The 142,733-nt window shown below is 44.0% G+C and overlaps 8 protein-coding genes across 12 annotated transcripts in view; 1 reads left to right on the top strand and 7 right to left on the bottom strand.

Moving 5' to 3' along the window:
- Positions 1 to 48,873, bottom strand: part of SPTA1 (spectrin alpha, erythrocytic 1) — a 65,400-nt gene extending 16,527 nt beyond the window's left edge. For 3 of the 5 annotated variants that reach the window (XM_078441285.2, XM_078441288.2, XM_078441289.2), the window contains exons 1-39: positions 48,571 to 48,873; positions 47,345 to 47,584; positions 45,664 to 45,789; positions 43,617 to 43,757; positions 42,743 to 42,889; positions 40,558 to 40,691; positions 39,858 to 40,002; positions 37,550 to 37,704; positions 36,449 to 36,584; positions 36,247 to 36,348; positions 34,660 to 34,797; positions 33,957 to 34,067; positions 32,396 to 32,473; positions 32,093 to 32,248; positions 30,463 to 30,667; positions 28,818 to 28,999; positions 26,954 to 27,197; positions 25,594 to 25,716; positions 22,526 to 22,743; positions 21,657 to 21,749; positions 19,392 to 19,529; positions 18,472 to 18,623; positions 18,168 to 18,354; positions 16,502 to 16,603; positions 15,435 to 15,526; positions 14,510 to 14,654; positions 13,558 to 13,739; positions 11,489 to 11,588; positions 11,177 to 11,374; positions 10,239 to 10,382; positions 9,295 to 9,398; positions 8,526 to 8,688; positions 8,133 to 8,264; positions 7,495 to 7,632; positions 7,223 to 7,327; positions 5,718 to 5,926; positions 4,223 to 4,343; positions 3,597 to 3,718; positions 2,700 to 2,832 (exon numbers count right to left, since the gene is read on the bottom strand). In XM_078441285.2, coding sequence (XP_078297411.2) covers positions 2,700 to 2,832; positions 3,597 to 3,718; positions 4,223 to 4,343; positions 5,718 to 5,926; positions 7,223 to 7,327; positions 7,495 to 7,632; positions 8,133 to 8,264; positions 8,526 to 8,688; positions 9,295 to 9,398; positions 10,239 to 10,382; positions 11,177 to 11,374; positions 11,489 to 11,588; positions 13,558 to 13,739; positions 14,510 to 14,654; positions 15,435 to 15,526; positions 16,502 to 16,603; positions 18,168 to 18,354; positions 18,472 to 18,623; positions 19,392 to 19,529; positions 21,657 to 21,749; positions 22,526 to 22,743; positions 25,594 to 25,716; positions 26,954 to 27,197; positions 28,818 to 28,999; positions 30,463 to 30,667; positions 32,093 to 32,248; positions 32,396 to 32,473; positions 33,957 to 34,067; positions 34,660 to 34,797; positions 36,247 to 36,348; positions 36,449 to 36,584; positions 37,550 to 37,704; positions 39,858 to 40,002; positions 40,558 to 40,691; positions 42,743 to 42,889; positions 43,617 to 43,757; positions 45,664 to 45,789; positions 47,345 to 47,581 — 5,538 coding nt within the window. In that variant the 5' untranslated portion in view covers positions 47,582 to 47,584; positions 48,571 to 48,873. Of the gene's footprint in view, positions 1 to 2,699; positions 2,833 to 3,596; positions 3,719 to 4,222; positions 4,344 to 5,717; positions 5,927 to 7,222; positions 7,328 to 7,494; positions 7,633 to 8,132; positions 8,265 to 8,525; positions 8,689 to 9,294; positions 9,399 to 10,238; positions 10,383 to 11,176; positions 11,375 to 11,488; positions 11,589 to 13,557; positions 13,740 to 14,509; positions 14,655 to 15,434; positions 15,527 to 16,501; positions 16,604 to 18,167; positions 18,355 to 18,471; positions 18,624 to 19,391; positions 19,530 to 21,656; positions 21,750 to 22,525; positions 22,744 to 25,593; positions 25,717 to 26,953; positions 27,198 to 28,817; positions 29,000 to 30,462; positions 30,668 to 32,092; positions 32,249 to 32,395; positions 32,474 to 33,956; positions 34,068 to 34,659; positions 34,798 to 36,246; positions 36,349 to 36,448; positions 36,585 to 37,549; positions 37,705 to 39,857; positions 40,003 to 40,557; positions 40,692 to 42,742; positions 42,890 to 43,616; positions 43,758 to 45,663; positions 45,790 to 47,344; positions 47,585 to 48,419; positions 48,533 to 48,570 lie in introns of those variants that run through there. The other 2 variants (XM_078441286.2, XM_078441287.2) reach the window with 2 other exon arrangements.
- A 10,343-nt stretch (positions 48,874 to 59,216) lies between these two features.
- OR6K2 (olfactory receptor family 6 subfamily K member 2) lies at positions 59,217 to 60,179 on the bottom strand. The gene has a single exon (XM_060643238.3). It carries the CDS (start codon positions 60,177 to 60,179, stop codon positions 59,217 to 59,219), a length of 963 nt encoding a protein of 320 aa, XP_060499221.3.
- Positions 60,180 to 70,530: 10,351 nt separating this feature from the next.
- LOC132685777 (olfactory receptor 6K3-like) lies at positions 70,531 to 71,478 on the bottom strand. Its single transcript, XM_060643175.1, has one exon. It carries the CDS (start codon positions 71,476 to 71,478, stop codon positions 70,531 to 70,533), a length of 948 nt encoding a protein of 315 aa, XP_060499158.1.
- A 748-nt stretch (positions 71,479 to 72,226) lies between these two features.
- Positions 72,227 to 78,648, bottom strand: LOC132685860 (olfactory receptor 6K3-like). The gene is made up of 3 exons (XM_078441250.2): positions 77,662 to 78,648; positions 73,130 to 73,222; positions 72,227 to 72,316 (listed from the first exon to the last, which is right to left on the bottom strand). Exons 1-3 carry the CDS (start codon positions 78,601 to 78,603, stop codon positions 72,227 to 72,229), a joined length of 1,125 nt encoding a protein of 374 aa, XP_078297376.2. The 5' UTR covers positions 78,604 to 78,648.
- Positions 78,649 to 82,670: 4,022 nt separating this feature from the next.
- LOC132674687 (olfactory receptor 6K3-like) lies at positions 82,671 to 83,621 on the bottom strand. Its single transcript, XM_060627251.3, has one exon. The coding sequence runs from the start codon at positions 83,619 to 83,621 to the stop codon at positions 82,671 to 82,673; it is 951 nt and encodes a 316-aa protein (XP_060483234.2).
- A 24,314-nt stretch (positions 83,622 to 107,935) lies between these two features.
- Positions 107,936 to 109,448, top strand: OR6K6 (olfactory receptor family 6 subfamily K member 6). The gene has a single exon (XM_060643173.3). It carries the CDS (start codon positions 108,081 to 108,083, stop codon positions 109,077 to 109,079), a length of 999 nt encoding a protein of 332 aa, XP_060499156.3. The 5' UTR covers positions 107,936 to 108,080; the 3' UTR covers positions 109,080 to 109,448.
- Positions 109,449 to 121,346: 11,898 nt separating this feature from the next.
- Positions 121,347 to 124,441, bottom strand: LOC132686701 (olfactory receptor 6N1). The gene has a single exon (XM_060644580.3). It carries the CDS (start codon positions 122,624 to 122,626, stop codon positions 121,652 to 121,654), a length of 975 nt encoding a protein of 324 aa, XP_060500563.2. The 5' UTR covers positions 122,627 to 124,441; the 3' UTR covers positions 121,347 to 121,651.
- Positions 124,442 to 132,399: 7,958 nt separating this feature from the next.
- Positions 132,400 to 134,237, bottom strand: OR6N2 (olfactory receptor family 6 subfamily N member 2). The gene has a single exon (XM_060643172.3). The coding sequence runs from the start codon at positions 134,225 to 134,227 to the stop codon at positions 133,169 to 133,171; it is 1,059 nt and encodes a 352-aa protein (XP_060499155.2). The 5' UTR covers positions 134,228 to 134,237; the 3' UTR covers positions 132,400 to 133,168.
- Between the last annotated feature and the right edge of the window lie 8,496 nt (positions 134,238 to 142,733).

Raw genomic sequence — 142,733 nt, 5'->3', positions numbered from 1 at the left:
ATGAGATTGGGGGCAGGAAATCTAAATCCAACGACAGGTAGGCAACTCTCTTTTCTTATATTTGCCAATCTATACGGGTCCAAGAACCCCCAAACTCAGAGGACCAATTGTTCTCTTGATAAAAGATGACACAGAAAGGCTAGGTGGATAGGCATCTTAAGGTAATGGTGAAGATTATTAGCAATAAATCCGCATAAAAATCTATTCCTGGAATTTGTATGTTACTGCAAAGACTTTTCATTAAAACGATTATTAGCAATAAATCCGCATAAAAATCTATTCCTGGAATTTGTATGTTACTGCAAAGACTTTTCATTAAAACGAGTCTTTGAATGTGATGGTCTAAGTGTACCTATCGAAAGATCAAGATTGGCTGAATGGCTTTAAAAATGTGACCCAGCTATATGTGGTCTACAAAAGCCGCACTTCAAATAGAATAGCATGAGTGGGCGTGAAAGTGACAGGCTGGCCGGGAGGGACACCTGCGGAACAAAGAGCCACTGGACAGTCACAGGCACAAAGATGAACCGCGCCCGATGCCTCATCTCAGACGACAGTGAACTCAAAACAGCTAATGGACCTAAAATGAACACGTAAATCTCTAAAGTTCTAGAAAAAGACATAGCGGCTTTTCATGATCTTGGGCGAGGCCAAACGTTTGCATTTTTGACACAGAAGCACAGAAGGTCAACAGTTAAAGCAAACAAACATTACGCTGAAGAAAATAAGGCAGCAAATAAGCACACAAAAAACTAGCCATCAGGGAAATGAATATTGAAACCACAAGGAGATACACCACACTCCTATCAGATTGTGTAAAATAAAAATGGTGACGGTACCAAATCTTGGCAAGAATGTGCTGGAAGGCACCATCACTCACACGCTGCCAGCGAGTGGGTAAGAAGGTACGGCCGCTCTGGAAACAGTTGAACACTTTTATAGTTTTATGCATATATACTTTTTTTTACAGAACCAAATATGCAGTGATCCTACAGCAATTCGATTCCTGGACATTTATGCCCAAGGAAGGAAGACTCACGTTTACATGGAAGCCTCTGCATGGATATCGATAGCAGCTTTACTCGTAACAGCTCCAAAGTGGAAACGACCCAGACACCCTTCAACAGGTGACATCCACGCCATGACATACCACCCGGCAATAGCACTGAATGAACTGTTGTCACACACAACCTGAGCGAGTCACCAGGGAACGACGCTGTGCGAGAGGCCAACTGCCCAAAGTTACGGACTGTATGAGTTCATCTATGCAACATTCTTCATACGTCCAAAATTACAGAGGCGTAGAGTAGATTAGGGGTTGCCTGGGGTTAAGGGGGGGGCAGAGGGAGGAGGGTGTTCTGCAAGATGGTGACAGTGACGTGCTGCCTCTTGACCCTGTCAGTGTCGAAGTGCCGGCAGGTGTTACCACGGGAGGAAACTGAGTAAAGTGCCCATAGGACCGCTCTGTATTACTTCTTACAACTGCACGGGTACCTACAGTTCTCCAAACGTAAGGTTTGATTTTAAAAAGCAAAGCCTTGGGAATGTTTGATACGAAAGCTTAAACCACTCGTACATGTGCAGTGTGTGCACATGTCCCAGAAGACGTTTCAAACGAGAGGAGTTAGTGGTGGGGATTTCATGCCACGTGCAGGTTTTAAGTTTTCCATCGCCAGTGTGAGCCTTCCCTTATGTCATCACGTAAGAGTGAATGAATCTCCACAGAGACTTCTCGGTAAATCCCTAAGTTTTAAGGCTACTAGGCGGAGACCTCAAGGTCCCAAGAATATCATTATCTTATGATCACCTTCTCAAAAGCTCTAAAACTCCATCTTAACTCAAGATCACATGGACCTCTTGGTCATTTCTTGATTGGAAAACTCAATACTGTATTCACAAGGGTGTCTCTAAATTATAGAACTAGTCCACCTGCCAGGTCGCCCTTCTAAAATTTGATTTTCTGGAAACTGCAACCAGTGGCCAGGCATGAGAATGTTTCCAGTTACGCGTAACATTAGTATTTGAGGGAATCTTTAGGAAACCTACCTCTGTGAGGGAAGGCCTATAAGCATGAAAGACTGAACTCACGAATCATGGGATTGAGACTTGAGTCCTGTCTTCACACCCGATTGATTCTGTGATCTTGGGCAAGTTGCTTGCATCCTCGGACCTTGATTGAGTTCGAGCCCCGCGTCGGGCTCTGTGCTGACTGCTCAGAGCCTGGAGCCTGTTTCAGATTCTGTGTCTCCCTCTCTCTCTGACCCTACCCCGTTCATGCTCTGTCTCTCTCTGTCTCAAAAATAAATACACGTTAAAAAAAAAATTAAAAAAAAAAAATAAATAAAAAAATAAAATTGGCAGGAGTACCCATATTTCCGTCATCGCTTCCTCCCACCAGGAGAACGATTCTTTTCATGGATGAAAATGTTGACTACTTAAGAAAAGATTTAAATCAGGGGCATCTGGGTGGCTCAGTCGGTCAAGCGTCCGACTGTGGATTTTCTGCTCGGCTCATGATCTCACAGTTCATGAGATTGAGCCCCGCGTTGGGCTTTGTGCTGACAGCATAGAGCCTGCTTGGGACTCTCTCTCTGTCTCTGTCTCTGTCTCTCTCAAAATAAATAAATATGCTTTCTAAAAAAAGAAAGAAAATATTCAAATCCAAGGGAAGAAAATCGATCGTTCAGCCTGTTACTCACCTGAGTAGTGGCCAGTGTGTCCCCAGAACCCCCTCGGGCAACCATAGCTTCCTTTTCACTGATCCAAGCTTCTTCCTCCTCAGCATTCTCCATGAACTTCAGGTATTCTAGGGATTCTTCCAGTCGGAGCCCTCTGCAACAGGGCAGTGAACCCCAGTGAGGATGGGGAGAAGTCAGCACGCGGGGGACTATACTGAGCAGCACAGCCGCACGAGGCAGACGCACAGGACAATCTGATCTGAGCTCCTGTGAACAGGGGGAGGCCCTGACCCCAGAGGTCCTGTTCTGTGGCATCTCCTGCTCCCTGGGAGTCTTTGCTGCTGGGAGGGAGCTTCGTCCAAACACGAGTGCCCAGCTGGAGAACAGCGCCAGTGAGCTAAGGTCTCTTTCTATTCTGTGTGCTGCCTCTTATATAGTGAAGACACCTCAAAAAGCTAGATGTTTCCTTCTACTCCCCAGCAAGACACATCTTCTTACCGCCAACAGGTATGGAATTATAGGCAGAAGTTATTTGCTTTGGCCATCTGGCTAAAAGGGAGGAAATCTACCCCTCGTTCTTTGCTTCCTAGGGGCTGCACAAAGCGCCAAGCCTGGGAGCGGGGTGGGTCATACAAAGTAAAACAGACCCGGGGGCCACGGCCCAGTGAGAAGGATGGCTGGCATGTGGGGACAACCACGATAGCCGTGAGCGCAGGAGCCGGCGGGTGGCGAGGCCATGGCGGTGGCAGCCGACTGGCCTCTTCCCCGGGGCAAAAGGGGGCAAGCTGAGTGGAACACTGACATCTGGACAGGGACTTTGAAGATCAATAGAGACGGGGGGCTGGGGAGAGCAGCCAATGCTAAGCCCAATACCAACAATCCAGGAAGACAACGGCCTCCGTCCGATCCCCAACTCACCGAGTGCCGGCCAACTCTTTGAGCTTCTCCCATTGTTGAAAAAGATGAGTCAGGCGCTCCTGGATCTCCTCTCGCCCCACAGCAGCCTTGTCTCCCAGCCTCTCTGCCGCATCCAGAATGTTCTGAAGGACACACCCCCGTGTCACACTACTCCACGGTCTCTCTCTCCCTCTGTCTCCATTTAGTCATCGTTCCCCCCAACAAGGTACCCAGCCCTTCCGACCCTCCACATCATTTACAATCTCCAGTGCTCGCACCAGGCTACACTCCATGACCCGCTTTCTGGATTATTCACGGTCGCAGGGTGACCCTGCTGCCGAGCCAGACACAGACTTGTCTCCTTCCCTTATGGCTCGGCTCAAGTACAGTTTTCCCAGAGGTCCCAGCCTGCATCCTAACACCAGCAACAGTGCCTGGGGTGTTGAAAGTGCCCCTTCCAGGGGAAAACATGGGTCTCCGCACAGACCCCTTCTGTCCCTAGGGGGCAACAGGCAGAGGAGGGAAGAACACCTGTGAACTCCATGCACAGCTCTCTGTGTGCCCGCAGGCCACCTCCGCGTGAGGCAGCCTCACCCCGCTTGTCTGCGGCACGAGGGAGGGCTTGAGATCGCCTCCACTCTTCCTACCTGGATGGTGGGTTCGTGTGCCTGCAGCTCCCCTGCCAGGCGCTTGTGCTTCCTCAGCAGGTTCTGAACGCCCTGCAGGTCCCTGCCATAGTCCTGGGAGCTCACTTGTAACAGCTTCTCCCTGGGACCAAGGAAGGAAACCCCAAATGCAGTTTAGACGTGTGAGGCCATCCGAGAGCGAGGGTTTTCTAAGAGTGGGTGTGTGGCTGGGGGGTGAGGAGGTGGTAAATTCCGGTAGCCACAAAGGTATTTGGTGCCAGAGGCTTTCTGCCAAGCTCCCGACTTAATCCAAACACCAAGGAAAGTAACATACTGGGGGCACCTGGGGGGCTCGGTTGGTTAAGTGTCTGACTCTCTTGATTTCGGCTCAGGTCATGATCTCATGGTTCGTGAGATCAAGCATCTGACTCTGTGCTGACAGGGCAGAGTCTGCTTGGGATCCTCTCTCTCTCTCTCTCTCTCTCTCTCTCTCTCTCTCTCTCCCCTCTCCCCGCTTGTGTGCTGTCTCTCAAAACAAGTAAATAAACATTAAAAAAATAACATACTGATCCCCACCGTACCCACAGCTGTAAGAGCCTTCCCTTTCATTCCCTTGCCTGCCTACTGGCACACCTTTTCTTCTTTGCTCAAGAACATATGCTAATGATTGGTTTTCAAAAACATTAATACACACATATCAATGAAGCCATGCACATACATGACTTTCATGGCTTTATTATTTTTGTCTACTAATATCAATAGTGAACTTAGGTAGAATGGGTGTAAAAAGTTGATACCATAGGAGCCATGGCAGTTGGGTTGCTTCCAAGTGTGCAATGTTTGAACATTGCCACAAAGCACAAGACAGGGCTACGTAGACAAGATCATATTATCTCATTGCTTCTAAAGCTTTCTAAGATGTCCTCCATGCTGCCCTATATACAACACTTCCCTCTAAGTCATTGATTACCAGCGAGAATCAACAGGTTTGTACGAGAGGAGCACGAGGAGGCAGGTTAAATGGGAAGTCGGGAAAATAATTTGATTTACTAAGATTTCCCCAAGTGTACTTTTTACAATGAAAGCAGAATTAGTAACGAACCCATGGCAGGTCCTGTGTCCAGTTCAGTGGCACCTTCGAGTCACAGGATAAACGGGGAATAAGGACAAGGATGTCGCCAGCTGAGTAAGCTGTAAAGGCCCAGCTGTCTCATTCTGACATCGCACACACTGTGAACCCTCTAGAACAAACACACAAGGTTTCTTAATTTTGTTCCCAGAGTGTACGTGAATTGCTCCCTACTTCTCCAAGCCTGCCTCCTTCTGCCTGCATCCAGTGAGGGAATTTGAGAAAAAGAAAACCAGTGTTAAATTTAGGCTAAGGCAGACATGATTAAGAAGTACTATCAACTTTGAGAAACAATGACGCGTTTCATTTCAGCAGCAAATGGGAACCTGTTTAACAGATTATCTATTCTCCTGGATCATTCACACAGTGTGAGTTGGTAGTACATACTCTATCCACGATTCCTCATCGTCTAGATCCTGGAAGAACTGGAACAAGGCATAGGCCTCTTTCAGCGTCTCGTGGTGTGCAGCCGCTAAGTTCCGGACATTCAGGAAGCGTTCATTGACATTATCCCTTTGCTCCACAATCTGGTCAACATTGAAAGTCCCACTGGAGAGCAGACGAGTTGCTGATTCATTCAGGTCCTTGAGAGCATCCTAGAAAGTGCAGGGGCGCTCAGTGAACGGAACCCCACAGGCTTTGAGTACATTCTGGATTTCAACTACCACTGGTTCGTGTTCGAGGACTGGGTGGAACAGATTGCTTTCGAAGATAATTTGATGATACGCCCTTTTAACTCAGATGGGATAAGGGTAAAGACAGTAACAAGACTATGTTCCTTAAACCGTACGTTTTGCCTGCTGGTGTTCTGCTTTGCATTTTCCTCCTCTCCCCAACTGGAAAATGAGTGTGAGTAAGTGTGTCTCCAAAGAGGACTGTCCTCTTCACGGTAGTCCTGGATTTGGCAGATGGATCCATAGGAGTATTCAAGAACAGCTACGCGACCATAAAGTCCCTAGGCTGGCCACATTGGGAACACACCCAGCCTGTTCTGCCTGTTTTTCTGCCCTTCTAGCGATGTCGATGTCGTGGGGGAATATCATCGAGTCCTAAAGATCTGAACTTAGAAAGCATTTGACTTCTTGCCCTTCCTGTGCATATCTCTGCCGCGAAATAAAATCGATAATATAAAATTCTTCAGTATGAGCAGTGTCCTGGTGGCTCAGTCGGCCAAGCTTCCGACATCGGCTCAGGTCCTGATCTCACAGTCCGTGGGTTTGAGCCCCACGTTGGGGTCTGTGCTGACAACTCAGAGCCTGAAGCCCCTTTTGGATTCAATCTCTCTCTCTCTCTCTCTCTCTCTCTCTGCCCCTCCCCCTCCACGCCCTGTCTCTCTCTCCTTCAAAAATAAATAAACATTAACAAAATTTTTTTAAATTCTTCAGTATGAAATTAATACCTGCCAACCTGTTTATCGTTGCTCCCAAGACACATATCTGCTTGATACTGGAATGCACTGGAATTCTCCATGGAAATTCCAGAGTGCATATTTAATTCAACTTCATTGCACCTGATGTCCCCTTCTCATCTTTTTGCCCTCTGTAATTATGTAAAATAAACTTGCAGTTTCTTTCCAAGACAGATCGAATATGAGCTTTGGAAGATAGTGAGTTTATATGCGTGCATCGTTCAAAGGTAGACACGATAACTTTAGGCCCCTCTTTCTGGAGCCTTAGAATCTACAGTTTCATGATAATTGGTTAGTAGTGATCATTGCCACAGCTCTGCAGCTCATGAATTTGACCTGACGGTAATGACTGCTGGCTGAGGACACTAGTCAGTTTTGGTCAGGTTTGCCAAGAAAGCGTTCCCCAACAGCCTCCTGAGATGAGGGAAGAAAGACAGAAGCATTTGCATTCAGCTAACAGGACTGAGATTCCAACACCACCTACCTCTCGGGCCGACATCTCCGTTTCCAACAGCTGATGTTTCTTGAGCAAGTTTCCGGCTGAAGCCAAATCCCTGGCCTGATCTTTCATGGCCAGCAGTGTCTCTGCCTGGAAATAAAGGGATATGCAGCGAAGCTTCCAGATGAAGCCTGTCCTTAGGGAGAACAACATTAGCAAACATGTCCCCCAACTTTCCCCAAGAGAGTCAAGTTAAATCCATTTAACTGGCAACATTTACTAAGCTCCCGTGCCCCCGCCCTTCCAGGTGCAATTACCTCTGAGAGCCAGAACTTAAAGTCCTGGATGCTTGTGTTGAACCTCTGTTGGCGACTCGCCTCATCGAGCTTCTGTCCTTTGTCAGCTGTTTTCTCAAGCAGGTAGTCCCACTGTCTCTGCACTTCCTGAAGTTGTTTCTGACCCAAAGAAATCTGGGGGTTACTATGGTCTTTAGGATCCTGAGTCCTGTGACAATGTGGAAGGCTTCGGTAGGGGGCTAGGAGTTAGGGCTTAGCCAAAGTTGGCCGGCACTGGAGGGCCATTTTAAGCCAGTCGTGCTCAATCTGGGTAAAGAACAGCAGGTGCTGGGAGGAAGTCTGAAGAAAGGGCCCTGGGTTGCTCCCACAGACTGATGCCTAAGTGGCAAAACCCTCGGCAGGAAGGATAGAAGACGCTAAGCCAGCACGATATCACTTGGGCATTAAGTCTGAGGCTTTCTCGGAGCCCTAGGTCCTGGCTTTGATGAAAGTGGTAAGGTCTGAGCCTCACGGTTTTCTCACTTCTTTTGTGTGGCAGCGGAGGGAAGACCGGTAACCACAGAACACGCTCCACATTCCTACCCACAGAAACTCTGAAGCGGGAAGAGGCTTCTCCTCATGTGCCTTTTAGCCCAAACCATCCTGAGCAGAACCCTTACCCTCACGGTTTCTTCATTGCCATCACATGCCTGCCGCTCAATCAGAGAGTTCCCCAAGGTGAGGACTCCCTTCACCTGCTCAGTTCGGCCGTTGACCTCATTTTCAAAGGCCTTGTGCTTCAGGTATTTCCTCTGAAAGGAAATCAGAAACTAAATCACCCTGGAATCTAGGGAAGTGAGATAGATACATTCTGGGTAAAAGAAAAGAGTGAATGTGCCGTCATAACTAAGGTGGTGACTTCTGAAGGACTCACCCCTTCACGTTAGACTCAGATGCCCCTGAGGGCAGGGCAGGGATCTCAACCATTAGGAAGAGTTGAGTGTTAGGGAGATACCCTGCATCCAGAAATCTGGGGATGCCAGAGTTTTCCAAGATTCCCATTTCGAACTTGCCTGAATGTTGGTGGGATCTTTGTAGGATTCATCACAGGCCGTGGGCAGCATATCACCGATCCATTCCTCCAGATCCTCGAGGTCGCGGTAGAATTGTTTGAGGTCAGCATAGTCACCAAGTTTTGTCTGCTCAGCAACCAGTAGTTCTTTGAGAGCCTTCCATCTGGAGGAGGAGGCTAGGTCGCTCTGTGCCCTCGACCCTCGAGGGCAAATGCCCAAGTGATATCAAGCTTTGATGCCATACCCACTGATCTTGCCATTTGCCAAACTGTGCCTTCTCCTTTCATTATTTATAGACTGAAGGAGGAAGAGACTTCTCCTCAGGTGCCTTTTGGCCCCCACCATCCTGAGCAGAACCCTTACCTTCATGCTTTCTTCACTGCCATCACATGCCTGCCACTCCATCAGAAGAGTTCCCCAAGTTGAGGACTCCCTCCACCTGCTCAGCTCGGCCATTGACCTCATTTTCAAAGGTCATATATTATTATATATTACCCGTTTTATTATATTGATAGGCTTAGTTGTCACAGAATCTCATTATTTTCAAATATGAGATACAGTGGTTAAATCAGGTAATTTTTTTTGTTTTAAGTTACCTTCCATGACTTTAATTCTGTGACTCTCGATCAGAAAGGCTTCCAAGTGTCAAGACAGTTTCAGGCATTTAGAAATGAGAAGGACTCAGAGTGTGACCCCCATCCTCCATGCTAGCCAAGAGGTCCCTTCGTTCCATTTTCCTTAGCTCACAAAACACTTGCTCAGGCCTGACCTGTCCAGCACCCGTTGTAACCGAGCAGCAATCTCTTCCTTGGCATAGTGGTCATCAGCAATGAGCCGCTCCGCAACATTACCTAGCTCCGTGGTCTTCTCGTCCTGGACAGAGGAGAAGAAAAAAGCCCAGATGCCTAGAGATTAGACCTCCGGGGCAATCACAGACTCCTTCCTAGAAAAGAACAGAGACACCCTCTGTGGCTTCACACGGTGGGGGGGAACCAGAGCCAGAGGGTACATGACTGCCACGAAGGTGGATTTAAACTCAACAGGAAGACAAACATTACGAATGACACTAAGATGGGCTCTTTAGTACTGAGCTCCCTTAAAGAACAGACTCCTCCCATGGCCATCGTAGAAAGTGAGTCCTGCATTGGCTGAGATGTTGGGGTAAACAGTACTTAAAGTCACTTCCAATGCTAAAAGTTAGGTTTTAAAAGGCCGGGCTGGCAGTAAGACGTTCCGATGTCGTGTGTGACCTGGGTAAGACTAAGCCACGGTATCAAGTTGCCCTATCTACCTCATAGGTTTCTGTAAGAAGCAAACGGGAATTAAAATATTTCTAAAGAAATAAGTCATACAGAGAAAGACAGACATGATACGTTTCACTCTTATGTGGATCCCGAGAAACTTAACAGAAGACCATGGGGGAGGGGAAGGAAAAAAAAAAAGTTAGAGAGGGAGGGAGTCAAATCATAAGAGACTCTTAAAAACTGAATAAACTGAGGGTTGATGGGGGAAGGGTGGGAGGGAGGGGAGGGTGGGGGATGGGCATTGAGGAAGGCATCTGCTGGGATGAGCACTGGCTGTTGTATGGAAACCAATTGGACAATAAATTTCATAAAAAAATATTTCCAAAGCATGAAACGACATGTATGTATTGGTATTTCTGATATTATTACTAACATTTATTATTGGAACTCTTAGATTGGTTGTTATTACCTGGGCATTGATTGCTTTCTCCAAATCATCCCGTTTCTTCATCAAGGCCTCCAGACTGTCTAAGGGGCCCGCTCCCTCTGACCTCAGGAAATTCTCTCGTGCCATCATCCAGCTCTCGGCCTGATCACAGCTCCCATGGAACAACTACGGGGAATTAAAGTAGAGGTTATATTTAATTCAGGGCGCCAAGGACAGAATCTATCCCTCTCCTACGACACTGTTATAAGAGATGCCGTAAGGGGTGCTTATAGTCTCCCAAGAAACATTCATACCATGAATCTTACCTATACTGGACATTTCACTCTTCCCTGAAACCACATCTTATGTTTTCAAATAAGCTATAGTGTATATTTATATAGGCTCCATTCTCAGGGTGAGGTTTCCCATATGGTGTGCCTGGTGGATGCTGGCTGGTTATTTCTTTCAGACTGTCATAAACACTACCCTCACGGTCGTCAATGACCCTCTCGTACATTCCCTCACTGGCTATAATCACTCCCTCTTCTTCAGCCTCAAAATATTCATACATTTTGTTTTAGTAAGAATCATCTTACTGTGCTAGAATCGGCTGTCTACATGTCTAATTTCACTGTTTAAGAAAAGGGACGTTATCTTACTAATCTTTCTGTTTCCGGGGTTTCGCACACAGTAGCGTAAGAATAAGAATCATCAACCAAACTCTCAATCAATGAATACATTATAATAATAATCGCCCCATCCCATGCCAAGAGCTGACCCCCCTTTTGTTTGGCTCTTCTAACAGGGATCAGAGCAGAGAACACCACAATGATGAGAATACAGGGGCAGATAGTCAAGGAACGTCCTTGTGCTTATGGGATGGTAAGTCCGGTGAAATGAGCATGTGGAGTAACCATGCACACTAGCATAGAAGGAATGGTCTGAGGCTCTCCTGCTAAACGGTGTGAAGTTTGCTTTACCTGCAACTCCAGACATTGATGCAGCATCTTCTTGCGTTGATCCCAAGCTTTCTCCAAGTCACCTTTCTCTTGCCTGACCGCTTCAAGCTTTTCTTGAATTTCAGGGCTGTCATGGTGCCCACTTCTTACAAGTTCTCCGCCGAATTCCTCTAAGGCCTGGAAGGTGGGAGCCTCAGCCTCCATGTCAGCATAATGCCCCTGTGTTGGAAAACGGAAGAGACTGGTGACGCCAGTGACATCTCATCAGAGTCGTAAGATGAGGGAAGGTCGGGAGGTCATGTGGTCGGTGGCTATGGCTTTTGTAGCCCCTACCGAGTGTCGCTCCAGCAGGATCTCTGTGCCAGTTAAATCCTCAGCCAGCTCCTCTGATGATACCATGCCACCAATGCCACTCATCCAGTTCTCTAGGTCCCTAGAGAAACAGACATATTGGGATTGACAGGACGACCATGCAGCTTGTTACAGGGCTATCTGTCCTTGGCTTTTTCCTCTCTAGAAAACATTTCTAGAGTAACACTTTCCATCTGTCTTTCTCTGCTTCGTGGGCCCTCTGCAAACAGCCCTTTCACTGTTTGACTTAATAATGGCAATCCCCCATGTTTGAAAACGTCTTTGCATGTATTATCTCTTTCAGGTCTTGCAATAATCCTGTACAGGATTCCGGGAACTGTTTTGTTGTCAGTTTGGAGATGAGGAGGCCAGCCTAGAGAATGTAAGTGATGTTCTTATGCAGTATGAGCGAAACAGACATCTGGACTGGAACCCAGACACTCGAATCCTGGACCGACACATATTCCATTACCCGTAACGATTCTTGTCCCTAAAAAGTGGATTCTTCAGTTTAAAGATCAATCTTTTATGGAATCTCAAGGAAGGCATGTCTTTGCTTTTACTTTATTCCTAAAAGAATCTAGTACGTGCTCTGCCAGCATGCACACGCACACACACACACACACACACACACACACACACACACACTCCATGCTGTCGATGAGACCCGGGCCCATTTCTTACTCCAATAGCAGTCAAGAGGTATGACAAGGAGAGCTAAAGTCCATCACCCCAGAGAGTAATGTCAAGTAATAACGTCCTGACTAGCAACACTGCGTGATGCCCAAATTAAGCATCACATAGAGGGCGTCCTTCCTCTTGTGGGAGAAACAGCAAACATCCACTCTGAGGCAGAAGGGTCTTTTCTCTTGTAAACTCATGTATTCACTTAGTCAAACAACTAGGGTTCACTGGGTGCTCATTAAGTACCAAACATTGCAGAAGAGACATATTTGTGTCTCCAAGGAGCTCACACTGTAGACTGAAAGAAAACAAACAAACAAACAAACAAACAAAACACAGAGGCTAATACCTATTTTTTCAAAAACAGCCTGAAAAGCAAAAGGGTCATAAAGAAGTAGAATCAGGTCAGAGTTGTTTGGACAAGGGGGATATTATTTCTGCATATTGAAGAGTAAGATTTCGTAAAGAGAAGGAGGCAGCATTTGACTTGGAATCTGAAGTCAGAGCAGAATCTGTATATACACAGAGCTATGAGTACATATATGATTGTGGGGGGCATCTATGGATGCTATTTGTTTATATTGTATGAAAAATGATAGCTTTCCAGAGAACCTGAATTGGAGAGGGGATTGCCAAGTGCAACTGCAACTATCTACCAAAACTTGCCTCCTTTTTTTTTTTTTTTCCAAAAGTATTACATTGTGTCTAAGACTTTCTGGATCCTCAATTCCCAACACTCCTCCCAGGAGACTGATGAGATGGGGCAGAATGTGGAAACTGTTTCACAGATAGAGTATATATTTGCTCAATTATGATAACGTCTAGACTCTCTAGCAAGGTGATGGAAATTCTCTAAGATTCTATCTCAACATGTCTAAGCTTATGTCTTGATACTTGTCTTGACCCCTCTGACATGCGAACCACTGCGCCAGCTGCCCCCGCTTCATGAACATGGTACACCTTTCCTATCTTTGTGCCTTTGTTTGCTAGTTCCATGCATTTGTTAGGATGCGTGTTTGGGCTGTGTTGTGTTCTACCATGGTTATCTGTGCTCCTCTGTCCTTTCTAGTAGAAATAAAACATCCATATTCTACAGCTGCTGACATAGCTCCCTGTATACCGTCCATGCTCTAGGCTTACTTGATTTACCTAGATGGTGTCACATTCCTTCCAACTTTGGTATCCTATGGCTTGAACTACCAAGCTGGAGCTTTTTGTCTTGCCAGAGGTGTGATCTGGATGTGGACATACCCTCCAAACCAGCCATGAAGAACACCTATACTCAGACTGCTCCTAGAAGGTCTATGTAGAGACCAAACATGGAAACCGCCCACCCCACTTGGCATAGTCTGCCTCTGGAGCTTTACCTGGCTTTGTTGAGGAATGTGTAGAATTGCCGGGCCTCATTTAAGTCATGCTTACGGTCCTCCGTGCACCCTAGAAGGTCATCCCACGTCTCCTTCAGCTCCATTCCCTGGTTCTGCAGATCACCAGCGGCATCTGGGTGGGACTCACTGAGCCGTTCTGCCGTCTCCCTCAACATGGTCACCTGAGGAGGTGCAAGGACTGAATCTCAGCAAAATAACACTTCTGAGCCCTGGCCATGTCCACTCCTCAAATAGACGTCAGTGAGGTACAAGAACATCTTACTACTTCATAAAATAATGCCAACCCTTTGGGTACACACAATAACTCCCAGAAGCAGTCAAACTCGACATTATCACCCTTCTTTTTAAGATAAGAAGGTGTCAGTTAAGTGATTCTGCTGGTCAGTGGCAACATCAGTTAGGAGCCCCCAAGGGTCCTGACTTTTAATGTGAAGGTCTTTTTAATATGGACATTTTCTGTGCTCTTTTTGCTCTGCACGATAATACCAAGCCACATGATGCCCTGTGTTATTCCAGTGCGCATCTGGCAAGTTCCGGGGCTTTTTTTAGAGTGGAGGGGGATTATGTGCTGTCAGTTCCTCACAAAGGGAACGGGAATATGATTGGCCCAGGCTATCCTGGGTGTGGCCATTTCCCCCTCTGTCTGAGGCTGTGGGCCTTCTGTATGGTCTAGGCACCTGGAACCCACTACAGAGGTACTTGGACAGTACAGGACTACAGGACAGTGCAATATGCTTTTCCCTCTGTGTTCATGGTCCTGGGCATGTCCTTTTGGTGCACCTGCTGTAGGGACAGATCTAAAAGCAAGTATGGAGTAAGATAAGGAGAAGTATAAGAGTGTGGGACTGGGGAATGAAAGCAATAATGAGGGCACGGACAGGTGTAAATGAGAGGGGGGGACGTTGGGACACCTTGGGAGCGCACACCTCACCTTCTCTTCCAGAGGCATAAGGTCTCTCTCAAAGACCTCATGCTGCCGCTGAAGGGCCTGAACGCTGAACAGGTCTGAGCCGGGATCAGCAGCCCTGAGGGCCTGGAGCTTCTTCTCAATCTGCTCCTTCGTGTCATCTGCTTCTCTGGTTCATGAGAGGAAAAGACTAGAGTGACAGTGGATTCCACAGGCAGACCAGCTGGCTCCATGGAAGTCATTTCTACCATCATCCCCGTCACCCTTTCCGATGTGCTAGAATGTAGGCTCATTGAATTGTCCCACCAATACCTGAGGCATAGGTACAATTACCATTCCCATTCTCTATAGGCAAAACTGAACCCCACGGGGGCCATTTTCTCAAGGTTATTCCACCGCCACCTGGTGGAGCCTGTCTGCACCAGCTGGCCTGGCTGCAGAGTGCACCCTTGACTGCTTCCTGGCTTTCCACCTTCAGTCCTTCTAAGCAGCCAGACCCGTCTGCATTTTCCTTTCTCTCCTCTGCATGCTCAAAAATACACGTATACACGGTCAAGGCATTCGGTCACCATTTTTTTTTTGTTTGTTTGCTTACTCGTCTATGGATGTGTGGACAAAGATTTGGAATCAGATGTAAAAAATGGTCAAATCGATAGTCAGAGCCAATGTGATAACCTGTTGCCTATGGCTAGTTCAGAAATATAATGACTTAAACCTCTTGTGTCTACTCCCCGTTGCATTAACTATCATGCAACCTGCGAATTATGCACCAGGATCCACGAACTAGAAAATTAGAGTTCCTTGTCTGGGAGGACCCCGCGTGCCAAGAAAGGAATCCACTACTGAGACGTCTAACCCCTTCTTATCTCTGTCTCAGGGGTGCTGTGCTGACCGCTGTGCGTCCCCTGCAGTCGTCAGCCTTGGGGGCCTTTCTGGGGTACCTCCTCACCTGTGAAACATCTGGACAGCATGGGCGCTGCCCAGCAGCTGTCGCTGCTCTTCTGCAAGCCTCTGCAAGGAGTCCCAGCGATTATTCAACTCCTGAAAGAAGCAGACACACAGGAGTCCGCTGGAAAGCTAACGCAGGTCGCTCAGCGCTGTCCAAAGACCAGACGAGGCTTGCATCATGGCTGTTTCCACGTGATCTCTTCCGAAACTGCACAGGTTTCTTTCTTTCCTGGATAGTTTGAGCTTGGCCCTCATTCATGCTGTTAAGCAAGGGATCATTTTCCTTCCCCAAATGACGTTCCAGGGTGGAACCATCAACCCTAGATCAGCAACCGATGTTTGCTGCTGCAGAGACTAATTACAGTCTCCAAAAGGTGAATGGAATACGTTGCCTTGGTAGTTAGAAGTTTTTACCATATTTCTGCATCCTAGATTGACCAAGCTAAACAACCACTTAGAGCTGTACTTCTTTATAAAGAGGAAACAATTTATTCCTATGCACACGCCTTCTCCCTCTCACCCCATGTCGACCGCCATAAAAGAGACAGAGGACACATCTTCCCTGGTTTATGACAACCCAGAGAGCTGGAGCGGACCTCCCACTCACGTTCATCAGATCTTTTATAAAATCTTTATGATTTTAGGTCCCGATCTAAATCAGGTCTAGAATGCCCCCACCTCCCATCTCTACTGACCTATAGTTTTCTCCTTCCTTCATCCGATCTCATCAGCGCTTGTCCCTTCCACTAAGCTTTCCTGACTAACCCTTTTCCACTGTCAGAGCTTCTTAACTGCATTTTCTTTGTATTCATGGGTTTGGGCATGAATTTTCTGTGTTTGTAAGAAAAGATGGAGGTATGTGCTGCGATCTATAGATTTCAGATCAGTTTAAATATATACATGGTTAGACCGTTTGAACTATTGTCTTTGACCTTATCTGAAGCCAGCTTTAGACCTTCTGCCCGTTCTAGCTGATCTGTGGAATATGACGCTGAATGTATTTAAGTGAGACGTAGACCCCCGGACCTCAGCCTGGCAGTGAGGAGAAATGGAAGAAGCTTCACTTACCTGACGTAGCTGAGCTCCTTCTGGCGTTAGAAGCTCTTCAAACAGAAGATCATCTGCCACCTGGTTGATATCCCTCAGCCGAGGCTCATTGGCCTTCAGATCCTGGGTGGGAACATTTGTCCAAAGCGGTATAAATCCCCTTCTCAGGAATCTTCATACCTTCCGGCTCACCTCTGCCCCAACTTGACTAGATATTAAATATACTGCTAACCTCGCCTGCGAAGCACAAGAAGATGCCCTCCGATCTGCTGCTAAGAAGAGTTACCTTTAAACTCCCTGACCCTCTGTGGCTATCAAGAACTTGGCAAGAGAGCTTCTATTTTTCTGGAGTGTGGAGCACATCCAGTTTCCTAGATTCCTTAAAATTCTCTCCTGGATTAAGTGACGCCATCAAAGGAGTCTCTCCCTGAGCCGCATACTGTGGCTTCCAACCCATACAAATTCCTTTGCCTTCTATAGAATTTCACAGACAAAGCTGCGACCTGCTTGCTTTAGGTCATGTTGTAAGAAACTTCTCTGAGGAGCTCAGCACCACACCTATGGGGACGATATTGTCCATTACATTGTACAAAGGCCTCCTCGTAGGAGGCCATGAGCTTCCTCGTGGGAGTGTCATTCTTGGTGTTCTTTTATAATTTTGTCCTTGCCTCCCTTCCTTTCACTATCCTCTTTTCTCTTTCCTTATGTATTCCATGTATGTGTATATATAATCCATATAATCCTTATTATCTATCTACCTATCCATCATCTATTTATCTATCATCTATCTACCCATGTCTACCTATCTATCATCTATCTATCTATCTATCTATCTATCTATCTATCTATCGATATCTATATCTATCATCTATCTATCTATCCATCCATATGCCTGTGTATCTATCCATCTATCTACCCAGATTTCTACCTATCTGTCATCTATCTGTCCTCTATCTATCTATCATCTATCTATATGTCACCTTGAATTCTATGTAGAAGGCATCATAAGAAAAAGAAAGGAAAGGAGAGGTTTATATTTGCCACTAGATAATGTATGGAATAAATCTGTGAGAACAGAAGACAGAGGGTTTTAGGCAGGCAGAAACTTAGAAACTGTCTAGCTGTAGGGGCACCTGGGTGGCTCAGTCAGTTAAATGTCCAACTCTTGATTTTGGCTCAGGTCATGATCTCATGGTTTGTGGGATTGAACCCCATGTCAGGCTCTGGGATGAGAGCTCTGGAGACTGTTTGGGATTGTCTCTCCATCTCTCTCTCTCTCTCTCTCAAAATAAATAAATAAAAACTTAAAAAAAAAAAAAGAAACTGCTTAAGTGTAAAGTCAGGTTGTTTTCCCACCTTCCCACCCCAGCTTCCCCCCTCAACCTGAGCTCCCAGAACACAGCGCAGTGTGGGGCAAGTGCTGAAGAACTCAGGGAGACCAGCAGTCCCAGAAGGGTCTAGGAGCAGCAAGGACTACAGGCTGCTGAGTCAGGGACTAGTCTCCTCTGTGTTTTCCTTCTAGCTCCAATACCCAGGCAGGGATTTGAAATGTGGGACCCTCAGCAGCTCTGGGACGGATATTTAGCAAATGTGAAGTTGAACAACCGCTTAGGGGCAGGCGTGGAATAAATGGAAACAGTAGTCACTTCCAGAAAGCCGTCTAGAGGAGAAAGTCGCTCGTTCTCACCGTTTGGAACTCGTCAAACTTCTTCTGCAGCTCCCAGACATCATCCAGTTCCACCCCGGTGTTCTCTGCCTTTTTCTCTTGGATCCACTCCAGCATGTCGCCCGCCTCATAGGCCAGCAAGAACTCGTTGTAGCGTTGCAGCAGGCGACATCTGCGTTCCTCGGCCTTATCGAGGAGGGAGCGGTACCTGCGCGGAACCAGGGAGAAGGGGAAGGCGTCGTGAAACACGAAACATGAGACGCGTCTTTGCCAATAAGAAATGATTAGCCAAGTACTGTCTGGGTTGGCAGCCTCCAGAACTTACTGCTTTTCAATCTGTTCCTGGCGCTCAGTGATGCTGCCTGGTTCTTCTCGTCGCCGCTGCGGGAGCGTGGGAAACTCATCGTGAGCCAGTTTCCTGACGTAGACAGCGGGCACAAAGCCTTGGTGGTCACCAGCTTCCACCTTCCACCAGTCCTGAGGAGAGAGAGATCCCCACTCCTTCCTTAGGTCTCGGAAAAACACAGGTAGGAGAGGCTTCAACTCTCATAACGAAGCCTGTAGGCACAGGCACAGGCTGAGGGCAAGAGAAGCAAACCACTGCTTACGACTGGCGTGTGATTTTCACAGATGTTGGAGGAGGTAAATAAGGACTTGCAGGGATTGTACAAGTCAGCCTCTGAAATCAAGGATCTTGACGTGTGACATTAGACCTTTAACTATGGTGGGGGTTTTCAAAAACCTTCTTTTTCAAAAAAGTTGTTTGAGCTCTTTTGAAAAGAGCCAATATTTGGTTACTTTTCTCACAGACCCGTCTCTGCCACATTGAAGAAAACCGAGTGGACAAAAGACTTCTCTTTTTTCAGGGTCCCCCTAGTCCCGACCATTGGCGTCCCATCACTAGGGCCATTGGCACAGAAGGGAGACAAGCAAGGAGACGAGAAGAAAGGGACAGTTTAGTATCGCAGACCTGCCATTCATAGCTTATATGTCTTTGGGCTAATTACTGAAGCTTTTTGGGTCTTCATTTGGTTCACTGTAATTGGTGTTGTAATCCCAAAATATAACTACAGGATCTTACAAGATATCTGGAAGAAAGTTACGACTTAATAGATTATGGCGATTTAAGAGAGACCGCAGTAGAAAGGTGTTGGAGGCCAAAACATGGGTATCTGGCAAGGTTGGGCGAGTTGACCGTGGAAGGGCCGTCTTGCCGACGGGAAGAAGGTCAGAAGAGAGACTCACCTTGTTGATGGAACTGAGCAGAGTTAAGACATCATCTTTCTTCATGGTGACTTCTCGATTGCTACGGGCCTCGAAGTCATACAAAGCCACCACCCTCTGTTCTCGGGCAGCTCCCTCCACTGGTGCAGCCTGTTGTTGCTGGACAAAAGCAGGAAGCAGATCATGTCAGGCACCTGTTGGACCCAAGGGTGGGTTGCCCTGGGCTGAACGGAAGGGAGAGCCTTGGGCTGGAACCTCCCGCACGGCTGCCATAAGAGACAGATTGCAACATGTCGCTCCCAGAGATATTCTCCACCCTGATACAAGAGGGGACAGGCCGGCTGGGGAATATGAACACAGAGTGAGCAAGTGAGTTTGTAGTTTGTCAGAAACATGGCAAATGTTCTAAGCCACCAGTTCATAAAGCAGGTAATAAGGGATTAAATGCACCAACATTTCAGAAGATTGTTTGAGAAAATGAAAGACCCACTATCTCTCATCACCTTCTCCATTTCCTGGGCCTCCACTGACAATCCTTCCAACCTCTTTTTAAAAAATATTTTTTTAACATTTATTTATTTTTGAGAGAGAGAGAGAGAGAGACAGAGCATGAGTGGGGGAGTGGCAGAGAGAGAGGGAGACACAGAATCCGAAGCAGGTTGCAGGCTCCGAGCTGTCAGCACAGAGCCTGATGTGGGGCTCAAACTCACGGACCGTGAGATCATGACCTGAGCCAAAGTTGGATGCTTAACCGACTGAGCCATCCAGGTGCCCCAATCCTTCCAACCTCTTAACCCTTAAATTATCATGTCAAGAAAATGTGGGCCTTTGTTTTTATGTTTTATTTATTTTTGAGAGCAAGAGAGACAGAGCATGAGCAGGGGAGGGGCAAAGAGAGAGAGGGAGACACAGAATCCGAAATAGGCTCCAGGCTCCGAGCTGTCAGCACAGAGCCCGACGCGGGGCTCGAACCCACGGACCGCAAGATCATGACCTGAGCCGAAGTCGGACACTCAACCGACTGAGCCACCCAGGTGTCCCCTGGCCTTTGCTTTTAGAGATGGGTGACCTACAGCACAGGAAAGGCCACAGAATTTCATAAATTGAGACCATAAACTGAGATCAAAGACCTTGTATCTCTCTTTAGCAAGCAACCTGTTCTCCAAGGTATTTGATTTCCTACCGATATACTTTCTGCCAACATCACATCTCTGAGAGAAGGAACAAATTACGATCCCCCCTTTGTAAGCAATGGCTCACCCCTTCTTCAGATCAGAGCGGAGGGTGTACACCTCCCCTCACAGGCCCCTCTGGTTTTCTATCCCTCGAGTACCACGTGTCCTCCACACACACAGACGCACACCCGTCTGCTCGTTTAGGCTCCATCGTGCCAGCCGAGGACGGCGGGCACGCAGGCTCTGTGCACACATGGTTACTGGGCATACACCGCCTGTCTGTTGTCTACTCCTGGCATGTGAGTCCACAGCCTCTCCTTAGAAAGGCTGTTCCTGGTGTTTCTGTTGTTCCTTCCACTACCCCAAAGAGGCGCCCCCATCCTCTTCGGAAGAAGCCTCCACTGCTGGCTCTGGCTCCAGGCCAGCCTCACATTCTCCACCATTCACATGCGTCATATCCCAAATGCACCTGGCCATTCTGTGCCCTGGTGCTTCTTGCCTAGAGAAGCCCTTCCTGTCCTCGTCTGCACAGTGAACCACCTTAAAAAAATAACTCAGATAAAGCGGTTTGCCTCAGCTGTGAGGATCTTCCTAGCCTCCAACACTCTTATTTCAGGAGAGGGGAACACTCTTTTCTTTGAGACCCTTTCTCCTGTTCATGTATCTATCATATGCACTTATTTGCTGAAATCTCTGATCTCCTAATAGACTGGAACTGTCCTGCTGTCGGGATTATTTTTTATTCCGGTTCGCATCGGGTAGACATCTAATAAATGTATAAAAACAACTAAGAAGGAAGACAAGGAATCAGGAAGGACTGTAAGAATGAGATATAAATAAAGGATAGGAGTGGGAATATAAAAGGAAGGAAAACAGAAAACAAGAGTACATCAATGAGAACGTGATCGCTCTTACGAGGAGAACCCCTTCCGGATTAAATCTCTGCAAATGCTATGAAGAGGCTACAATTTCTGCTGATAAGGACCCTAGAATTTAGCATTTTCTTTGCAATTGTTTCCCAGTTATTGGAAATAAAAGCCAGTCATAAAGAGAGTCCTGTGTCCTCTGGTGGGGATTGTGGCTTCTGGCATCTCAAAGCCAGAATTCTCACCTGGCAGGCCTCCGCCTTGTCCCTCAGGGCTTGCATACTGTTCCCAAAGGCACTCAGGTCCACCAGGAAGGCCTCGTGCTTCTTTAGAAGAGCCTGGATTTGTTGAGGAGGGATCGTTAGAATCGAATACAGGAAGAATGCTATGCATTCCTGGGGGTGGTGGGGCTATAGTCTCGGGTTATATCGGTTGTCCTCATTCTCGGTAAGAGACACTTTCCATCTATAATAAAGAGGTCTTTTGTTAACTATAAATTGACAAGGAGTAGGAAAACAGGAGTTCAAAGGTCAACAATTTCGATATATTTGCTTAATCAAAACGAACTCAAAATAGCACGAGTGTTTTATCAACACACATCACAGCTAGTGACGTTACTGTGTAGGATTCAATATTAGCATACTTTAGATGCCCACTGCAATTATCCCCAGCGCTGAAGGTTTGCTAAATACGATACTGGCTTACCATAAGGCAATGAGCAAGACCTAGAAGATAATTATGACCCTTAGGGTACATGTCTGCCCGGTTTTATTTCAATAAAGTAATTACAGCGCATATATGTCAGAACCATGGTTGGTTTGCGAAATTCCAAGGCTAGCCTTAGAAGGTTAGGATGGGACCAAGACAGGGATGGCTCTCTGGTCATGCCTTTTCGGGTTTAGATAATCTTTAAGGAATCTACAGATCTCTGTGGGATCGGGAAAATGTAGTGTACCTCTTAGGACCTGTGTCCACTGCAAGGTTATCCCTGCTGGTGAAGGCCAAATGTGTTTACTCTGGAAGCCCCAAAGAATCTAACAGAGCGTGCGGCTGTCCCGCAGTCTCGTGCCATTTGGTACGTACTAGACGATGTCCACCCCCATGCCCCCCTTACCCCAGCTGCTTCTTCATCGGCCCCATAGTTAGTGTTGTCTACAATAGGCGCCTTCTCTTGGATCCACGCTTCGGCTTCATGCAGGTCAGCCAGGTACTGCTGGAACTGGACATTGGCCTCAAGATCGTTCTGCCGTCTAGCTGCTCGAGCCTGGAGAGACTCCATGTTGTCATTCAAAGCCTTGACCTTGGAGGCCACATCTTCTGCAGCAAAGTGCCCTGTGGAGTAGTTAGTTAAAAGAAGGGTGAGTACTCCCTTCCTTAACATCACCGTACCTCACTCCTTTTGGTGACCTGGGAGAGACAGAGAGGGAGGTAGGAGGACGCTACCGTGGGCAGTCCGTGTGGTGATGATAGAGGATGGGTAGATGTGCGTGGCGGTGAGTGGGGTGGTGTGGTCTGTAACACGCGGACCTGAAACAGAATACCCAGGTGTGGGTCCTGCTCAGAGTTCCAAAAACATATACCGTCTAGAGTAAACAGAAAATCCAACCGATCGTTGCTGCTGCCCGGAAGGTGCTTAGTACATAGGAACAACTAGAAAACTGGGCAGATGGCAAGATCCGATGATGTTCAGGCAACAGGCAGAGGATCGTGACTCATGAGAGAAGGGGCAGAAATGACATGTGCCCCCCATGCACGGGGCAGTCTCTAGGCTGTGCCGGAGGGTGAAGCCGGCTATCACACTGAGCTCAGCAGGCGGACCAGAGCTGGGGCAGGTGGGACAGCCGGAGCCCACGGAGCAGAGGGCCGAAGAAGGGTGCCGCACAGAGATGGGGCTTCGGAGGCGTGTGCCGAGGTCCCCTCGCAGGCGAGACTGGTGCCCCCTTGCGCACGTGTGTAAGAAGACCCCTCCAGGTGAGGACAAGGTGGCTGCAAAGCAGGAGGCCCCACTTCCCTGGGGCCCACACAGGGCTGCAGATAAAGCCAGCGCCCAGCAAAGTGCACTGGGATTACAACACGTGAGCTGAGTTCTGGCAGAATTGCACCCCAGTAGTGGCCCCGTCTCTAAACCAGCTCCAGGATGCAGTCTTCCTTGGGGGTTCCGAGAGGCTCAGTGATTGCCATACCCAACAAACGAAGAACAGCACACCAGGTTATACTGTAATCAAATTTCTGAAAACCAGCGATGAAAAGCATAAAAGGGTAAGAGAGAAAAGAGACACATTCCACACGGGGGAGCAGAGATTGTGGCGAGAGCGGACTTTACATCAGAAACCCCGCAAAGTCAGAAGACAATTCAGCAGTGTCTTTAACGTACGGAAAGACAGACGCTGTCTCTCAAGAATTTTATGTCTCCTGAAAATGGGTTTCAAAAAGAAGGCAAGGGGCGCCTGGGCGGCTCAGTCTGGTTAAGCGTCTGACTCTTGGTTTTGGCTCAGGCCACGATCTCAAGTTTCGTGAGTTTGAGCCCCACGTGGGCTTTGCTCTGATCGTGCAGAGCCTGCATGGGATTCTCTCTCTCTCTGCCCCTCTCCTGCTCTCTCTCTCTCTCTCTCTCTCTGTCTCAAAATAAATAAATAAACTTAAAACATTATTTAACGGTCACCCTTTCAGATACTGAAACGGAAAATTTTAAAACAAAAGAATAGACAAGTGTATATTCTATTCACCGTTAGAACAAAAGGGCATTATCACACATCATGCAGGGAACCTCACTGTGCATTTATGAAAGAAAGCCTATGAAAAAGGCAAGTAATGTGTTAGCATTATTATGAAACCCACAAAACCACAAGTGGAGAATCACTACTCTAAACTAAACACACATACACACAACTCCCCTAGACACATACCCCACAGAACTATCGCTACTAAACACATATGGAGAGAAAAATGGAATCACAAAAAAATACATGATAACCCAAAGACCGTGGAAACTGGTAAGGAGAAGTAAATAACAAGATGCTAGATTTAATTGTAACCATATTGATAATTGCATTAACTGCAAATGGTCTAAACAATCCCAATAAAAGGGAGAGATTATCAGATTGTGTAACATAAAATCAAAGCTTAACTGCATGCTGTCTACAAGAAATCTGCTTTAAACGTAAAGAAACAGTACGAGCAGAGATAGAGAAATATATATTGTGCAAAGATGAATCAAAGACAGCTGGTGTGACTGTATTAGAGTCGTGCTAAGTAGGCTTCAAGGTATGACCAGGGATACGGAGAGCTATACCATAATGTTAAGGATTTAAATTCATCCAGAAGGCACAACAAGCCTAAATATATCCGCACACAATTAACATAGCTTCAAAATACATGAAACGGAAACTGATAGAACGGAAAGAAATAGACAAAATCCACAATTACAATTGGAGATTTCAAGGAAAAAAAAATAAGGTGAATCACTATAATAACATAGCAACCACAAATGAATCACTGTTGAGATCTGAATTTTTGCAGAGCCATGTGAATTTTAAACTATACTTTCAATAACTGGATCCTGGCTGGCAACGATTTATTCTTTTTCTGGCCCCAATTTATTCTTGAATCAAGGGAGAAACAATCCCAGCATAATCTACTGTTGCTTGGAATTTGATGCTTGGTTTTGAGCATCATATTTAAGCAGTAGGGGTTTCTGAAGACGGGAGGCCAGGAGGGAAGAGACATATCAAGACTATATAAAGTAAGGGATTTAAATAAATGGTGCTATTTACCATCAAGACTATAAGACATTGGGAACCTAAGGCAAGTCTTCACAGATCTGGAAGCTCCCAAGTAGGGAAAGGGTGTGATCTGTTTTATGGGGCTTTAGAACTTCAATTCTAAATTCTGCAACTCCTAGAGAATATATTGGTTATTGGCATAAAATCTTTTCTTTATTGGCTTAATTGGAAAATAGAAATGACTGGTTTGTGAGGTAGGAGGGTTCCTATTATTGGAATATATAAGCAACATTGTGTCATCATTGCACCTGTCAGAAATGCCCAAGGGGAATTTCTGCATTGAGGGGGAAGGTGGATCATTTGTATCTTTCAATTCCCATGAAGCCCTAAAATGGAACAAACTTCTTCCCTTAAGTTTAACATAGTGATGATTGGCCAGTTCAACCAGAACCGATCGTACCTTCCTCTACCATTTTGTTTCCCCTCTCCGTTATCGTTCGGACGTGTGGCTCATGATTGGCGATGTCATCCTGGATGACCTGGTGTCTGTTCAGAAGTTTCTTGGAGGCAATCAGGTCCTTGCCTACAAAGAAAAATAATTTCAGGGCTTGGTGTGGTTCTAGTGTAGAGAATAAGAAGAGGCTAAGTCTATTTCTTTGTAACTCTTCGACCTACAAGTTCTTCTTTTGAGGTTGTGATCTCTGAGTGCACTTCCCGAAATTTATATTATTTGTCTGAATTAACTTTGCTCAGCGTTGTTCTTCCCCTTGCCTCTTTGTGCTGAGAAGGTTCAATTCCTCATTTTACAAAAGACGATAAATAAATCACTGTTCTCTTCCGAAGATAGGTAGAGAGGCGAGTAACTCCTCAGCTAAAACTTCCAATATCTTGCAACCAATTGTCTTTCATCAGATTACTTTCTAAAAGGTAGGCTCTTGCACTGACTAATACCCACGGGTGTCAGAAAGTTATTAAATCTTCCAACTTAGGTTGTTTCACCAAGAAAATGGTGTGTTATCTGTCTTGAAGTTTTCTTTGTTAAGATTAGAAATGACATATAAATGCCTCCCTTGCTGTTAACATTCACAAGCACCTCCTAAGTGGTATGCATGCTTAATTTTCCTCCACCTTCTTGGCTCCCGAGTTCCAGGTGTTGACTTTACCCTCCCCTGTCTCCTGTCCACGGGTTCCTCCCTCTTCCTTCAACATTCCCTTCCTTATACTTCCCACTAAATGACTTTCCAGAAACTGTGCCCATGGACTCTTCAAAGAGGTCTTTTCTCTTCTAGAAGTTTTCCCAGACTGTCGTCATCATCGGCTTCTCATAGACGTGGCCACTGAGTTCTCCTTCCACCTGTGGCCTCCCACTGATGAACCGACAGCTCCTTAAATACAGGAAGTCTGTACTTTCTCTGCTGTTCTGCCCCCTTTTACCCTTTCAGAAGCGCAGATCATTACGAAAGGGAGGCACTGACGCTACGGACAAAATCACTTGGTACCTTAAACACTAACCATGGCTGCTCAGCCAATGACCTTGGCAATACGTTAGAGTAAGTAGCAAAAAGCTGAGCACTCCAGCTCTTCCCAGAGGTCTTCCATTCACGACACTGTTTGTGACTTATTCTAGGAGGTAAAGTTTTCAGTATGAATTTTTTTTAAAAACCTCCTATGGAAGACTGGAAAATATTTTCCCGAGTGTGCAGGGAGAAAGCTGAGAGTAAACCCTGAAAGCACCCCCACCATTGCGTCCCAGCTCTCTCAAAAGGTCTGCACACCTGGACCTCCCCCGTGGCTCTGCCCACTCATGGTCAAGGACTCACCAAGGTAGGTGGAAGCCACGGAAGGCTCTGTCTCTTCTATCCAGGCTTCCTCATCCTCTGTGTCCCTGAACAGCTGCAGCAGGTGCAGAAAGTCAATGAGCTTCTTTTTCCGGGTGGCCAGTGGCTCCTTCAGGGCTTCAAACCGGGACACCAGGGACTCCCGCCTTGCTTGTATGTCACCAGCATTGGGATGGCCTATTCCTTCAAAATATGCTGCCAGGTCTGTGAGGCTGTCCACCTGATACTGAGGGAGAGACGGAATAGGTGTCAGGAAATCCCATCATTTAAATGTTTTTTTGTTTTAGATTTATTTATTTCTGAGAGACAGAGAGAGACAGAGCACAAGCAGGGGAGGGGCAGAGAGAGGGAGACAACAGAATCCAAAGCAGGCTCCAGGCTCTGAGCTGCCAGCACAGAGCCCGACGTGGGGCTTGAACCCACGAACTGTGAGATCATGACTTGAGCCAAAGTCGGACGCTCAACTGACTGAGCCACCCAGGCGCCCCAGGAAATCCCATCATTTAGTAGAAAGGGGTGTGGGGGGATGGCATGGGGAGGTCGTGGGGAGAATCAACTCCCGTTGGTACCGCGTGACGACTTCTAATCACATCCGTGAGACAGTGTGGCAGGGGTTGCTAGATTGAGGACCCTTCTTCACCTAAGAGCTATTTATAGGAAAGTAATTCTTAAGCCACTTTGCAGAAAGACTGAATATGTATAGAGCGTGCCAAGCGAATCAGGGAAACCACAATAATCAGAGCCTTAACTGTCGGGGAGTGTTAATAAATCGTGGCCCTGAGCAAAACAGAGGGAGCCTTTCTCTCTCGGCTCCCCTTCTGCTCCTTTTCTCCCCTTAACCTGAGCTGCAGCTGTAACTAACACGGGAACTTCCCAGGCTGAACTTGGTTGTGTAGCAGGAACAATGCCCAGGGGATGAAATGTGAGGCTCCCAAAAGGAATGTCGCTGTTTTTGTTACCTCATTTCAACCTCCATCAACCGCCCCCCGCCCCCCACACCTGCCACCATGGGGGGCAACCGAAGAGTCTGGGTTTGTTTCAAGTTTTCTTTTCCTGTAGATTACTCTGTCTGTCCCAGTTAACCCAAAGAGCGGACATCATAAAAGTGTATTTTAATAAGACAGATCAGTAGGACTTTCTAGGGAACAACAGTCATTTTTAAATACAAGCTAGGACCCCGGGGGATGAGAAAGTGAGTCAGCTAGAAGCGGGCTCTTCGGAACATCACACACAGTGTCTACACTCTAACCGCTCCGTGGATGAGCTTAAGTCACAGTCTGGTGGGATGTCAGGGGGATAACCCCGAAACTAAAAGCCTAACGTATCTGCATCATAGTCCTCGCCCTGCTGGCAACGTTCTCCGTGACCTCGTGGAAGTCGCGTCACTGCTGTGGGCTTCAGTGTTCTTAACTAAAACATAAAAGAAGTGGGATTCGAGATATTTCCAAGCTTTGCATCCCGGGGTGCCGGAACAGGAGGAGGCAATGTTGTCCAAACCTTCTCGTACAGGTGAGAATCGGGTGAAAACACACACCGGAGGTGACCTAACTAGTGAGTGACGAGCCGGAATACGAAGCCCAAGTTTCTGGCAGGGAGGGTGTGATGCCAAAGGTAGGAGAGCCCACAAAGCCCCACGAGCCACGGGGTTCTGACAGAGGCCACGGGCACCCAGCGCCATGGCCACGTTAGAGAAGATCTGAGGAAGGGGCAGCTGACCAGCTAAAACTCGGGCGGTTTTACCTTTGGTGCCTTGCTCTCTTTTTCTTTCGAGAGTTACTTATCACGAGGGTGCTCGGAGCACGTAGGGGTGCCCCGGCCTACCGCGGCCAAAGGGCTGGCGACCCACCTGGCGGGTGGCCACAGCGGACTCCAGGAGGCCGTGTTTCCGGAGCAGGCTTTGGATGTCTGCCAGGCCTTTCCCATAGTCCTCGGAGGCAGCCTCCTCTTCTGCCTTGTCCAGCCAGTGTTCTAGGTCCTCCGCATTGTTCTTGAACTGTAGTTCCTGGTTAGCGTCATGCAACTGCGTCCCTGGAAGAAGGCGTTCGGATTGAGACAGGGGCCATCGCTTTCTCGTTACACAATGGCATACCTTCCATCCACGTAAGGAGGAATACAGTATGTTGATGTTCTGATGAGAAAAAAATATAGATACCCATCCCGGACGTGGTTATACAAAAAAAAAAAAAAAAAAATCACCTTGAATTTGTAGAACTCGGATGGCATTTGTTTTTAAATAGGGTAGCGTCCATTCTCAAAACAAAGGTACACAATCAGTTTATTCCCTGGTGACTGACAGTCCCCCTGTATTAGATTTTAACCATCCTGGGTATTTTCCTACGACGTTTATTACTCTCTAATGAGGCCTCCTTTTCAAAGGAATCCAAACCCAAGTACTGCATTTCTCCAGGGAAGGATAAAATCGGGATTGGCTCCATTTGAAATTTCGAGGTGTCTTTTTTATAAATGTCTTTCCAGAACATTGCCAGTCCTTCTTAGTCCCCATCATGAGCCACGCCTCATGATTATCTCTTCCAGAAAATACCTTGATTATCCACACTGTTCTCAACAAAACTCTTCATTCTTTGACCTTACAGCAATTATTTGCATTATATCTGTGAGGCAATTTATGTGTCCCCTGATGGGGGGGAGTAGCAGTGACGTCTTACTGTTACTGTCAGGTTAGATTTTCCCCTAAACCCAAAATTAGAATGCTATCCAACAGAATGAGCCTGGTACATCTCTCCTATAACTAGGGCAGAGTCATGTCTATAGATGGAGTCTGCATCTAACAAGGAGATTATTGATGGGAAAACCTCCTTGTTTGTGTCAATTTACTACAACTGATTTTCTTTTTTTTTTTTTTTCCAATATATGAAGCTTATTGTCAAATTGGTTTCCATACAACACCCAGTGCTCACAACTGATTTTCTAGAGAAAGGAAGTTAAAGGTGCCTAGAGATTATTCAAGTAGACATACGGCGATTTGTTTTTAAGAGCTTACGGCAGAGCCTGAACACTCTCAAGGAGGCAAAAAAAGCAAGTCGTCAAGCCCTATTTATAAGAATAAATTTAGCAGGAGCATCACATGTGGTGCTGACAGCCTTAATGTCTAAGTTAATAACCCGGGTCATAATATCTCATCTATAGAACCCAAATATGTGAAACTTGAGTTAAGGAGTCTAGTTCTAGGTGCATAGCCAATGTTGGATTCGTGGCTCCAGAATGTTTATTCGGGAGAAAGAAAAAAAAAGTGGGAGCAAAGTGAAGAAAACAAAAGTAATTTCGCTTAAACCTACATACGTGAAGAGAACATAAAACTGTCCATATCTAATGCTGTGATAAATTCGGGTTGGATTGTAAAAACTCCTTGATCAATACAGGAAGAGATGAACGGCATTCCTTCTCACGGTGGTCATTCAAGGTAGCAAAGGTGAAAAGGGTAGGTTCCAGAATTTAGGAAGTAGCCTTTGACCAAAACCTTTGCTCCTCACCTTTCTGCTCCATGGCTGCCAGCAGCTCCTTCCAGAGACTGACAACCTCAGCCACACGAGCCATCACCTTGTCCGAGGCGTAGTGATTAGCCTCAATCATTTCCTGGCCAGTTTTCTCCAGCGTGTTGAGCAGGCGTTGATTATCTTGCAACTCCTTTTTGAAGTCTTCTTGCTTTTTAACCCGGCTCTTCAAGTTCTGAGTATCCTGAGACAAGACCGAAGACAAGGAAACTATTAATCTAAAGAATGGGGAGCAGGAATTTTGAGGATAGGGGTCACTTGTCCCTGTAAACACAACGGCATTAAGGAAAGGAAACAAGGCAACAGTCGTGGTCCGAGTACTGAGCCAGAGAAGGTTAGCAAACTCACGTGGCCATCCCCTCCATCTATCCACACAGCACATGTGGCTAATCGATTCTTACACGTATTTCTACAGAGCCTAGATAACTCCTGAAGATTAATTTTGAATAAGGCACGCCATGCAAGTATAAACAATCAGAGAACCGTCATGAAAGGTGACAAGTTTTCCTCATTCCTGTCCTGATACTTGAACCATTCACCCCTTTGCCCCATCTGGAGAAGATCTGTTTACCCTCCATTCCCTGGAGGCACAGCTCCTCTGAAGAATGCAAACACAGGTTATGGAGTTTTACAAAATGAAAGGTACAGATAAGATGCTCAGGATCAAGGTATACACTGAAGACCGAATGAAGTCAAGAAAAGTAAATATTGTGAATAGATATTGGCCTAGAAATTAAGAGACTAATTCCAGCCTTGACTGTAAATGTGGAAGTTTATGAGTATGTATATGTGTATGTAATAGTTTATATTACATAACACCAATGAGTGAAAAATACACATGTTACACAACCCCAAGGTAGAGAAATCTATGGGTCAGAGGTAACTCAAGAATTTGCCTAAGTCGCATAACCTGAGACAGAACAGGGAGAGAATTCAAGCCCAGGTTCACCTTCTCCAGAATTCATGCTTCAAACGCTTCTGTTAAACTGCCTTTTAAATAACTGTGTAACTTTGGGCAATTCCCTTTCCAATTCAAATCCAAATTCCCTTTCCAATTCAAATCCAAATTCCCTTTCCAATTCCAATCCAAATTCCCTTTCCAATTCCAATCCAAATTCCCTTTCCAATTCACATTTTATTGGTTTCTCATCAGTAAAAATAAGGAGCCATTCCCTTCTAGATAGGAAACTGTGTAACTCTGTATTACGTCAAACCTTGAGGTTACATTTAGGTTCCTAGTAGCTTTCAGTAAACGTGAACATCCACCAGGATCGGACACAGAGTGTTCCTATTCTAAAGGTGCCCAGGAGAGCAGCAGAGGAGGCCAAGGGACAAGAAGCAGCCTAATAAAAAACAGTCCCTCCCTTTCCCCGTTACATTACAGGACATTAGAAGTTGTGCCAGGGAAGAGGTGAGAGGCAGCAGGGCACGGGAAATCCAGAAGCCAGACTCTTGGCTTTCAGCTTGATATTGCGTCTTGAGGGATTCATGACGCTCCTCTGTAAAGGAGGCTCGCCTGCTGAACACTACTGTCCTTTCCACGCTAAGACTTTCGGCCCCCGAAACTCAGTCCTGCTGAGTGTGCCCAGGAGCTGAAAACCCCGCTTACCTTGTAGTCTTCATCATCGGCCAACTTTTTCTTCTTGTTGACCCAGTTCTTTAGGTCATCTGAGTCCTCATACAGTTTCTGCAGAAGCCACGATTCCTTCAGCAGTCTGCGCCGCATGGCAGCCCGGGCACGTAGGGCATCCCGCCGGGACAAGAGCTGCAAAAGCCGTGACCACACTCATGGTCAGCACAGCCAAATATGGACACCTGAGATTCACTGCCCACCTCAGTGCCCATGCCCCCAGCGCCTCCCCTGGCCCCTCGGCACAAGCAGGCAGACGTGCGTCTGTGGCCTCGGACGTACGCTATCCCGGAGAGCAGCGATCTTCTCGGAGTCATAATGGTCGTTATCGATCAGCTTGGTGGCATTGTTGTCTAAGGTCTGAAAAACAGAAACGATAAAAACTGGAGTGGTTTTTCTACGGGGGCCCCTGAGTCAGTGGCCAGCATTTGGCCAACTGTAGACAGGAAGCCTGGAAGTGTGAGAAGAGTACAAGTTTTGGGATCGGAGATCTGGGTACTAGTTCCGACCTCTGTCACAACTTCTGTTTCAAAAATGTATACCTGACAAATTAATTACCCATTTATTCCATAATATTTTTAAAATCTAGTTTATAGTATATGAATTTTGGTGTCTCTTGAAGGTGAATAGTTGATCTATTCTGAAGTTTTCAGGAGGATGCACTGTGGATATAGTCATGTCCAGTAGCCAGCACCTTCTCTCTCTCTCTCTCTCTCTCCTCTCTCCCCCTATCTGTTATACATCTGTATCTCTAGCTGCATGGGAACAAGTATCCAAAACGTTTACTCATATTCATTCATCAACTCCTCAGATTTTTAGAGCTCAGAATGGGTTAAGGGATCAGGAATAGGAAAGTAATCTTAAAATAAATGAAGCATGGGGGCAGCTGAGTGGCTCTCTCGGTTAAGCGTCCAACTTCAGCTCCGATCGTGATCTCACGGTGTGTGGGTTCAAGCCCTGTGTCAGGCTCTGCACTGGCAGCTCAGAGCCTGCTTGGGATTCTTTCTCTCTCACCCAAAAATAAATCAATAAACGTTTATAAATGATATCATTTTTAAAAGAATAAATTATCTTAGCTTTTACCCGTGACAATCAACAGAGTGATCACATGGACTGATAAGAGACCATAGTAATCTCCATGTTGACTGAAGATTGACAGACAGGGCTTAGAATTTTATTGTCAGGGTTGTTGCTGCTGGTTGTGGTCCTATATGCAGACGTGTGTGAGTTAAAAGCCAGCACCAGCCTAGGAGACAGCCAAAGACATAGAAGACCAATAAAATCTTCCTGCACTTGTCTGAGCCCTGCTTATACGTTGACCAGTTTCTGGGACATGGTAACGTAGGCTTCACAGGAAGACCATGGTTGCATTAGATGGGAGACACAAAGCCGAGGATATACAGGAATGCACAGATGTTACTTAGGCATCTAGATTATACCAGAGAAAACTAAATGGAGACATTCCTGGAGAAGATAAAGCTAAATAAGTAATACGTTATAAGTAAAATACCTTTCAAACTTCTAAGTAATGGTTCTCTATCAGATGTGGATCCAATAACAACCATCCACACTTTCTATATTTTTATATAGAAAAAATAAGGCAGTCCTGCAATTCATCGGAAAATGCGAATGGCCAAAATCTTTAAAAACTTGCGAAATAACGCTTTGTGGAACAAGAAATGTGACGGCAAGATGGGTATGAATACTTTTCTGGATGTTTCCTCTTTTAAAAATAATCCTCACGTTACGTCTGGCAGTGACACGTGGTCCTCTCTGAGGACGGGAGTTGTCTCATGACGCAAACAAACAGGGAGGCGGCGCCCACACCGGGGGCGCTTCTTACTGTGATCTTCTCCTCCTGGGCATTGAAGGCCTCCTCAAAGTCATCATGCTTCTGCAGAAGGGCTTCCACGCTGCCCAGGGAGTTCCCCAGGTCCTCATCTTCCAGGAAGGCCTGTAGGAGACAGAGAGACACATCTCCGTTCTCCTCACTGGTGAGAATCATTGCTTTTGGAACACCTCTGACACAGGGACTAAGGATGGAAGGGAGGTGGTGGGAGAGCAAGGTGGGATTAGCACATGGCGGGGTGGTGTGTGGGGACCAACCTCAAACAGCAGGAACTTCAGATGCCTTCCTAATCCTCCCGCACACTTTACCACCTCTGTCTCTGGGTCTGTCCACATAGAATCCGCCCGGCCAATCCAGGCACCGTTCTGAGCCCCCAGCGCTGCCTCAAGAGGACTCCTCACCTCCTTCAGGACATCTCTGCTTAACCCTGACTCATCACCACTTTCTATCCCTGATCCCTTAGCACTTTGATACACATTTGGCCTCCTGTTGGCTTGCGGTTAAAATCTCTCTGCTGTGTATTTGGGTATTTTTCTAGGCTTCTGTTCATGAGGGAATTCTAAGAGCCTCATGGAAAGGGCTGCTCTCTTCTTCTCCCCACGGATCACCCTCCAGGACCTGGGACAAGCCCTAGCCCTCAGCAGCAGTTGTGAGGGTACCGATGGCAGTCCCGTGGTAAAGGGTCCCCTCCCGTTACCTCCTGTCGACTCATCCAGCTGTCCACCTGCTCACTGTCACGATAGAAGAGGTGTAAATACAAGCACTGTTCGTACTGATGATTCCGCTGGTCCCACAGCCCTCGCAGGGCAGCCCAGTCACTGGCGAGTGTGGTCATCTTTGGAAAGGAGGAGACAACGTGAGCGTCCAGTCAATGCCAGGCCTTTGGAAGGACACGCAAATGAACAAGAAGCGGGCTTTTCTCTGCAGACGTCAATGTCTAGGTGAACAACGTGGCAGGGAAATGAGGGTAAATGCCACAACAGAGGCACAACGATATGCTTAATACGTAGAAATGACGGAGAAGAGATGAATTCCGATGGAAAGAAGCGGGGAGGAGAGTGTGGCAGGTGTTGCACCGAACAGGGATTTAAAGGGTGGGGATGGGGACCGGGATCATAGGAGGGCACGGGGATGGGGACCGGGATCATAGGAGGGCACACCATGACAGCATCAACACTCCAAGTGATTGTTAGATAATACAAGTGTCCCAGAGCAAAGTGCAGTGTCTAAAAAAGATGGACGCTGGAGGAAGGTGACGTTTATACAGCACGTAAATGATCGTTCTGAGAAGTTTGCATTCCCTTCTGACAGCCAATAAGAACCCCCAAGGAAAGAGAAAGGTGACATTCTCAAACCCATATGAGCCTTTTTCTCCTGCTCACACGTCTGCCCAAGGAATCCCAGTCTATTGGCAATGCTGCCGTGCTAAGTCCAGCAAAAAGGCAGCACAGATTTCTCAGGCTCCCAGGATAATAGGTGCATTTGCAAGGATCTCGGTTTCCTTTGGCAGAAAATTGTTAAAAAAACGACAATCCCTATTTTTTATTTTTCCCAGAGAGTTCGGGGTGAATTCAAACTATGGCCATCTCAACCTCACCCACCCCCAGCACTGGAGGCTGTGATTGGAATAGGATGAAAGGCAAAGAGGCTGCAAATCTTATTTTATTTATCATCCCAAGGAGTTTCGGTGACTCTGCGTCTGAAGTGAAATCTCTCAGGGGTCAGGGGGATGAGGTGAGTCCTTGCGATTCAGGAGGAGACGATCATGGCCAACCTGATTATTCAGCGGGTGGGATTCAGACTGTGTAAAGCTTTCCTGTTATTTAATGTAGATTTGAAAAACACAGGTATAGAAAAATCAGTGCGATTTGAGGTTGTCGAGAGGGGAGAAGAAAGCCAGCCGTGGGCCAGGCACCTTAGGGAATCCAAAGATGCGTAGGTAGTGTCCTCAAAGAACTTACAGGTTAAGGCAAGTATGGAAAAGCGATAAAACAGCACAGGTATGACAAGGCAAATGGTATGGAGGTTTTCAATTAGGTAGAAGGTGGGTCGATGAAACTTGGTGGGTTCAGGAAATAAAGGCTCGGAGGTGAGGAAGCACGCCTCACGTCCTGAGAATTTCAGATGACTCAGTTCAGCTGAAGCAATATGTGAAGGGAGCATCTCCATATTGAGAGGTCGATACGACTTCTACCCTCGTCCTGTTCGGAGATGATCATGTTATCATGAGATTCAGTGGGGCTAAATGTGTATCATAATTTCGCACACTGTTAAACTGGATTACCTTTTCCAGAACTTCATCAGAGGCTTCGTGACCGACGCCCAGCAGATCCCGACCAGTCTCCTCAGCAGATTGGAATCGATCATCATAAGAGTCAATCTCGTGCTAGGGTCACAAGACGGAATGTCTTAAAATTCAGCAAGAAACCTTCTGGGGGGCTTGGCGCCACCCTCTTCCTCCTCCTGGGGAGGCTCTTCTTCTCTACCTTGTGCTGCCTATGCCTGTCCAGCAGGGCCTCCCCACCAGCCACATCTGTGGGCAGCTCATCAGCATTGATCAGAGCAGACTTCTCTTTCATCCACCCTGAGAGCTCCTCGTAGTCAGATAAGAAGCGCTGATACCTGCAGGGAAGTTAAGGTAAAGGGCCGGAAGGAGAAACCAGGTAGGTGTGAGCGGACTTGGGAGCCTGGAGTTAGGGTTGGGTTGAGCTGAGATGTCCAACGTGCTCCTCACCCTTATCCCCGCCCCCCTCCCACTGCCCTGATGCACTGCCTGTTCCTTTAATGGTGCGGGCTGTCCCTCACTCCGGGCCGCAGACTCCCCGGACGGGTGCGTCAACGTGTGATGAGGCGCAGGGGCCCTGCTTCTCCAACATCACAAGGTCACCCCTTCCCCAGAAGCACTCGAACTGGAGTAAAGCACTTTGGCCAATGAGGCCAAAGTATAAGCCCTGACACGTAAATAACAGGAAGCAGCTGGTAGGAAAGGGGACCAGAGCTGGGGTTAGGAGCCCTCATGCACCTTAGCTCACCCTTGACCCTATTCATAAAAACAAAACCACGAAAACGGTTACTTAGTCAAACATTTAAATGCTCACCAGTTACTTTGGGATGGTAAAAGTAGGATTAACACTGTCTTCTGGGGTTTTAACGATTAACCATAAACATTAACTACTGAAATGGTACCCGGCTTTTTGGCAAGCCAGCCCACACGGCATTCGGGAAATAATTCCAGATTTATTTTTACGCCCTTCAGCCTGGAAGTTTATTTCGGTGCCTAAACTGGGGCCAGGATTTTGGCGTTTCTTTAGCTGCTTTTCCGGGTCCCCGGGCAGCTTCCTAGCATCCTACAACTATGCAAGTGGAAGAAGACGGACGGGGTGCAGTGAGTGGAGGTGCCATTCTGACCGTCACATCAACCTGCAGAGGGCTCCTCTTAACAAATGAAGCTTCTTTTTGCCTCGACCATTGAGGAGGCGGGAGGGCTGGGTCCCTCCTCATGTCTTCGCTTTCACTCTTAATTTCTGCTTTTGACATTTTACCCGAACCCTGTAGAGAGAGAGCAAGAGGGAGGAGGGGGTTCCCACCAATAAGAAGCCTGCAGCTTCTCATATCTGCTGGCCGCCAAGGCGCGGATGTGCTCCCAGTTGGAGACCAGCTCCTCCTTCATTTGCTGGATCTGAGATGCATCTGAAGGGTGGGAAAGCATCAGCCTGTCTGCTTTGGCACTCAACTCCTTTACCTTTGGGTAAAGAGAAGGAGAGAAAGGGGATGAGAAAGAAACGCGGTGGGAATTCCAAGCACTCTGATTCTCCCTGACAAAGTTTGGCGGGGGAGATCCGAGAAAGCAGCCGTATGAATACTAATAACTTAATACACGTACACTGAGGCTTTTATGTTAATATGCGGACGTGCTATTTCAGCATTAATAATTTACTGACCGTGTTTGTTTCTTACGGTGCTTAGCACTTCACACGTGTTTGCTTGTTTTCCAGTCTTTTGAAAATAGTACTCAGAGGTAGAAACTATTCTTATTCCCCTTTTATGCGAAAGCTGGGATGGTATTTATTAGTGCAAGGGCATTTAGCGACTAAGTGCCAGGAGCAAGGTTTAGACCTCAGGCTGTCGCTCACCACCCTCTACACTGTCTCCATAAATATTGTTGTGGGAATCATTATATTCAACTATCATCAGGTGTCGTCTAGGATTTGAGGTTTTGTTATCCGGAGAAAACAGTAAGACAAAATGCAAAACTGCTCCAGGGACAGAGCTACGGTCAGGGCACAGCACAGGGGGCCCTTCAGTGGGCTGACTGCTGTGCATACTCCATGAGTTGGTTGAACTTACGGGTGATGTTGTGAGGGGGAGGAAGCAAAGAAGGAAGGCAGTCTGGAGTCGGGGCTTCTACTAAGTTCCGTCATGCCTGTGTCTACTCCTCTAGGGATAGGGACCCGTGTCTTCCAGCTTTCAGGTAAAGGGTTAGTACCCAAAATCTATAAAGAACTTATCAAAAAACAAAGAATCCAGCGAAGAAAGGGGCGGAAGACACGAATGGACACTTCTCCAAAGAAGACATCCAGATGGCCAACCGCCACACGAAAAAATGCTCCACATCACTCATCATCAGGGAGACACAAATCGAAACCCCAATGAGATACCACCTCCTACCTGTCAGAATGACTAACATTAACAATGCGGGGAACAATAGATGTTGGAGAGGATGTGGAGAAAGAGGGACACTTTTGCACTGTTGGTGAGAATGCGACCTGGTGAAGCTACTCTGGAAAACGGTATGGAGGTTCCTCAAAAAGTTAAGAGTAGAACTACCTTGCAACCCAGCAATTGCACTACTAGGTACTTATCCAAAGGATACAGGGGTGCTGATTTGAAGGGGTACATGCATCCCAAGGTTTACAGCCGTGCTATTGACAACAGCCGAAGTATGGAAAGCTCCCAAACATCGACTGACGAGTGGATAAAGAAGATGTGGTATATATAAACAATGGAGTATTACTCGGCAATCAAAAAGAAGGAAAGCTTGCCATTTGCAATGTGGATGGGACTAGTATACTATGCTAAACAAAACAAGTCCGCCAGAGAAAGACAAATATCATATGATTTCACTCATATATGGAATTTAAGAAACAAAACAGATGAACGTGGAGGAAAAGAAGGAAAAATAAGAAAAACAGGGAGGGAGGCAAACCATAAGAGACCCTTCGATACAGAGAACAACTTGAGGGTTGCTGGAGGGGAGGTGGGTGGGGGGATGGGCTAAATGGGGGATGGGCATTGACGAAAGCACCTGTTGGGAAGAGCACTGGGTGTTCTATGTAAGTGATGAATCAGCGGATTCTACCCCTAAAACCAAGACTATACTGTATGTTAACTAACTTAAATTTAAATAAATAAAATTTTTTAAAAAAGAGAAGAAAACCCAAAGGTGGACCTAGTAACGTGCCCTAGGTGTCTCTGAGTTTCTTATAGAAGAGCAAGAAGAAATGTCTTCCTTTATCTACCGAGTGCAGGAAAAAAACCAAGCAAGATTGAGCTGGAAATGACGAGTGCGTTTTGACCAAAGAAAAGATTCCCTGGCTGCAGGTACAGAGTGAGATTAGGAGGCCATTCTGGGAGGTAGCTTTTTTTCTGTTTTTAAATCATGAAATTCATTGCAAAAAAACACAGGACTATATAAAAATCTGTGTATCTTTAAAGAAAACTAAAGGATATCCAATGGCCATGTGTAAGTTACGAACTAGAACAAGAAGAATATTCAGGGCCGAGGAATTTCTCCCTCATTGGAATAATGAACTTACTGCGTCCTCTGGAGGCAAGATGGCCAGCAAATACCTCTTCTAGCCCAGGACGCTGGCCGTTCTTCCAGCAGTGGCTTACCTTGTCCTGCATGACTGCGAGGTTCCTCTCAAGACCTTTGTGACTGTGGAACAGCGCCTCAGAGCTAATGAGATCTTTGCCGTAGTCCTCAGAGGTGAGTTGAGGCTCCTTCTCTTTGATCCACTGGATGGCCTCCGTCACATCCCTGCCAGACAGCCACATGAGCTCCAACAAAGAAGATGTCAGGAATTACAGGGCAAACAATACACACGGCAAAGACCGCCCTGGTCCACTCGGCTAGCAATTACCTGGAATTCCCACTCACTATCGAAGAGTAATGCAAAGAGTTCTTGCTTTTAATGGCTTCCATTGACATGTAGGGGCCTGGGCATCTCCCTGGTCATTGGGCCTCTGCATATATGTCCCATATCTGGGTCAGCTCTTAATGAGTCTTTCTTCTACCCAACTCAACCTTCCACTCCCATCCAGTTCGTAATATGCTTTCCTTGCCTCTGCAGCCTTTCTATCACTAATTCACCTGTGCTACTTTTACAGCTTTAGTCTCCAGTCATCACACGCTTGGCCACGGGGTGGGTCACAGTTGTCATAACTACGCTCTCCCTTGCTGCCTTAAATGCAAGCACATGATTTCCTTTGGTTTGAGGGATTGGCCAGTAATTGCCAGCAGCAGACAGAGGCTGGCACAATCAGATGGGGCGCTGTCGTAGACTTTCCCATAACGTGTGGGCCAGATTCGTACCTTTTGAATCGCTGGAGGTCTGCAGCATTGGCCAGTGTTTCCTGTCGCTGCCCAGCCAGGCTGAGGAGACGCTTCCAGGCGGTGTTCACCTCATCCTGCTTTAGCTTAATCAAGGGCAGGTCAGGATGTTTCTCCTGTGGGAGGGGACCAGTGCGGGAGTGAGGCAAAGGTGAGATTATTCCAAAAATCATTTGACATTTCTCATTTCACGCTAGTTTGTACTTTGCCAGGCATGGAGAACGACCTTTTGGCCAGATCCCAGTCTTTGCCTTAGCCCTGCGCCCTAGCTTTAACTCGATCCACATTGCCAAAATCTAGAGGCCAAGCACCCAGATACGGTCTCTTTCACTCGCAGCCCTGGGGCACCCTATTAACACACATTGCTCAGCCATGGTGTTATTTTCAGAATTCCACCTTGTTGGTGCCTGCTAATCCCCTGAAAATCCTGAAAACCAAGGAAGAAAAAGCCCTGTCTGTGAAATATGACTTTATTTTCCAAAACTCTGCTACTGTGGTTCTTAACGTCTCTGGGGTCCTGACGCCTTCGAGAATCTACTGAGAGATTATACAGAATTATACACACATGTATCCACATTTAATTTTGGAGAAAAACTTCATGGATTGTTGCAAAGCATCTGAAGCACTGAGATTAATGAATACTAGGTTAAGTTAACAGCATAAGCCTATGTTGACACTTGGCACTTTTGAGTAGTTCCCACGTGTCTGTCTTTCTGCTCCTCCCGTCCCTGTCTCTTCACATTTCCATTCCCAATTCTGAAGCTGCTCCAGACGGGATTTTCGAGACTCTCCTTCCTGGATAGATGGTCCTTTCTGTTTGGCGCTGTGTGGGTCCCGGTCCCAAAGAGCAGAGGATGCACTCTAAGCTGTGTTGATCCTTCCCGTGGTAGGTTAGATAAATGGCCCTGCTATTTTACCAGGAAGCCTTCCTTTCGAGACGTGAAGTCCGTTTCCTCACGCTTTGGATCTGGGTTGGCCTATGGCTCGCTTACCATAGGATGTGCCAGAAATGATACGAGCTCCTGTACTTTCAGCTTCTGTTCTAACCTTTGGAACGCTGACACATAAGCAAACATGAAAGACCGTGTGGAGAAACCCCTCATTATCCTCGCCAAGGCCGCAGACGTGGGGGCAAGGCCGTTTTAGACCCTCTGCCCCAACTGAGCCACCAAATAACTGCAGCCACTTAAGAAACCTAGGTGGGACCAGGAGCATCGTCTAGCGGAACAGCTGAACCACTGAATCTGGAAGAAGTAAAACGTTTGTTGTTTTCAGTTTTGTGACGGTTTGTGAGATAGCACCGAATAACTAAACAACTTCCACAACGAGACAAAGCTGGCGGAGAGAAAAAATTTAGAGACTGTTGGAAACGTGGCCTGGAAAAAAACTGAGAGTCAGTTACTTTCCCCCCTCAGGTACCCATTCGTCCTGAGATCTCGGTTCTGTTAGTACAGAAAGATCGTTGCCGTTCTGGAGATGCAGTGAGGATGAGACCACATGGCAAAGCACAATAGCCAACGCTTGGAGTTTCGAATTCCTTTATAGCCACATAAAATTTCCTTTATATCCACATAAAATTTCCTTTATATACAAATAAAACCAGGCCGGCTTCCCGGTTTTCTTGCCACATCCTACAGTTACGTAGCCCCACACTGAATTGTTTGTCTGCTACAGATATTGAAAGCTTATTTAAACATTTTCTTAAGTAAAGGAAGGTAAATCTGCCTCCCTTCTCCTTCCCCCACCCACAAACATCATGTATAATGACATCGTCCATATTACAATAGCCCACCATTATTTTACACTCTTTGCTGCTTTATTCGGGTGCTTCTTCACGAAAAGGGTGCTGCATAAAACTGAGTGGTTGACCGATTGGTGTTCCGCACAGGAGTTACCCGGTTGCGGGTCTCATTCCTCCGCACATGTGCACAGGCACACCCACAGGTGTGAACACATACGCTCTCCCTCCCAGTCACGCCTCTATTTGCACAGACTGGCAAGGGATGGACCCGGACAGGAGAGCAGGTTGCCCCGGACCTGTCACGACAAGGACATGCAGCCTTGTTTTCTCCCGATGCCCGTGTCCCTCACGTCCCACCTGCTGATGGCGGAAGGCTTTGGCTATCGGGAGCCCTTCCCTGCATTGACCCTCTGCTCCCCACCTCACCTCGGCACACTGGTTGGCATACTGGTTCATTCCATCCAGTTTTCTTTTCTGAGTTTCCAGGTCCGCCTGGAACTCCTCAAACTTCTTATGCAGGACCTCTGTGCGTTCCCAGTCCTCACCCAGCTCTGCTGACGTCACTATAGCCTCCTGTGGACCAGGAAAGTCTGTTGAGCCACCGGCAAACGCTTCAGAATTCCTGCAGTTCAAATGCCCCAAACCATTGCCCACACTCCCCGGAAATCTCAGAAGGAGGGGCTGGTGGGGCCTGGGAGAGACCTTGAGGAAAGAGCCAGAAGCAGGAGCAGGTGTCCGGAGGGAGCACTCTGGCCCAGGGCATGGCACTCTTTGAGGTAATCTTCCAGAAAGACCAGGGACATGGTTGGCCAAGGCTCCCGGAAGCACCCTTTGTACTTTGGAACATGAGAAATAAATTCATCCTGGTTCTACTCAGGTCAACACACTGAGTATCCGCAAAAGGGCTGTGCTACGCACTTACTTGCTTACTTGTTATCTTCAGCCTTAACTACGGGATCATTCTTTCAGTGTCTAGAAAAATAGTTACAGGTACTGAGAGGCAGCCCTTAGGGATGGAGCAGGCAACACCGCCAGCCTGGACCCAGAGTCAGAGCAAAAATTCAGGAGAAGGAGCTGAGGGGCACGGAAAGTAGCCGGGGACAGGCCGGGAGCTCTTTCCCCCCACATTGCAATGTCAGTGGTCTCCAGGATACCCCCACATCTCTGCCAAAATTCCTACTTTCCGGGAACAGAGTCCAGGAACAGGCACCCAGACCGGTCTCCGAATTGCCTGCGTTCAGCTGCCGCGGGGTGCCTGGGACGCGAACGGGAAGTCCTCTGTGTCCTGCGCGGTCCCCACCTTGTCTCCGACCCACTCCAAGGTGTCGGCGCACTCCTGCAGGTACTGCTGTAGACGCAGGGCCCGCAGCAACAGGGCGCCCCTCTCCCGGGTCAGCTCCAGAAGCAGGTCCCACAGCGTGCGCAGCTGCTCCAGATGGGCCTTTGGGAAGAGAGGCGAAACCGCTCAGACACCGCACCTGCCTAGGGCAGCTGGGGCAGGTGCACACTCCCCCGGGGGGCAGGGGGGCTGGATAAAAATGTCATCCGCTCGTGCATTGACGGCTCCACAAGCATTTACAGGAGGGAATCGACATGCACGGGAGTAGCTGCTAAACCAGGCCGGATGTGATCTGCCACGAGAGAAAAAAATGTAAACGTGCTTTGAGGTTTTACAGGGTGAAACGATTGCCGACCACAAGACAGGAGGCCACAGAGATTCCTGGAAGAGTGCTCATGTGAACTGAACCTTAAGGAACAGATAGGATTTGGAAAGGTCCATGATAGGCAGAGGGCGTTCTAAGTACTGGCCAAGGCGTAGAAGAAACTTAGCACGAACTGTTTGCCAGAAGGAGTGAGAGTTACAGTTTTGCTAACTTGTAGTGGAAATTAGTGGCACCAAAACCATAAGAGAATTTTTGGACTATGCAGTCAAGGCTTTGACGCCAGGTTAGCTTAGAAGATCATGTATTACATAACTTGAAAAACTGAAGGCATCGTCTGTGTTATGTCCACAAGAATCTTCTATTTTCCAACTGGTCCACTGCATAAGGTAGCACACAGACCACACTTCTCTCCGAATCCTATAGCGGTGCAGTCTGATAGTTGTGAAAAGGTTTCGAACGTGGCTCAAATATTGTAATTGATGTAGGGGATCAGTGGCACACAAAGCTGGGAATAACACAAAAACGATTTCAATTGTGCACCAATAGGTACGTTCTGAGATTTTTCTTGTTACAGACTCTTCTTTCCAATAAGGTTCTCTTCTGGTTAAAGTCTGTGTTCTCTGGCCATATTTTGTTGACAGTAAAATGGACCAGAATTTGTATGCCAAATGTGGAAAGACTAGACCCAATTTTTAAATATGTAACGTAAATCTGGGCTGACGCTTCCAAAACAAAACAAAAGAACTCAGTGAAAAAAAGAAAAAAGAAAAAAGAAAGAAAGAAAGAAAGAAAGAAAGAAAGATAGATTTCACTCATGCAGAAGAGATCCTGAAGTGACTTTATCAACACAAGCATGTTGGAAGTGTGTGTGAATGAAGTCAGAAAAGAGTTGATCCGTTAGTAATGGATTCCAAAGGGGTGATGGTCTTTAGTCCTCATTGTTCAGGGGGGACTTTCTGAAGACGGGATTTGGGGAGCAGATGTACAGAACTACGATAGTAGTCACAGCATATGGGCTGTGAAGAGAGGGAGGCATCACAGACAGACAGGTATTTCAGAGAAGATTCAAATGGCAGAGCATCCCTTGTTTGAAGAGTCTAAGGAACATGGACCCTGAGGTCAGAAGAAATAATCAGAAATGACATTTGGGAGGGGCCCCCGGGTGGCTCAGTTGGTTGAACGTCTGACTCTTGATTTTGGCTCAGGTCATGACCCCAGGGTCATGGGATCAAGCCCCGCGTCGGGCTCCACAATGAGCATGGAGCCTGCTTGGGATTCTCTCTCCCTTTGTCCCTCCCCCACTCACACCCTGTCTCTGTAAAAAAAGAAAAATTAAAAAAAAATTTTTTTTAAAAATGAAATGACATTTGGGAAAGCCAATTCATCTGGGACATGTGGAACTGGGTTGAAAAGGACTTGATCTTCAGCGAAGTTATCCTGCGGTGGTCAAGGAGGAGTGTGATGCTACCCCAGGATAGCTTTTGTGTCATACCTCTTTTCCCACCCCAGGAACAGGAGGACGTCCCGTCATTTTTCCTGCCCCAGCCCAGTAGAAGATCAGAGGCAGGAACCCCGGTTCCAAGCCAGCTGCATCTAGCTGCATACCTGGCATAATCAATGAAAACTCTGATAACGTAATAAAAAGTTGGACTCATCTCTTCCAGAGTCATGTCGTATAGTTACCTTGGTGTCTTCATGGGCAAAATGCCCCTCGGCAAACCGGGTTTCCCTGATCTCTTCCAGTTCAGGAATGACCCTGGACTTTGCTTGCACTTCTGCTTCCAAGGATTCATGCTTCCGATACTTGCCCTGAAGTTTAGAAATCAGAGGACAAAGTTACAGACACAGAAGGAGGCAAACCGTAAGAGACTCTTGAAACCTGAGAATAAACTGGAGGTTGATGGGGGGTGGGGGGAGGGGAAAGTGGGTGAGGGGCATGGAGGAGGGCACCTGTGGGGATGAGCACTGGGTGTTGTCTGGAAACCAATTGGATGGTAAATTTCATATTTAAAAAAATAAATAAAATAAAAACGTGTAAAAAATAAAAAGTGAATTAAAACTCTAAAAGTAAAAATAAAACAAATAAAGTATGGATATACTTAAAAAAAAAAAAGAAATCAGAGGACATGGCTAATGAAGCCTAGCGTCCCTGGGTCCTAAAAATGTTCTTCTGTTCCTTTTTTTACTTTCGGGCGGAACTACTTGCTTCACAATCTAGATTAAGTGGTAACCCGTGCTCAGGGCTGGAGGAGTCACATCCTACAAGAAATGGTCACTCCTGGCCCCCCCAGGCTCAAAGTCAAGGGCCACAGAGAAATGTTTTGTCCTGTTCCCATCGCCTTTGGGGAGTTTCCAGTAAATACCCTCCATCGCCATCGGTGGGAATGAGAAGATGCCCCACATTTGTTCCTCTTCAGAAAAGAGGAAGTAAGTGCTATGGAAAGTTGAACGCAATGAGGAAAGTGATTATTACAATAATGGCTTTTTTGTGATTGAGATGTTTTCGCTTCTCAGATTATGCTGTTATTGGCCTATATAAATGGATGCACTTAATCCATATCACTTTGTTCTTGACCCAGTGCTTCCTCTCCAACATCAAGTACCCTTTTTAGGCAGGTTACCTTTTCTCCTGGTCATGACTCTGTCACATGCTGTAGGACAAGGAGGAGAGGAGCTTCCACCAAAGCTCTCCTCCTGACACCTGTCAAGTGGACTTATGAAGGGCATGGATAGCCCCTTGGGAGAAACCCAGGAAAAATTCCACTTTATTCCTATCCTTCTGAGCAGGGTGGAGGGCAACTGATTCTGAGGCACTGACGTTTCTTCACCTCAAAATATTAAAATCACAGAGTGTGTCATAAATTCTTTGAACTCTCAGTCACTGTTTCGCTCATGGCTTAATTTCAGATTCAGAATACATTCATAGAGGAGCGCCTGGGTGGCTCATCAGTTAAGTTCCCAACTCCTGGTTTCAGCTCAGGTCATGATCTCATGGTTTGTGAGTTCGAGCCCTACATTGGGCTCTGAGCTGACAGGGGAGAGCCCGCTTGGGATTCTCTCTCTCTCCCTCTGTCTCTGACCCTCCCATTCTCTCTCTCTCTGTCTCTCTCTCAAAAATAAATAAATGAACTTAAAAAAAAAGAATACATTCATAGAGCGAGTTTCCCTTGTAAATAAGGCACTGAGGCTTGAGAAGTTAAAGACACGGGCCATTTAGAAACAGAATTATGGTCCCTAATGGGTAGTCTGATCTTTCTGTGACATTATCACCTGACAGTTAACTAACTAGGCACTTACATTACAAGAATGTTACCCTCCCTGGAGATCTCAGGGTCTGCTCTGGGGAAGTCAAACGACTGACTACCTGTATGTTAGTTAGATCTTCATAGCTCTTATCATCTGCAATCTTGAGTTTCTCCAAGACCCACTTCTCTAGGTCATCTGCATCCCGTCTGAAAACCTGGTAATGATAGGACTCTTCGAGCTTCTGACCCCTCTCCGCAACCAGCTCCTTGAACCTCTGGTACCGAGTCAGCACCTCCCGACGTCTCTCCTGGATCGCCTCCGCAGTTTCCAGCACCTTTGGGCCACTAGTCTCCATAGCCTGAAAGTTAAAAATCTTCTCTTACTGGTGCTCAAATCTCTATGATGTCCCTTTTGTATGTCCTAAGGCCTTTACTCATGTGGGACTTAGATTCAGATGTCTTGAAGCCTGTTGTTATTAGGGGTCCAGTGTATCTACATAATTTCAACCTTATCTAGCTACCCTTTTGGCTAATAATTCTTTAGCACTCAGAACATTCTTCCAACTTTTCACATAAATGTGGGCCAACATCTATTACATTCTATAAGTTAGTTAAGATACATATAAACACAAATACATATATAAATTAATTAAGATATGTAATATATACATTCTGTAGATAAATTAAGTCAAAATTAATCTTCTCTACTTTTTTATTTGCTTTATATTTACAAACACTACAAACAAAAAGTTCAGCACATCTTGTATCCAATTATCATACATTTCAACTTATTAGCATCTCAGTAATTGGCTTCCGCAAGATAAAACATTATACTGTTAAACACCATAAGTGGGACCAACCTGTTTAGGGCAATAACTTGAAAAATCTCCATAGGATTACCTTCATTCATCTGGATGTGGGCACAGTTTCCCCTAGCTTACCTCCGCCAGGACACTGACTATCAAGTTCACATTTTAATCTTCCTCTGAAATATAATTGCTACTCTGTATATCGCTTTTACTACTTGGGCTACAGAATCAACTCATCGTCTACAGACCCAGATCTTTCTTGTGTACTATTTTGCTGCAAGTTCTCTGCTTGTTCCATATACGGACCCGTGTAAATGGGTCATCGCTAGATTTTCATGCTATAAAGCCCCAAGCTTAAGGTCGTGGTTTAAAAGGGGATACTCACAAGAAGAGAGTCAAAATCAATCTTCTCTACTTCTCAAAAGCCAAGAAACAACGCTTACGGATTCTGTCCAAGACGGTACAGAAAGGTCAAACGAGACTGCTTTCCTCATTATATCAATGACAAACTGTACCATAAAGAATTCCATACTCACGGTTTCCTTCGGAAAGCGTTTCACTTTTCATAAAGGTCAAGAACCTGGCAAGACAAAATGTTTCCAGAAGAGGGAGGAATAGAGAGAAAGAGAGGGAGAATTCACACGGAATTGTTTAGGCTTCCTCCCATAAAGATGAAAGAAATGGTACACATGTGGAAGAGTCAAAAAGAAAAAAAAAAGAAAGAAAAGAAAAGCCCTGGGCCCAGACTCCCGCCAGCTAGAGTCTCTGTTATCTTCAGAAGGCAGGAGACACGTTCAGCAGAGGCAGCTGTTAACTTGTGCAGTTGCTGGGTGACTCAGCGGTTCAGAGACTGTATGTAGCTCTAAAAGTTTCTCAGGAGGACTTCATAGGAAATAAAAGGAGGGTTTTTTCTTTAAATGAAAAATTAGAAAGCAAAAACCATTACAGATAGACGTAAGATAAAGAAGCCGTGTTATAATTCTGTGTTGTTTCTTTGACTCATCTTTGACTCGTCTTAGATGCTATGTCTGCGAATGGCAAATCATGAAGGAATTCTGGGTCATCCGCTCTCTGGACTCTGCAGAATTACAAGAACTTCAGAATTACAAGACTCTGCAGAATTACAAGGCACACATAGGTTCTTGTTCCAACCCATCTCTAGGAAATACAACTCAACCACTTCATGAAAACACAGAAGCAGATTTTTAACAGCCCTGAAATCAGTAAGATATGCTAATTCTTGCCGTAGAGCCTTTGTGAAAATAGGAAGAAAATTGTATTCCTGGTCTTCCAGGCTGGGTTTTTAAAAATCTCATTCAGCCGTTCCCTTAACCATTTAAAGGGAAGGGATGGAGGAAGGAAGACATGTGTGTGTTTATTCGTATTTCATGAAGCAAAAATGAGCATACCTCATTTGACAAACGAATAAAATATCTGAGAATGGGACAGAGTTCTAAAATGTGGGATAAAAGTCATCGTGTTTTATGAATTGTTTTTAATGGAGTGCAAAGGAAGCAGAAACAGTTCTCCAAAGGCATAGTTCTTTTTGGCCACGTTACAAAAATGAAACAAACAAAGAGAAAATACCGGGATGGTTTCAGATCCTCCTACAAAGCAGGGGACTGCCCAAGCCAAGTATGTGACCCACACTTCATTCCAGGTTGGATCCACCTTGAATAACCAAGCGTTCATAGTCTATTAAGGTAGAACAAGGTTCTATACCTCTGATTTCCCTCTTCCCTCTTCTTCACCCAAAACAACTGAGAGAGCTTCAAATTCTCTTCTTGAACATCTAGTCTTACTTTACTTTTCCATACAGTTTCATTCTATTCAAATCAAACAGGGTACTCAACGCAGCAACACAAATCTTAGTGGATGTGTTATATCACATGCACCAAGGAACCTGTGACTGGAGTTGAGGTGGACAGGACATTTAAAAACTTTTTTCTAAGATGTAAGGACCACCATCAATTATCCTATCTTCAGGTACATATAATTTATATGTTGGCATGATCAATTCACATTGATTTCCAATCTTTAGAGGATTCTGGGAAGCAGGGATTATCATCCCCATTTTTATATGAGAACAGAGGTGGTGTCTGAGAGGGATCCCATCCCGTGGCTTTCAGTTTGGGTGCATGTAAACAAAGAGTCAAGTCCCCATGAGGAACACCGTTATGCCACCCTGCCCTCCATCTGTTGTAGCCAAGCACCTCTTAATCCATCAACATTGCTGGTTGTCCCATTCCAGAATCTTCCCGGCGACAACCATGTGATAACCTTGGGACCAAGGAAACAACAGGGCCCCATCAGCACGACTGGTCACCATGAAATAATGAAATAAAAGTGGGTGAGAACAATAGCCTTGAGAGCAGGTAGAGATGTGCAAACGCACAAGAGTCAGGAAAGAGGTTTCATGCATCAAAACCCAGCGTTGCGTGACTTTTCCACCATGGCAGCCAGGAGGGCTCCTGGTGCAAGCTTCTCTGTCAGCAGTCTGGCTGCCCGTGTGGCAGCTACCAGCTAAGTCCCTCCCCAGCCCATCTTCTCAGGCCCTCCAGGTTGACGGAGCCACTGCTGTCCCAGAGCGCCACCCTTGTTGGGTGCCCTTGGGATGGATGGAGAGTCATGACAAGAAAATCTCAGATCCTGGTGGCTTCACCCTTGGAGTCCTGAGCCCTCTTGCCACTTTCATAGTTTTCCAAGAATGCTCATCGGCTCTGATGGTAGACAGACTCTGATTCCAGACACTCAGGTAAAGAACGCGAATAGAGTGGAGGTTTAGAATCGTGTACTGTCTTTAAAATTGCGTGTTGCTCTGTATGTGAGCGAGGGCTGAGCGGCTGCAGACGAAGGTGGAGGGCGTCCCCGACAGCTTCATCAGAGACGAGTCTCGAATTCAGTGGTACAAGGGCAGGGTGATTGGCAGGGCCCTTGCATGGGTCGTGGGTATCGGCTCTGGGCAGATCTGTACTCCACACGGCGGTTAATCAGCCCTGCCCAGCTTCCCCGGGGCCCCTTTTGGCTATCGGATCTTTTCCTGGGCCCTGAACTCCCAGAGGTGCTCCACACCCCAAAGTCTGAAGCAGCCCCAAGCCGCAGCATGAACACCCCTATCGTGTTGACTGTGGATTTTCTGGAGTCCCACTTTCTCAGCTCATCTGCCCAACAAGGAAAACTATGTTACTTTTAGTGTCAGACTAATCTTTTCTTCCATGGGATAAAGGTCATTATTAGTTTATTTTTTAAACATTATTTTTTTTTTCTCCAGAATTAGTTCTCATTTTAAAATGTCTCTACTTTTATTTTTTTTTTTGTCTCTTCTAGGGGTTAGAATATTAGATAGTATAATTCAAAAACATAAAATGATCTCTTTGCAGTTAACTGTCCCCACGCTAATTGTTATCACTGCCTATCCTCTAAAGTTATTTGGGATATATATTATTCAAGTTTGCAATCCTACAATAAAAGAAATATAATTCTTTCCCCCCTACTACAGTCTTCTCTCGCTCTCCCTTATGTATTTTATTATTATTATGTTTTACTTGGTATCCCTGCATGGAATAAGGAAAAACAAAACCCATGACATGCGCTTTCTGCAACGAACCATGTGATTGAGGCAGGAAGGAAACTTTGGGGATAATGGCAAAACCCCTGGATCTCACACCGAAACATCTAACTTGAAAGCTTGATTCTTCCACTTAATAACCTGATGAGCATAGGAAATTCGCTTAAATTTTGTTAAGTATATAATGGGGACAGTCATGACTAATCTACCTATTTCAGGGTGTTGTTATATGACTCACTTTATGTTTCAGTTACAGGTCATACATTTTATTCTGAATCATTAATTCTGAAAATCAGAATATAAAGGGCAGGGATGGGCTGTGGGATAATCCCCCATAAAGCTAAGGGCTTATCTTTTCAAGGATGATTTGCGATGCATCATTTAAAAGTCTTACATAAAACTGGTTGATGTTCCCAGACACTAATAATTTTCTTTGAGTACAGCAGCACTAAAGGAAACTGTATAAACCTAAGTCCTCATAAACCTTGTAAAGATAGCAGGATCAGTGCCATGGCCCCACTCGGGGCAAAGAAGAGCTCAACTAAAAAAGATTATTTCTCATTAAAATAAAGGGAAGTAGGAGCCAAGTGCCAAGACTGAACATACTATTTCCTTCACAGCCCTGATTAAACTATGAAGTTTAGTTCTTATATTTAACGGACTAGAGCCCCCATGATATCAGTGAAAGTTCTATTTAGCATCTAAATATATGCCAGTCATAGAAATTTTAGTGGACTGTCTGTCACATGGCTCCATTTCATTCTTTAAAAAGTGCTGTATGTGTATATATCACATACAGGTATGTGTATATATCACATACCTTGCCTTCACCCATTACTTGCCCTCCCCTGCCGTACCCTGGAGTGTGGGAACCGTCTGAGTTTTTTCTATACCTTAACTTTTTTATAACGTCTAATTTGTCAAGAAGCATAGACTATCTCTCTTCTAAAACTTTACACTTTCAGGGGTGCCTGGGTGGCCCAGTCGGTTAAGCATCTGACCGGCTCAGGTCACGATCTCACAGTTCATGGGTTCGAGCCCCGCGTCGGGCTCTGTGCTGACAGCTCAGAGCTTGGAATCTGCTTCGGATTCGGTGTCTCCCTCTGTCTCTCTGCCCCCTCCCCTCAAAAATGAATAAACATTTAAAGAAATAAAAAAAAAAAACCTTTACACTTTCAGCAAACTATTATTGAGCCTTTTCATGGACACCGAGTTCTAACAGGCAGAGGGAACATAGAGGTGACCGAAGCAAGATGCCTGCTCTCGAGGAGTTTACAAACCAGAGGCTGCACTTTCACACTGCATGTGTAAGATTATGCTAATGGTCCTGCACTGAGAGCTGTCTGCGTGCAAAATACATGTGCTACAGCAAAGTGATGTCAGTAACACTGGATTTTCTACAAAAAGACGTAAGCATAGTTCGTAATTGCAAATATAAGCCACTTGAACGGGGACGTTTGTAAATCGGTCACTGAAAGGGAAGTTTTCATGTCTACGTCAAAGTTTCCATTATGGCCTCTCTTCCCCGTTTCTGAAACAAATTAAAAGATAATGTGGCACTCTGATCAGTTGGTGTCGAAGGGTTCAGAGGAATTTCAGTGAAAAGAATGTCAGAGCTACTTTTGAGGTGACTTTGGAGAAAACTTAGTACCGCTTTATGGTCTTTCGAAAATCTGGTCCAGAGATGAGCCTCCTCATTGCCAATGTCATGTGAACGGAGGCGAGAGTAAGCCACCTGGGGCATTCAGAGAAAGGTGATGATAGCCAGAGACTCCAAAAGAAAAGGAAGCGGTCTCTGATTTCTTGAACTGCCATGTGTTCCCACCAAGAGGACAACACCCTGGTAAGACATGCGATAAATATCTACCTTCGAGGTGCAAGAAACAATCCTTGTTTAAAAGACAATAGACACTTGATAAATTTTTTCTAAAAGAATGAATGAATGAATGAATGAATGAATGAATGAATAAGTAAAGATAACTTTATCTAAGTGTCAAAAGTTCAATCGGAACCAATGTTTAAAACACATTTACCCCAAATACATTCGGGGTGTGTCAGCTCTTGGTTTTACTTGGAATAAGAAAGGACACTGCCTAGAAAGCAGCTTCCATTCCTCCCAGAGAAAGCTCTAGGCCACCATTATTGGGGATGGAATAGAGCAAGGTATTCCTTAAAAGCAGTCCATTGTCTGTCCTTGGTTTGTGTCAAGAATTTTTCCTAAATTGAATGTGGATGGAGATCTAGAGGTAAATAAACAAACATAAAGAAACAGTAAAGGTTCTGCACGTCTCAGAAGAAATAGGATTTCTCTTTGAAGTTTTTCTTGATTTTGCAAGCATAGTTTCTATTTCCTTTTTTTTAACATTTTCGTTTATTATTTTTGAGAGACAGAGGGAGACAAAGCACGAGCTGGGGAGGTGCAGAGAGAGAAAGAGGGAGACACAAAATCGGAAGCAGGCTCCAGGCTCTGAGCTGTCAGCACAGAGCCCGAAGCGGGACTCGAACTCATGGACTGTGCAGTCATGACCTGAGTCAAAGTCAGATGCTCAATCGACTGAGCCACCCAGGCACCCCGCCTAGTTACTACTTCTGCTATGATTCTATGAATTTTGTTATTACTTCTTTTTATTGTGCCTTTACAGGCCTCTCTCCAGGGCTTCAGTGGAAACTCTTTTGTTCAGAAACTATCAATGCCTCATGTGTAAGAACTGGTCAGTAATGAATTGTTCAGTAAATCCATGCAGATGAGACGTCTGAGATTAAAAAAAAAAATGAGGGGGGCTCCTGGGTGGCTCAGTCGGTTGAGCGTCCGACTTCAGCTCAGGTCATGATCTCACGGTTTGTGAGTTCAAGCCCCGCATCAGGCTCTGTGCTGACAGCTCAGAGCCTGGAGCCTGCTTTGGATTCTGTCTCCCTCTCTCTCTGCCCCTCCCCTGCCCACGCTCTGTCTCTGTCTGTGTCTCAATAAATAAACATTAAAAAATTTTTTTAATTAAAAAAAAATGCGGGACAACATTAACAGTGAACATAATGACCTTCAAATTACATGCTGAATTACTTATGAGGGTTTTTCAGTATATAATTATATATAATAAACATAGTAAACTCTAATAAGCACACTGATGAGGTGGGAAGCAGGAGGAGGGCTCGTGGCTCACCCTCGCAATGTGGATGCAGGGTCACTGCAGGGAGGCACGGAGGTCCCCTCTAAGTAACCCTCCCCTTTGCCCCCAGCACTGACTCGAGATGGGAGCAAAGCCCCAGGAGATACTTTGGATTCGATCCCAACATTCAACTCGGGCCACAAGGTGGTAGGCTGGTTAGCAATTATGTATGATCAATTCCCAGAAGTAGCAGCCGCGGTTTGAAACTTTGGGGGCAGCCCAGCCAGGATGGGGGAGGTGACAGGTGGCCTTCGCGCTCAGTGCAGCCTCTTCCGAGATTCCAAGTGTTGGAGGACAAGTACCTTTTCAGGAGAAAGTCGACAGCATCTCTGTGCTGGTTTGCAAGCCCCCACCCCACCGCAGGGAGTTCTGCAGGTGTAATCTGAGACCGGTCCCCATATGTGGAGGACAAGGAGAGACCCAGAAAGAGGTGGGCCACTCCAGGTCGGTAGGTGGCGGGTATAATAAGCAAAGGGAACTTACATACCGGGCTTGTCTTGGGCGGCCACAGGTTCCTGTACCCACTCGCCAGGGTCTTAAGAGTTTCTAGTGAGACATTAACAGGGTTCAGCTGCATATACTGGGCAGCAGCCGTGAGCATCTGGGTCCTTGGCCGGCCTCCAAGAGGGGGAAGGGCCAACGGAACCCACATCCCAAGGACAGGGGAGGGGGTTTGGACCTCCCATCCCCGGGATGCGGCTCATGGGTCCCGTCCTCTTGATGAGCTTCCCTAACTCTCTGTGGTTCTTTTTCATCATCGGTTGTAGCAGTTTCTGTTGTGCTTCAGTGTGGACAACATCTCTGATTTCTTGTAGCAGCTTTCCAAGAGTGACACAGCACCGGGTCAAAGGTGCACGGGCTGAGCAGGCAGAAGTTAAGTATCAAAACGATGCAAGTCGTTAGATTTGCAGTAGCGACTAATAGTGCAAAGTTACTGAGAATTAGCATCCTGTGTTCTGTTCTCCGGCACCTTAATAATATCCTCCTGAATACAAACGGGTTTCTATTCTTACCTTGTTTTGTGATTAAGGAGTAGTCCCACAGCTGAACTCCACCATGCAAACGATGAGAACAAATGTGAAGCCAGCTCCATATTTTAATAACGGTAATTTATTAATTACAGTAATAATTAATAACAGTAAATTAATAACAGTAACTTATTCTGTCCCACCACTTACGGAAGACCCTTGCTAACCCTATGCGTGCTGATTTTTTTTTTAATGTGGACGAAGTTTAATGGTTGCTTACTGGATGAGGAAAAGCAAAGTAAATATTTCAGCTCCTTGAATTTGTTCAACTCGGATCCCGGACCGTGAGCTTCCAGACATCAGAGAATGTGCCTCGTCCCGGCATTATTCCAACACACATCACTCTCCCCTGCATATGGTAGATAATTTTTAGACGTTTCTTGAAGAAATAGGTAAAGTATTTCAATAGCACCTACGGGAACCTCAGGGATGGTCTCTGCTGAGTAGCTTCTGAGCAGCGAGTCCTCTGCATGTCACTGTTTTCTCAGGAACATCGACGCAATATTAGGAATATAACATGGTGGTTAAGAGCAAGGCTTTAAAAAATTTTTTTTAATGTTTATTTATGTTTGAGAGACAGAGAGAGACAGAGTGTGAGCGGGTGAGGGACAGAGAGAGAGGGAGACACAGAATCTGAAGCAGGTTCTGGGCTCCGAGCTGTCAGCACAGAGCCTGATGTGGGGCTCGAACTCATGAACTGGGAGATCATGGCCTGAGCCGAAGTCAGAGGCTTAACCGACTGAGCCACCCAGGCACCCCTAGAGCAAGGCTTTTGAAATAATAGAATGGGGTGCAAATCACAGTCCGGCCTCTTACTAAATGTGTGTCCTTAGACAAATCACTTAAACCCTATGAGCCACAGTTTTCTCACTTATATACTAAGAATGATAGTAATTAATACCCATCGCTTAGGATTGTTATCAAGTAACATATATACAGGAGACATTTATTACAATGTCTTGTATATAATGCACGCCCAATAAGTAGAAAATTGTATTATTGTTATTATTAATATAATATTGTTATTATTGATATAATTACAGCCGTGAAGATATAAAATGTTATTTTATTATTAGAAGTGAAAGTAAGGTTAATAAATGCAGCACACTTGTTGGGAAAAGAAATATATTTAAAATTAACAAGAATGAGCTGGCTGTTCCTGTGCTGACCAAGTCAGAAGCCACTTGACCCCAAGATTTACTAAGAGCAGTGTTACAAAGTAACACATGAATATCAACACACTCCATGAGCCTTCTTTTCCTGTTTCTTTTGCTTTTATTTTTCCCTCCTCTTGGAATTTTCTTTATTCAACACACACACACACACACACACACACACACACACACACACACACATTACTTACTAAAATTCCACTCACAATCTGGAGTAGGGTGGGTCTAATCACAGGATTTCAAAGTAATGAAGTGGTCAGATCTAAGTTTTAAGAAATAACTTAGCCTCACTTTGGAGAGCAGCTTGTGGGTGGAAAAGTATAGATGTAAGTGAGAGAGTTTTAGGCTATATTAATATTTAGGGACATTGATAATATCTAGGAAAGGTTTATATAATATAAAATTGAAAAGTGGAAAAAACAGATAAGAAAATCATGTAAACCTTTCCCATGTTGGAGATTTATGTGGATCGATTCTCTAACAAACAATGTTGTACTTGGGAAAATTCAGTTAAAATAAGTAGTCAGTCAGTCAGTGAAGTAATTCCATTCCTGATTTCTCTGGAAGAATGTGAGACATAGATACATTACGTGAACCCAGCAACGCTAATGATCTCCCTTTTTCTCTTTTCCCTCATTTTTTTTATGCCAAATATTCCCTGAAGACTTCCCTTGTCAAGACATCTCCACCCACAACCTATGGCTTTTGCTTTTCTCTCAGTTACCTTTTCTTCTCCGTCTGAGCTCTTTATGAGATAGTATTAGCCTTTTCTCAGAAGCCCTTTCCCCTTTCTCCTGTCCACAGAGCCCGACACAAGGCTCGAACTCATGAACCGTGAGGTCATGACTTGAGCTGAAACCAAGAGTTAGACGCTTAACAAACTGGGCCACCCAAGCAGCACTTCATCACATTCTAACTGAGGGGTGAGCCTTGGAGAAAATCACCCTTTATGAAACGTGTAAGAAAAGTCAGAAAGACAGAGCCCTCAAACAAAGGAGGACAAGAAGAGCCCACCATCCTCAAAGCCAGGGGAAAAGAGATTGAAAAGGGAAGAGTTTCTCAATACCAGTGATCGGTGGGCTGGATCATTCAGCATGGCCATACTGGTTTATCCATTCAATAAGTATTTATCGATGTTGTTGCTTAATTAATACAATACCCTTTATGACATTGAAAACAAAGATTAAGTTTTTCAATTTACTATGAAAAAAATACTGATTCATTAATGAATAGATTAGTTATATTTGTTCACTTTTTTGAAGGCCAAGTTTTGTTTGTTTGTGTTGTTTCGTTTTGTTTTTGCTTTTAAAGTATTATTTAGTGATCTTCTTGCTCTAAGATTCTTTGTCATCCTCTTGAACCACCACACAACTGCAGCCAACTACTTTTTTGGGTCTCATCCCCTGTCAATTCTACAGAGGCCTACCCATTCTCCTAGTTTCTCATGGTCACCAATGTACCTGAAGTTGATTTACTGTTGACTACAATGGCCTCCACTAGCTTCACACATTACTGTTGGCCGCAAGCACACGAAGATGGCCTTGACTCATTATTGACCCAGAATGGAACTCACCTTGCACAACATTGTTAAGGTACAAAAGGAGCAGGGGAGTCATAATAGGACCTGCTGAAGTATGTCTATATGGCTATTTATCAATAATAAATATTCAAGTTAGGAATTAGGGTTATTTTTCAGCTATATCCATTGGTAGTACCATGGAGAGAACTTAGTCTTATGAAGATAATTTTTCCATTACCATATCTTACAAACAAATACTTTGACAATGCTAAAATTAAATGTTTACCCAGATCATTTCCAGAAAATCAACTTATCTTGACTAAAGTGAGTGGCAGAAAGCTTAATTACCATAGTCAGATCCAAAGATATGTCAAGCGCCCTCCTTAATGCACTTGACATATTTGTTTTTATCTGACTTTGTTAAGGAGGGCACTTGTCGAGATGAGATTGGTGTTGTATGTAAGAGATGAATCGCTGGGTTCTATCCCTGAGACCAATACTACACTGTGTGCTACCTAACTTTAATTTAAATAAATAAATTATGTACTCTAAAAAAATGTGCCAAGTTGGGTACAGAGCAAAAGAAACTATTGAATTCAGTTATTAGGGAATTCTGTTTCTTGGTGACCTCTGTAAGACCAGTCTCGGTGAACAGCTGATGGGAAAGGACAGATCACAGAGCTGAGAGTGAAAAGGCCCCAGTGGCCATATAGACGTCCAATAATTAGATCTTACTTGAGGTCCTCGGTCTTATGAAAAAAGATTTTAGCTTGACCCAAGTGTTTTTTTATAGCTTCCTTCATCTCTTTGTTCCTCAGACTGTAGATTATGGGGTTGAAGAAGGGGGACAAGACTGCAAAGGCCAGAGCAATGGCTGTGTCCCAGAATAAGGAGTAGGTGGCCGAGAAGCGTAGGTACATGAGGGCCACACTGCCAAAGAAAAGCAAAAAGACAGTGATGTGGGAGACGCACATGGAAAAGGCCTTGCGGCGGCCTTCAGCTGACCGAATACGTAGAATTACAGCCACAATGCCAACATAGGACATGAAAATGAGCATTACGGCTGTGATAGTCTCCACTGCGTGGACAGTATCCACCACCCGAATCATGACGATGGCTTGTGTGTCTGTGCAGGCCAGGCGTAGCACGGGGAGGAAGTCACAGAAGATATGCTCCAGGCGATTAGAGCCACAAAATGGCAGTGTCGAGATCCAGGCAATCTCAGGGAGGGGTGTGATAAAGCCACAAACACAGCAACCTAAAGTCAGTTGGGCACACAGCCTGGGGGTCATGATAGTGGGGTAATGAAGAGGGCTGCAGATGGCCAGGTAGCGGTCAAAGGCCATGGCTGTCAAGAGACAAACCTCGCTGATGCCAGTGGAATGGAAGAAATACATCTGCAGGAGGCAACCATTTAAGGAAATGGTCTTCTCACCGAGCAGGCTGGCAAGCATCTTTGGAATGGTCGCTGTGGTATACCAGATCTCCAGAAAGGAAAGGGTGCCGATGAAGAAGTACATGGGTGTGTGGAGGGGAGCATTCAGCTGGACCACTGTGATGATGACAAGGTTTCCAATGACAATGAAGGTGTAAATGAAGAGCAGTGGAATAAAACAGGTGACAGAACTTCCCCAGGAATAAGGGAAAGCAGAGAAGATGAACTCCTGAGCGGCACTTTGATTGGGGCTCTCCATTTTCTAGTTGAAAACAAGGACTTCCAACTCCCAGTTCACTCAAGCCTTGTAGGAGGTGCCTACTATTATTGGCCAGGAAGTAAACATGCCTACCGAATGCCAGCACTGTGTAGATCCCTGTACTGGGGATGCAGAGGAAGACAAAGGAAGAAAGAAATAGTCCATATTCCATATGCTTACAACTAAGGTTGTAGTATGGAAAAATATCCAGGCAGAAAGCAGAGTCAACATTTTAGACCAGTGATTCTCAAATTTTAGCATGCATCAGAGCCATATGGAGGGCTTGTTAAAACACAGATCGCTGGTCCATATCCTGAAGGTTACTAACTCAATCGATATGGGATAAGGCCAAAGAATTTGCATGCCTAACATTTCTAGGTGATGCTAATCCTACTGGTCAGGTGTGTTTAGACAAAGAAAGAATTAGACAAGGCAGTGAGGGAACAGCTAGGTGATGTTTCTTCTGTATTCAAGTCTTACTGGTTCCCCAACGATCTCCCCAAAATGGTTTCAAAATTCTTTCCTCAAACTCCCAATTCCTCATCTAATTCTTGGCATATGATTTCATTGAATATTCTAATGCCAAAGACAAACCATCACTGGTGAATTTCACCCTCTTCCTTCCCTTTCTGCCTCTAAATAAGACATCCTCTGTCTCTCTCTTTCTCTCTCTCTCCCTTCATCCCTCCATGTATATATGCATAATATACATAATATGTATTTAACAATTATTCAGAGAATATTCAGAAAAGAAAAACCACCGTTCATCTTTTTTTTTAAGAAACGATGGGTCATTCTACAATCTCCCATTCCTTCCCTTCCCCCTCTTCTAGAAAAATGGATCTCAAGTGTGTTTTGTGACAGAAGGCTTTGGTCAAATGATGTAGTTCATGGAAAGTGGCTAATTGAAGCCATAAATGCAGAGCTGCTCCAGGGGGATTGTATGGGGAGCGGAGGTGGACAGGGGGGCTGGAGGCTCTGTGAAATGCAATTTAAACTCAAGGCATTGCAGGATATGGTCCTATTAATTTATTCCATTTTGGGAAACATTTGTTTTATTTTCTTCATTGATTCTCTCTTTTCTGCTATCAAATGGGCACAAATCTTATCCTGGGAAAAAGTGCTATCTCTACACAGACTATTTATTTCCTTTGTATCAACATCATTTTTCCCTAATACATTAATATGTATTTATCGACTTCATTCGCTCCTGAAACCCTCTGAATCAATGATCTGCTCTCAATGCTCCACATCTCTTTTCTTAAAGTGTATCAGTGGCTTTCTGATTAAAAATTCAGTGGCCCCCCATCTCCTCATTGCCACTAACGTCCAAAGGTGAATCACCTGATCGTTGAAAGTCTTTCCTTTTTTGCCTTTTTGACATCATGCTATCCTGATTTCCCTCATTGGCTATTCTGTCTTCCACTTCCCAGATTTCTACCTTTGTTTATTTTTTCTATCTTTGTTTATTATTTCTTACTCCATATTTTTTCTCACACAGAGACTTTATTTATTCAAGATTGCTTATCAACTTCTTTTGGCCTTCTACTCTCATTCACTACAGTGGCTCCAGAATTCCTTATTTGTGGGTCTCTCTCCAGTGATCCACATTTTCTTCAGAACCCTCCCACTTAGAGGTCTCACGTGGACACAAACCTGCTCTCTCCACCTGTTACAAGTTGAATTCCGTCATCCCAAAGTTCACATGTTGACGTTCTAACCCCTGGGACCTCAGAATGTGACTCTATTTGGAGAAAGGGTCTTTAAGGAGATAATTAAATCAAAATGAGGTCACTCGGGTGGGTCCTAATCCAATATGACTGATGAACATCCAAGAAGAGTAGATGTGGACACAGACAGTTTCAGTGGGAGGACCACAGGAAGACTCAGGGGGAAGACAGCCATCTACAAACCACAAAGACCTCATGAGGAAGCAACTCTGCCCAAACCTGGATCTCAGACTTCTAGTTCTCAGAATTGTAAGAAAATAAATTCCTGATGTTGAAGCCACTGAACCCACATCTATCTTCATCCAAAAGTTAGTAATCCTAAGTCTAGTGCAAATGTTAATGATGTTAACGCCAAACAGCTAACTGGAAATCTCATTTGATTCCTGAAGCATTGATACCTGAAACATTTCAGAAATCAATCACTATGCTCACTTGTTTTAAAGCAAAAATCACGTAAGCTTTGGCCCCATTTACATCCCACAAGTTTCCTGGGAAATTTTAATATTTTGATATTTAATCCTGGGAAACTTTTATGCTTTGTACGAACTTGCCTTATAACGTTTTCTCCTAATTTCTCCTTGCTCCAAATAATCTCACAAATATTCACAGTATCTGCGTGCACTCTAAGGTTATCTATTCTTATGCAGGTGGGTTATTCTTTTCCTAGGTAGCTCCAATTCCCCCAAATTAGTTAAGTCACTGACCTTCCTGCTGTTGGACTCCAAAGTTGGACAAACATTGAGAAGACTCAATCTTTCTCTACCCTGATGTTGCCAGCCATATAGAGTCACTAAGACCAACTGCCTTTGCCCTTCTGCTGTGTTTCTACCCTGAGTCTTCCAACTGACCTTCGTTTCCTTCACCAGGTAGGGATTTATAGATCTGATGCTTCCTGTAGAACTCTCTCTCTCTGCCCCAGCCCCATATGTATGTATGTGTGTATCTTTTTCTGAGCATAACCAGCATGGGAAGACAGACTCTCCTGGGGATTTTACATAGGCTAATGAAGATAACTAAGAAAACAATCATTCCCATAATAGCTCCAATTAAGTGAAACAGTTCAGCCTGGTAATTAGGAGAACCCAGTCACAGGGAACTCCCAGAGAACTCCAGTCCAGGACAAATGAGATAGTCTGGAAGCCTGAAGCATTGGAATAAATGTACTTTTCTAAGTTTGTCTGTCTGTCTGTCTGTTTGTTTGTTTGTTTTTTCTAGAGAGAGAATAGGGAAGGGAGAGAGAGAGGGTGAGGGAGAATCCCAAGTAGGTTCCACACTCAGCGCAGAACCTGACCTGGGGCTCGATCCCACAACCCTGAGGTAACAGCCCGTGCCGATATCAAGAGTTGGACACCCAACCAACTGAGCCACGCAGGAGCCCCAGAATGAATGTATTTTTAAAAACTTCCTTTTCTGTGGTACTTTTGGTTGGCTTGGCTTTTAAATGAATCAAACCACTGAAAATCCGACACTTGGATTTGAAGGAAGTTGATTCAGCAGAGAGGAGCGGATTGGTGGAACAATGAAAAGCGAGATCCAGACTTCCATCCTGATTACTTATTTCCAGCCATGAAGCCAAATTTAGGAAAAAGCAAATTTGCTTTTAAGCTCTAAGACATTCCATTCTCTCTTCGAATTTCTCCTTCTCTGTGTTATGGGCTAAACTCCTCTGTAAAAAGTTCTGGTTCCGTTATTAAAAACAGCTGTTAGGAACCCAAATCTGAATTTTAGGAAATGACATTTTTCTTTTAGTATATTTGACGTGGGAATTGACAGTCAATAACACATTCTCCTCAAAATTTTGTGTTCTCATTGACAAGTTCAACTGGATGCTAACATGGTACTTCAAAAAATGACTGCTTATTAATTCTTACCCTATAATTAAACTACTCCTTATACTTGTATCAGTTAGGAATGCTCCTTGCTTATTTGATCCCGAATAGATGAGTCACTCTCTTGGACTTTTCCTTAAGGTTGCAAAATAGATCTCTAAGTGCCAGGCATCGTTTCCACACTCACGGCAAAAAAAGTTGTGCGGCTGGGACCCCACCAGCAATAGCTCACCCAGAAATCCTAGCAAATTGTTGCCAACATCTCCATACTCGGAACCCCTTCAGAGACACGGGCAAACTAGGTTTAGGTATGGGTCCTGGATTAGACAACCGAGCCAACAGGATCTGCTATATCCCTGTTCACCTTAAAATACTAATTTGGAAGTTAAATCAAATTTTAAAATTCTGTATAATTTTAAGCATCGTGTTTGCTTTAGGAGACTCTATAAAAGGTATTGGTTATTTACATGGAAACAAATTTACTTGACAACCCGTGATGACATTTAATTCTGTATCATCGATTCCAAACTCAGGCAATGGTTCCCTTCAAGTAGTACATGAAGTCATGTCTAAGAAATTTATATAGTTGCAGCCATTTTAGACTTATTGGAACAATCCACTATTTTCATAAATGACATTAAATTACAATATGAAAGTATAAATTATTTTTTAACGTTTTGAAGCATGATAAAAACAATGAAATACATATCCATTTATTCAATGAATGAAATTTTATGAAACAAAAGACTCAGTATTAAAGTCGTCAACATGTAGGGGCATCTGGGGGGCTCAGTCAGTTAAGTAACCGACCCTTGGTTTCCGACTTTTGTATCATGACTCAGGTCATAGTCTCACGGTTCATGAGTTTGAGGCCTGTGTCAGACTCTGCACTGACAGTGTAGAGCCTGCTTGGGATTCTCTCTCTCTCTCTCTCTCTCTCTCTCTCTCTGTCCCTCTCTCTCTCTTTCAAAAATAAATAAATAAACTTTATTTATTTTTTTTAACGTGTATTTATTTTTGAGACAGAGGGACAGAGCATGAACGGGGGAGGGACAGAGAGAGAGAGGGAGACACAGAATCAGAAGCAGGCTCCAGGCTCTGAGCCATCAGCCCAGAGCCCGATGCGGGGCTCGAACTCATGGACCACGAGATCGTGACCTGAGCTGAAGTCGGACGCTTAACCGACCGAGCCACCCGGGCGCCCCAATAAATAAACTTTAAAATTAAATTAAGATGCTTATTTATTTTGAGAGAGAGAGAGTGAACGCAAGTGGGTGGGTGAGGAACAGATAAGAGAGGGAGACGCAGAATCCGAAGCAGCCTCCAGACTCTGAGCTGTCAGCACAGAGCCTCACATAGGACTCAAAGTCATGAACTGTGAGATCATGACCTGAGTGAAGTCAGATGCTTAAGTGACTGAGCCACCTAGGCGCCCCATCAAAATAAATCACCAAACTTAAAAAAAAAAGCATATTTAAAAAGAAGAAAAAGAAAAATTGTCAACACATAACAATTAAGAGTTAAAAGGGAAAACAGAAAAGATCTGCACTGGTTATTAAATATATGCGATATTATACCAGTGATTCTCAAATAAACGTGTTTGCATTCCTTTTGTTTTGTCTCAGATTGACGAAGAATATGCCAAGGGATACATGCTACACGAGGTAATGTGTTGAAATGTAAACTCTCAATGTTGCTGACTATACACATTTTTAGGATATTGGGAATCGTGATTTGGCACTATTTCATTTTTAAATCCTGAATATTATTGAATATTGCAGCTGTATTTCTAGGAATTAATCTTGCAACAAGATCGCAGTCTACAAACGTACATGCCGTTTTTCACTGTGACATGATTTCACTGTGACATGTTTATGCTTAGATGTGATTGAAATAAACTTAAATCTGCAGCCATAGGGATAAGGGGTACAACCATAATACAACATACTATGCTGCAATTGTTTGATATGGAAATACTAGACCTCTGTGCTGTGACTTGGAAAGACATAAACAAATGTGTTGTTAACTCTGATGGCATGCGATCTGCTTTTGTTTTTAGAGTTTATTTATTTATTTATTTATTTAGAGAGTGAAACAGTGTGGGGGAGGGGCGGAGAGACAGGGGAGAGAAAATTCCAAGTGGGCTCCGTGCCATCAGCGCAGAGCCTGATGCAAGGCTTGATCTCACGAACTGTGAGATCATGGCTTGAGCCAAAATCAAGAGTCGGACACTTAACCAACTGAGCCAACCAGGCGCGTCAATGATCTGCTTTTGTAAAAAAAAAAAAAAAAATAGAGAGAGAGAGACAGAGACAGAGAAATCTACATGGAAATATGTTTTTATTTATTTTCCTTAATTTTCATACTTCCTCCTATTTTCTCCATAGACAGCTATTTAAATTACTTAACTGTAATCGTAAGATATCTTCCGCAGGTATGTTTCCTTGCGAAACAAGCATTTGTGTTTTGTGTACATGTGCTTTTTGTTCACATCAATTGTATCAGATTGATTTCGTTGCATTGTTGATTTTTTTTTCCACTCAGCATTATTTTTTAGTTATTTAGGTTTCTTTGTGTTCATTGAGTTCACACCATCTAGCCCCTATATGATCCTCTGAAATATTCACTGATCTTAGTTAAAGCAACTCTTCCCCATCATAGGTCACAGATTGCTTCCAACTTCCCCACACCCAACTAACATCTTCACACATGTTGATTTATTAACACGTGTGAAAATATGTTTGGGACACATTCCTAGGAGCAAGATTACTAGGAGAGAGGATACACTCGAGTTTAAGTTCTACCAGAATTTTCTCCAGAATGGCTACACTAGTTTATATTACCTGCTGGGTATGTGTGTTTCTTTGTCTCTACATCCCCTCCAACACTGAGCCTTAATAAAGAGTTTAAGCATGTCTTTTGCTTTCTTTCTTTCTTTCTTTCTTTCTTTTCTTTTTTTTTTTTTGAGAGAGAGAGAGATAAAGAGAGAGAGAGCGCACATGAGCAGGGGAGGGGCAGAAAGAGGGAGAGAATCCACACTGACAGCATGGAGCCAGATGAGGGGCTCAAACCCATGAACTGTGACATAATGACTCGAGCCAAATCAAAGACTAGGGCACTTAACTGACTGAGCTTCAGGTGCCCCAGAGTTTAAGCATCTCTTTATGTGATTATGAGCCTTTTGCATTTATCTTATTTTAAATTACTTGTCTATATTTGTTGCTGATTTTCTTCCAAGTTTCTTTTATTTGTTCTTCTTTTAAAGAAATCTTTTACTTTAAGGAAAATGATTTTTTTCTCACCCCAAATAAACTAAACAAATATGCAACAAGAAATGGTATTATGGTTTCAGAAAAAGACACGCTCACCAATTTACCTAACACAGCAGTTTCTAATTAGAGACCACTATAGAGAATTCATACGAACTTTATGCTATGTTTGGACAAACACAAAACATTTTGCTTATGTACGTTTAACAAGCGATAAGAATACAAAAGTAGGGGGTGCCTGGGTGGCTCAGTCGGTTAAGCGTCCAGCTTCAACCCAGGTCGTGATCTCATGGTTCATGAGTTCAAGCCCCGCATCGGGCTCTGTGCTGACAGCTCGGAGCCTCCAGCCTGCTTCCGATTCTGTGTCTCCCTCTCTCTCTCTGCCCCTATCCTGCTCATGCTCTATCCCTCAAAAATAAAGTTTAAAATATTTTTTTTTAATTTTTTTTTTAAATTTTTTTTTCAACATTTTTAATTTATTTTTGGGACAGAGAGAGACAGAGCATGAACGGGGGAGGGGCAGAGAGAGAGGGAGACACAGAATCGGAAACAGGCTCCAGGCTCCGAGCCATCAGCCCAGAGCCCGACGCGGGGCTCGAACTCACGGACCGCGAGATCGTGACCTGGCTGAAGTCGGACGCTTAACCGACTGCGCCACCCAGGCGCCCCTAAAATATTTTTTTAAAAAAGAATACAAAAGTAGAATCTCTACAATTCTTCAATATGGCGTGCATATGTTTTTTTTTATTTTCACATTGTTTTAAAAGCTTTTGTATTTAACTATTATTCCACCTTAAAAAATCTTTAATGCTGTAACATTATTTCCAAATACTGATCAAGTGCAAGAGGACTAAAAACCACAAAAACGGTGAGGAAAATGGTAGAGAAAAAAGAATGGTCTTTCCAAAGAATGGCCCACCTGCATATCCCCCCCCCCCCCCAAACCCCACTGCAGGTCTCCAGCACCTTCTCTGTTTCTAAATGATAAAAAAAAATCTATTAATTTTTTTAATGTTTATTTTTGAGAGAGAAAGAGAGAGACAGAGCGCAAGCAGGGGAGGGACAGAGAGAGAGAGAGAGAGAGACAGAATCCGAAGCAGGCTCCAGGCTCTGAGCTGTCAGCACAGAGCCCGACACGGGGCTCGAACTCACGAGCTATGAGATCATGACCTGAGCTGAAGTCTGGCGCTTAACCGACTGAGCCACCCAGGCGTCCCCTGCAAAAATCCATTTAATGTGTAAAATATCTTTCCCACACATGCACACACACACACACACACACACACACACACATGCACACACACAACCAGGTGGCATGGTTAAATAATTACACATTTGATGCAGATAATGTTTCTGAAAATTATAGAATTATTAAGAAATAATTAACAATACGATTCTAAAATACTCACAACCCAAAAGACAATCTTAAGATTCAGACAGTAAGGACTAGTTATTAAATTTCGACAATTCCGGGCTGGTACGGTGCCAGACAAAGCCCACGCACAGTAGAACGCAGTAACTTATGAAGTGTTTCACACGTGGATATTAAAACAATAATCATTTAGCCTCCTACTGATGAGTCTGCTCGTCAGCTGCAAGAAGGTGACTTAGGCTGGACTCCTGGCTTTGGGTTCTGGTTCTGGACTCCAGGCACCAGGCTTTGGGCAGATCAGCCCCCCGATGTCTCTAATTCTCTGAACCAGGGGCTCCCAGGCACACGGCCTCATGAGTCCAATCCTGCCCGAAAAGCAGCCACCAGAACGAACCCAACCACAAAGGCATGGATTCAACCCCTGTAATGTCCACTGACATCCCAATAGTCAAAAAAAAAAAAAAAAAAAAAAAGAAAGAAAAGAAAAGAAAAAGAAAGAAAAAAAAAGAAAGAAAGAAAGAAAAGAAAAAGAAAAAAGCCAATCCAAAGTTATGGGGCAGAAAAGTATACACCACCCACCCTGAAGATTTGTGAACTTGTAATTCCGTTATGGGGATGTGAAGAATTGGGACCAATAACTCAGTTTATCACTGCAACTTATCACTAACCTTTATGACAGTCGTGCTACAATTTCGCCTTGTCCGTGATAGAATTGGCAGCTTCGCAGAGCAGCTCGACTTCTTACTTAATCCATGTAATCAAAGTTGTACTGAAAGTGCCCCACCGATGCACTAGTGCAACCATTTGCAAAAATAATATTTTTACCAACAGCTATAAACATATCAGCGCATGTTACTTTAGTGAGTCAACTTCTTGAAATTTATCTTGAGACAGAAGTTTTTGAAAATGGAAAGAACTTTATGCAAAAAAAAAAAAAGATAATTGCCATATTTATAAGAATGGTGATAACCAGGGGCACCTGGGTGGCTCAGTCGGTTGAGCGTCCGACTTTGGCTCAGGTCATGATCTCAGGGTGCATGGGTTTGAGCCCCGCATCAGGCTCTGTGCTGACAGCTGGGAGCCTGGAGCCTGCTTCGGATTCTGTGTCTCCCTCTCTCTCTCTCTGCCCCTCCCCTGCTCACATTCTGTCTCTCTCTCTCTCTCTCTTAAAAAATAAAATAAATATTAAAAAAAAAAAGAATGGTGATAGCCAGGAAACAATATAAAGGTTCAAAAGAGAGAAATAATAATTTGCATATCCAATCCAATTTTTGCCATAATTAAACTGATGGCCCTAAGTACTTTGTAGAAACATGAATAAGTTTTAGTATATAATTTTGAATTAAACATTTTTTATTACCAAGTCACATAGGTATTAGAGGAAAACTGCTACACGAAATATATATTTTAGCACTGATATCGGAAAAGAGACAATTTCTTAGAGGGGTGGATTAAATCATCAATAAATTTCATTGCCTATAGATGTAAACATATGCATTTATTATGTCAACATTTTCTCACACTGATCCTACGTGAGATGCTAAGTTCCCACGGGGAGGGATCTGATCTACTCAGTTGCTTTTCACAGTTACGGGGTTAACATAACTGCACATCATCCGTGACGCCCCTGTTCACGACAGCGTCACATACAGAGCACCCCAGTATGTAGATCTTAAAAATACCAGCAAGGCTGACTGGAAAGGAAGCAAAGATGGGGGATCCAGTCTATGGTCTGGGTGCCAGAAGCTCTTGCTTCTGCTTAATGTCCAGTAGCTTCCAGAAAGAACTTGGACCCGTCACCTTAGTGTCATGGGGAGTGGGCTCCATGGGCTCCATCAGGTCACTGGGAGCTTTGTAAAGAGATTCGATACCAAAGAAAGGTAATACCTATGAGTATTATTAATATTTATACAATTAACCGCCTTGAAGTAAAAGAGCAAATTAAAATCAAATGCACAAAATGAGAGATACAGAAAAGAAAACGGTGTTTTTGCCGTCTCTGTAAGTCCTCATAGGACTTTCTCTGTCAGTCTTCTCACCAACTCATGGAGAAGAAATTTGGGCTAATTGCATAATTCTTTTCAGTTCTCATGTCTGTGGGGTCAGTATTTTGCAAAGAAGTTCCATCCATATAGAAGGCTGCTTCCTAAGTTACCTACCACGTACATGAAACACCTTTTGAGGGCAAAGGAGCTTCTTAATAGCATCTTTCATATCATTATTTCTCAGGCTGTATATCATGGGATTGAAAAGGGGAGAAAGGACAGAGAATGTTAGAGCAATGGCTGTGTCCCAGAATGGCGTATACATGGCAGAGAATCTGAGGTACATGAGGGCCACGCTGCCAAAAAACATCAGGAAGACGGCAATGTGGGCGACGCAGGTGGAGAAGGCCTTTTTACGACCCTCCGCTGAAGGGATGCCCAGGATAACAACCACAATTCTGATGTACGAAAGGGAAATAATCAGACTCGTTATCAGAATGGCTGAAGCATGAATCACATCTTGCACTAGGATCACAGAGGCATCCGTACAGGCTAAATTTAATAATGGACCGAAATCACAGAAGATCTGATGGATTTGGTTGGGGCCACAGAAAGGTAGGGTAGAAATCCATACAACCTCAGGTAGAAGGATGAGGAAACCAAAGACACAAGAGCCTGCAGAAAGCTGAGCGCATAGTCGGGGGGTCATGATGGTCAGGTAGTGAAGAGGGTTGCAGATGGCAACGTACCTGTCGATGGCCATGATGGTCAGCAAGGCTCCTTCAGTGTTTCCGAGTGAATGGAAGAAGTACATCTGCAAGAGGCAGCCAGTAAAGGAGATGGTCTTTTGGCTGCTGATCAGATTGGAGAGCATCTTGGGGATGGTGGCCGTGGTGTACCAGATCTCCAGAAATGAGAAGATACTGATGAAATTGTACATGGGGTTGTGGAGACGGGTGTCCAGCCGGACAGCAAAGAAGACCATCAGGTTCCCGACGACAATAAAGGTGTAGACGAAAAGTAGGGGGAAGAAGTACAGGAGGCCACCATCTTGGAGGTGTGGGAAGCCAGTGAAGATGAATTCAGTCACGGCTGATAGATTTTCACTCTCCATTATCCCCAGAAGAGCTTCCTGTGAATAAGGGAGAGGTTATACCCAAGTAACAGAGAAGGAAATCGACACAGTGTAAACATAAACAGTATTTTGGTTACGTGGCGTTTTTTTGCGTGTGTTTTGACACTTCCTCAGTTCAAAATGACCAGTGGCTTGCCTGTATCTGGAATCTTTATTTGGGAGACAGTATAGCTAATGATTAGTACAGCCAGGGTTCAAATCGAACATATCGAACATACTGAGCCTGAATTCTCATCCTGCTGCCTATTAGTTGGGCGATAACGGGCAAGTCCCACAATCTCTCTGAGATTCAGCATCTTCTTCTGTAGGTGAAAACCTATTTGTCCAATCGGAGTTGTATTACATGAGTTAATGTATCAACGCCCCTGACATTCATGATCAATATCTGTTCTCATTTCTTTCCGAGATCGGCTTTCTGAAACAGTAATATTAACAGTATCTCATTCAGATCTTGTTCACTTCTCCACCATTTGCTATGTGAATTCTTTCTTTACTGCCACTTACAGAAGACATTTTGTCCTATGTGTCAGTGACATGATAACCGCAAAGCAACATAAATGTTTCAGTTATTATATTATGACTACCCTTTTGCGCCAGAAACTCCTGATTACCGCTACTTGAAGATTTTTCTCCCTTGGCTCTCATGCAACCCCACTCCAGGTTCGCCCTGTTCCTATATGGAGGCTTCTTCTCGTGTGTTCGCTATATCATTGTTTCCTTCTATGTGTTATGGACCCATCTTCTTTACCCACTCGGTACATGGCTGTGTATGGCATGTTTCTGCTGTGGCCCCTGAAGTCCTGTCTTTCCTCACTGTCTGTGGATGAACAATACATAGGCATCAAGCCTCTGTCTCCAGCACAGGTGTGTTTCCAGACTTCAGATCCGCACACCCAGCATATCCCCACCCGCCACTCCCTCCTCCTGCGCGATGGCAGATTTCAGGGTCTACCTCCAATTCCCCGAGATCATTGCCTTGTGAAGGCCAACACTCTTTTGGGAAGGCATTCAGACTCGCTTTTCTTCACCAGGATGCTTCTGGCTCCCTTTGGGTTTCAGCTCAGCCTCTGCCTCCTGTCAGAAGTGCGCTCATGTCCTTCCCCACATTCACACACGCACACACACACATGTACACATACACCTCTGGGTTTATTCTCATCTCTGTGTCTTCGGCAGGGCCTCTACCATTAACTTGATTAAGTTTCACTGCAATTCTTGTTCTCTGTTTAACTTCACTAGACTGTGAGCTTCCATTTGGGCAGGATGAGCCTTTGTCTTTCACGACCCCTAGTATATATTAAGCACTTGAAAGTAGCTTCTTTTGTAATGACTAGGTTTGGATCTGACTTGCAAACATCATTAAAGCCAGAAAAATCCAGAAGCAAGGCAGGTAGAGAAGAGAGGATGAGCATTCATGTCTTGGACCATCACATGGTCTGAATAACTGGATATAATTTCTGATTGAAAATATGCAGAGCCCAGAATTCCAAAGATGGAACTTCCTCAGAAGCCCTAGTCCAATGCCCAAATTCAAGCCTCCCCAGATCTTCACTGAGTCTTTAGAATGTGTTTCATCCTTAGCAAAGAAAATGGATAATTTCTCCCCAGCCCTCAGTGACCCTAAACTCACCTCTGCAAAATACCAGAGGGCTCTTCCTTTTCTCTGGGTCTCTGCATTGTCGAATGTTCTTTCACTGTCTCTGGAAGTGTTGTTATAGCCATCCTACAAAAGACACCAAAGGGAAAATGAACTCCACTGAGGTTTTATCCCTAGGTAATAAGTAGAAAGAAATCTATCCCCTCATGGGGTCAATTATCAGACATCCCTGCCCTGTCTTCTCATTAAATCTTCAGGTCAGAGGAGAATCAGTGTCCCAAGGAAGACTCACAGATCCTGGTGACCATTGTTACCACCATTTTCTTGTTACTGGTTACGATTTAACCAGTCAGTTCCCATCTCGGTATGGAATTGAGAGGGTTTCATACAAAGAACAGCTTTGAAAGGATTCTACCCTCACAAAAACACACAAGAAATAAAACAGTGTTAGAGTGCCTCGGTGGCTCAGTCACTTAAGCATCCAAATTTGGCTCACGTCATGATCTTGTGGGTCACAAGTTTGAGCCCCACATCGGGCTCTGTGCTGACAGCTCAGAGCCTGGAGCCTGCTTTGGATTCTGTGTCTTCCTCTCTCTCTGCTCCTCCCTGCTCATGCTCCATCTCTCTCCCTCTCAAAAATAAATAAAAACATTTTTAAAAAATTAAAAAAGGAACAGCATTGAAGGTGATTTACTGGCATGTTAAGTATCATGGATAAAGTAGTGAAGAAAAAAGAAAACAATTTCTGGGAAAACATGTCGTTTGGAAAAGTGAGCCAGTACTAAAGAAGACGATGGAAACCCCCCCACCTTCTTCCTTCCAGCAACATATACGGGGCTCTCCTTCAAATTATTCCTATGGAGTCTGATGAATTCCTTAAATTTTCTATTTTTCCCCACAAATATATGAAAGATTGGTCTTGTATACCACTTCGTTCACAGTGTGTTGCAAACATCGCCAAACGCAACGACACATATATTAATTCGTTTTCTATTCACCATTCTTACGGAAAATATCTTAGAAGTTTCCTGATATGGTAGCAAAGCGATGGGGTCACGTCTTTCGTGTGAATGTGGTTACGGAGCCTGGATCAAGAATACACAATGTTAGGAAGAAGGACTTCTCATCTCTAATCATGGAATTTGGTGACTTAGAATAGTTTATAAAAATAAATTCATATTAACGACGACTGTGTAAGATATGTTTATTTTTAACCACTGAAAATTATCAGGGAAGATTTTTTTCCCTTCACGTTTCTCTCGAGTGTAATACCAAAACCTTATCGCTAAGAAATATTTATATGCTCCCTTGAATATGCAATTTTATCTAGATTGTCTATCCCCCCCCCCCCGCCCATGAAAACTAACCTGATTTTTAGTATCAGCAACATTTGGCAAGTTTGCTTTACAGATATAATCTGTGGTTCATCTGTTTCTAGAAATAAAATTATTTCCATGAGAAAATGCATAAATTAACAAGAACGGAAAGTGACTCACTTTACTTTAAGAAAAAGAAATGTTGGGATGCCTGGGTGGCTCAATTGGTTAAGAGTCTTACTCTCGGTTTCAGCTCAGGTCATGATCTCACAGTTTGTGAGTTTGAGCCCCGCGTTGGTCTCTGTGCTGATAGCACAGAGCCTGCTTGGGATTCTCTCTCTCTCTCCCTATCTCCTCTTATGCTCTCCATCTCTCTCTCTCTGTCTCTCTCTCTCTCTCTCAGAATAAATAAATAAAACTTCTAAATAAAGAGAAAAGAAATGTTTAATTTGTCTGTATTTGCCCTTATCCAGGTGTTAGGAAATCTGGAAATGGAAATAGTTGAATGACCATAGTGCCCCCTTTTTAACCTAACAGACCAGCCTTCACCGTGGACTTGAATTGTCAAGAGTTGCCCCACTGCAACCCAAGTGAACGTCCAGTTGGCAAACGGGCACCGATGGTAGCAACGTGGAGAAACACACTTGCACAGTCTCTTTATTCTCTGATTCTCTGATTTGTTGCTTTCTGAATAAATAAATAAATAAATAAATAAATAAATAAATAAATAAAATTCTTCTCCCTGCTCTTTTTCAAATGTACCACATGAAAAATGTAAACAGTTGGGTATAGGAAGCCCTTTGTGACACTTAGAGGAATAAGTTCACTTTTAGATTGGCAGAGGCATTTTTAAACCTTTATATTTATTTTCCTTCAGGATGGAAAGTTATCCGATACTTAATTGACAATAGCAAGCTTTTGTATGTGGGAGTGCCGCTGGGATGCTGGATGCGTCACACGTCCTCCACTTCTGTGGGTCCTCCTGCCCTCGGGGTGCATTTGTCTTTCCAATGCCTGTTCCTGCAAACTCAGGAATGCGAATGTGACCGTTTGAATTCTGGCTGCCCACGGAACAGGAATGCAAATTTTCTGGCGAGGCTACGGTGAAGCCGTGAAGTGCGATCCTAAGTCGAGAACAGGTGTTGTTGGATAATTTCTTGTTTCCTTATCTGCTTTTGTTTGCGTTCGTTATTTACGATTAGCATGGCCCAAGGTCAAAATCACGGGGTTTGGCTTCGGAGGCCGAGTAGGACTGAAGTTTGTATGTGACTACATCCCAGGCCTCCTCTCCATTTCCAGCTGCTTTTGTCAGCGGCCCTTTAATTTAAATGGTTTCCTCGATGGGACTCGAACCAAGTGGATGACACACAGCCACTAATGTGCCTCTTCTCTGTTGGTTGTGGAATCCTAAACTCAGAATTTTGAGGCAAAGATGTCCCAACTTCACTTCATGTGCCATCCACCAAAGGAAACCCAGGAGTTGAAGAGGTAAAGTCCCCACTTGATAAACAGAAATATGCCAGATACTCATTCATGAGCCCCCATCCCAATGCATTATCTATCAAAATCCAACTTCTGTTTGGAATTTTCAACACTTGAAAAAAATTTTTTTAATGTTTATTTTTTGAGAGACAGAGAGAGACAGAACGTGAGCAGGGGAGGGGCAGAGAGAGAGGGAGACACAGATTCCGAAGCAGGCTCCAGGTTCCTGAGCTGTCAGCACAGAGCCTGACGCGGGGCTTGAACTCACAAACCATGAGATCATGACCTGAGCTGAAGCTGGACACTTAGCCAACTGAGCCACCCAGGCGCCCCTGGAACTTCCAACACTTTTATCAAAAAAGATTCCCGCAAAATATTTCCCAGATAGGGCCTTCTCTTGCCTGTACTGAATTCCCTTAAATTTTGTGTCGTATATACTATGACTTTAAGAGATTATTTACATTTTGTCTATTGACTTCACCTTTCTTTGTTTTTCAGGACTTACAGAGGTTTTTTTCTTCCGCCCCCCCCTCTGGAAGGATGCTTGTGATGTAAGCTAGGTGGGGTTGCTTCGTGTTTTGTGCGCCTTTTGGGTCTCTAAAGAAATTAATATCCACGTGGTTTGGGCTGTTTTATTGGACTGTCGGGGAAGGAAATTTCAGTACACGGGATAAAATTGCTATTTTTATACCAAAATTATTGTACGTGTGTTTTGTGAAGATAATTATAAGAGCTGTGCATGAATTATGATGGAAACTTCAGGCAACAGCACTGGATATGGCAAGGAGAGGAAAGTTTCTTTAGAGCTGTTCGGTTAGAAAGTCAAATGCATCATGTTATTTGAAGCAGCCATTCCATAGATGCAAAGAAGACTTTTGTGTTGAAGAAAATGAAGATGCTTAGCCCCGGGAAGACCAGCAATAACTAACGTTCCTCTCTGTGTGTATCTGTGTGTACTGAAGTGTATATGTGTCAACAGTATCCTACACGGTAGGTTTCTTATGAACATGTTTGGCAACAGGAATCATTTAGTCTTATTAAATGTATACACTTATTATTCTAATGAAGAACTAATTACACTACTAAAAAGGAAAGTATACTTGACTTCCTTAAGTATTATCATTATTATTATTATTATTATTATTATTATTTTAAGATATCTGCTTCCCGGGGCTCCCGGATGGTTCACTCAGTTAAGCATCTGACTCTTGGTTTTGGCTCAGGTCATGATCTCGCCATTCGTGAGTTTGAGCTCCATATCAAGCTCTGTGCTAACAGTGCAGGGAGTGCTTGGGATATAGTCTCTCTCTCTCTCTGTGCCTCCCCCCTGCTTGTGCTCTCTTTCTCTCTCAAAATACATAAATTAATTTCAAAAACTTAAAAAAAAACAAGATAGCTACTCCCAACAAACCTAATCAGGTAATCCATGATCCATAATGAAATAGAGAACTTTCCCGAGATCTATTGCCTGAAGCACACGGCCAGCTTCTGGAGTGATGAGCGAGCTTTCCTTTAATTACAACCGTTCAGAAGAAAGCAAGCAAATCAACCCCATAATAAGGTTCTTGACCGTATGTACATCATTGTTAATAGCTATGACCTAGAGTATAAATGTGTTTTCCTAGATATCAGGGAAAATAATGAGGAGAACAGACAGAAAGTTCAGTGTGATAAAGAACTATGTATAGAGTGGTTTCATTTTTTTTTTTTTAATCTGTTACAGAAAACAGTAAGACGGGGGGAGGAGATTTGTGGCTCAGAATTAACCTCCAAACGTGTCGAACGTTTTCCGAAGGTGAACAGTGTTCTAATCGCGTTCTTCATGTCCTTGTTTCTCAGACTATAGGTGACGGGATTGAAGAAGGGGGCAAGGATAGTAAACATCAGTGCAGTTGTGGTGTCCAGGACTGGGAGGTAGGTGGCATTGAATCGTGAGTACATGAGGGACACGTGGCCGAAGAAAATCAGGGACACAGCGAGATGGCCTGCACAGGTAGAAAAGGCCTTTTGCCGAGCCTCAGCAGAGGGGATCCTCAGGACCACAGCGACCATCCTGATAGAGAACAGGGCAATGATTAGGATGGTAGCGGTGATGGCCACAGCATGGATCACATCTCCAACCAGAGTCGTGGACGTGTCTGTACAGGCCAGGCTCAGCACGAGGACCGAGTCACAGAAGATTTGACAGATTTGGTCGGGCCCACAGAGAGGCGGTGTGGAAATCATCACAATCTCAGGAAGCAGGACGAGGAGACCCAAGATGCAGGAGCCTGCAGAGAACCGAGCACAGAGCCGGGGGGTCATGATCATCTGGCAGCGGAGAGGGTCGCAGATGGCCACGGACCTGTCGATGGCCATGGTGGTCGACAGCATCCCCTCGGGATTTCCCAGTGAATGGAAGAAGTACATCTGCAGGAGGCAGCCAGTAATGGAGATGGTCTTCTTCTCGCAGATGAGGTTGGAGAGCATCTTGGGGATGGTGGCTGTCGTGTACCGGATCCCCAGAAAGGGGAAGATGCTGATGAAATTGTACATGGGGTTGTGAGGATGGGTGTCCAGCCGGACAGCAAAGAAGACCATCAGGTTCCCGATGACAATAAAGGTGTAGACGAAAAGTAGGGGGAAGAAGTACAGGAGGCCGCCATCTTGGAGCTGCGGGAAGCCAGTGAAGATGAATTCAGTCACGGCTGACAGGTTTCCCCTCTCCATATGCACAGCAGAGCTCCCTGCGAATGAAGGAGAGGGCACACAGCAGCTCACAAGGAGGCGGAGAAGAACGGGTGGTGAACAGCTAAGTAACTTGGATGAATAACAGGAAATAACTTGCAAGTTTTCTTCTTTCCTAATTTCACACTCTTGTGCACATTGACTAGTATTTGACTTTTTCTCCCCGCTCCTTCAGAGGCACGATCACAGAAACAGCGGTCCCCAAATGTTTTTAAGTGTTTTCTTTATTATTTATTTTTGAGAAAGACGGAGAGAGTGGGAGCAGGGGCGGGGCAGAGAGAAAGGGAGAATCTCAAGCAGGCTCCGCGCTGTCAGGGAAGAGCCCGATGGGGGGCTCAGACCCATGAAACCGTGAGTGAGATCATGACCCGAGCCGAAGGCGGACGGGAGGAAATATTAATACTAGCATGGAAGGCTTTGAGAATGGCCAAACACTTTACAATAGCAAGAACCGCATTGCATAGTGTGCTGGGTATGGAGTCAGTCACTGTGGCAAGCACCGCCCCAAGCACAGGCTGTATTTTTTTCCCTAATGCTCCAGATGCTCTAGGGAGGCAAGATCATCCTCTTTTTACAGAGGAGAACACTTAGACACAGACAGGTGAAACCCTTTTCCGAGGGATTCTTGCCTGAAGTCAGAATGTAAATCCGTGCACTGTATCTCTAAGGACGCGCTCGAACCCACTGCCCCTGCCCGTATGTGTAAACACACTTTCAGGGCTTAGAGCAGCGTCAGGAAGATAGTCAACACTCCAGAATATCGGGCACTGTTACACTGGGGTTTCTGGATTATATTTATCATGTTTCATCATCCACTACTAGCTTTTCCTTCCTTATTTTTTTAAATGTTTATTCGTTTATTTTGGGAGAAAGAGAGCAAGAGTGAGTGGGGAGGGAGTCAGAGAGAGAGACAGAGAGACAGGGAGAGAGAGAAAGAGAATCCTGAACAGGGTTCACACTGTCAACGCCAAGCCCAACTCAGGGCTCAATCTCATGACCTTGAGATCATGACCTGAGCCCAAACCAAGGGTTGGACTCTTAACCAACTGAGCCACTCAGGTGCCCCTGTTTTTCCTTCTTTAGACTGGGCTCTTCCTTCAGGGAAGTAACCTAGAACAGGATTGGCCTGTAAAAAAAAAAATGGTTGGTGTCAAATAAATTAACTTGGAAGCCATACTCTTGATGCAATTAGAATTAAACCCACAAGACAGCCATGGACAAGTGAGAAAAGAAAATTGGAGACTGTTTGGAAAGGGAAGTATGACAATTCACACACACATGTATATATGTGTATATGTATATATATATATATATGTATATATATATATATATATATATGTATATATATATATATGAAGTTTATTGTCAAATTGGTTTCCATACAACACCCAGTGCTCATCCCAACAGGTGCCCTCCTCAATGCCCATCACCCACCCTCCCCTCCCTCCCACCCCCCATCAACCTCAGTTTGTTCTCAGTTTTTAAGACTCTCTAATGGTTTGGCTCCCTCCCCCTCTAACTTTTTTTTTCCCCGACAATTCACTTTTAATGAGAGTCCTAAGCAAGTCTGGAAAAACTGGCCTCTCAAAGGATCCATCATAATGGAGTATCCTGTTTTATTTATGCCTGTGCCCAGTAACTTTCCTGCTATACTTGCCTTTATGTGCTACCAACATTTGAAGTTTCTGAGTCCTCAGGCTTTTTTTTTAATGTTTGTTTATTTATTTATTTAGAGAGAGAGAGAGGGAGAGAGAATCCCAAGAAGGCTCCGCTCTGTTAACAAAGAGCCCGATACGGGGCTTGGACACACGAACCATGAGATCATGATCTGAGAGGAAATCAAGAGTTAGACACTAACCCACTGATCCACCCAGGAACCCCTATGACTTTCTTGTGCATGGTGAGTGAATTCTTTCTCAAGCCTTAGCCTCCTGCACTCACCTCTACCCAAGACTGCAGGGGCTCCCCTGTCTGTGTGGATCTCTGCATCCTTGACACTCCTCCGGCCCCTCCAAAAGGCATCTCACAGTTATTTTCACAGGCATCCCAGGGAATAGCAAGAAGGGTAAGCGGGCTCCATTGGGGATTCCCTCCCTGCCCCCCAGCGCAGAACATCGCTTTCCCTCACGGGGTTAACTAGCAGAAAGGTCCCCATTGTACGCTCGTCTCATTAGATTTCGGGATCAAAGTCGTCATGAAGTATTTTTTCCTGATTGAACTCATATCTCTGGACATGGCAAACTACTTTCCCCACCACTGTGGTTATCGCCCCGGGGGTTCGTAAGTCTACCCGGTGCCCTGCAAAGAGCGCTTTGTGTTGGTCCTCCTCTTCTTACATGAACACACATGTGTAGAAAGTCTTGAAGGAAACATACTTGAAAGAAAAACTTGAAAAATAGTTAATAGAAAATAAGACCATTTCCCAACAGACATGTCATTGGGATTTTGTGCCAATAGTGAAGTGAGGGGGCCATGTTATTTTTTTTTTCTCATGCCACAAATGCATGTGAACCTCTCTTCCCCTAAACAATCCACGTGGGTCCTGCTGACCTCTCTAGTGACAGTCAGTGTCTCACCACTTTTCACAGGATTATTCTGTATTCCAAGTGCTCAATCCACTGCTCTGTTGAAAACTCAGAGTTGTTGTTGTTATTTTCCTCTTCCTCCTCCTCCTCTCCTTCTCCTTCTCTTCCTTCTCCTTCTCCTTCTCCTTCTCCTCCTTCCTCTTCTCCTCCTCTTCCTCCTCCTCCTCCTTCTTCTTCTTCTTCTTTTTTTTATTTAATTTTTTTTTAACGTTTATTTATTTTTGAGACAGAGAGAGACAGAGCATGAACGGGGGAGGGGCAGAGAGAGAGGGAGACACAGAATCGAAGCAGGCTCCAGGCTCTGAGCCGTCAGCCCAGAGCCCGACGCGGGGCTCGAACTCACGGACCGCGAGATCGTGACCTGAGCTGAAGTCGGACGCCCAACCGACTGAGCCACCCAGGCGCCCCTTCTTCTTCTTCTTCTTCTTCTTCTTCTTCTTCTTCTTCTTTTTCTTCTTCTTCTTCTTCTTCTTCTTCTTCTTCTTCTTCTTCTTCAAATCTAGTTGCTTTTATCATGTAATCCCCTTTGGAATTATGTGTCAAATTTTGGATGGGAAGATGTGCTTTCTTTCTCTCTTGAGTTTTGTCTAACATTTCTTCCTGTGACATAGGGACGTAGTTTCCTTGTCTAACGTCTTATAATATTTTTTCTTGAAATTCCAAAATAATAGCAAGCCATTGGAATAAAAGGTCCAGCATAGGGAACATAGCACTGCATGATGACAGATGGTGACTACTGTCGTGGGGAGCATGACGTACAGTATAGAGGTGTTGAATCACTATGTTGTACACCTGGGACTAATTAGCATTATGGGTCAACTATACGCAAACTAAAGAAAAAAATCACATGAGAAGATCTGGAAAAAATGTTAATGGGAAAAAATGTCCTTTCTAATGGTTTACCGTGGCATGAAATGGTCTATTTTATTTTTAACAACTTTATTGAGGTATACTTTGTATACAAAGAAAATATTTAACATGTGCAATAGATGAGTGTGAACATATGCAAATACCACATATAAGCACCACAGTCAAGGCAACAGATGTATCCAACACCTCGCAGACCTACTTCATGTTTAAGGTCACAAAGCTTGTATGTAGTCCAGTAAAATATGAGCCTCTCTTCTATAGATCTTATGCTTTTAACCACTGTATCTTATAATCTGCAGTTGTTACTAATGTTTATGGAATAATAAGAACAATACTTACATAATAGAAATAAAATTAATGTTTACAGCATATATTTTAATGGCTTAAACGTCATATTTCCTCCCTATTATCTATCCACCTACGCATGTCTGAAGAGGTAGTCTGTGATACATTAGACATGTATAAGTAGAACAAACATGGGAAGAAATGGAATAAGTAGAAACTATCAGTGTGACAACGAATGAGCTATATGCTCGTTTTGTGGTTTAGTATCTTAGAGTAACATCCAAAGTGAGAGGTGCCTATGGGGTAACATCAACTTGCAGGTGCATTAAACACCTTCTGAAGGCGGAGAAGCTTCTTAATCGCAATCTTCATGTCCTTGTTTCTCAAGCTATAGATGATAGGGTTGAAAAAGGGAGCAAGAACGGCAAACATCAGTGCAATGACTGTGTCCAAAGTTGGTGGGAAAGTGGTGGAGAAGCGCAGGTACATGAGGGACACGCTGCCATAGAACATCAAAAAGACACCAAGATGAGACACGCAGGTAGAGAAGGCCTTCCGGCGGCCTTCGGCAGACGGGATCCTCAGGGTCACGGTGATGATTCTGACATAAGAGACAGCGATAACCAGGACAGAGAAGATGATGGCCGCAGCATGGATCACATCCTCAAGCAGGATCATGGACGTGTCTGTACAAGCCAAGCGCAGTACAGGTGCAAAGTCACAAAATATCTGATGGATTTGGTTGGGCCCGCAGAAGGGCAGTGTGGAAATCCAAACAATCTCTGGGAGCAACACAAGAAAGCCAAAGATGCAGGAGCCTGCAGAGAGCTGAGCACACAGCTGGGGGGTCATAATTGTCGGGTAGCGGAGAGGGTTGCAGATGGCAATGTACCTGTCAACGGCCATGGTGGTCAACAAAAGCCCCTCGGAATTTCCCAGTGAATGGAAGAAGTACATCTGCAGGAGGCAGCCAGTAATGGAGATGGTCTTCTTCTCGCAGATGAGGTTGGAGAGCATCTTGGGGATGGTGGCTGTCGTGTACCAGATCTCCAGGAAGGAGAAGATGCTGATGAAATTGTACATGGGGTTGTGGAGACGGGTGTCCATCCTGACTGCAAAAAATACAATGAGATTTCCAATCACAATGAAGATGTAGATGATGAACAAAGGAATGAAGAAGAGGAGGCTGCCATCTTCAAACTGGGGGAATCCAGAGAAGAGAAACTCCGTCACTGTCGAAGTTCGGTTATTTCTTACCATGGGCTCAACAGCCTTAAGTGTTTTGGGTAGAAAGACACAGCTCACTCCCTAGATGAAATATAAAGAGTTAGATCTCTTGGTTCAAATAAGATTCAAAGGAAGAAATGCTTTAGTTAGATGATTTATCCCTATCATTCTTGGGTTAATGAAACATGTCCATTTAGTATCTACTATGTGCCAAACACAACTGTAGGCTTGTTGAATTCAGTAGTGAAGAAAACACTCCATTTTCATGGAGCTTATATTCCAATGAAGGAGACAAATAAAAATAAGTAAGATTGTATAAGGTCATCTTTATAAGCTATGCTAACTAAAGCAAAGTAAGATATTAGGGGGACTACTAATAATCACTTTTTATACGAATTCCCAAAATCATTTTGAATCACATACCGGATACATTCTCTAATGTTTCTTGGCTATAGATTAGACGATCAAGACTTTTAGTTATTTTCCTGTCTACACAGTTATTGTCAAGTTGTATTCTGCATTTTCTGGAAAATCCCCAGTTTTCGGTATTCAGTTCCTTTATCAGACCACAGAGGAATTCTGAGTGTAGTTAGAGAAAAGGTGAGGTTTTTAGGGAAATATTTCAAGGTGAAGCTATGGTAGGAACCTATTCCCAGCCGCGGAAGAGATAAAGCTAGTGGAAACTGGCCAGCAGAGGGAAGAGAAATTCCAGAAACTGAGCTTTAGAGGGTTCTGGAAGAACAAAGAGGGCCCAGTCTGTGAACAGGGAGTTCTCTCTTGAGAAACCTGTTCTTGAAATCTTTCCATCATGCTTCTAAATGTCAGTCCACCAGAGATATTAAAAAGAAGCAGAGAGTGTTTCTGAGCTAGCTAAGTCTCCCTGCATGGATTGTTTATAGTCTGACAAAGACCATCAAGGAATTAGAAGGTGAGAGCCAAAATGTGACATTCCAGCACAATTTGGGTCCCTTGAAATTGCATGAAGTATGAAGAGATCTCTAAAAGCAGTTCAAGGAATCTCATCAAGTGTACTGGGTACTATTCCCCAGCAATTCAGAAACCTGAATCGAAAATGAGCCAAAGAGAAATATTGAGAACACAAAGGAATTTGAAAGATAAGTTCTCTTTTGAGATCGTGTAGAACCTTTTAAAAATGAACTCCTCGGGGCGCCTGGGTGGCGCAGTCGGTTAAGCGTCCGACTTCAGCCAGGTCACGATCTCGCGGTCCGTGAGTTCGAGCCCCGCGTCAGGCTCTGGGCTGACAGCTCGGAGCCTGGAGCCTCTTTCCGATTCTGTGTCTCCTTCTCTCTCTGCCCCTCCCCCGTTCATGCTCTGTCTCTCTCTGTCCCAAAAATAAATAAAAAAACGTTGAAAAAAAAAAAATTAAAAAAATTAAAAAAAAAAAAAAAAAAATGAACTCCTCACGGGGTGCCTGAGTGGCTCAGTCAGTTGAGCGTCTGACTCTTGATTTCAACCTGGGTCATTATCCCAGGCTTTTGAGATCAAACCCCGATCCAGCCTCTGTGCTGAGCATAGAGAGTCTTTAAGATTCTATCTCTTTCTCCCCCTACCCTTCTCCTCTGCTCTCTCTCTCACACAAAAAATAATAAATTAAACAAACAAACTCCTCATACAATGAAATTAAGACACTTGATTATGCTGTATGCCAATATTCCCTAGGAAGGCAGCAGAATATTTCCCCTGAATTAACACTACTTGAAAAATTACTTATAAGCAGAATCAATGTAAAGCTTACAACTTTATTAAAAAATACCATTTGAAATTCCAAATTAAAATGAAGCATTTGAAACATAGATGGAGCCAATGGAAAATATTTGGCTCATTCTGAGATTTTTCAGAGATCTCATTACAAAACTAAGTATATATCTTGAAAATGTTCTTTTAAGAACTGCGTTATTTATATAGACTAAATCTGACAAATATCACTTTGGCAACTTCTGGAAAATCAAGTGCCCACAGAGAATTAGGAAATGTTTATTATTCTTATACATGCAAATCCCTCACATTTTCATAAAATAAGAAGATTATAAATATTCTAAAGATATTAATTGCCATTCATTTTTCTGCCATTTATAGAACATATGCCATTATAGGACATCTGGCATATGAATATGCATATAGAATGTATACACACATACAATGATTGTATATGTAATATAATGTATACATTCATTCAATGTAACCTCCGTTAAAACTCAGGTGGGTTTTTTAAATAGATATCAAGAAGCCGATTCTAAACTATAAATGAAAAATCGAGGGACAAAGCAAAACATCTTGATAAAAGAGAACAAATTTGGAGGACCCAGAACTGCTGATATACATTTCCAGACTCACTGTAATGCTAAAGAAATCAAGACAATGTAATATTGTCAGGAGAACAGACACCCAGATCAATGGAGCCAAGGAGAGTACAAAAATAGACACTCACATATATGGTCAAGAATTCAACAGAGGAGGGGCGCCTGGGTGGCGCAGTCGGTTAAGCGTCCGACTTCAGCCAGGTCACGATCTCGCGGTCCGTGAGTTCGAGCCCCGCGTCAGGCTCTGGGCTGATGGCTGGGAGCCTGGAGCCTGTTTCCGATTCTGTGTCTCCCTCTCTCTCTGCCCCTCCCCCGTTCGTGCTCTGTCTCTCTCTATCCCAAAAATAAAATAGAAAACGTTGAAAAAAAAAAAAAAAAAAGAATTCAACAGAGGAAAGAAGGTATTTTTGGCAAATGGCACTGGGAAAACTGGGCATACGTGTGCTAAAATAAATCTTGCATCACACCCAAGAATGAACACAACATGGGTCACAGATCTAAATGTAAAACCAAAACCATAAAGTGTCTCCCAGAAAACGGAAGAGAACATCCTTATGACCTTTGGCACAACAAAAGTGTGGATGCTCTAACATCAAAAGCTCAATATGTAAAAGAAGAAACTGACAAACTGAACCTCATCAAAATTGATGGCCCTCAGGAATGAAAAAAAAAAAAAAAAAGCCACCCTGGGAGAAAGTATTTGTGAGACATGCATCTGCCTAAAGACATTTCCAGAAAACAGGAAAACTCAAAACTCTTAAAACCGCAACGAGATACATCACCGTCACACATTTATAAGAACAATTAACCTATTTTTTGTTTTAACAAAACAGCTGGTGATGCCAAGTGCTGGGAGGGTGTGGAGTAATTATCTTTCCTGCAGGTGCTGCTGGGAACACAGAATGCTGCAGCCTCTGTGGAAGAGAGTTTAGCAGTATCTTGTAAAATCAGACACGGATGTCTATCACCTAGCATCCCCACTCCTAAGTATTTAGCCCAAAGAAAGTCTATGGCCACACCAAAACCTGTAAACAAATATTCATAGTGGCTTTATTTATAAAACTGTACACAACCCAAATGACCTCCAACTGGCAAAGGGATAAACGAACTTGGTACACCCGTATAATACTATTCAGCCATGAAAATGAATGACAGACACACAATGTGGATTCATCTCGAATGCACTGTGTTAAAGGAAAGAGGTCAAAGGCTACACGTTGTATGATTCCATTGCTAGGACGATTGTGGGACGAATGTTTTTGCTCTCGGCCGCCCAGATTCACACGTTGGAACTACCTCCCAATGTGATGGTGTTAAGAGAGGGACTTTGGGGACGTAATAAGGATTAGATGAGGTCATGAGCACGAGAGGCATTAGTACCCTTCTAAGAGTCTCGAGAAAAATAGCTTCTCTCTGTCAGCTGCCATGTGAAGATTCAGAGAGGAGCAGTCATCTACAAACCAGACCCCAGATCTTCCTGACCTGGGCCTCAGTCTTCCAGGCTGCAGAGGTGCTCGATAGAAATGTGTGTTGTTTAAGCCTTCCAGTCTGTGACACGTCTGTCACAGCAGGCTGGATGAACTAAGACAGAAACTGATACTGAGAAATAGGGATGGTCCTCTAATGAATACCTGAAAATATGGAACTAGCCTGGGAGCTGGCCAACAGGCAGAGGCCAGAAGAGTTTACAAGAATCTATTTTTTGCCTAAGAAAATCTCAGTTCCGGGGGGATGGACTGGTGCAGTGACCCACATCTGTAGGGAAATCATCAGCAGTAACTTTGACTCGTCACTCTTGATAAAGCCAAGGTCAAATAGAGAAGAAGAATGGTATGAGCCTGGGGAAGTCCATTGGAACAGACTTGCCCTTCTCGGTCCTCTGGACTCTGAGAAGCTTAAAAGAGGTAAGTGGAGGGGCTTGGAGAAACCCAGAAAGGTTGGAAGAACAGGGCTGAACTGAAAGTCCCAGAAAGGTTAGGCTGGCCCAAGACCCAAGCGGATGGAATCAGCTTTGCTTGAGAAAGGGAAAAGATTTAAGTTATGCAAACGTTTCAAATAAAGGGCTTAAAAGTCCAAGGCATAGGGATAAGAATAAGGAAACAGATCTCTCCCACTCTCGTCTCCGCCTCAAAATTACATATGCACTGAGGAGTCTGGCCCCTGGCAGAAAACCTGTATGATTTCCAGCCGTAACTGCAGGCGATTGCAAAGGCTTTCCCAGGCAGGACGCCCAGGGCAAGCCGCCCCATTGACACCAGACTTGGTCCTGGCCTGTGCACCACAGACTCTAAGGGGATGGCAGCGAGGACTGTGGCTCCTCTGGCCGGTCATGCCCTTTGTGTGTTTCCAGTCAGCTCAGCAAGCGTACTCTTACGTCTGTATCTGTAGCCTTGGACCAAGGTCCTCTTCAGGCACCTCTACTGATGCCTCTGCAGGGGACAAGGGAGAGGAGTGGACTTAGCTGACTTAGTCCACGTTGTATCTTCTCCTTCTCAGGGTTCCTAAAACTTCTGGATCCTTTTGTTCGGGGCTCCCACTACACTGAAATGACCCTCGGGCTTGCGCCGCTGCTCCTGACCCCTGATCAGTGCTCAGTTTCACAGGGGATAAGAAATGGGCTGCAGGAAAGTGCTTTCTTTGTCTTCAGCCTTTTGCTCATGCTATCATAGTAAGTGACTAACACGGTAAGGGATCAAGAGCTTGGCGTTTACTTTCATCCAGCCTCAATGTTGTTTCAATCTGCTGCTCTCTCTTATCTCAGCTGAACCCCTGGCACACATGTAGATTGTCCGGGAAGAGGCAAAGAAGGTTCATACTTCTCTCCATTGGCAAATCAGTACAAAGGTGACCACGACCACCGTCTTCGAACCGAGACATCTTGGACCCTCCCAAGCAGACACAGTTATTGTCTCACTGTGTTTCTGGCATCTCAATTTATTTCTCCGAAGTGAGTGATGATCACTCTTTAATAGAATCTGGGTCCTTATGTTTTGGCAAAAGCAATGTTCTACTCTACAGAAATCAATGTGCCAATTCGAAGTTTATCTGTTGGAGACTGGAAGGAGACAAAATGAGCTCACCTAATCCTACCAGGCGAAAGGAAGGTGGGTAGAAAACATTAGTCAGGGGGTGGGGGGGGGGGGGGTCCAGACTGTGTTCAGTCTGACTCACTTCCCTGATACAAGATTTTCAGGAATCTGAAACTCAGGTATGTCTGCACTCTTTATTCATGACCTTATTTGGTTTATAGTCCTCTGACTGGGAACAGAGACCAGTATGTAAAATGGTGTCCTCCTGGATCAGAATTAATTTTGAAAAAATCTGAGGATGTGCAAAGAGAGGAACAATATCATTAGGGGAAAAGTCTTATTCAGCCATCATGCCCCAGACGTATGACATCATCACTATTTTTTTTCCTTTTTGAGGGACAGAGAGCAAGAGAGAGAGCAAATATGAGCAGGGGAGGGGCAGAGAGGGGGAAGGGGAAGAGAGAGAGGGAGAGCGAGAGAATCCCAATCAGGATCCACACTGTAAGTGCAGAGCCCGATGTGGGGCTCAAACTCAAAAATCATGAGATTATGACCTGAGTGGAATCCAACGTCCAAAGTTTAACTGACTGAAACACCCTGGCACCCCCATCACCACCAATTTTAAATCCTATAAATAAATCTCCTCCTGCCTGAGCCCAATTGCTTTCTGCCATTCATGCAATCTCAGATATGTCCCCAGATTTTGCTAGTGAAGTCAACATAAGGAGCACAGGCTAAGTGTCCTTTTCTTCTACCCACTAGGCAATTCACTTTCTCCTTGACTCAGGACAAACCCGCACCTTGGACCCACATGCCTTTTTCTCTTACCCCCTGGCAGAGACGAAGGAGGTCCTTTCCTGGGTTTATGCGGCTGAAGTCCCTTCAGTTCATCAGGTGGACTGTTGTAACCTGTTTCTAAAATACTCTTGGGAAGATTTCTCTACCGGAGATTTCCCCCGATAACCAGAGAAAAAACATCCACCCCATTTCCCCACAGATTAATTAGTGAGACCTCCTCCTCTGATCTTTTCTCATCAGTTCTCCTGAGTAAGAGGAACTCCAAGAGTCTTTTTAAAATATGATCCTTCTTTGATAGATTTGCTCAGAATTAATAGATTATATAAATACATATTTTTTTCCAGTTTTATTGAGAAAAATTGGCATCCATTGCTGTATAAGTTTCAGGCACAGCATGACAGTTTGATTTACATCTGCTGTGAAATGTCCAGCTAACATCCATCTTCCCATGTAGATACAACGCAAAGAAAAGAAGAAAAAAAGGAAGAAAATTTTCTCCTTGTGATGAGAGGTCTTAGAATTTCCTCTCTTAAGAACTTTTCTATATACCATAGAGCAGTGTTAGCTCTAGTTATCATGCTGTACATTATATGCCTAGGATTTATCTATGTCATAACTGGAAGTTTGTACCTTTTGACCACCTTACCTCTCCCTTCCCCTCCCCCTCTACCAGAGTCTGATCTCTTTTCTGAGATGTTTTTTTTTAAGATTCCACATATAAGTGAGATATAGTACTTGTCTTTCTAGGTTTGGCTTATATCATTTAGCATAGTGTCCTTAAGTTACATCTATGTGTGGCAAATGATAGGATTTCCTCTTTTTCATGACTAAGTGATATTCCACTATATATATGCATATATATATATCACATTTCTTATATATATATGTATATATATGTGTGTATATATATATTAGAAATGTGATATATGTATATATATATGACATACGTTGTGATATATATATATATATATATATATATATATATATATATATATCACATTTTCTTTATCCACTCATCCATTGATGAATACTTAAGTTGTTTCCATGTCTTGGTTACTGTAAATAATGCTTCCATGATCATGAGAGTGCGAATATCTTTTCAAGTTGGTGTTTTCATTTCCTTTGGGTATATTCTCAGAAATGGAGTTGCTGGAACATATGGTAGTTGCATTTTTAATTTTTTGAGGACCCTCCATATTGTTTTCCAGAGTGGCTGCACCAGTTTGCGTTCCCACCAACGGTTCAGCAGTGCGGGGGGTTCCCTCTTCTCCACATCTTCACCCGCACTTGGTATCTCTGGTCTTTCTGGAGATGATCATTCTACCAGGTGTGAGGTGATATCTCATTGGTTTTAGTTTGCATTTTCCCAATGACTAGTGATGTTGAGCCCCCTTTCATGTACCTGTTGCCCTTCCATTTATCTTCTGTGGAGAAATATCTATCTAGGTCCTTTATCCATTTTTTTAATTGGGTTGGGTTTTTGTTTTTTAGTTGAATGAATTCTTTATAGATTTTGGATATTAACACCTTAACAGATACATGGTTTGCGAATGTTTTTTTCTCATTCTATAGGTTGTCTTTTCACTTTGTTGATGGCTTCTTTTGATGGTTGTGTGCCACCCCCTTCTGGTTCTCCTTTCCCACTAGAGGAACCTAAGGCTCAGGGAAACTGCTCCATGTGCTGGCCTGCAAGGAAGGGTGATGGGTCAATTTATAGACACTTCTCTTCCCCTTCGACAGCAGTCTGTCACGGTCTTTGTGGTGAAGGGCTGCTTCAGACCCACCCCTGAACTCTAGGGTTCTCTCAGGGGTGTCCTATTTTTGAATAGTTGTTATTTGTTCTTGTGTAGAGGAGTGAAGTCAGGGACAACCTATGTCATCATCTTGGTGATGTCACTCCTGAAGCCACATTTCAATGAAGAATTGCTTTCAACTGGATTAGGGATTTTTTCCCCCTCTTTACTCTCTGAAAGAGTAGTAGCATTTTCCAAGGTCTGTTGCGTTTCCCCAGCACACAATTTCCATGGCAATAGCATTGTTGACTATGTGATAGGCAATGTCATAAGAAGTTTTTTACCAGCCGCTGCGTGAACAACACACACTAGCCTGTGGAAGGTGAAAGAACACAGGGAAAAGAGTACAACTGTCTTAGCTAATGCCAGCCTGTTCAGCCCGGGGTTCCTGGCCAGCCGCTGACCCTGGATTACATGAGTGAACCAGGACAAGAAGAACCACCTATTTGATTCCAGGCCAAATTGTCAACCCATAAATTAACAGACAAATAGTTTCTGTCTTAAGTCACTAATTTTGGGGACGTTTCCTTTCTGTAGTGAAAGACAATGGATACGGTTTCTTAAACCAACCTTTCCACCTGTACCTCGGCTCCACTCTGATCGACTATCGATACAATAGAAATGTGATTCTAAGAATGTAATTGCTTACTTAAATCCTTCCAGGGTCCTCACTTGGCAATTGAGATACATTCCAGTATCTTACAACATGACCTCCAAGGTTCTGCATATTTTGCCTCTAGCCTTCACTTCGTGACTCTTCCTCTGTCCCATCTGCACATCTGCATTTGGTTCCTATAGTGCACTCAGCTGTTTAATCACCTCAGGGCATTTGCACAAATGATTTCCCTTACGCACTTTCCTGGCTGATTCCTTCTCAGTCTTCAAGTGTCAACTTACATGGTACTTCATCAAAGAAGCCTTCTCTGGCATTACTTCCGAATAGATGTCGATGTTTATTAATTCTTTCGACACATTTTGTTAAATCACTCTAGAAAAGATTGTGCCATTTTGACATCTCATCAGTACTGTTGGAGAGTGTATATTTTCTTCATCACATTTAAACTATCATTTTTTAAGGTAAAACGTGGCTTTTAATAACGTGCAATACTCTCTTATAAATAAATTAGAAACTATAATTAAATACAAAAGTGAACATAGAACCAACCTGTGAAATATGTATACAAAGGTAATTAGAGTTGCCTGAGTTCTCCTCTCAGATTTTGATGGTTTCCTGTCTCACATTTAGTCTTTCATCCATTTTGAATTTACTTGTGTTTATGGTGAAAGAAAGTGGCCCACTTCCATTCTTCTGCATGTTGCTGTCCAGTTTGCCCAATACCATTTGCTGAAAAGACTATCTTTTTTTCCCATTAGATACTCTTCCCTGATTTTTCAAAGATCAGTTGACCATATAGTTGTGGGTCCATTGCTGGGTTTTCTATTCTGTTCCATTGATCTATGTGTCTGTTTTTGTGCCAATACCGTACTGTCTTGATGACTGCAGCTTTGTGATATAGCTTGAACTCCAGAATCATGATTTCTCCAGTTTTGTTTTTCCTTTTCAGGATTGCTTTGGCTATTCGGGGTCTTTTGTGGCTCTATATCAGTTTTAGGATTGTTTGTTCTAGCTCTGTGAAATGCCGGTGGTATTTTGCTAGGGATTGCATTAACTGTGTAGATTAAATGTGCTTTGCAGGTGTTGATGAAAATGCAGAGAAAGGGGAACCCTCTTGCACTGTTGGTGGGAATGCAAACTGGTGCAGCCACTCCGGAGAACAGTATGCAGGTTCCTCAAAAAACTAAAAAGAGAACTACCCTATGACCCAGCAATTGAACTATTAGGTATTTACCCAAAGGATACAAAAATACATATTTGAAGGGGCAGGTGCACCCCAGTGTGTATAGCAGCATTATCAACAGTAGCCAAATTATGGAGAGAGTCCAAATATCCATCCACTGGTGAATGAGTAAAGATGTGGTGTATACACAAAGGAATATTACTAAACCATCAAAAATAATGAAATCTTGCCAGTTGCAAGGATGTGGATGGAGCTAGAATGTATTATGCTAAGTGAAATAAGTAAATCAGAGAAAGACAAATACCATATGATTTCATCAATATATGGAATTTAAGAAACAAAACAGATGAACATATGGGAAAGGGGGGGAAGAGGAGAGAAGGAAGCATACCACAAGAGACTCTTAACGATAGGGAACAAACGGAGGGTTGATAGAGGAAAGAGGGGGGATGGGCTAGATGGGTGGTGGGCATGAAGGAGGGCACTTGTGATGAGCACTGAGTGTTGTATGTAAGTGATGAATCATTCAATTCTACTCCTGAAACCAGTATTGCACTCTATGTTAACCAAATAAAATTAAAACAAATAAACAGAAACACACACATAAACAAGTGTAATTAGAGTTAAAGACTCCTTACGTTAAAGTTCTTCTTGTTTTCATACTAAGGGTTGCGACCCGTTAATAGGTGGTGAAATCAGTTCCAATGTTAATGGAATAGAATAAGGAGAAAAAAAAGAATACAAAAGACAAGAAACACTGAATGGAGTAAGTGTAAGTACTGTTTTATAAAGTGTTTTTGTTACAAATATGGAAATGAATATGTATGTATGTGGATCTTATATTGTGATTTAAAATATGTTCTTTATTGTGAATCACAGTTAAAATATTTCAGTGATCCCACTTGTTCCTTAATACCTTACTTCTCTGCTTTCATCAGCAGTTAAACTCCATGAAAGAATTATCTGTACTTGAAGTTTCCAATTTGTTTTTGATTCTTTTCTATGGCATTACTCAATTCGGGTTTTTCCCTGCAACATTTCATGCACGCTTCTCTCATTGAGTTCAAGAGTGGCCTCCAGGTGACTACGTCCATGGCCAATTTTCAGTCTTCATTTTACTTGACTATTGCAGGATTTGGCAAAGTCAATCACTTCTTCCTCCTTTATTTTGTTCATTTGGCTTTGGGAACACTTGTTTTTTTCTTCCTATTGGGCACTCTTTCTGAGTCACATTTTCTGATTCTCCCTATTCCCCCAAATCTGTAACAGTGGAGTGCCCCCAAACTCATACCCTGGGTGGTTTCCTTCAGTCTCACGGCGTTAGATACATGATATACACTAATGATTGCCACATATGTCTTCATCCTGGCCTTCACTCCCAAGTGTGAAGGCCCACCTATCCAGTGTTTTTAGTAGATTTTCAAAAGTCCACTTATGCTTAAACTAAACTTATGATTTCTCTCCTCCCAACATCCCCTTCTGGTTTCAGTTAATGGCATCTCTGCTATCCCAGTTGGTCATCCTTGACTCTTCCCTTTCCCACTTCATTTTCAATCCATCAGAAAACCTGTTAGCTCTGTTGTCAAATTATATCTAGAATTCAGCCACATTTCTTCACCTCCATTGCTGCCATCTTGACCTAGGCCACCATCATCTCTCACAGGATTGTAGCAGTATCCTCCCCAGGACTCCAGCTTTCTCCGTGTCTCCCTTCATTGTCTTCTCAACGGGAAGCAGCCATGTTTGTTTTTTGTTTTTTGTTTTTGTTTTTTTAATTCTAAATCAGGATAACTCTCCTGTGTTCCAAACTCTCACTGGCCCCCATTCTCAGAATAAATTAGGAAACTATAAATACATACAATAGCCTTTGAGGCCCTCGAGGTTCCATCTTTTTTATTTCCCTGCACTCGTCCTGCAGTGGTCTCCCTCCACCTCTACTCCATTCCAACCACAGTGGTCTCCTTGAATCCTTGAACAGGCCAGTGCTTGCCCACCTTGGGGCTCTCTCACCAGGTTTACCTGCTGCCTGGATTATTCTCCCTCCACATAACCATACGACTAACTTCTTGTCCAAATCCTTGTCCAAATGTGACCTACTAAATGAGGTCCAACGTGACCACTCTGCTTAAAATTATGATCTCCTTACCCATACCAGACCCTCTTGTCCTGCAACATTTTCTTTTCTTTTTCCCACAGGACATAGTTTCATATAATTTGCCAATTTTCTGGTTTACTATTAATATGTATTTTAAATTTTTTTTTCAACGTTTTTTATTTATTTTTGGGACAGAGAGAGAGAGAGACAGAGCATGAACGGGGGAGGGGCAGAGAGAGAGGGAGACACAGAATCGGAAACAGGCTCCAGGCTCCGAGCCATCAGCCCAGAGCCTGACGCGGGGCTCGAACTCACGGACCGCGAGATCGTGACCTGGCTGAAGTCGGACGCTTAACCGACTGCGCCACCCAGGCGCCCCTATTAATATGTATTTTAAAAAACATCTCCCCTCACCACAGTGTTAGCTATGTAAAGGCAGGAAATTGTTCTCAACTGTATCCCAAGCACCTGAAACAGTTCTTGGCATAGTAGCCTCAGTAAATAATTGTTGCAGGAATAAAGAAATGGGTCATATAATAATTTCTGTAGTGGGTTAGCATCTTTTAAGCCCAGAAAGATTTTAGAGCCAACTGTAGAAACAGGTAATAGAATCAAAACCTATCATTTCTCTTTTGCCCTAAGAAAAGTCTATGCATTTAGTATTTTGTGTATTTGCATTATTTAATTTAATTTATAATTTAATTTAATTTAATTAAATAATTTAATTATTTAACAGTTTGACCTATTAGAATACCAAATCGAACTTCTAATTCGAATTTTAAATTTGTAATAGAGCCAGTAATTTATACTTTTTAAAAATCAACTCTATTGAGGTAAAATTTATAGTTAATAAAATTCAAAATATTACGCTTGTTATTTAAAATTGGGATCTCACCATGTTGATCACAGGATGGAAACACTCAAAAGAATTTAGGATTAGGGGTGCCTGGGTGGTTCAGTCGGTTAAGCTCCTGGTTCACAGGTTTGAGCCCCGCGTCCGGCTCTGTGCTGACAGCTCAGAGCCTGGAGTCTGCTTAGGATTCTGTGTCTTCCTCTTTCTCTATCCCCCCCATCCCCCCTTCATGCTCTCTCTCTCTGGTCTCTCTCGAAAGTAAATAAACATTTTTAAAAAAGGATATCGCAGTAGCCGTATTTTTTATTTCTTTATTATAAAGGTTACTTTTAGAAACTGTAGAGGCTTTGTTATTTAAGTTAGAATATTGAGGTTCTTAAAAACAAAATAATGTATATCATTGAAATGTTTAAAAGGATTTAATCGCCAAGCTTATCAATCAGATGAAATAGTTGTCAAACATCTTTAATAGTGAGGGATAAAATCTATTAGATTTATAAATAGAATGCTAAGATTTTTAAAAATGTTTTTTAATGTTTATTTTTGAGAGAGAGAGACAGAGAGCAAGTGGGGGTGGGGGGAGTGCAGAGTGAAAGGGAGACACAGATCTGAAGCAGGCTCCAGGCTCTGAGCTCTCAGCACAGAGCCTGACGCGGGGCCTGAACCCACAAACCAAGAGATCATGACCTGAGCCGAAGTCGGACGCTTAGCTGACTGAGCCACCCAGGCGCTCCTGGAATACTAAGATTTTTAAGCAGTAATTCAAATATCAAAGAACTAGATTCTTAAATATTTACTTCAAATAAATGTAGTTTGATTTTATAACCAGAGAAACTTCTGTACAATTTTCTTCACACAGAAAACTTTTTTCTTGAGTTTCAAAAAGCTCACAATAATATAGGAAAGGATTTACATTTCCAAGGGTTGAGGGGTTAAGGTAAGCTCTTCTTCTTCCAGGTCGGCACCCCCAAATGGGCCCGAGAGTTTATCCAGCTACCTGGATGGAGGTGACTGAGATCTGCTTCTTGTGTCCTATGCTACTGACATTTCCATTCTTTTTTTAAATTTTTTTTTTAACGTTTATTTATTTTTGAGACAGAGAGAGACAGAGCATGAATGGGGGAGGGTCAGAGAGAGGGAGACACAGAATCCGAAACAGGCTCCGGGCTCTGAGCTGTCAGCACAGGGGCCCGATGCGGGGCTCGAACTCACGGACCGCGAGATCGTGACCTGAGCCGAAGTCGGCGCTCAACCGACTGAGCCACCCAGGCGCCCCTGACATTTCCATTCTTGACACGTCTCTCTTCTTCCCCCAGCTGCTGGCTGCCTTCCTTCTCTTCACGAAACCCCTGACAATTGCCCTGTGTCCTTGGTCTGTTTCCCACAGCAGCTGGGCCAACACTTACTTTTCTAGAGACATTTACCTCAGTCCCTAAAATTACTAGTGGCATTTGGGGAGAAGGCAGAGACCTTTATCCCAGGGGACAGAATGTGTGTGGCCTTTGTAATGGTAAGTATAAATTCCAGGGCAGAGAGAGAGGCAGGGAGAAACAATCGGGGCAGAAAAACAGTAAGGAAAAAAGACACTGAGGTGAGACTGGTGTGAAATTTTAATACAGCCTGACACAACACAGAGCATTTTAATATAGTGCTGTTAATTTTAAAAATGGACACATACATGTGTTTACATGATGTGTACATTTTTTGTTTTGGTCCCAAACCTATCTAGGTCATCTATTTAACCTTCAAGCTTCCAAGAGGACCTACCTACTCTGGAATTTTTCAGACAATGTGAACCATAAGCACAATGGGGTTGATGATGACAAGATGACAGAGACGTCACAAAGTCAGTGCCGACATGTGTCTGTGAGTGGCTCTTCAAGCTATAAGGTGATCCTGTCTAACTTGCAAATACTTAGCAGTAATTATGACACCATATGTGACCAACTATTCTGTTAACTAGGCAAGTGATTTTGCTGTTCGGACACTTAAGTTGGTACAGACTCTTCTCAATGGCATTTTGGCAATTTTTATTGAGACTCTTGAGACTGTTTTGAGCCTCCGTTTCACCAAAATAGCACGAGAAAAATATTCTGAAGAGTAAAATATTGTATACGAAGACTCATTGGAGTATTTGTTATACTAGTAAATTAGAAACAACTTAAGTCGGTAGACATCTTTATTGTTTGGAGATGAAATGTTGGAGACACAAAATGAGTTGTGACAGAATGATCCCCTCTGTGGGTAAGAATAAGATCATTTAAAGTGGGTAGCTTAGGGGCACCTGGGTGGCTCAGTCAGTTGAGCATCTGACTTCAGCTCATGTCACGATCTCAGGGGTTGTGGGTTTGAGCCCCACGTTGGGCTCTGTGCTGACAGCTCAGAGCCTGGAGCCTGCTTCAGATTCTGTGCCTCCCTCTCTCTATCTGCCTCCCACCCCCCCCCCCCCGCCCCTCACTCTCTCTCTCTCTTTCTGAAAAATAAACATTAAAAAAATGTTTTTAAAAGAAGACTAATCGGCAGTCCACACTGAACAGGTTTTGTAAGAGCGTCAAATATCCACGTCTGTATCCACACCATAGGGTTCATTAATTAGCATAGAGCAGATCTCCTCAACTGACATTTCGGACCAGATAGTTCTTTGCTGGAGGTGAAAGGCTGGAAGCTTCCCTGACCATTGTAGGACGATTGGCAGCAACGCTGACCTCTACCTCCTGGGTGCCCGTGGCATGGACCCCTCCCCCAGTCATGATCACCAAGATGTCTCTAGACATTGCCAAGTGTCCCTACAGGGGAAAAGAGGGAGTAAAATTGTCCCAGTTGAGAATCCGTGGCATACGGAATGCTAGAATTGGGGGGGGGGGGGGTAGCAAAAAAACCAGGTGACCAGGATATGTAGATTGGCTGGAAATATACCTACCCCCTCATCTGAAATGATAAAATAACACAACAAGCCAAGCAGCCTCTGAGGCTGGAGGGGAGGGGATAGCAATAGGACCGTGACACATACATTTCTGTGCCCCTCCCTTAACAGACGGTCCATCACCTGATCTCACCAGGTTAGCTTTTCTGCCAGAGAGAATTCTGATAATTTTGTCTTTAATTTGTCTGATTAATTTTGTCTTTGATTTTTTCTTTCTTCTCATAATCAGAGAGCCTGAAGAACAGAGATTTGGATGAAGGGCATTAAGAGGCACTAACACACAGTTATCAAATAAGTCATGGGAAAGACAAGGAGAGCATAGGGAATACAATCAATGTCGTAATGACAGTGTATGGCGACAGGAGGTAGCTGCAGATACCTCGGTGAACACTGCGTGATGCATACAGGTGTCAGATCACGATGTCGCACACCCCGAACTAACCTAAGACTGGATGTCGATTATATTTCAATAATAAAAAAGAAAAAAAAAGAAGAAAGTTGGGACTTCCATGAACTTCGAAGAACAGGTGTGATAATGTGCCTGTTTGCCCTTAAATGCTTGTATGTGTGGCGGAACTCTGAGACGTGCCTTCGCTGTATTAAACCACCTCGGGGTGAAATTGTCAGAGATGGGGACTTCACAGTCGCATGACAGGGGAGCGATGTTAATCGAGCTGCGGCGGGAATCACACCGCAGTCTACAAATGCATCACGCCGCCACGCACACCTTGAACTTACACGATGTTAAGTGCCAGTCATATCTCAAAACTTTTAAATTAAAATAAATACCTCGAAGGAGAAAACAACTGATATCAATCCCAAAGAGTCAAGGCAATTGTGAGCTGACAATAGATACAAAAAATAGATAAAGTTATTCTGAAAGCAGAATTCCAGAGGATTTAAACAAACGGAGAGTCAGCATGGTGTATGGCAGCCAAATATTTTTAATTGTTTTCGTTCTTCCTTTTTGTAAATACAGCAGAATATTAAACCTATGTTGAAACAGGAGAAATACGAAAGGCAAAATTTCCCTTTGTTTTTCTTTAAGAAAACGTCTACTTAAGAAAAAACAGAAGTTCACAAGCAAAAGCAGTGTAGGCTCTGATGGTCTCTTGCCTTAATTACTCTTATCTAGACTCATTGTTTTCAGACTTGATTTGTCCCAGTTTACCGTCCACTCAGATTCTGGAATAATCTTTCTTAAATGCAAAGCTGTCAATACTGTGTCTGAAAACAGACGTGGAGGTGAATCGTAGAGGCTGCTGAATAAAGCCTAAACTTCTTAGCATGATAAATAATGTGAATGTACATGAGGCTTTTAAATCATTTTGACATCCCAAGATCTCTCAGTTCTATTATTCCCTGTATAAATTCCTCATGACAGAAGTTAACACTGTTATAATGTTCTGGATTCTTCTTTCAGAGGCAGCAGGGAGATCAATAGGGAAACTAACATTTTGCTCTGTGGCCAATACATTTTGGAATTAGGAAATCGAAACGTGGAAAAGAGGAAAATTGGCAGGTCTTCAGAAACTTGAGTCTTTAGGAAAGGAGATGCATATAGGAAGGCAATATTGGGCCTTCCAATCATATCTAATTGGACTTGTGTGTTTTCTGGAAGAGTGGAGCTCCCTTTTAGAATCTCAGCGACTAGTCTCCTCTGGCTGCCACGGCATTGCTTTATCTTGAGGGCATTTTCTGATTCCACTAAATAAAACGCAAGCTTCCTGCATCAGAAGTTAACCCAGAAATCATGGAGGCTAAGAGAGTCATACAGCTAGTGACCCAGACAAAATTCAATGACGTTTGTTATGACCATTGGTAGTCCTGGGAAATCCACCAACCCCCTCATCCCTGAGCTATGGGCCTTTCCCCCTACCTCACTCATGCTGCTAAGCCTCGACCAAGCTTCCACAGGTCTGCACTGAAAACGAACAGAAAAAATAAAATTCCCCAATACACAGCCCCAAATGCCACCCATGCACACACCAAAGTACAGAGCCCACCCCTCATCCCAAAGCCACCTCTTCCAGAACCCAGGGGCCACCTCTGTCTGACGAATGTCCTCATCTCCATGGTTGTGCAGTCTACAAACAGGAGAGTTATGACTCCAAGCACAGCCCCGGGCGTCTCAGGGGATCGTCCAGTGGGAGAAGGGCTCTCTTCAGAAAGGTTCTCTCTGGTCCCAGAGAAAGCAACTCCATGTCCCCTGTGGTTAATTAGGAGAACGCTGGCTGCCATGCTCCCCTTTCGTGAAGTTACCACACCTTTGGGAAGCCAGGTCTTTGAGTCTGGCTAGACGCCACATGGCAAGGGATACTTGGTTTTCTTTCTTGTCCAAAGGGTGAGAGGACAGTTTATATAGAAATTATCTGCCGAGACAGAAGAAGGATGAGGAACAAGAGGAGTGAAGCTAACAAAATGTGGTTCAAAGGCAGAAGGTTTTCTCCACTTTGCACCGAAGAAGCTTCAGAGTAGTTCAGCGACACACAGCAACCCTGTAGAACAACATAGAAGATTCTGCCAGCAGCTGCCCAGCGAGGCTCAGCAGAACTTTTCAGAGGCATCCCGGGGATCACAGAGCCATTAGCAGTAGCGGCAGGAGTGAGAACGAGGGGGTCCCACGGAGGGTATGTGGCATGCCTCGATGGTCTCAGTGGCAGGTGCCTTTCCTGCCACTGGAAAGAGGTATTGACGAGCTAGCCCTTGGAGAGACCTGGGGTTCGACAAGTTCTCCCACATAATGAGTGGGGAATACAACCAGAAGGATACTTTCATTCTTTCTTTTTCTCTTTTTTTAAACTAAAACGTGAGTCTAACATTTACCTCCAGGTGAGCAAAGCCAGAGGAAGAAAAAACGTACACCACAAGATGATTTTTATTCTTTTACAAAAAGACATAGAAAACAGGCATGAAGTGTTAAAAAACTAATGGACTGGCAGCAGTACATATAGAAAGGAAATAGAATTTGAAAATGGATTTGAGTTAAAAACAAAAACAAAAGCAAAAACAACAGCAACCCTGATAATGAAAGGAATATACATGGTAGAGTAAGGGTGACACTGTTGACTCAGTGACTAGTTTTTAAAAAGGTAGTATTTTATTTTACTTTACTTTATTTTATTTTATTTTATTTTATTTTATTTTATTTTATTTTATCTTATTTTATCTTATTTTATCTTATTTTATCTTATTTCATTTCATTTCACTTCACTTCACTTCACTTCACTTCATTCCATGTCATTTCATTTCATTTCATTTCATTTCATTTCATACAATGGAGCTTTAATTAAACATTTGTAGTACATGTCGTTTGCGATATAAATCACCTTATGAAGGTGGCGCCTGGGTGGCTCAATTGGTTAAGCATCCAACTTCAACTCAGGTCATGGTCTCATGGTTCGTGGGTTCGAGAATCTGTTTCAGATTCTGCGTCTCCCTCTTTCTCTGCCCCTCCCTTGCTCGCACTCTGTCTCTCTTTCTTTCTCTTACAAATAAAATAAACATTAAGATAATTTTAAAGAATCACCTTATTAAGGTGGCATCCATCAATTATAGCAAAATTATTTATTCATTCAACAAATATTTGCATGTAAGAAGGTGGCATTTTAAAACAGACCCCTGATAAGCACTTGATGAATGGATACATTGTTAAAAAAATAAGTAATTGGATGAATGAGTGAATTCACTAATTTTAAGAATCTTCTCACTGCTTCCTCTCTATGTTGTCTGCTCCTTCCGCTTATAAATCTGTTCAAATGCATTCATCTTAAAATACATACTCACCCTCTATTTATGGTTGCTTTTGGGCTACCACACGGCCTTCATTTCCCCCTTCTTGCTTTTCTTTAGAGAGTAGTTTACCTTTTTATGTCCATCTTGCTTTACATTTTTACCTCTCATTCACACGAACCCATGACCCCAGGTAAGAAAGAACATTATTAATAACTTTGAAGTCCACTAAACGCTCCTCCTCAATCCGATCCTTGCCCCCAAACCCTCAAATGCTGCATATCGCCGTTAACCTGGATGTTGTGTTCATTACCCTGTAAGCGTGTGGATATTCAGTCAAAGAAACACAGTGTTTAGTTTTGTCTATTTAACTCTGTGTAAATTGAATGATAGTTTAGGTGTTGTTGCGCAACTTGCTTATTCACTCAGCATATTTTTGAGAGTCATTCATATCAACCTACGTGGCTGCAGCTCTAAATACATACTTCCATCTCGTGTTAATGGGACACAAATTAATCATTCGCTAGGCGTGAACATTTTGTGTTGTCGAGCATTCACGCCTTCAGCTCTGTGAGACACGACCAAATTGTTTTTCAACGTCTGTATTCCATCAACGAAGCATGAATTTCTACTACTGTTCATCATTGTGTGTGGTCACATTTGTTGCTGTTCAGTTGTACGTATAAATAATGCACTATTTTTTCTATTTGCGTTTCCCTGCTTATCAGTGAGGCTGAGTGTATATGTGTGCATCTGTGTGTATATTATATGCATGTATTCACCTGGTTTTTAAAATCGTTTTCTTTTTAGGGGTGCCTGGGTGGCTCAGTCGGTTGAGCGACCTGACTCTGGGTCGGGTCATGATCTTGCCATTCATGGGTTCCAGCCCTGCGACCGGCTCTGTGCTGACAGCTTGGAGCCTGGATCCTGCTTCGGATTCTGTGTCTCCCTCTCTCTCTGCCCCTCCCTGGCTTACACTATGTCTCTCTCTCCCTCTCAAAAACAAATAAACATTAAAAAAACTTAAAAAAACATCATTTTCTTTTTAATTTGCAGGAGCTATTTACAAATACTTTTGTCAGTTATATCATTTACAAATACAGCTTCCTAACAGGTACTTTGTCTTTTTATTTTCTCAATGGTACCATTTGGTAAATGGAAATACTAATATACCTGAATTTAATGATCTTTTCCTTTGTAATTTATATTTCTATTGACTTAAGATATTTTCCCTATGTGAAGTGATAAAATAGTCTCTCAAATTTTATTTTAAGTATTAAAGTTTTAAAACTAAAAAAAAAATTTTTTCAAAGGGAAGCACCTGGCTGGCTCAGTCAGTAGAGCATGTGACTCTTGATTGCAAGGTTGTGAGTTCAAGCCCCATGTTGGGTATAGAGATTACTTAAAAATAAAATCTTTAAAAAAAAAGCATTAAAGTTGATTTCTCATATTAGACCTTCATTCTATCTGTAGCTGTATGGGAATGTAATGTCAGGACAAGTTTTATTTTATGTCTCTCGTATGTTTAAATCGAGATTCCCGCACCACTTAGTAATAATCAGCCCTTACTCTGTAGACCCACTGTGCGTCTCTGCCCATCCTCCCCCCGTACTCTGCTCTGTGGTTTCTGTTCCGCCATATGTCAAAGCTCCACACTGCGTCGGTCTATTCCCTGGCTTCCATTTGCTTGTTATGTCGCTGTTATAACCTTTGATCCATAGTAGGACAGGCCTTACCATTTTAATCTTCTCCTTTGAAATATCTTAGTCTTGTCCCTCCTCCTGACGTTCCCCACTCCACCTACCCAAATGGAATTTTGGTGGAAATTGCATTGAAGGAATGGACTCATTTGTGTAGAATTGCCGTGCTTCTGTAATCAAGACGTTCTATTCATTAATACATCATATCAATCCATTTATTTGGGTGTTTGATATCTTCCAACATAGTTTTATAAAGCACTGCATCTTTGTGTGACACATTCTTTACAGGTCCTTATTTTTGTTGATGTCCCAAGTGATTTATCATTAGTATTATCGTCATTGTTCTGAGAGCAGCAGAGGGAATGGACAGCATGGTGAAAGCTGAGAGAGCGTTTCCAGAGAAGCAGGGCCCCGACTGGTCAGTTCTGACGCCCACCACTACTCCAGCCCCAGGGCCCAGCTCTGTACTCCCCTGTGCGACACAAGGTGATTTGGCCACAAGGAGGCCTTTGAGACCCGACCCTGGGGAATCTCTAATTATTATGTGACACTTTCCCCTTAATTTATCCCTCAGAGGGGGAGAATCAAATACACCACTTGCCTTCGGATCTTGCATCATCTAAAGCGAAAGTCCCAGGAGAGGATTTTTTCTCTAGAAATTCCCCGAAGGGCCTTCTAAGACATCAATACCCCTGCTGACAATCGGCAGGGGCTGGTAGCTGCAGAGACTCTGAAGAACGTCATTGTGGTCTCAGGCAAGGTGAGTGCAACAGACTGTTGAAAGCAAGTTTTCCAATCTAACTGCTAACCCGCCTCCACTCCTTCTGCGCCTGCCTACTGCTTTCTTCGTATCCTTAACTCCTCCGGACTCGGATTTGCCCTCGTTTTCCAAGGTAAAGTTTCCTCAATGTCTGGGGTAAAACTTCATATTTTTAGAACTGTATTACATGAGCGAAACGGTCAAAAGAATGAAGCGCGGAATCTAGGAGAGCGGTTTTATTCACCCGCAGCTAGCTCTCGAACCGACGGCAGTGACCGGCACTTAGCGGAAGGTCAGTCAATACGTGAGTGTTAACTGAATAAATGTTTGAACGGTGACCAATGGTGCAGGCTTCCTAGTGAGAAGGGCCTCACTCAGGGCGGCAAAGCGGCCACTCTATTTGCCCGCTATGAGTCACTTAGTGCTGAACTTGCTTCCCTTTTCTCCTAACACCGTAGCCTCCTGCTGTGTCCATCTACGTTCTCCATAAAGACCACTCAGCATGGCCATTGTCTGGCTGCTTCTGGCTGAGAAAGGACAGAGAAGTAAGCGGCTGCTTCAGTCAGAGAGCATTCAGACCTCACAGCTCTCCCAATGCAGGCTCCGCCCTTCTGCTAAGCACTGAAGCTTCCTCCCTTCCAAAGCCTTCTTCGAGGCTTGAGGCTGAAGGCGAGAGGCATTTTATATAAATTGCTTTTCCTAACCTGCAATGCATTTATTTTCATCTGCTTTTGACCTGAAAGAACAAAACCCAACAACGCTCTCATCTCACACTCAGGACAGTCCTGAGGATAGACGAAGCAGACAGAATGAACGACTGGTGACTCCGGACCTAAATCCCCCACTGTGGAACAAAAAAATAATCGTGGAATTTTAAGGCCTACAGACCAGGCTCCTAGCAACTGTTTGGGATCCCCGAAAAGTGTATTTGAACAAGTTATTTCTCCCCTCTCAGTTCTCAGCTTTTCTACTTATAAAACAATAATAATCTCTCTGTCACAGGTAGAAATAAATGAAATGAAATAATGTAGGGGCACCTGGGTGGCTCAGTTGGTTGAGCGTCCGACTTCAGCTCAGGTCATGATCTCACGATTCCTGGGTTCAAGCCCCACATCAGGCTCTGTGCTGACAGCTCAGAGCCTGGAGCCTGCTTCAGATTCTCTCTTTCTCTCTCTCTCTCTCTCTGTCCCGCCCCTGCTCATGCTCTGTCTCTCAAAAAGGAATAAACATTAAAAATTAAAAAAAAAAATAAACAAAATCAAATAGTCCAGGCGAGAGGGAATGCACCCTGCTCTCACGAACATTAAATAGCCTTACAAAAAGTCTAGTTGGCCCTTCTCCCTAACAGGTACATGCTGGCCTGATTTCTATTGCAGCTGGGTTTTGTGGCAGGCGTAGTTACGTTAGAAGTGATTTTTTATTTGGAATGATTTCCTTCCTGTTGGCTCTTTGATGTGGCTTAGGAGGTGTGCGGTGTGTGGAGTGGAGTTATATGCCTGCCCAAAATTCAGTGACAAATAGTCAGGCGCAAGGTGGTTCTGGAGAGACTCTTGGTCTGAGGAACTGTCAGGATCAAGCGCTGAGAGAGGCAGAGAAGGGGGAGAAGGAGAGGGATGTGAGCAGGGGTATTTCCTGGCATCTGGGCACTTGGCATCTAATGAGAAACAGATGTCACCGTGAAACAAAACAGAAACAAAGCAGAAGAGGAGATGACCAGCCCGCCAACCTCAGGTTAGGGATCAGGGCCAGAAAAAAATGGGAGAGCAGCGTGATGAATTATTGAAACAAGGGCTCCTGACAGTGTCTTTGTATTTTTTTTAACTCGCTATGAAGAACAGGAGTGGAGAATAGTTGGAAAGAAAGGTACACATTTTATTTTATTTTATTTTTTTTATTTTTTTTTTATTTTTTATTTTTGGGACAGAGAGAGACAGAGCATGAACGGGGGAGGGGCAGAGAGAGAGGGAGACACAGAATCGGAAACAGGCTCCAGGCTCCGAGCCATCAGCCCAGAGCCTGACGCGGGGCTCGAACTCACGGACCGCGAGATCGTGACCTGGCTGAAGTCGGACACTTAACCGACTGTGCCACCCAGGCGCCCCAAGGTACACATTTTAAAGCTAAACACACAGAGGCAGAGAGTGAGGGGGAGAACCAAGGAATTAAAAAAGTGAGCCCCCAGCAAGTATTTCTGGAGAATTCATTTGTGTGTCGCTTTGTGTTTTCTTTGCATCCGCTGAAGATGTTTACAAAAGATGTGTTGAGGGGCACCTTGGTGGCTCAATTGGTTGAGCGCCCGACTTCGGCTCAGGTCATGATCTCGCGGTTCATGAGTTCGAGCCCCGCGTCGGGCTCTGTGCTGACAGCTCGGAGCCTGGAACCTGCTTCGGATTCCGTGTCTCCCTCTTTCTGCCCCTCCCCGACTCGCACTTTGTCCATCTCTCCCTCAAAAATAAAGAAACGTTGCAAAAAATTTTTTAAAAGATGCACTGAGGGGTCCCAAAGCCAAGATTACGATATTTCTAGCAGGTTAGAGATCTCTACAGCTGAGAGATATTTCTAACTATCCTGTCTAGGGTCCCAGAGTCAACTTAGGTAACTTGATCACGGACAGGAGCGGAGCTGTTTCCGGTGTGTGATCGCCACGCCAATTTCAGGAGTTTCTCTGTCTCTTTTCTTCCGCTGGCAGATGACGGAGTTGGTGACCAGTGGGAATTTGACTACGGTGACTGAGTTCCTCTTCTCTGTGTTCCCACATCTGCCTGAAGGTGGCGTCCTCTTCTTCATTCTTCTGCTTCTCACCTACGGATTTATCGTAACTGGGAACCTAATGATATTCATCGTCGTCCAGCTCGACAGGGCCCTGCACACCCCCATGTATTTCTTCATCAGCGTCCTCTCTTTCCTGGAGATCTGGTACACCACGACCACCATCCCCAAGATGCTCTCCAGCCTGATCAGTGAGCACAAGACCATCTCTGTGGCTGGCTGCCTCCTACAGATGTATTTCTTCCACTCCCTGGGCATCACCGAAGGCTGCGTCCTGACGGCCATGGCCATTGACAGGTACGTCGCTATCTGCAGGCCTCTCCAGTACGCGACCATCATGACTCCCAGGCTGTGCACCCAGCTGGCCGCTGGGTCCTGCGTCTGTGGCTTCCTCCTTGTGCTTCCCGAGATCGTGTGGCTTGCCACCCTGCCTTTCTGTGGCTCCAACCAGATCCGGCAGATATTCTGCGACTTTACGCCCGTGCTGAGCTTGGCCTGCACGGACACGTCCCTGGCGGTCATTGTGGACGCCATCCATGCAGGGGAGATTGTGGCCTCCTTCCTGGCCATCGCCCTATCCTACATCCGGATCATCGTGGTGATTCTGGGGATGCCCTCAGCCGAGGGCCGCCGCAAGGCCTTTTCTACCTGCGCTGCCCACCTGGCTGTGTTCTTGCTGTTTTTCGGCAGTGTCGCTGTCATGTACCTGCGATTCTCAGCCACCTACTCCGTATTTTGGGACACAGCAATTGCTATCACCTTTGTCATCCTTGCCCCCTTCCTGAACCCCATTATCTACAGCCTCAGAAACAAGGACATGAAAGATGCTCTTGGAAGGCTTTTCTGCCGTCGGAGGAGGGCTAGTGGGGTCGGGGATAGATCCAGGGGCTGGATCCACTGTTTCTTGACTTGTTCGTGAGTATGTTCTGTTTCTATTGGCACAACCACTCACTCTGTTATTACAAACAAGAACAGAAAACTGCTGTGTCTAGGGCATTGGTGGCGATGTCACAGCCTGTTCGCATCCGTGCCCCTGCGGTGTTTGTGGTCTCCGAGGCAGCCCCAATAGACTTTGCGGCAGCACGGCACAGGCTAGCTTCCTCTTCGCCCCTCCAGCTGGGCTCCTGGCCTTCTCCTCTGTGGCCCCACATGCAGAAAAGGCCAGACAGCAGGACAGAAGAGACATGAAAGACACTGTGGTTCTGAAAATTGCCACCATCAACTCGCCCCCAGCCCTCTCTCCATTTGTGAATCCCTCTGATGCTCAGCACCCCACGTTGATAAACCATTTCCCGACACTAAAATCGTCTCCATTTTCAGCTTATTTAACCCACAAACTCGATTCGACATCCGTGCACTGATCACATACACCAGGCATGATGGAATTCGAGGCTCGTTGGAGTGACATAAAAATGAATAGGGGTGGGACCCCTGGGTGGCTCAGTGGGTTAAGCATCGACTTCAGCTCAGGTCATGATCTCAGGTTCGAGCCCCTCATCGGGCTCTGTGCTGACAGCTTGGAGCTGGAGCCTGCTTCGGATTCTGTGTCTCCCTCTCTCCCTGCCCCTCCGCTGCTCATGCTCTGACTCTCTCTGTCCCTCAGCAACAAATAAATGTTAAAATTTTCTTTTTAATGAATTGTGGCAATAGTCTACTTCTCTAGCAATTTCCCATTTGAAATACCTTCACATGTATGAATCCTCTTTAAATTTAAAATGTCCTAAAGCAATTAGGTCAGAAATCACCATTATTTACATGTTGGAACGGAAGCCTAGAGAAATGTACTGACTTGCCTGACGTCACATAGGTACTTAGTGACAGAGCGGGTCTTAACCTCAGGGCTCTACTTGGTGCTACGTCCTTAGTAAATGCTTGGTTTTGATCCGTTTGATCCATTTGGTGTTCAAGAAATGAAATTACTTTCCCCCAAAGTTTCAGGAAACCTACCAGTCTCTGATGAGTCATAGGAGTCATTGACTCTGCCCTCCATGAGCGTCCAGCCCTCACTCTGGTCACAGTGGCCTCCCAGAAACACTATCGTTCAGACCAGATTTTACACCTTGTTCTGCCACTAAACAGTGCCGTGTCTGTAAAGCCTTTGGTTGGATCAGATCAGCGGTTCCCCAAACCAATGGATCATTGGAACTTAGGATTTAGCAAATCTGAAAGTGAAGCCCATGCATCTGCATTTCTGAAGAGCTGACCTGAAAATTCTGAGGGCAGGTTGGGGTTGAAAGCAGCTGCATGAGATGACCACTAAGATCGCCTCCAGCCCTGGGGCCCTTTGGTATTTAGAAGAGTTAACATGTTTTAATAACATCTGAGCTTGCAGTAAGTACCTTACATGTACTATCCCTTTTATCCGCACGACAATCCTGTAGAAACAATATCAACCCTGAGTTTTCCAAAGGAGAAAAGTGAAGCACAGAATTTCAGTAACTGGTCTGGGTGCCCCGGGTTAATGATGAGGAAATCAGGACAGAAACCCAATGACTCGAGCGCCCGCAGCGAGGGCCGATCGCCGTGCTCTGGGTCCCTTTCATACAGCTTGCCTCCCAAGACAGATCGCTAAACCCAGGAAGAAATCCGGAGGAAATGTGGCCTTTCGGTGAGGCAGTGGGATCACTAATTAGTATACAGGACGTGCTAGAGGGTTTGCTTCTCCAGATTTCAAGATTGATTTCTTAACAACTATTTGCCTGGCAATTCTATTTCAGGAACTGTGTCGGGGGCAGTGGATTCACTTAGTGACCGTCACACCCGCAGCTTGGCCTTGGAGGCCTCAGAGCCTAATAATTCATTAGCTGCTCTTACTAAGAATGCCACCAGCCATCCAATTTGCCAGCTTTCTTGGCATGAGATGCGGTGGTCCCTGTGCCTTCATTGCTCCCAGCCATTTTATTTTATTTCCTTCAGACCTTCCAAAATGTGCTATTTGTGTCCCAACTCTCTTTGAATGCGCGCCCCTTTTGGTCCTTTCCTCTCTCGACTCTGTGCCTTGATTTTTTTCTTTTCACAAGAACATCCCAACCTTTGAGATCAAGGCTCGGGAGTGATTCTTTTTTATGCCACTGCTGTTCCCTATTTCTCCATGTTACTCCAACTTGCTGGAATGTTCAAGAAAGATTCCTCACGCTGCTGTTGCTACCACTGGTTTCAGGACCACTGTGGGCCCTGGTTTTGACATGACTCGCTTTCTGTCTTTCTGCTTTTCTGTGGTTTCCTGTTCGCCCCACACAAACAAGATGTTTGGATGAAAGGCCCACAGACCACAAGGAGATTTCCTTCTGAACACCACACATCAGCACAGGGTTCTGCCGACTGCCTGTCTACTAGCCGAACTTTGTTCTTGACTTGTGGACCCACTGATCGACATGCCGGGCTGGCTGACAGGACAGCCAGACGGATGCAAAGGTAGATGTAAGAGGTAGATGTAAGGGCAAAGGCAACAAAGAGAAGAGCCTTGATGATGATGACAGACGGTCCCCACATCTGCCCAAGGCAGCAAAAGGAGAAGAAATACGGGAGGGAGGGTCTATCATCTGTGGGGAGGCAGGAGCCAAAGGATCCAGGCTAAGCTAATAATTCCATGTCCTCAATTGCTTTGTTTCCTTGACCACTTCCTAGTCCCAGCCCCGGTCCAGTACGGGAGCATCTCTTACGCATAATTACAGCCTTGCTTTTTGCTTAAGTTCATCAGTTTTAGAGAATGTCTATTTTCCCCACTTGTTCTGAACTTGAAGCTGCCTTGGGAGACATCCAGCTATCTCTGGATAGAGGAGCAGGAACTCCTCCTCAACATATCTGAAAAAAAGGTAATCTAGGCTCCATTTGAACACTCTGTCAAGACGGTCTCCTACCAAGTTAGGTAGTTATCAGATAACCCCTCCTTACTGGACTGAATTGAACGTGGTCACCAAGACGGAGGGCTCTGAGGTCATACTGTCTAAACATGAATCTAGATTTTGTACTTTTTCCAACAGTACAACTTGGAGAACTAGCAAAGGTGTCCTGAGCCTCGGTGTCCCTATCTGTCATTTAGGAGCTTTGAGGACTTTAAAGATCAAAGGCCACGAGGTGTATAACATGCTGAGCACAGTGGCTATAATATTCGTCAAATATTGCTTATTATTTAATGCTTTTGTTCCTCTTACTATCGTCCTGAGCTGAAAATCACTTCCAGGGCCCTCGTGTTGTATCACTCCAGGGGATGCCATCCAGTCTTTCCTTTTTGCTTTCCGGGATCTCGGTAGCAGAGGCTGGATCACCTCTATTTCACAAAGTAGGTGTCACAGGGCCCAGAATTAAAATGGCTGTATGATTTTTGGCACAGAACAAAAGAGCACCTTGCACGTGCAGATGACAGAGTCCTGTTTAGGATGTGTGATGCTTCCCCGCGTTGGAAATTTATTATCTCACATAAGCCATGGTTCTTTTTATTTTGGAACTGGAAAATGATCAGTCTTATAACTAAATCCCTTCACACAAGAGTCAGACGTTCTCAGGGCATGGGCTGAAACACTGCTCCTCTGGGTCTAGGACAGGAGATTCTCATCCCAGTTGAAATTTCCTTCCCTCAAACAGGGACTGAAAACACCAGGGAACAGAGCAGCAAGCCTGTCTAAGACACATGTGCTGGCCTTGCAAACCCTTGGTTTGGGTCAGTTTAACCAGTGATATCCCTCCATTCATGTATATTTTTCCTTTTTAAAAATAAATGTTTTTAATTGTTTCTTTTGCTACACTAGACTGCCTTCCATGTGTCTTATATCTTTGGACTAATCAACTCCCATGTTGGGTAAAGTAAAAAGTAAAATAATCATGGAAACAGTTATTTTGTTGTTTTTGTCTCCCTTAGTCTCTTCCCCTCCCCTTCGTCCACCTAAAATCGTATGTTCAGAGAAAGTAGTCATGAAGGCATCTATATTTCAACAGAGAATTTCTTTATGAGTTGCATGAACTTGATAAATACTTCATATGTATGTTTCCTCTTTAAGTTTGATATATACGATCTAGCTATCTATCTATATACACACATACACATGGAACATATATATATGTATATAACTTTATATGTAACATGTTCATAACTTGTATATTATTTTTATGTATGAAATTTATGTAATATGCAACTAAAGCTTAATTACATATAATATGGTATATATTTATATGATATAATACGCATATTTAAGTGTAAGTTTGATTTTTCCATATCCTCACTTATTATTTGCTTGACACAATTATTTTTAATTCTTTCAGAGAAATCTCAGCAAGTGTTAGTGGCTTCCCCTATTTTTGTCAGCTTTTTACATGTTCCGAAGCTATGTTGTTAAATGCAACCGGGTAAGAATGTTATGTCTGGAATGAAATTTTCCTGATAATATTTTAGAGTTTCTCTCTATATTGCTGCTAACACTTTTTTCTCATAGATTCTATTTTGTTATTATACTGCTACGCCAAACATTTTCTCTTTCTTTCCATACTTTGCATGTCTGTATGTTTAGACAGATCTCTTATAAGCAGCAAATAGCTTAATTAAAAAGACCTCTTATGAGAGTCTTTGTATTATAATAAGTACGCTTAGCCATTTACATGTTTTGTGATTTAAATAGGCTTGAAAGTGTTTCTCCCAAAATACTTGTGCTTCCTGTTTTTTTTCATTCCTTTCCAATTTGTTTTTCTTCCTTTCCTTTTCTAATTAGATGGATAAAATTTTCTATATTTTTCCCTACAAACTTTTTTCTCTGCTAGTTTGAAAACACGGATAGTCTTCTTTTAATGATTATTCTATTTCTTTGTTTTTTAAAGTTTTATTACGCAATATTTGTAAACATTCATGAAAGTGTAGAAAATATTAAACCCATAGATTTCTTTTTTTTTTTTATTTATTTATTTATTTATTTATTATTTTTTTTTTAATTTTTTTTTTTTCAACGTTTTTTATTTATTTTTGGGACAGAGAGAGACAGAGCATGAACGGGGGAGGGGCAGAGAGAGAGGGAGACACACAGAATTGGAAACAGGCTCCAGGCTCCGAGCCATCAGCCCAGAGCCTGACGCGGGGCTCGAACTCACAGACCGTGAGATCGTGACCTGGCTGAAGTCGGACGCTTAACCGACTGCGCCACCCAGGCGCCCCTTTTTATTTTTTAATATATGAAATTTCCTGTCAAATTGGTTTCCATACAACACCCAGTGCTCATCCCAAAAGGTGCCCTCCTCAATACCCATCACCCACCCTGCCCTCCCTCCCACCCCCCATCAACCCTCAGTTTGTTCTCAGTTTTTAACAGTCTCTTATGCTTTGGCTCTCTCCCACTCTAACCTCTTTTTTTTTTTTTTTTTTTCTTTTCTTTTTTCCTTCCCCTCCCCCATGGGTTTCTGTTATGTTTCTCAGGATCCACATAAGAGTGAAACCATATGGTATCTGTCTTTCTCTGTATGGCTTATTTCACTTAGCATCACACTCTCCAGTTCCATCCATGTTGCTACAAAAGGCCATATTTCATTTTTTCTCATTGCCACGTAGTATTCCATTGTGTATATAAACCACAATGTCTTTATCCATTCATCAGTTGATGGACATTTAGGCTCTTTCCATAATTTGGCTATTGTTGAGAGTGCCGCTATAAACATTGGGGTACAGGTGCCCCTATGCATCAGTACTCCTGTATCCCTTGGATAAATTCCTAGCAGTGCTATTGCTGGGTCATAGGGTAGGTCTATTTTTAATTTTCTGAGGAACCTCCACACTGCTTTCCAGAGTGGCTGCACCAATTTGCATTCCCACCAACAGTGCAAGAGGGTTCCCGTTTCTCCACATCCTCTCCAGCATCTATAGTCATAGATTTCAAAGTTGAATCATACAAAATATTTTGTCATTTCCACTTCATCTATTTTTTTAATAATTTATTTTATTATATTTTTAAATGTTTATTTCTTTTTTAATTTTTATTTTTTTAACGTTTATTTATTATTGAGAGACAGACCGTGAGCAGGGGAGAGGCAGAGAGCGAGGGAGACACATAATCCAAAGCAGGCTCCAGGCTCTGAGAGCTGTCAGAACAGAGCCCAAAGCGGGGCACAAACTCACAAACCACAAGATCATGACCTGAGCTGAAGTCAGACGCTTAACCGACTGAGCCAACAGGTGCACCAGTGTTTATTTCTTTATTTTGAGAAAGAGAGAGCACACATGAGTGGGAGGGGCAGAGAGAGAGGGAGACAGAGAATCCCAAGCAGGCTCTAAGCTGTCAGCGCAGAGCCCAATGCAGGGCTTAACCCCACGAACCACAAGATCATGACCTGAGCCACATTCAAGAGCCGGCCGCTTAACTGACTGAGCCACCCAGGCGCCCCTTTTAAAAAATATTTTAAAATAAATTCCAGGGGAGACAAGAGTCCAGGGCCAGATGGCTTTCCAGGGGAATTCTACCAAACATTTAAGGAACGTTTAACACCTATTCTCTTGAAGCTGCTTCAAAAAATAGAAATGGAAGGAAAACTTCCAAACTCTTTCTTGAAGCCAGCATTACCTTGATTCCAAAACCAGACAGAGACCCCACTAAAAAGAACCATAGACCAGTTTCCCTGATGGACATGCAAAATCCTCAAAAAAATCCTCAGAAAAAAAAAAATCCTTTTTTGAGGCAAAAATCCTCAACAAGATATTAGCCAACCGGATCCAACAATACATTAAAAAAATTATTCACCACGACCAAGTGGGATTTATACCTGGGATGGAGGGCTCATTCAATGTCTGCAAAACAATTAACATGATTCATCACATCAATAAAAGAAAGGACAAGAACCATATGATCCTCTCGATAGATGCAGAGAAAGCATTTGACAAAATACAGCATCCTGTGTTGATAAAAACCCTCAAGAAAGTAGGGAAAGAAGGAGCCTACTTCGAGATCATAAAAGCCATATAAGAACAACCCAATGCTAATATCATCTACAACGGAGAAAAACTGAGAGCTTTCCCCCCAAGGTCAGGAACAAGACAGGGATGAAGAACTCTTGCCACTGTTATTCAACATAGTATTGGAAGTCTTAGCCTCTGCAATCAGACAGCACAAAGAAATAAAAGGCATCCAAATCAGCCAGGAGGAAGTCAAACTTTCACTCTTCGCAGATGACATGATACTCTATATGGAAAACCCAAAAGATTCCACCAAAAAACTGCTAGAATTGACTCATGAATTCAGCAAAGTTGCAGGATATAAAATCAATGCACAGAAATCGGTTGCATTCCTATGCACCAACAATGAAGCAACAGAAAGAGAAATCAAAGAATCGATCCCATGTACAGTTGCACAAAAAACCATAAAATATCTAGGAATAAATCTAACCGAAGAGGTGACAAATCTATACACTGAAATCTATAGACAGCTTATGAAAGAAATTGAAGAAGACACAAAAAAATGGAAAAAGATTCCATGCTCCTGGATAGGAAGAACAAATATTGTTAAAATGTCAATACTACCCAAAGCAATCTACATATTCAAAGCAATCCCTACCAAAGTAACACCAGCATTCTTCACAGAGCTAGAACAAATAATCCTAAAATTTGTATGGAACCAGAAAAGACCCTGAATAGCCAAAGCAATCTTGAAAAAGAAAAGCAAAGCAGGAGACATCACAATCCCCGACTTCAAGCTATACTACAAAGCTGTAATCATCAAGACCATATGGTACTGGCACAAGAACAGACACTCAGATCAATGGAACAGAATAGAGAACCCAGAAATGCACCCACAAACGTATGGCCAACTAATCTTTGACAAAGCAGGAAAGAATATCCAATGGAAGAAAGACAGTCTCTTCAGCAAGTGGTGCTGGGAAAACTGGACAGCAACATGCAGAAGAATGAACCTGGACCACTTTCTTACACCAGTCACAAAAACTCAAAATGGATGAAAGACCTCAATGTAAGACAGGAAGCCATCAAAATACTAGAGGAGGAAGCAGGCAAAAACCTCTCTGACTTCGGCCACAGCAATTTCTTATTCAACACGTCTCTGGAGGCAAGGGAAACAAAAGCAAAAATGAACTACTGGGACCTCATCAAGATAAAAAGCTTCTCCACAGTGAAGGAAACAATCAGCAAAACTAAAAGGCATCCGACAGAATGGGAGAAGATACTTGCAAATGACACATCAGATAAAGGGTTAGTAGCCAAAATCTATCAAGAACTTATCAAACTCAACACCCAAAAAAACAAATAATCCAGTGAAGAAATGGGCGAAAGACATGAATAGACACTTTTCCAAGGAAGACATCCAGATAGCCAACTGACACATGAAAAAATGCTCAACATCACTCATCATCAGGAAAATACAAATCAAAACCACAAACAGATACCACCTTACACCTGTCAGAATGGCTAACATTAACAACTCAGGCAACAACAGATGTTGGTGAGGATGCGGAGAAAGATCTCCTTTGCACTGCTGGTGGAAATGCAAGCTGGTGCAGCCACTCTGGAAAACAGTATGGAGGTTCCTCAGAAAACTAAAAGTAGAACTTTCCTAGGACCCAGCAATTGTACTGCTAGGCATTTATCCATGGGATACAGGTGTGCTGTTTCGAAGGGACACATGCACCCCCATGTTTATAGCATCCCTATCGACAATAGCCAAAGGACGGAAAGAGCCCAAATGTCCATGGATGGATGAATGGATAAAGAATATGTGATACACACACACACACACACACACACACACACACACACACAATGGAGTATTACTCGGCAATCAAAAAGAATGAAATCTTGCCATTTGCAACTATGTGGATGGAACTGGAGGGTATTATGCTAATTGAAATTAGTCAGTCAGAGAAAGAAAAAAATCATATGACTTCACTCATATGAGGACTTTAAGAGACGAAATAGATGGACATAAGGGAAGGGAAACAAAAATAATATAAAAACAGGGAGGGGGACAAAACAGAAGAGACTCTTGAATATGGAGAACAAACAGTGTTGCTGGAGAGGTTGTGGGAGGGGGGGTGGGCTAAATGGGTCAAGGGCATTAAGGAATCTACTCCTGAAATCATTGTTTCACTATATGCTAACTAATTTGGATGTAAATTTTGAAAAATAAAAAATAAAAAATAAAATTTAAAAAATAAAATAAATTCCAAAGATGTTTACATTTCCCCCTAAACACATTTTCTTCACTAATCACCGTACCATTGCCTCATTCTAAAAATTCAACAATTTCTCAGTATCACCTGATATCTAGTCCATAGTCAAGTGTCTTCACCTGCCCCATAAACATCCTTTCACGTTTGGTTTATTTGAACCAAGATTCACGTTACTTTGGTTGTTGTCTCTTTCAATTTAGAATAGTTCTCTCATGTTCACTCACCCTCTACCCCTTCCCCTTTCCACACGTCATCTCTCTCTCTCTCTGTCTGTCTCCCTAAGTCTAAAGATCATGTTTAAAGGCTTCTGCCCTGTGGAGACATCTAGAATGAAGCCCATCCTGTCAACAAGCTGCTGGACAGGTTGGCTGTGTTCTGGTGAGACTGTGTTCATTCACCTGTTAAGCCCAGAGCATCCCAGAAAACTCCAAACAGTGTACCACAGTCGGTTTTAAACCAAATATTCATCAGGTGAGCTTAACTTCAGCCCCATTTTTTAAAACAGGTTTACTGAGATACAATTTACAAACCAGACAATTCACTCATTTTGGTGTAAAACTGAATGGCTTTTAACATATTCACAGATGTTGCAAAACCATCACTACAATAAACTTCAGGAAGGTTTCAACACCTCAAAAAGAAACTCTGTATTTTCTAACTATCACCGCTCCCTGGCCAGTTGCCCCCCAGCACACATTTCTGCCACTAATCTAGTTGGGGTTTTCTAGATTTCTCTATTCTGGGTATTTTACGTGAATGATATCACAGAGTATGCGGCCTTTGTTGTGTCTGGATTCTTTCACGTAGAATAAAACTCGCAAGATTCCTCCAGGCCGCGGTGTGTATGGAGACTTCATTGTTTGTTATGTATGAAGATATTCCGTTGCTTAGATATGTACACGTTTAGTTCATTCACTTCTCCATCGATAGACATCTGGATGGTCTTTTTGTTTTGGCCACTAGAAATAATACTGCCGTAAATATTCATGTACAAATTTCTGTGTGGACGTATATTGTCGTTTCTTTTGGATAAACACCCAGGATTGGAATTGCTGGGTCCTGTGACAACTCTCTGTTTCATCTTTGGAGGAAATCCCAGGCTGTTTTCCAAAGTGCTTATGTCACTTTCTGTTCCCACAAGCCGTGTGTGAGGGTACTGCTACTCAGACCCTTTGTTCATTTTTCAATTGTGTTATTTGCCTTTTTGTTATTGAGCTGCAAGAGTGCTTCATACATGCTAGAAACAAGTCCCTTATCAGACACATGGTTTGCAAATAATTTTTCCTATTCTATGAGTTGTCCTTCGCTTTCTTGAAGGTGAGACCCCCTTTCACAACTACCCCTACAAGTCCTCGGGTGCCAACGTCCTGGGGCTGCCACCGTCTGCTTGTTTCCAGACCCAGAACCCAGTTATCAACTCATTCAACTGTCACTTTCATCTTTTCTCCTTGTCCTGTCCTATCCTGGACCTTTTAAACACTAGAGGCACCAAGCCGGGAGGCTGAGGATTTGTTTTCTTAATCAGAATCCCTGACTGATTTTCTCTGTAGGGTCGGCAAGGAGTTCCCTCCACCTGGGTCTCAATACAGATACAATCATTGCTTTGATGAAATGGCTGATTCGGGTCTATCTCTCAGTTTGCATCTTCATTGTAACCTCCTCGAGAAGAGGGTGTAGGGGTATTTATCACTAATTACCACAATTTTAATTAACTAACAGTAACTAAGTATAAATCAGTTGTAATTTTAATATTTATATTCTCAACTCTTTCCAACCAGCCTAAGTGCAGGAACTGGACAGTACCCGTTTTGTTCATCCTTCTGTGGCCTTAACAGACACGTGATGTATGTAGTCAGAGCGAAATAAAGAGCTGAATGGAAAAGATGGGTGGTTGGATGGGTACCTTTAAGATAGTACAAATATCAACTTTGGGATTTTCATAGAAAGTTCTATAAAACTGCAAGTTTTCTAATAGTCAATACTTGACTTTCTATTCACAGTAGACATTCAGATGCATGATAACCTCTAACACCAGCTAATAATTCAATCACCATATACGTCATACGTTAAGCTATAGGATTATTTTTCACATATTCTCATATGTTTAAGGAAATAAGTAGCTTGAAACAGAATAAAGAAGATGTCCAATGTAAAAAGTAATCGTATTTCTTGCTAGTGGTTAGACTCCTACACTCTCCCTGTGAATGGATGTCAAGGCCACCAAGACTGACATGCACAACCAGGCAGAACCCAAGTGCAGTCAGCTAGCTGACTTCTCAAGTACGTCCTCTGGCTCCCTGATTCCTGTCCTTTGGGGAAAAGTATCCGGGAAGTACTTTTGCTTAATGACATTTTCCTGGGTATTGTTCTAAGGCTCAGAGTAATGAGAGGTTTGGGGCAGATACACACACGCACACGCACACACACACACACATTTTTATGTATACACACATATATACATACACATACATGTATATATATATATATTCTTTTTGAAAGAGAGAGAGCATGAGTGGGGAAGGGGCAGAGAGAGGGGGAGAGAGGATCCAAAGCAGGCTCTGCCCTGACAGCAGCAAAACTGATGTGGGGCTTGAACTCACAAACTGTGAGATCATGACCTGAGCCGAAGTTGGACTCTCAACCAACTGAGCCACTCAGGTGTCCATATATATATATATATATATATATATATATATATATATATATTGTTATCAGTTGTATCCCAGACACTTTACCTGTGGTATACAGACCTTATCACTAACTCGCAAAATAACCTTCAAAAAATGTTTTTAACAAATGGTGAAATTAAGACTCAGAGAGTTTGAGTTACTCACTAAAGATCGTGTCATCAAAGTAACTGAATGAATTAGTATTTAAACCCGCATGTATACAGTCAAAAACACGCTGTCCTCTACTATACTGGTGTTTTCCATTTCAATACACAAACAAATGGTATACATGCAATACCATTTAAGTGTAAATGGTACACGAAAAAAAAACAGTTATTTTTTGTTCTAAAATGTATCTCAATATTATTCAATATTATTGTTTAGAATACGAGTAAATGTATTTACATTAAATATTCATCAAATTTACTGTATATTGACATATAGTAGGTAAGGCCCAGATGTGACGAAATTCCTATGTATGGTATACAAACATCTGAGATTTGAAAACCACATTCCAATCTCTGGTCTCTGGCCGCGTGTGGCTCCAGTGTGGCGGTTATGTGGACGCTGAGAGCCAGGCAGCACTTGCCCCAGTTCTGTATCCCACGTAGAAAAGCACTCAATGCTTGACTTCTCATCTGCGGTGACTGGCGACCCCCTGGGTCACCGTACCTCATCTTCTCCCTTGGCCTGCCTTCCCCACCTTCACTTCAATAAGTATCCCTGACCTCTTCAACTGCCTCCTCACGGCCTCCTTAATATCCTTGTTGCGCAAGCTATAGACGAAGGGGTTGAGGAAAGGTGTGAGCACCGAGTAGATCACAGCCAGGGCGCGGTCACAGTCCAGTGAGTAGCTACTCTTCAGCCGCACGTACATAAAGAGGATGCTCCCGTAGAAGATGAGAACCACGGTCAGGTGGGAGGCACAGGTGGAGAAGGCCTTGGTCTTGCCTGCAACTGAAGGAATCCTGAGCACCGTGCGGACGATCTGGACGTAGGAGCTGAGGATCAACAGGAAGGTGGCCAGGATCTTGCAGGAGTTGATAGCAAAGTCCACTAGGACGTTGATAGATGTGTCAGTACAAGCCAAGCTCAGCACGGGCGGGAAATCACAAAAGATGTGTTGAATGCGATTGGGGCCACAGAAAGGGAGACGCGACACCAGGGAAATCTCAGCCACCGGCCCAGCCAGACCTCCCAACCAACAGCCAACGGCGATCTTGGCACAGCGTGCTGGGGTCATGAGGGTGGAGTAGTGGAGGGGCCGGCAGATGGCTAAATACCTGTCATAAGCCATAGCTGTGAGGAGATAGCACTCAGTGGCCCCAAGAGAGTGAAAGATGTAGATTTGCAGGAGGCATCCGGAGAAAGAAATGGTCTTCTCCTCCCTGAGCAGGTTCGACAGCATCTTGGGGACCGTGGCAGCCGTGTAGCCAAGCTCCAGCAGGGAGAGGATGCTGACAAAGTGGTACATGGGTGTGTGGAGCTGGGAGTCCAGGCGGACCACTAGGAATACCAGCAGGTTTCCCAGTACGGTGGTGACATAAATTAGAAGTAACAAGACAAAGAGGTAAACCTGGACACCCTGGAGATGGGGAAAGCCCAAGATGATGAACTCTGTTACCTGGCTCCAATTCCCAGCATCCATGGCTCACCATTCATATTCCTAGACTGTGAGGCATGGAGGGATGAAGAAGAAAGTTGAACCACAGAAATCCTAAGGACAAGATCCCTCAAAGGACTTTATCTCCCCTCTGCCACCTCCAGAGTAAAGGGCTCCCAGCAAATACGTTAAGAGGCCAGAGTTTGGATCCCTTTCTAGCCCTTACCATTGTCAGCAGCTTCCTTCAGAGTATCTGCTCTTATAATCAGACTCTAAGTCCGTCTCTGGTGTCACAGCCCATTTTTTGGCCTCCATAATCCATTGTGTAACCCGGTTATCTTGCTTAATGGAAACTATACAGGTTTTGGAAACTTCAGTATTCCTCATCCAAGGTTTATCTTATTATTTACCTATATTCCTTGTCATTTATACTGATAAAATATCGTAGTATACTGGACCAAGATTACATCATTTCAGTTATATATTTTGATTTGTAATTTCAGTTTATTTTCTTCCTCAACTTTCTGGATACCAAAGCATCAGCCCTTTCACCCTCGGCTCCCTCTCATTTCCTCATGGAGACTCGGGTCTGGCAGCATCCTCCAGGAGCAGGTAGGTCAGGGTTTCACCTGTCTCAGACTCGGGGGTGAATCTCAGTCAAGGCAAGGGGGTTTGAGTTAATATAAGAGCCACAGAAAACAAGGGGGCAAATCTATGTCTTTGCATTTCTATTCCCAGCTGTGGCCACTTTGTTGGTCCTTCCTTCCGCTTTCCTCCTCCACCAACCTGGAGTGTGTTCTTCTGGTTTACTGCTTTTTAGATGGCAAATATTTAACTTGTACTGAGAGGTCCATGTGACAAAAATTTATTGAACATTTTCTGTATTGGAGGTATTGTTCCTAGAACGGGAGCTAAAACAGTAAGTGAAGCTAGGCAACTAATATTCTACTAGAGAAAATAGAGAAGGCCACTCATTGCCAACCAGCTCTGTATTGGAACACAGCATCATCACAGAAACGTGCTCCTGTTGTCACTTGTTAAACAAGTAAAAGACAAGCCCCCCAAATTCCTTCTCTTGACTCACTTATCCCAGAGCCGCTGGTCCGTTTCCTCCCCTGTTCCTGCAACAACACCCCCCCCCAAAGAGCTGCCTCCACTCTCATTCCTAATGGTTGGTTTTCTCTTAAACCTTTCCAGTCAGACCTTCACCACCTACCGCTCCATCAGACCACCCCTCTTCACACACATGAGTTATCTCACATTTACCACATCCAGTTCCTGTTCCTTAGCTTGCCCAGGCTATCCTCCAGCCCTGACAGAGGTCCCTGTCCTGACCTTTGACACACTCGCCTCATTGGTTCTCAGGGCTACATCTTCCTATCAGAGTGCCATCATTCAGCTTCTTCCTACTTGACTGGTCCCCCCTTACCTCCTTTGCTAGTTCTTTCTCCCTGACCTACCTTCCTAATTCACAGCGGTCAGTGTCGGTTCTCCTTTTTTCCTTTCTCTGTAAACTCACTCCTTGGTCGATGCCATCCAATGTCATGACTGAAAGCACCACAGATGTTTAGACAGCTTTCTAAATAGACTCCCCAGCCAACACGGTCTCCCCGACTAGGCCTCGCCTCTCCCACATGGACCGTCACAGTCTTGCAGCTCATGGACCCAAATTCTCACAGTTGTCATTGCTTCTGTATTTCTGCCAAATCCGGGAGCTGGTTTTCACTGGGTTCGAGCCATGACCTCGCTCACCTCCATCACTGTAATGGACTCCTAACAGATCCTACTTGTGTTGGTCCGTCTGTAGCCTGTCCTCGACACTGCAGCCACATCTGTCCTTTCCATTTCAAGTCAGGCCCTGCCTTCACTGCTCAAACCTCTTCAGTGACCTAACAGCTTATAGTCTTTGTTGTAGCTTTCTCTTCCTCGAGCCATCTTCTGCCAAATCTCCCCTTGGGTAGCTTTTTCATTTGTTCCAAGCCTTGGTACAGATCTGCCCTCCCCAGCAGCCCTGCCTGAGCTGCCCTAAATAGAACTGGAGTCTGCCTCCTTCCCCACGCCCAGGTCCTGTCCTAGCACCACCTTTCTGTACTCCCCATTTAATCCTTTCCACGGTACTTATGTGTCCTAACGATACAAATGAGCTTACTTGTCATCTCAACTATTTGTGGTTTCTCTCCCCTATGACAACGCAAGCTCCACCAGGGCAGGGAGATTTTCTGTTTTGCTCCCTGATGAATCTCAGGTGCCTACAGTTGGGTCTGGACCATGATAATGAATGAATCAAGAAATATTTGTTACATGAAAAAGCAAATTGGGTAAGGTAGCTAACTGCTTATTTGCATATGCAGGAGGAGCCATGAATGAGCCCTGGGCTGGAAGTGGAGATCAGGACCACCTCACAGAAGACATCATTTTTTTTTAAGTTTATTTATTTATTGAGGTGGGGAGGGGAGAGAGAAACTTAAACAGGCTCCATGCTGATGCAGGGCTCAATCTCATCAACCATGAGATCACGACCTGAGCCAAAATTAAGAGTTGGATGCCCAAGCAACAGAGCCACCAAGGCACATCAGAAGACATCATTTTTATTTGAAGTAAAGGGTCAGAACTTCCAGGTGGAAAAAAACACAAGAAAGGTATTCTAGGCAGAAAGGAACACTTGCTCAAAGGCAAAGTGTTACAAACGCATCCAGTCTCCTCCTCTGTTCTCCAAGCTGCTTTTCACTTCTCCCTCTCATCCCATCCAAACCTACGTTATTTACCCTGCTTGCTCCTGGCTGCACCGTCTTCTAAACCCAGGCAACATGCCATCTTCCTGTGCCGAAACTTTCTCATTCCAAAGATAGGATGTTTCTCTACTAAGATGTCAGAAGACCATTTCCGGGCAGGATCCTTCTGAGTGATCTTGCTTCAGCAAAGCCTTAATAACCATCTTAATATTAGAGATTTCCCCTTTGCCTTAGTTTTCTTTGCTTCAAATGCATACCTGCCCATTGTCCAATTCTGCCTTTACCTCCTTCAAATCTTAGGTGCAGATGTGCCTCCTATAAAACATCATCCCAACATTTCTATCCAACTCAGATCATATTTATTCTAGGCTTTTTACATTCCTTCCCCTTCAAGTGTAAATATAAAGTTTCTGCTCCATCTCTGGCCTCCCAACCACACTCAAGATGAATTGTTTAGTGACCTTAGCTAAACTTCCAGATATATGGGGGCTGGCCTCAAGGTTGAATAATGGAAGGCAACGTCTTGCCCTTTCCTTCCTCAGAGGGTAAGGTTTCCACATGACTCCAAAGACTTAGTCTCAAGCTACAGAATAGTCCCCCTTATCCACGGTTTGTCTTTCCACAGTTTCAGTTACCTGTGGTCAACTGCCATCTGAAAGCAGACGGTCCTCCTTCTGACCTATCATCAGAAGGCCACTAGTAGACTAATGCTGTGTCACAACGCTTACGTCATTCACCTCCTCCATCTCATCACCTAGGCATTTTGTCATCTCACATCATCACAAGAAGGGTGAGTACAGTACGGTAAGATATTTTGAGAGAGAGAAAAGCCACATGCACATCACTGTTATTACCGTGTATTGTCATAATTGTTTTATTACTGTTGTTGGTAACTCTTATTGTTTGTTAAATACAAATTTAACTCTATTTGTAAATTAAACTTTATCATAGGTATGTATGTATTGGAAAAAACATAGCATATATAGGATTTAGGACTATTTGTGGTTTCAGGCATCACTCGGGGTCTTGGAACGTATCCCCTAGAGATAAAGGACCTTGTTTCTCTGCTCGCTGATGTCCTGCTGACATTCACTCCCTGGATACTCCACCTGGGAAATCGAAGTCAGCATAACCAGGTCAAGCATTATTTCTCCCTGAAACTAGTTCCCCACACCTGCTTCAATCCCCAGGTCACAATTCACAGAGATTCTGGCTACTCATCTCTCTCCCTCACACCCCACCCAATATAGCAAAAAAACAAAAAACAAACAAACAAACAAAAACCTGATGGTTTCCCCTTACATTATCTTTTTAAAATTATTATTTAATTTTCTTTTAATATTTCTAATTACTGTTTTAATTCAGTTTCCAAAACTGAGAGATATTGAGTCAGTGTTGGAAGAAACTTGAGGAAATACCAATTCTCTTTGGAGCTCCCATAATCTTGGGTTTCATTGGATCATGAAAAATATCTTTTTTTAATATGAAATTTGTTGTCAAATTGGTTTCCATACAACACCCAGTGGTCATCCCAACGGGTGCCCTCCTCAGTGCCCATCACCCACTTTCCCTTCCCTCCCACCCGCCATCAACCCTCAGTTTATTCTCCATTTTTAAGAGTCTCTTATGGTTTGGCTCTCTGCCTCTCTAACTTTTTTTTTCCTTCCCCTCCCCCATGGTCTTCTGTTAAGTTTCTCAGGAGCCACATAAAAGTGAAAACATATGGTATCTGTCTTTCTCTGTCTGACTTATTTCACTTAGCATAACACTCTCCAATTCCATCCATGTTGCTACAAAAGGCCAGATTTCATTCTTTCTCATTGCCAAGTAGTATTCCATTATATATATCAACCACAATTTCTTTATCCATTCATCAGTTGTCAGAAATTGTGGATCATGAAAAATATCTTAACTGTATCAGACATTCCCATGAATTCATAAAAATAAAAGATCTTTTAACACTACCACAAAAAAAGAATAATAAGGAGGCTGAAGTTTCTTGCCCCATAAGACAATTCTGTCTGTTGTCAAAGAACTTCAGTCTGTAAACTGAGTCCTTCCAGTGACCTGAAGTCTGAGATCCACCCATTATCCCTACTTCTGCTTACAGAAAATCCCTGTCATTCTGGTCCAGATTCGTGCTTTAGACACTGTTTTCACCATCATCATAGAAATTTCACCGTTTGCCAAATGGGTCCCTGTACTTCGTTTTAATCTTTTTGTTTGCAATGCATCCCCCAAGACACTTCTTCCCGAGTCAGTCTGTAGACATCTAACCATTTGGGGGTTCAAGTCCACCACTGTCTTTCCTTGAGCGTCAATGGTGAACACCAGTCTCCCCCACCAATCTCCCCTGCTGAATTCCCAGTAGTCCTTCCTCACTTTGCCTCCGACTATACCCTGTCAAGTGCTGCAGTGTTTTCCATTCATTATTTTATTCCAAAGCAACTTTCTGTGAGGATTTTGAAATTAAAGATGTCTCACTTTACGTCCCGCCTCCCGGAGGATTTGGCACAGCGACCGATGTCCCAGTTGTGGTAAGAAATGAAAGAATCGATGGCAGCCAGGATGATTTGTCCAGACCCTTATCTCACAACTAACTACTCGTCTCCTCCCTTCGGTCTCCTGATATTGGAATTAGATCTCTCATGAAACCTAACACGTGCATCTCATGTATGAATTAGCAGTTATCTTACGCGGGTCCTTTTCAAACATACTGTGTTCCTCTTACTCCAAAATGCTTTTAGAACAAATCTTTTTCATTCTATGCTCTAGTTCTCACCATTGCATTCTCCATAGTATCTAATTATTTAGGCATAGGGCCAAAGCGCTGGGTCAGGAGGGGATTCCATTTTAGATGATCTCATTCTGTGTCTTCATGGCGCAAGAGAGGAAACTGGGACCCAGACAAGGGACATGGCTTGTGCAGGATCATACTAGTTTTAAAAGAGCCCTATTTGCTCATTCTGCACGCAGACTGTATGATAGCATTAGGAAGGCAGAATATCTGTGTATGTTTTATTTTAAATAGGTTTCATGTTCTGAATGATATGTCTGTGGACCCTAATTATCTGATACTTCTCCTTAGTTCTGAATTCCCTCAGTTTCTTCCCAGTGCCCCAACCAGAGAAGGACCTGGGGGCAAATGTGCCTGAGCGACAGCATCCTTACCCAGAGCCCAATGGTGGGGAGCACTCTGCACGTCTTGCCACGGGCAGTCCAGTCATGGCTCAGAGTCTGGAGCTGGGAGAAAGCTCTCTGCTCACTTCTTCCCCTCTCATTTATGGTCACATGGGGCACCCCCGGAGCTGGAAGGGATTGAAGCACTTTGATGGGGCCCGTGGGAGTCCGTCCCAGCATGAGGGACTCCTCTCTCGTGACTGTGTCCTTGATAGGTCCTCATAGAGACAGAAGCCCCTGGGCCTTCGGAGCAGCCCTCCTGGGGTTTTCAAAGTGCTCTCTCAGAGAGGGAACTGAGACACAGGAAGTTCACTAACCAGTGGTCCTTCATCACCTGTGAGTTCACCTCAGTAATAGGAACTACCCGCCCGGCTTGAGATAGAACATCTCTCAGGGAGATGATTTTCTTCGACACAATACAGTCATTGGGGTGGGGGTTTGGGCGGCAAACAGGGTCCTGCGAGAACCTTTTTCTCTTGTGGGACCTGCGAGAAAGCACATACCTTCCAATCATAACAGGGTCTTTCTAAAATGTGACTGGCTTCTTGGACCCTGAGTGAGGGCAGGGATGGGCTGAGGACACAACACTCGAAGCAGACCCTTGATCCTGCCCTTTGTTCCTACCTACAGTGGTCTTATCTTCGCTTGCACATGGGAGCCACCCCTCTACTCTCCTGTTATCTTGCCCGGAAAAGAGCCTTGCTTCGGAATTTTGGATTTAAATCTCAGTTGTTCTTCCGGCTATTTATGTGACATTGGCTGCCCAACGGAGGGTTTGATTTCCTGTATTTCATAGGGAGAGGCCACAACTTGCCTCATATGACACTCACTGAGATGACCATGAGCAAAAGACAGACAGTAACAAGTGGGGGTGAGGATATAAAAATTAGGACCCTCGGTACCGCTGTGAGAATGTAAAATGGCGCTGTCACCTTGGAAAGCAGTTGAACCGTTTCCAAAAAATTTAAACCTGCCGCCACCATATGACCCGGTCATTCCACTTCTAGGTATGTCTACCCAAGAGAACGGAAGTAGAACTCGTACACAGAGGCACTGTCCACAACAGTCAAAAAGTGGGAATGATCTAAATGTCCATCAAATGATGGATGGACAGATAGAATATGGTATATCCACACAATGGAAGATTATTTAGCATTAAATGTATGTTAGCATTTAACTTAAGTATTGATGTGGCTGGATTAAAATCTATGTTACAGCATGGATGAACTCTGAAAACATTACGCTAAGTGACAGAAGCTGGTTGAAATAAGAACACATATCCTATGAGTCCATTGCTATGCAATGGCCAGAAGAGGCAAATGCCTGGGGTAGGGGGCCGGGGGAGGATAGGGTGAGGCAAATATTCTACAATTAGATTGCTATGATTGTTGCACAAGTCTGAAAATACACTAAACATCACTGAGTTGCACAGTGTAATAGGTGAACTGTATGGCATGCAAGCTGTAGCACAATAAAGAAAATAAACATTTTTAAAGAGGTGAAATAAAGAGATTTTCAGGAAAAGAGTGAAAGAGATTACTGTCCGTAGACATGCATTGCACGAAATAGTAAAGAAAACTCTTCAAGCAGAAGGAAAACAATACTAGATAGAAATTTCAAACCACACAAGGAAATGTAAGACCACAACAAAAAGCGTAAGGCAAATACCTAGCATCAAATTGCGGTGTATTCCATAGCAGCCGAGAAAGTAAAAGATCTACAGCAAAATAAGACAGTAGAGGTGAATCTCGTAAACATGATGCTGAGTGAAAGAAAGCAGAAACAGAAGCCTGTAAATTATCGGAACCGATTTCTATAAAATACCAGAACATGTAAAATCCACCTTCAGTGTTAGATGCCGGGTTAGATGTCCTGGGGCAGGAGAGGAGTTGTGTCGGATGTGAAGGAGCGTGGGGGAAATTTTGGAGATGTCTCCGAAGTTCTGTTCTGAATGTCCCTACATAAAAGTTTATTAACCTGTGGAAGTTCACGGAGTAGCACACTTATGTCCTGCACGGTTCTCTGTATGTAAATTTCAATGCCTTTGAATATCGGTGGTCCCCCATCCAGCTTGCACGTTTTCATTTCTTTGCCAAGTTGTAGATTCCGTGTAATACAAGGGTTGTGGTTCCACAAACAGTGGCTGCACGTGGGTCATAATTTACTCGAGTGTAGCAGAACAAAAACAAAATCAGAGTGGGTGTAAAACAAACTAGGAAACAGGCCAGAAGAAAGGAGAGTGTTCTCTTCTATCACTTCTGAATGCTTTGCTTTCTGTTTTCCATGGAAATTTTGGTTCTGCTATATTTAACGTAAGCATGGGGGGGCTGGATGAGAAAGGAAGATGATGGCTTTCTCAGAAGTAGGAAGTAAGAAGGGATAGTGGTGTGAAAGCTTCCTGCTCCCCATACATGTCTAAGGACCATATAGAGAAGTAATAGTTGCAATACACAATAATATAGAGAGAAAAATGGATACAGAAATAAGAAAGGTGAGGCATTAAAATATAGGCAAAGAAATACTAAAGCAGTCTCATCTATAAATGAGGATCATGGTTTCTTCCCTCTTTGTTCCAAGGAGTTTTGAAAGTTACATATATGTGTGTTTATATGTTTGCATACTATATATATATATATATATATATATATATATATATATATATACACACACACACACACACACACACACAGAGTTTTTATAACTTCATATCCATATGCTATACATAAGAAAAATAGTTTCAATGTTCAATTAATCTGCATGGCTAAGAAAGGTCTTATATTTGAGGTAATTGTTTGAACACCTAGAAAATGTAATAAATGTATGAGGAATCTTAAAAGATTCTGGGAAATTTGTGACTCAGAAAAAAACTCTTATGTTTGTGATAAATTACTAGCCTTGGAATTCCAGGCCCCCCAAAGAACATCTAAGAAAGTAAAGGGTTAAATGGGGTCTTAGAACTGTATCATGTTAGCAGGGAACGTCACCTAACGCTCGCTTACTTGTCCACCACCGTTTGTGAATAAAGAAATAGAGATCCAGAAAAATCACTGAGAGCAGCACACAGTTAGTGGTTAATAAGGGTTAGTTGTCAGTTATTAGCCAAAAAGTGTTAAATGGCAAAGTGTTACATGGTTACAGACAAGTTGAGGCTGGTTGTGTAGGAAACACAGGTGAGTTCAACTGGTGTGGATCAAAGCATTCTAGGAAAGAGTGGGTTCCAGTAGTGATCAAAGTAGGGATCAAAATGTGTGAGTGATAGGAGTAGGTAAGATTGATTACATTTTTCATTCTTGGCATTTTTATTGATACTCAGCACGTTTAAACACTCGTTAAATTCTGGACATACAGTGAATAACAAAACTGACATGATTTCAGACCAAATGCAGTTTATGGACTTGTAGGAAAGAATGACATATAATATCTATATGATACCAATATCTATACCTATCTACCTACATATACACATATAAGTTGTAGAACACATTTTGAAGAAAGCAAACATAATTCAAAAGAGAAAAAAAAATGAGTAACATACATTAGGTGGGCGTTCAAGAAGTCCTCTAGAAGTTAATGTCACTTGAAAGTGACATTTGAACAGAAACTCACACAATGAGAAGGATTGAACCAAATGAAGGTCTGGTGGGAAATCGGTGCGAATTCTCAGATCCATTCAAGTCTTAATGCATTTGAAGAATTCAAAGAGTTCTGTCATAGGTACGAAATTGAAAGCCATAAGGACACCTCAAGCATCAAGTAAGATAGGACAAAAAAGACAGAAAGATGGAGTCAATGAAGAAGGAGAAAATCAAGAGATAATGATGCAATCAAAGCAAAGAGACCACTTTTTAAAAAAGAATTGGTCATGTATATCAAGAGTTCAAGAAAGATGAATATCATACGATTTCACTTATATATGGAATTTATGAGACAAAACAGATGAACATAGGGGAAGGGAAGCAAAAATAAGATAACAGAGAGGGAGACAAACCACAAGAGGCTCCTAAATACAGAGAACAAACCAAGGGTTGCTGGAGGGGCGTTGGGTGGTGGGATGGGTTAAATGGGCCGGCCCTTGTTGGGATGAGCACTGGGTGTTATATGTAAGTGATGAGTCACTAAATTCTATTCCTGAAATCATTATCACACTATATGCTAACTAATTTGGATTGAAATTTAAAATAAATAAATAAAAATATATAAGAGGAAAGACAAGACGAGTCTAACAGATAAGGCAGCATGGAAGTCATTAATGAGCTTGACACAATATTTTTTGAAAGCTCTGAGCCAAAGCCAGATGGCAGTGGGTTGCAAAATGTGTAGGGAGTGAAGACGAGGAGGTAGACTGTGTCATTAATCACGTTGAGAAGTTTAATTGGAAATGAGAGCTTAAGAAATAGACCTGTAGCTGGCTGGGAATGTATGCCCAGGGAAATATGTGTGCTTGTTTCTAAGAAGGAAGATTCTAAAGTATTCTTAAATGCTGAAAGCACTGATCAAGTGAAAAATGGAAAACATAAAGACGTAGGAAATAAAAGAAAAACGTACTTTGAGAAGGCAAGAGGAGATGGGATCCATAGCATGTGTGATAATGGGAAGATTATTCAAGGCCAGGACCAAGGTACATAGAACGTTTCTGAGGCCAACCCTAAAATGGAAGAAGGACCTTGGTAGAGAGTCAATGGTGAGCCCTTCCTGACTTCTGGCAGATGGTCCTCTTGATGGCCTTAATGAGTTCCTTGTTACGAAGACTGTAGATAATTGGGTTGACGAGTGGTGTTAGTACAGAGTAGACTACAGCAAGTGTCCGGTCAAGGGTCAGGGAATAGCTCTTCTTCAGGCGCACATACATGAAAATGATACTCCCAAAAAAGACGAGCACCACAGTGAGATGTGATGCACAGGTAGAGAAGGCCTTCTTTCTTCCTTCTGCTGTTTTTATCTTCAGTACAGCACTGATGATTCTTCCATAAGAAACCATAATAAAGAGGAAGGTGATAAGGATGATGACGGCATTGATAGCAAAGTCCACAAGGACATTAGTGGATGTGTCCTTGCAGGCCAGGCTCAGCAGAGGTGGGAAGTCACAGAAGATGTGTTGAATTTCATTATAGCCACAAAAGGGGAGCTGGGAGACCAGGATGACTTCAGAAATGGGACACAGGAAGCCACAAGTCCAACAACCAGCAGCCAACTTGCCACAGAGTGTCGGGGTCATAACTGCAGGGTAGTGGAGGGGTCGGCAGATGGCCAGGTATCGGTCATAGGCCATGGCTGTAAGAAGGTAGCATTCAGAGGCCCCTAGGGAGTGGAAGAAGTAGGTCTGAAGGAGGCATCCAGCAAAAGAAATGGTCTTCTTCTCACGGAGAAGATTGGCTAGCATGTTGGGGATGGTGGTGGCCGTATACCACAGTTCCAATAAGGAGAGTATACTGACAAAGTGGTACATGGGTGTGTGCAGGGCTGCGTTCAGTCGTATGGCCAAGAAGGTGAGCAAGTTGCCGCAGAAAGTGAACAGATATGCCAACAGCAACAGGGCAAAAAGCCAGCCCCTGACATGTCCCACTTTGGGGAAACCAAGGAACACGAACTCAGCCAGGCTCGAATGGTTTCTCCGTTCCATGGGAGGCTGGGGTGGGGAAGGGAAGGAGAAGAAACTGAGTGGAGGTGACCGCCAAGCCCAACTCAACACTTCATTTCTCTTTATTGTGTTTTTAAATTTATTTAAAGGCCGCATTTTATTACTCTTTTTTTCATTAAATTTTTTTTAATGTGTATTTCTTTTTGAGAGTGAGAGGGGAGGGGCAGTGAGAGAGGGAGACACAGAATCCCTCATTTCTCAGACCAGGGTGACTGAGAGGCTTCTCAGAGGAGGAAGCTCCAGAACTTTCCAGGCACAGTAGCAGTTAGTTAGAGAAATGAAGAAAATAGACAGTTCAGACAAGAAGTACATGAGCAAATGCTGAGCAGGAGAGAGCCGGACTTAGGGAAATGCGTGTTCTCTTCTATAGCGAGGCAACGGGGGAGGTTCCCCCAGTGACCTGGGACTTACCCCCTTAGGAAGAATGCCAGCCAGATGCCTGGCATCATCAGATGCAGTTTTTAAAGCATCACTGATGTTTAATTCTTCTAACCTCAACCTCAGAGGCGAAGGTGTGAATTTGCCTTGTGGGTGTTTCTGGCGGAAAGAGGAGTGGGGTGTTTCACAAATCTGGTGAGACTGTGGACTCCAAAAGAACCGATCAGGTGGCAGGAAACATACATCCTGCATTTTCACAAAACTGATTGTATGACTAGAGGTTGGGGATACAGAGCTGGCTTGGTGAAATTTCATGCCAAAAAAGTGTGGCGCATTCTAATTGTTTTCAAGCACAGTGTGCAGCAGATACAGAGAGACAGGAAGGGAGAGAGACAGATGGAGAGGGAGAGGGGGAGGGAGAGAGAGAAAAGAAACCACCAACACAAAACATCGCAATGTGACTACAAATGCATAAAAATGGTGGCCAGTGTCAGCCATGTCATACCCGGTAGAGGTCACAGTGCCTCTGGAGAGGGCTGTCCAAACTCTAGCTTCCATATTGACAAGCTGCTGTGTCTTCTTTTTGTAGTCCTAATACTTGGGACAATGGTTTTCACATTCAAGGTATTCAATGAAACCATTTTTTAAATCAAACTAGTGAATATAACAATTAACGCAGCCCATACGCTTTCCCTTCAGCCCATACCACTCACTCAAACTCAAATGTTACTCCTAAACCCATGTGCCCCGCGGTGCAAATAAACTTCTGAGTTTGAGACTTTAAAATGCTCAATTGATTCAAAGCAATCAGTGTTTAAGGCACTTCTCTGTGACCTCTTGGATCTGCAGGGAACGCGCATTCACCTCTCTAATTATAGGAGACAAATAATGTTAACACATAAATCTTTGCTTCATTGCATTTCTGACATCTGTGCCCCTCCCAACCGTGCGCTTCCGGTTTGCCCCTCTCTCTTTTTTCTCCACCTGGCCACTGTTTCTCATCCTTCAATATTAGGTCAAGTGTCAACTCCTCAGTGAAGCCTTTCCTGACTCCCTTGTTCCTTCTTCTATGTCCTCGTAATGTTTACAGTGCCCGCTAAACACGCTGTAGTACCTTTATAATGAGTGTGCTCTTCCCCATGAATTGGCAAGATCCTTGAGAGTAAAGGTAGTACTTAATTAACTGCTGTGTGTCCGCACCAATGCCCAGAATAACAAAGCACAAACCTATGAACTCGTTAATGTTTTTCCAATGTGCTTGAACTTTTTTGTAGCCTGAATTTAACTGATATTTTTTAATTGCCCCTGAACACATCCTTCTTGTTGTCCCCACGGCATCATGGGCTCCATATATCTAAAGGAACTTAATGGGGCACTTGGGTGGCTCAGTCGGTAGGGGGCAGACTTCGGCTCAGGTCATGATCTCGCGGTTCGTGGGTTCGAGCCCCGCATCAGGCTCTGTGCTGACAGCTCAGAGCCTGGAGCCTGCTTTGGATTCTTGTCTCCCTCTCTCTCTGACCCTCCCCTGCTCGTGCTGTCTTTCCCTCTCTCTCTCTCTCTCTCTCTCTCTCTCAAAAATAAATAAACATTAATTTTTTTTCTACAGGAAGTTAGCATCATAATTTTTTCTTGCATCGCTTCCTGTAACCCTGTTGAAGAACCCATTACCCTTGTCCACCCAGAGAAGTTAAATTCAACAAGTATTCTTTATCATCTTTTGTGTGTAATTGTTATTGATGATGTTTTATCCTTCCGCCAATTAGCTTTTCTGAAACCAACGGTTTGTGTAGATCGGTAAGGTCTTGCAAACATGGAATAATTCCAGAAGCACCCACCTTCTGGATCTAAAATTCTTATGTCAGCAAGTGTCTTTAACCTCCCCAGTTAGAGAGCCTGCATACGCCCCTCTCTAGGTGAAGTTTTGTCCTTCTTTTTCTTTTTTTTTAATGTTTATTTATTTTGAGAGGGGTGGTGGTTGGGCAGAGAGAGGGAGACAGAGAATCCCAAGTAGGCTCCACGCTGGCAGCTCACAGCCCGACGCAGGGCTTAAACCCATAGACCCTGAGATCATGACCTGAACCTCAATCAAGAGTTGGACGCTCAACTGACAGAGCCACCCAAGCGCCTCTGGGTGAAGTCTTTTCAAATACGTCTGCTTCTGAGATGATAAAACACCTCATGATCTTTGTATTCACCGTTCCTGTGTCATGAATAATTTTCACAGGAGCCCCCACGTTCTGCCCTCCGTGCAGCACACACAGGGCAGCTTCCTGTCTCTCAACATTTTCAAAGCAGGTGTTAGCACAGTTAGCCACTCTCTCTGTTGTAGAGTGAATTTAAGTATCGAATGGGGAGGACGATGGACAGGATGGCCTTCAAAGTCTCTTCCAATGTGGTAGTCTATGATTCTCACAACAGGACATTCCAAATCCTTATTTCAGTCATCTTTCCACTAAGCCAACTCTCTGATTTCAAAATATTAGCTGTTTTCAAATCCCGTGTTCTGGGTCCCAGAATCGCATAGCTAGTGTGGCGGTCGGCTCACCTACCAGCAGTTGAACATCGCCCACATCTGCTTCCGTCTTTCCTGGCTCAGACATATGTGGGAGACCAAGACTGGATCCAGGAGCCTTTCCTTCTCTTCAGAGAGTCCTATCCCCATGGGTCAGGGTCCCCTGAGCCCACTCTGACTGTTTCAGGCCACAAGGGGCGCAGGCAAGGGAGAGACCTCCAGCCCCAGAGGCAGGTGAGAATCCGGCTCAAGCCAGCCTCCTGGGAGGCACTCGGACAGATGCCACGTTGCCTTCCACCACCTGGGCTCCAAGAGGCTGTCCCCAAACACTCCCTATCTTGTCACCGCTTCCTCCATGCCCACCCCACTCCTATCACCACTGACTTCTGCACACAGACTCTTGGACTCTGGCTCTGAAAAACACAGCCCCATCCTATCACCTCCCTTCCCATAACCAATGCACCCTTGCATTTCCTGTCTCACCTCACAGGCCCGAAGAGACCGCGTTTCCCCACCTCTTTCTGAACAATCACTTCCCCGATCGTGTGCCTGATTCAACCCTACATCTCTCTTTCTTTGAGATGCCTCTCTGATTGGAGCTGCCTGTTCTGGGTGTCGGAGGAAGCATGGGTTTTGGAGCCTCAGAAACGTTCACTTCAACCACAGCTCTAATAAAATACCCATTTACTGAGCCTCTGCTAGGTCACATGTATCTTGCTCGGCACGGCCCTTGCACTAACCCTTGCAGTCACCCGGTGAGGTTGGTGCCGTGGCTACTCCGTTTCACGTTTGAGGAAACCAAGGCACAGAGACTCTCATGATGTGCCCCAGGTCACACGGTTATAAGAGCCCATGCTCTGGCCTCAGAACCATTGTTCATCACTTCTAAGCTCAGGAATGTTGGTAGCGGTTGAAGAGACATAACCAAAGTCCCAAGTGGTGACTGTCTCAAGGCTTGTACTCCTGACCCCCGCTCTTTGCCAGCCTGCCCTTAGGCAGTCATTTGTGTCCTTGAGTCTGTATTTTCTTGTGTATAAATGTATGTGGTGAGGGTTACGTGAGAGGACTGTAAAAAGAAACTACATTCGTTCTAAAATGTGTCCACCTACCTGTTGTTTAATGGAATGGGTTCTACTGACTCACCGCCATGAGGGGGGTCACACAGTGGAATTTCCAAAGGATTCATGGATTCGTGTTAGGTGATCTGGGGTCAGGCTCCTGGAAGCAGGGCTTCATCTCGAGTGAACCCCGTCAGTTACTGGACATAAATCTATGAGCGGGCATCTTAATGAATCTTATCTAGAAGTCAGGCAAAAGCTGTAATTGATAGAGAAGCAGCAGTCATTCATATTAGCTAGGAGAGGGAGATTCTTTTTTATAGTTTGTATGGTGATCTCATTTTTGTACATGCTTCTACAAGATTTTTTTTCCTCATATCATCACGATCACAGAGTGGCTTAGTCTGATGTTGGTCTCCTGTGAGAACACCATAGCTGCCTTTCAATGTCTTCCATTTCTCCGATAAAATACATAAAAGGCAGCACGTAAAAGTATACACTAGGTGATGCATATACTTTAAGTTTCTTCCCCTCCCTGCCATTATACCATTTTCCTGTCTAGTGTGTCCAACATTAATTTATAGTTTCCCGATTGAGGAGTTGACTTGTTACAAAATAAAAGTACCAATCTGAATTGTTGAAATGTGAGTTTCCAGGAACTGAAACTCATCTCTTTGTCACTCTCACACATTCGTCCTGAAGTGACCTTCTGGACCCCATACGACTCTATTTCACCAACGCTAGAACACGGCTTTCATGTCCTGACTTGATTATCTTTGCTTCTAGCGGAAGGACCTCCGACTGTCCCACCTCAAAGTCCTTCAGCATACCGGTCACCCTATCCCAGATGGGCCTGAGTTTGTCACTGCCTTGGCACTGAAAACAGCAACAAGGCTACAAAGATTTCACATAAAAAGAGAAATCAGCTACATGCCCTAAGTTTTGGAATCACACTCCGCTCTGCTTGGAACATTCTACAACAAAGCCCCATTGTTTTGTACCTCTGTCTCCTCCTCCAGGGTAGCACCTCCTCATTCTTTGGTCTCCACCTTAATGTCTCTTCTTCAAAGACGTCCTACCTGACCACATTATGTAAACACCCTATCTTCCAACCTTTATTTTGTCATTGCAACTAGGAGATTCTTTTCATAGCACACATTTTAATTATTGATTTATATGCTTATTTCTCGCTATTTACCATTAAATTACAAAGTCAGTGAAGACAGAGACCAAGTTTGTTTAACACTATCATTCAGTGCCTGGTATTTTTCCTTTTGCACAAAGTAGATATTCAATTACTGTTCATTGTATGAATTAAGGAAAGGGTTCCCTGGAACACCTGGGTGGCTCAGTATGTTGGGCGTCTGACTCTTGAGTTTGGTTCAGGTCATGATCTCATGGTTTGTGAATTCAAGCCCCATGTTGGGCTGTGCACTGACGGTGTGGAGCCTGCTTGGGATTCTCTCTCACCCTCTCTATCTATGCCTTCCTGCTCCCTCTCTTTCCCTCTCTCTCTCTCTCTCTCTCTCTCTTTCTCTCTTTCTCTCTTTCTCTCTCAAAAATAAAATAAATAAGAATTTTTAAAAAGGGTTCCCGGATAATTGTCCCCCCCATCCACCCTCCATAAATGTACTCAACGTTTACAATCAGGGTAGGCCAGATTCTTCTGTTATATGTTTCCAGAAAACTCTGTATTTATGAATTCATCTCATTTCTAGTAACTTACATCCACTATCTATTTTCAAATGGAACTGTAAGCTTCATTAAGGCAGAGATTATGTTTGTCTATTCCATATTTGTCTGTTCCACGCTAAATCCCTCTTTCTAACACAGTGCCTGGCATAGAGAAGACCCTAATAATGCCTTAATGAATGGATACAAAGATTTTTTTTTCCTATCCATATTTGTTTGGAGGGTTTGTTGTGGTTATTGTACTTTCTGTTTTTGTTTTGCTGCCCAGACACAAGACCCTTCCTTACCTCCATTACAGTCTATCTTGTGTAACTCATCTGTTTCCCAAGTGCTTTCGGATGCTATAAGATCCTGACTCTCTCATCTGCCAACTTCATGTGACCTACAAACTTGATGAATATACTCTTTAGGTTTCCCTTTGAGGTTATTAGGACAACTTCTGAGTGTCACTGCTGACTGAGTAGAGATCCCTGTGACAAAGCCCTGGATCCTTTTCTTCAAAGTTATATAAAACACGTTCTTGGGGTGTTTGGGTGGCTCAGCTGGTTAAGCATCTGACTCTTGATTTAGGCTCAGATCGTGATCTCAGGGTCGTGAGATTGAGCCCCACGATGGGCTCTGTGCTGACAGTGTGGAGCCTGCTTGGGATTCTCTCTCTCCCTCTCTCTCTGCCCCTCCCCCACTCATGCTCTGTGTCTCTCTCCAAAATGAGTAAACGTTAAAAAAAATTAAAAATATTTAAAATAATAATAAAAAAAGTGTTCCTCAACACATCTAAGGATGCCGTCTCCGCACCAGAGCCACCAGTGGTGAGATGCCAAATTGCGAACAAATATAAAAACGATAAGCAGGGCGCCTGGGTGGCGCAGTCGGTTAAGCGTCCGACTTCAGCCAGGTCACGATCTCACGGTCCGTGAGTTTGAGCCCCGCGTCAGGCTCTGGGCTGACGGCTCGGAGCCTGGAGCCTGTTTCCGATTCTGTGTCTCCCTGTCTCTCTGCCCCTCCCCCGTTCATGCTCTGTCTCTCTCTGTCCCAAAAATAAATAAAAAAAACATTGAAAAAAAAAAAATAAATAAAAAAAAATTAAAAAAAAAAAAGAAAATTAAAAAAAAAAAAAAAAAAAAACGATAAGCAAACACTTCATTAATTTGTGCTAAGAATATAATTTGCCCTAGAACTATAATGTAATCTGTTAAAGTTTCCCAGTCTATACTTTATTTTTTTTAATTTTTTAATATATGAAATTTACTGTCAAATTGGTTTCCATACAACACCCAGTGCTCATCCCAAAAGGTGCCCTCCTCAATACCCATCACCCACCCTGCCCTCCCTCCCACCCCCAGTCTATACTTTATAGGATAACATGTAAATACTGTACAAAGGCACGGGCAAACTTTTTATTGAGCTACAAGGTAAATACTTGAGGCTCTGCAGGCCTTTTGGGTTCCGACACAGCCACTCAGTCTGCACTTGTAGGACACAAGTAGCCATAGACGATACCCAGATGAATGTACGCGGCTGTGTTCCAACCAAAGTTTATTTCCACAAACAGGCTAGAGATCCCATTGGGTCCATGAACCATAGATGGATCTGGAGCTACAGTTTGGAAACCCTTTCCACGTTCGCACACGCGCACACACTTTATATTGAATAATATTTCTAGACTCCAGTGTTTTGATGCTGCTTCTATTTGCCATCACCCCTGAAAAGGTGTCTTGCCCAATCCCAGAAAGCCTTTATACAGCCTAAAATCCTCAAGTGTATGTAGAGCAAACAGATATTCTTCCACAAGTTTTCTCTTATGTGAACTTCAACGCAATCTATAAATATAAACGTCGCCCACCGAGAACAGAGACAGAGCTGAAATTGGGGTGTCTGGGCGGCTCAGTCGGTTGAGCGTCCGACTCCGGCTCAGGTCATGATCTCGCGGTCTGTGAGTTCGAGCCCCACGTCGGGCTCTGTGTTGACAGCTCAGAGCCTGGAGCCTGCTTCAGATTCTGTGTCCCCCTCTCTCTCTGACGCTCCCCCATTCATGCTCTGTCTCAAAAATAAATAAATGTTTAAAAATTTTTTAAAAAAGAGTCAGAGCTGAAATAAAACAAGTGAAAGCATTTATTTGGGTCTCACAATAGTGATTTGGAGAGCACAGATTCAGGTAGCAACTGAGATTGTGTCATCCTAGGGAACAAACAGGAGGGACTTTTAAGGAAAATTGAGAAATGTGTGTGTGTGTGTGTGTGTGTGTGTGTGTGTCTGTCTGTCTGTCTCTGTGTGTGTGTGTGTTGTTTACAAAGAATTTGGATCGGTGTCGGCAGCAGGAAAGTCATCTTGGCTGAGCATAATTGGTCGTGAGGGCTCTCATCAAGCAAATTTGATATGTAGCAGGTTGTAGATGTTCACGCAGAGTCCTTGGAATATTTGTGGTTTGGCCCAGTTCAAATGTTCGTGGTTCCACTCGGTGAGGACGTGCATGAAGCCCACTTCCCCAGTGGCCCCCCAGCTCCATTGTAAAACCCCTGACATAAGTGACCCCATTTCAGGTCACCTGTCACAACTTGTAGAGCCCACACCCACCCTGCACCCTGTCACTTAGAGCTCGTAGGCAGAACCCTTTGTGTGGCTTGCTGATGGCAGAGATGCACTCACAAGCCCTAATGAGAGCAAGGGTCACAGTGGGCCTGTCGCATTAGCCCCCTTTCGAAGAAGAAAAATGAAAATTTCGGAGTAGCCAGCCCACGAGGAAGGAAATTAGCTAGAGTTGAAACTACAAAACCATCGCTTGGACCTCAAAGTTTGTTTAGAAACTTTTTAATAAATCTCCTGATGATCATTAATAAGAGAAGCATAAAGACATAATGATATAAGGGTCGCCTGTGTGGTGCAGACAGTTAAGTGTCCAACTCTTGGTTTTGGCTCAGGTCAGGATCTCACAATCCATGAGATTGAGACCGCATCAGAGAGA

Source organism: Panthera onca, chromosome F1 (assembly GCF_046562875.1).
Source record: "Panthera onca isolate mPanOnc1 chromosome F1, mPanOnc1 haplotype 2, whole genome shotgun sequence".
NCBI lineage: Eukaryota > Metazoa > Chordata > Mammalia > Carnivora > Felidae > Panthera > Panthera onca.
This window is presented reverse-complemented; position numbering and strand designations above follow the sequence as displayed.

Bases quoted from the DNA above. Each gene is read 5' to 3' on its own strand.
- OR6K2 (XM_060643238.3), bottom strand. From the start codon at position 60,179: ATGGAGAGCCCCAATCAAAGTGCCGCTCAGGAGTTCATCTTCTCTGCT.
- LOC132685860 (XM_078441250.2), bottom strand. From the start codon at position 78,603: ATGGAGAGGGGAAACCTGTCAGCCGTGACTGAATTCATCTTCACTGGC. The intron at 73,223-77,661 runs GTTAATTCTGAG...TGTCTTTTGTAG, and splicing joins AACGTTCGACACGTTTGGAG to GATGGCTATAACAACACTTC. The intron at 72,317-73,129 runs GTGAGTTTAGGG...GTTCATCCACAG, and splicing joins CCCTCTGGTATTTTGCAGAG to ACAGTGAGGAAAGACAGGAC.
- LOC132674687 (XM_060627251.3), bottom strand. From the start codon at position 83,621: ATGGTAAGAAATAACCGAACTTCGACAGTGACGGAGTTTCTCTTCTCT.
- OR6N2 (XM_060643172.3), bottom strand. From the start codon at position 134,227: ATGCGGCCTTTAAATAAATTTAAAAACACAATAAAGAGAAATGAAGTG.
- OR6K6 (XM_060643173.3), top strand. From the start codon at position 108,081: ATGACGGAGTTGGTGACCAGTGGGAATTTGACTACGGTGACTGAGTTC.
- LOC132685777 (XM_060643175.1), bottom strand. From the start codon at position 71,478: ATGGAGAGTGAAAATCTATCAGCCGTGACTGAATTCATCTTCACTGGC.
- LOC132686701 (XM_060644580.3), bottom strand. From the start codon at position 122,626: ATGGATGCTGGGAATTGGAGCCAGGTAACAGAGTTCATCATCTTGGGC.